Source organism: Poeciliopsis prolifica, unplaced genomic scaffold (assembly GCF_027474105.1).
Source record: "Poeciliopsis prolifica strain line A6 unplaced genomic scaffold, Auburn_PproV2 SCAFFOLD003, whole genome shotgun sequence".
Lineage (NCBI taxonomy): Eukaryota > Metazoa > Chordata > Actinopteri > Cyprinodontiformes > Poeciliidae > Poeciliopsis > Poeciliopsis prolifica.
In genome coordinates this window covers 18,971,356-19,115,534 of record NW_026562378.1, presented here as the reverse complement: position 1 = coordinate 19,115,534, position 144,179 = coordinate 18,971,356, and the positions used below count along the sequence as shown (strand labels likewise).

At 37.3% G+C, this 144,179-nt stretch overlaps 3 protein-coding genes across 7 annotated transcripts; 1 reads left to right on the top strand and 2 right to left on the bottom strand.

The window, feature by feature from the left end:
- Nucleotides 1–1,428: 1,428 nt before the first annotated feature.
- Nucleotides 1,429–7,781, bottom strand: slc32a1 (solute carrier family 32 member 1). Its single transcript, XM_055027370.1, has 2 exons — nucleotides 6,778–7,781; nucleotides 1,429–4,990 (listed from the first exon to the last, which is right to left on the bottom strand). Exons 1-2 carry the CDS (start codon nucleotides 7,168–7,170, stop codon nucleotides 3,803–3,805), a joined length of 1,581 nt encoding a protein of 526 aa, XP_054883345.1. The 5' UTR covers nucleotides 7,171–7,781; the 3' UTR covers nucleotides 1,429–3,802.
- Nucleotides 7,782–27,398: 19,617 nt separating this feature from the next.
- On the bottom strand, nucleotides 27,399–40,913 carry LOC129354988 (rho GTPase-activating protein 40). 2 transcript variants are annotated; one of them, XM_055024556.1, is made up of 15 exons: nucleotides 40,484–40,913; nucleotides 38,733–38,953; nucleotides 37,120–37,340; nucleotides 36,557–36,635; nucleotides 35,993–36,141; nucleotides 34,839–35,004; nucleotides 34,487–34,578; nucleotides 34,154–34,231; nucleotides 33,293–33,452; nucleotides 32,547–32,629; nucleotides 31,727–31,933; nucleotides 31,140–31,265; nucleotides 30,858–31,009; nucleotides 30,600–30,655; nucleotides 27,399–30,161 (listed from the first exon to the last, which is right to left on the bottom strand). In XM_055024556.1, the coding sequence occupies exons 1-15, from the start codon at nucleotides 40,630–40,632 to the stop codon at nucleotides 30,055–30,057; spliced, it is 2,046 nt and encodes a 681-aa protein (XP_054880531.1). In that variant the 5' UTR covers nucleotides 40,633–40,913; the 3' UTR covers nucleotides 27,399–30,054. The 2 variants fall into 2 exon arrangements, with proteins under 2 accessions (XP_054880531.1, XP_054880532.1); XM_055024557.1 differs by having other exon boundaries at nucleotides 35,993–36,138; nucleotides 40,484–40,909.
- Nucleotides 40,914–62,619: 21,706 nt separating this feature from the next.
- Nucleotides 62,620–143,284, top strand: ppp1r16b (protein phosphatase 1, regulatory subunit 16B). Of its 4 annotated transcripts, none has more exons than XM_055024566.1 (11): nucleotides 62,620–62,728; nucleotides 92,335–92,757; nucleotides 117,465–117,535; nucleotides 125,370–125,515; nucleotides 127,473–127,576; nucleotides 133,677–133,801; nucleotides 138,689–138,817; nucleotides 138,905–138,980; nucleotides 139,173–139,302; nucleotides 139,430–139,562; nucleotides 140,486–143,284. In XM_055024566.1, the coding sequence occupies exons 2-11, from the start codon at nucleotides 92,490–92,492 to the stop codon at nucleotides 140,957–140,959; spliced, it is 1,656 nt and encodes a 551-aa protein (XP_054880541.1). In that variant the 5' UTR covers nucleotides 62,620–62,728; nucleotides 92,335–92,489; the 3' UTR covers nucleotides 140,960–143,284. The 4 variants fall into 4 exon arrangements, with proteins under 4 accessions (XP_054880541.1, XP_054880554.1, XP_054880536.1 ...); XM_055024579.1 differs by lacking the exon at nucleotides 62,620–62,728 and adding an exon at nucleotides 64,572–64,602; XM_055024561.1 differs by lacking the exon at nucleotides 62,620–62,728 and adding an exon at nucleotides 90,976–91,067.
- The last annotated feature ends 895 nt before the right edge of the window (nucleotides 143,285–144,179 follow it).

Below are 144,179 nucleotides of genomic sequence, written 5' to 3'. Positions count from 1 at the left end.
CGATGCAGTACTTCTGCAGGAAAAAAACAAATTTTCCTGCAGAGTTACTGAAGGAAAATGATTAAAAACCAGCACTTCTTGATGCACATGCTGAATCAATTTCAGCTTTCAATGTATCTCTGGGCCAAAGATAATATTCTAATTTAAGTCATTCTATTGTTGATTTGGTTACTTGCACTCCCTGTGGTACTGTGAAAAAATATTTTTACAATTTTATTGCAGATTTTTTCTGTATACATTAAAAAAAAAATTAATAGACCTGTGGCATTTAGAAGTATTAACTTCATCAACCTTGTCAAGCATCTTAGTTCCATAAAAAGAAAAGTGCTCTCCTTTGTAGAAATGTTTTAATTCAGTTACCTTGGAAAATTTTCAAGTATGAACAGCATGTTTGAGATCATGCAGGCTTTGGGGAGGCCAGTCCTAAGGTCTATTTTGTTTTTGGTCATTCATAGGCGGCCTTGCTGTTGTGTGTTGGTTTACTCTCCTCCTGCAGAACCAAAGTGATTGGGCTTAAGGTTCTATAACTGCAGAATTTATTGGCAGAGATCAAACATGATTCAATCAACTATTAAAAGTTGTCCAGTTTGTTTTGTTTTTTTTCCCAATGGGGAATCTTAGTTTAATAATAATAAAAAAAATCCTCTAAAAATATATTTTTACTTGAAATTTAATTTCATCTTCATCCAATATTGGAATTTGCTTGATGACTTGAAACATTCAAGTGTTCCAATAAAGCGAAAGCACAAGAAGTAATGGACAAACACTTTGATAGTAACACTTTCATGATATGTATGCTTGACTAACCACCGTCGTTTCTGCTTATGTGTGTAATCTCTCTGTCCACTAGGTGTCTCCCTATTAACATTTGGAGAAGTAAAGGAGAACGTATATAGTGAAATGACTGCTATAAAGCTGGAATTCTCTGTTATTTTGGTGTGCAGACTGTAATACATAACTTTAAAAATTAATTTTACAGTTTATATAATTAAATGCTGTTATGGCTTTCTTTGCTGTTAGGGATCGCTCTAAATACAGAGAAAAAACAAATGTCTGTTTATTTATGTATGCCCTTCTTTTGCATGTGAACAGGCTCTTAAATCTGCTAGATGGAGCCCATCTGGTCGTTAGATTCGTTTGCAGTTGCCGTGATTTCCTGACATCTCCAAATGAAGCCACCCGGAAATAAATGGACGGCTCGTCCAGATGTTACCCGCATGTTCAGGAGGGAATCAACAGAGTGAATTAAAAGGAAGGCCTGATGCCCGCCTGCAGCAGGAAACTGTTCAAGCGCAAACATGCTGGCTCTTAAGTTCTCCATAGACACGAATGTAGAGTGAAATGACCAATTTACAGCTCGAATAGAAAATAAACTTAGAAAATCCTTTTTTTTTTAAATCTAAAAAAAGTATGACTCCTACCATCACCATCATTTTCTGTTTTATTATAGAGAAAAAAAATACATGTTCTGATCGTTCTTTTACATAAAACCACACACATTTTTTACAATATAATTTCACTTATTTCTTTATTCTTTAATATTAATTTCACAATATATGATCACCACTTTTGAGATATACATTCCATCTTTTTGAAACCACAATAACACACTACACATACGGGTTTTTTTAATAACATTTCCACAGGACCCATTGGATTGCACAGAATGAAAAATGTATGCACATTTTCCTCTTTGATAATCTCACTTGTATTAATTATGGTTTTCATTTCTTCCCCATATTTTTAGACATCGAAATTTTTAAAACTGGAGCGTATCAAATTAATTTTCATAAAACAGGGCCATGTGTGGATCTAGATGCGTTATTTTTAAATCCGGTGTGCAGTTTCAGTTCGGAGCTCCCACGCTGAGAGGAAACGGGGCTGGATGGAGAGGTCGGGGGGGGGGAAGAAGTTGAGATGGGACTTTGTTATTGCGTGTTGATAAGCTCAGAAACAACAACAAAAAAAGAGGAGTCTTGTGGAGGGGAAAAGGCCTGTCAAAGCATCAACACGTCCACGCCACTGAACCAGAACACTTCACATTTTTTGTATCTTCGTTCCATTTTCTGCAGCCTGTATCATACATTCAATGCATAGTTTGTACAGTTGCTCTCTTCTGATGTTTTAACACCGCCAACTTTTATTATCCGGGATATCCAGATTATTTTTTTTATTAAAAAGCAAAAACGTTCTTCGTCTTTGATGCAGATTAAGAAAAATCGGATTGTTGCACATATGTATGTGCTTTTCGGGTTTGTTTTTGGCTTTAACGCCACAGTCAGTCCCTGCAGTCACGCTGAAGTTTAAACTAAATTTAATCATCACTTTTCTTCCTTTCTTTCCTCTCAAACTCGATCATTGCGATCTGGGGAAGAAGCACCGCAAGAGCGACACGAGCGTCTGCCCTCTTTTTGCAACTTTTCTTAAGGTCAATGTAAACTTTCACTCCACTGGAAAATATGTTTGTGTTTCTTTTGTTCGCATATGTAGGCCTATAACACGTATCGACTGCGCGGACGCGTTAGACTCCATCGCTGCTGTTAGACTTGTGTGTGTAAAATACATGAGAGATAGTGCGCAAATGTGTGTGTGTGCTCAGTGCGCGCTTTTACGCATGAATCAAGCAGAGGGGAAGGAGCGCACGCCGCTTAGTGTTTGTGTGTTTTTAATGTTTTCACTAAATGGGAATTAGCAGTTAACGAGTACAGGTTCATCTCAGCAAACTAAAATATAACCGGAAAACCAATTTAGTTCAGCAAAATAAAAGTGAAGCATATTTCATAGAGTCGTTACAGGCGGTGAGACGTCGCTGTTTCAAGCGTCTATTGCGACTGTAAGGTTTACAGTAAATGAAAACCTCACATTCAGTTTCTGAGAAAGTTAGAACATTATATAGGACCAGATGTAAAAAGGATTTTAAACCACAAATATTCTCAAAGCCGTTTAGCTCAGGAGCGTTTGCAGGCCAGTCAAGCATAGTGACGCAATGGTCAATAAAGTGAAGCATGAGATTATCTAAGTTTTTCCTGGTAGAAGGTCTGATTCTGGACTTCATAAAACACAACACGAGCAGATGACAAGAATCTTCACTGGATGTGAAAAATTTTCCTCTGGACTTCAAACAACTCGGATTGTAAACTAGTCTTCCACAATCTTGGGTTTGGATTGATTTCTAAATTAAATTGAAATTAACTTTCATTTCTAGCAAGAGAACTTTGAATCATTTAAACCAGTTGCTTTTATTCTTACCTTAATCAAGACAATTCTGACATTGACTCCAGCTGCGATCTGGATCGTTCTGTGTGGTGCCTCTCTGACTTTTAAGCTCTGACGTTTCCACGCCAGGCAAACGTTAACATGGTTTTGCTTCACCATCCTTGTTGACATATGTGGACCTAGATTCTGACTCATTCAGACGACCATTTAAAGTGCTCAAGCAACTGGGTATTTTCTCTAATTCTTTTTTTTTTTTTTTTCACAATTTTTCCTTCCACTTAACTTTCAACCTTCAACCAGCGTTTTAGTGATGAACTTTTTCTGGGTTGCTCTTTTTGCTCAGGGTGCCAGTGACTGATGAACAGTTTTGACTTGAAAACTGCTATGGTAATAATATCACATATTTGTATCAAAATTGATCTTTTTATTGGTCTATAGAATATTTTCTTTCTTAAAGTAACTGAATTTGGGGTTTTCATTTCATATAGGCAAAATTACTAGAAAATAAACTGAATTAGTCAAATAAATTTGCTTTATGATTCTATTCTAATTTATTGAGATGCATCGGTACTCCAGTGATTCGTCTCTATTCTTCTATGTTATATTTGAAAGCCTCTATGAGCCCCTCCATGGAGTGGATGAAACCAGATATGCTGCATATACCGCCTATTACAAAGATGGACACGTCAAAGAACACCTGGTGCCACTGAAGCTTTCTCCATAAGAGCTTGAGGTGGAAGATGCTGGGAAGCAGAAAGCAGAGCCCGGCGCCCGTCAGGCTGCCGGTGAGGCCCATGAGCAGGGCGAAGTGCGGCACATAGATCGCCATAAGCAAGGTGAACACCACTAGTATGCATCGGAGAGTCAGTCCCCAGGACTTTAGGCGCCCATCGCCTCCGTAGCAGTCCGGAAAGAAGGCGCGGCCCCCGTCCTGGAAGAAGGATTTCTCCAACACCTCCACGGCGGCGAAAAAGGGCAGCGGGTAGGACAGCAAAGCTTTGGCCACCAGGAAGAGGTTGACCACGGCTCGGATAGTTGGTGGCAGGTTGTCTGTGATCACCTCCTTGGTTTCGTCTGCCCAGGTCAGGTAGGCCACCAGGGCGAACAGGCCCTTGAGGATACAGGCAGCGATGTGAGTCCATTTCATCATGCAGTGGAACTCGCTGGGTTTCTGCATGTTCCCCTCCAGGGACGGCAGGAAGATCTGCGAGGTGTAGCTGAACACGATAATCCCAATGGAGATGGGGAACTTCTTGACATCGATGTAAAACTTGACCTTGTCCCAGGCCCAGTCCCTCGCCCTGGACAGGCAGTAGGCGATCACCAGGACGTTGATGATGAAATGCGCCAGCGTGCACAACAAGCTGAACTTGGAGACGGCTTTCAGGTTCTTGAGGAAGGCGCAGGGGAGCAGAGCGGCGGTGGCGATGATGGCCCAAGACTTCTGGGAGATGGGCATGTTGGGGAAGCTGTTGTACATGAGATTCCCGCTGACGACCACGTACAGAATACAGGTCATCACCAGCTCTATGATCTGAGCTACATTCACGACGTGACCACCCAGAGTTGGGAACCTGGGCGCGCAGCAGGCGTTGGCAATGTCCACATAGGAGTCCCTCACACGGACGAGCTGCCCGTCTTCGTCCTCCTCGTACAGGCAGGCGATGAGGATTTTCCCCGTGTAGCAGCACACCACGGCGGCGAAAATAATGAGAAAGAGTCCGAGGTATCCTCCATGCAGGATGGCGTAGGGCAAGCCCAGAACGAACATCCCCTGGGAACAGAAAGTACAAAAACATTGGCTGGTGTGGTCAGGTTGTACTGAGCAGACCCTCAGGGGCGCATCCAGAAAGTTTGGCTGTGGTGAACAGATGGGGGCAGTTGTATTGTTTTGGGGTGGCTACACCAAAACCAAAAGCAAGAGAACTTCAGGAGCTTTTTATTGGTTCTTAGCTAAGTTGGACAAACAAACAAATACATAGGTAGATCAATACCTGTATACAAACTAAATTAGCTGATTTTGTTATGTTGACCATCATACCATGATGCCACAATTTTTTTTGTGAAGCAATTACTGCATTAATTAAATTGCAACTTATTGAACTTTGTCTTTTCTTCTCTTAAATTTTCCCGAGTCATTGATATTAGTCAGGAAGTGACATCACTGCCATATTATTAAGGGCTCCAGCAGGGAGACCCTCAAGACCCCTTGAATACTTGCACAGAATATAAATCTCAAAACTTTGGATTTGTAGTTTCATCTATCCAAAAGGAGCCCACATTTAAGAGACCAAAGGATAAACATTGATAAGATTATACACCCATTTATTTGTATCAATGTGCATCATGTTTATCTCTTCTTTGAATGTCTGTCAGCTGATGTTTGCTACTTGAAAGTATAAGTCGAATGACCACGTTGTTTAAAAAATGATAAAAAAGATCAAGATTGTTAAAAAAAATTTTTTGTGAAATATAAATGTCAAGTTCTAAATAATACTCTTTTAGATGTGTTTAGTGTCTGCTTGATTTATATATATAAGTTTCTTTTTCTGCTTGGAAAAGCAATACATTAAACAAATGAACATCTCTATAAAATTTTCTTATTCTTTTTATTAATATAATAACAAGAAGTGAGAGTAAAGTCAAATGTATTCAGTGCTAAAGTTAATTTAATAGTTGTTTACTGTTCCTGTAAACCACTAGACAATACTTAGAGGTGCTGTGGCTGGTGGGCAACGGGGCTAACTGGCTTAGTTAAAGCATCTCTTTGGGCCCCATGTTATCTCAGACCGGCCCTGTCCGCTTGCAGCGTGTGCATGTGCGGCTGCACAGCGTGACTATACAGAAGTTGTCATGTTTTTCATGTTGTGGGTTTTCCACATGGCTTTGAGCGCATCCCCCCGCTTCTGACGTCATCGCAGACTGAGGAGACACACTCTGACGTCACGCCATGAACACAGCATTAAAAGGAACTGCGTGGATGGAGGAATTTTTGTCGCATAGCCCCCTACAGCAGTGCGCACTCACGAGTCTCTACTCCTAATTTCTGCAGCTTTTTGTCTCTCAATGAGAGGTTTTTTTTTTTTTTATAATTTATTTTATTCAATAAAATTATTATTTTCCTTGTGGAATTCACCCCACTTTTTTTTGTTAAGTCTTAAATGCTCTAATAGCTCCTTAATTTTTATTTTCCTACAGAACAATATGCTCGTTTTGGTATATAAAAAAGAAAGAGTTGATCCTGTTTGCCTTATCGGTCTATCAAGATCAACATCATAGACCGTTGAAATTACTACAGACAAAGAATATGTGTTAAGGGGAGGGGGGTTAACGGTACTAGGACATCATATATCTTTCACTTTTATTAATGCATGAGCCAATTCTAAATCAATGCCCTCCTCTGATAATAATTAAAAAGCCACAATCAATAAAAGTCACAAACTTATTTAAATTATAAATTATTTTTCGTTTTCTTTTTCTCTCAGTCTCTTTTCAGGTGTGCATTATTCTCATATTTCACAGATATCACGGCGGTTCAACCAATTAGAACTGAGTCTTTACCTGGATTGCGTTCGTGACGTTCCAGCCCGCTTCCCAGGCGGTGATTTTTGGTTTAACTTCGGACAACTCGTTGTTCGAGCTCCCGTCCTTGGAGGCAGAGAGCGGCGGACCGGTGCCGTCTCTCTGGTAGTGGCTGTCCCCCTCCAGCCCGCCGCCGTCTCCGCCACCCTCTCCTCCGATCTCGTCGGAGGACAGAATGTCCATCTGCATGCCCTGACGGTGGTCGTAATCCAGGTCGTCGCAGGAGGCAAAGCCCAGACCCTCCTCGTCCGTGGCGGCCTGGAAGCCCATCCTGGCGAACATGCCGCTCACCTTTGCCGTGGATTTGTTGGACACAGCCGTGGCTGCGTTTGACAGTTTATTAGAGATCTTGCCTCTTATTAACGTCGCCATTTTTCCTCCTCTGTTGACTCTAAACTGTCCACTGACTAATTAGATGCTTTTTCTTCCTTTCCCCCGTCACTCAATGAAAAATGAGGCTACTGTGTTCTGCAGCTCTTTAATCTCAGCATGAGATGAAACCAAAAGGAAAATCGCAAGTTTGGCTTCAAGACACGACGGTTTTCAGTTGCTATCTCCACTTCTTGTTGCGTGTGCGGCTGATGCTCTGGACTATCCCCAGGTTCATGTCACCTTCAGACGTCGCTGCTCCGCTTCTGCATCCTGGCGCTGCGATCTGACGCTCGACCAGTGTAAGCGCACCTTTTCAGTCTCCGAGGCGCTGTGCGCAAAAGCTTTACGCACGACCAGAAAAAAAAAAGGAAAAAGAAAAAGAAAAAAAAAAAAGTCAAGCCACAGGTTGCTGCGGGGACTGTGCTGTGGGTTCTTTATTTTAGGGGGTAGCTATAAGGTGGCAAGCAGCTTTCCCCAGGAGTTCAGGTGCCTCTACTGATGCCAATGCGGTACCGTTGAGCCCGGATAGGGGGAGGCAGGGACGAGACACGTGTCCTCAGCCGCCTGCCAATGCAAAGCACGTCTCCAGCCCTCCCAGTGCCCCACCAGGAGAAAACGGGAGAGATTTGCTGCATTTCTAGGGGAGGTGCTTGCTGCACCCCGACCAGCTCTCCCCCAACCTAGAATCTATTATGCCTCATCTTAACATCCAATGGCATTCCGAGGGCCTCAAATCTTGCATAACTTTACGAGTATAAAGGGGGGTATGAAAGTGAAGAAACCCGAATCTTTGGAGCAGAAAATATTACACAGAAATCTAGAAGCTTTTCAATTTTATAACTGTAAAAGTTTTCCAAATTTATCTTCAGCGAAGAAGAGAGAGAGGCATCAATGGGATTATTCTGGACCGCGTTGATCGGCGTTAGGTTTGTTGATGCTCGAAGGGATTTCTCTTTGTTTTTGGTGAAATTTTAGGGAGAAAAAAAAATCAAAACGGCAGTTTCAGTTTGAAAGAATAATATTTTTTAATGAATGGGAACTTTGTCTTCTTTCGTTTCAGGGCGCATGCAATTCTGAAGTATCTGCAAAAAATGTTCCATTTTCGGAGGCACAAACCCCAACCACCAGGTTGCTTATAGAAATGTAAAATTTCGTCCTTGTCCGAGGTTTGCCTTCTCTCTGTCTCTCTCTAAGAGAATCTTTTAGAATCATTATTTATTAGTTTATTTTTTAAAAAATCGCATTCCAAAAAGACCAGCTTTGTGTTCTTAATGCAAAACTAAAATAATGATAATAATAAAAATAAATATTTTCTGAATTTAAAAGATATGACGAAACACTTCCGTAATCCCCATTCATTGAAATACGCATTCATGGAGCTGCTGTGTAACACAGACCCACATTCCTGTAATCATTTCGCAGGCGGTGCCTTGTCAGTAGTACTTTGTGTTCTCTGTATCCTCAGACTGCCTCCAGGCTGCAGAATCTGAGTCTCACCAGGACACCAAGCTGCGGCCTATTCGACTCGATGCGCCACTTCAGCCTGTAGTAACACAGACTAACCTGCATCTGCTGCAACCTTGCTGTTCTTTAGTAAAAATAACGAAGTGTCATATTTAAATCTCCGATTCTGACATAAAATACAAGTCTGAGTAAAAGCTTTATTATTATTATTATTATTATTATTATTATTAATTTTATTTTTTAAGCCTTTCTAAATTGTTAGATTAAAGCAAACAGTGCTATCTAACAATATGTTTGATACGTTGGTCCTCAGTTCAGTAATTATGAAACTTCTCGACTAAAATGTTTTGACTTCAACACAATTTAATATTTTAAGGGTAGAATCAACGCACAAAAGCCAAACCACACCTCCGACGCATGCGGGCTACCGGGGCAGCACCATCCGGCCTTTGCATCACCAGTAAAACCGTACGAATACGAGGCCAATAAATCGGTCGCTCTGCTTTGTCCGTCCTGTCCTTTGTGTGTGCAAACGAGTGTGTGTTTTTCCGCTACGTGGGAACGAAAATGGCTGCTGCTTTGAATGAAAGAGTTAATGACGGAGCTGTTATCAGCGGGCTGCAGACCTGCTCAGATTTGCGCTCTGAGCTGCCTGATGGAGTGCGCCGCAGGATGAAAAGAGCAGCTCTGACACCACCAGCCCGAAGGTCACAGCGGCTTCCCAGCACCCACTGTAGTAGTAGTAGTAGTAGTAGTAGTAGTAATAATAATAATAATAATAATAATAATAATAATATAATAATAATAATAATAATAACAATAATAATAATAATAGCAGATTTATTCACAAATATCACGACTTTAGACATTTCAGTGATGCACATTGCCAAAACTTATTGTAAAAGACGCAAGGAATAAATGCGTCCCGCTGTCCATCACCCACGCCGGGTGTCACTGAAGGGTCAGGGTGCCAAGTCCCGGGAGGATCCATCCATGTCAGCATAAATATGACCAATCATAGCCCCTTATCGCTACTGCCAGGGCGGTTTTGTGTTTGACCCACATGTCCGGTGGTGATACAGACGGGAATCCGGAGTACTATGTTGTGTACAGGATTTGTGGTCAAATCTATTTTCTCTGGGGTCCGACAGTCGCATCTCCCCCTCTTCCTCCTCTTCTCCTCCTCAATTTCAGCCCCCTGACTCTCTTTTTTCGCATTACACACATGGGTGAGCTGGCACACGGTTCTCCGCCCTCTCGCAGTGGCTCCCTCCCCATCCTCCACACGACTCCTGCAGCGCTCCCCTCCGCCCCCAATGTTTTCCCCAAATTCACAAAAATAATTTTCGATTTCTGGCCGCATTTCCTTTTTTGAATAAGCCGCTTTAAAACGCACACCAGAGCAAAATAAAAGGGAAACATTCATTACACAGGCCTTTTTTTCGGTAGATAATGGCTTTGTTCACATGGCTTCCCCGACTAATTTCGCTTATGTCTCCTTCCACTCCAGACATTGAAAGATTTCTCTAAGATAATAAGATAAGGTTTAGCAAGGCGATCTCTTTGCGTCGCGTAAACGCGAGAAGAGACTGCGGGGTGCATGTATATATATATATATATATATATATATATATATATATATATATATATATATATATATATATATATATATATATATATATATATATATATATATATAACATGCACACGGCCAAGACTGAGACAACAAAAGAGGAGCTGAGTAAAATGAAATGCACAAAGCGATGCAGTCGCTTTAATTTTTTTTTTTTTATTGGAAACTGCACCACATTATGTGCCATTTAACCCATGATCACCTGCCTGTCTTTCTGCTGCTGCGCCCATCCATCAGCTCAGCGAGGCAGAAAACACAGTCAACGCTCCTGAATTGAGAGGGGGACGGTGAAAAGGCTCTCTGCGCTCTCTGGGGAGCGCAGAGGAGGGGAAATTAGCCAACATCAGGCCTAATCAGAGGACCTCAGAGTCCATTAACATTTGCATCACAATCACAGGTACAGTGAAGTGCTTGCGGCTGGAAACGCAAGGGCGCTGTTTGCACTGAGCTGATTTCAGTGATTTCAGAAATCTGCCAGCGCGGACTGATATTCAGCACCTTGGACAGAGTCTGGTTGCGCCAGAGATGAGAAACTTCAAGGAGGTTTAGAGGCTCATTGTGAAGCGCTTTGTAATAACTGATACGACTTACAGAATTAATTGTTTACTTATTTTATTGTTCCTTGTGACTTTGGTGATCATCCACTGAGCTGCCAACCTGGATTGAGATATATAAAAAAATATCTATTCTATTCTATTCTATTCTATTCTATTCTATTCTATTCTATTCTATTCTATTCTATTCTATTCTATTCTCTTCTATTCTATTTTCTCGAAGAAAAACTGAAAAAGCTGTAATGCCAGTACAATCAGTGTTCCTTAATAGTTTCAATAGAACATTTCATTTGTTCCCAATGAACAGAAATTTGTTCAAAGTAGGTCTGAACATATGAACGTAATTGCAATTTATCGTTGCACCTCTAAAAAACAACCAATCAAAGGTATGCTGAGTCTGTGTGACAGCGACGTTTCAAGAGAAACTGAATCTTTTATCTGAACGTGTCCATGGTGTTGTCTACGCACCACATCCCCGCTGGTGCTGTTAAGGAAGACGGCAGTTTTAGACACATGCAGACACATTTTTCGTCTCATCCCATCACTGCAGCAGCCGCAAAGTCATCAGATCATCACAGCCACCGCCCACTTCCACAGAGAGACAAATCCAGGTGGCCCGCAGTGGTAAAACCACTCAGAGCCTTTTCATTACTCCTAATGCGTCTGTTTAATGGCTTATTATGGACTCCCGAGAGGGTTCCTGGAGAGGAATTAGTCCTGCATGGTGGCTTCTGTCTGCCCAACAATGATACATAACGGGAGAAATGATTCTACTCACTCACTCTATCTATCTATCTATCTATCTATCTATCTATCTATCTATCTATCTATCTATCTATCTATCTATCTATCTATCTATCTATCTATCTATCTATCTATCTATCTATCTATCTATCTATCTATCTATCTATCTATCTATCTATCTATCTATCTATCTATCTATCTATCTATCTATCTATCTATCTAGTACTGTGAGTTTATCATTCCTTTGAAACGCTCCCCAGACGCCGTTTTGCTGTTAACCCACAGTGACTCTGCTCTCTCCATCAACCTTTCTTGTCCTCCTTCCCGGGTCTACTCTCCTGCTGCGACACATTAACATTGTAATTGCCTTTTTTTGAGCACAATAAACGGAGCCGGTCCGCTGGGACCCGCATGGCCCCGGGAGCTGGCACACAGTCTTGCCATCGATTTTTCACACTCACCGCTTCTCACCGCCGCCATCGCTGTTGGAGAAAAGAAAAGAAGAAAATAAATAAATAAATAAATAAAAAATAAAACAGAAGAAACAAATCAGAGCCGTCAACAAACACAGACCTGATCTGAACATGCATGATGTGTTTGTTTCCGGGTTTCTGCTGAACATCTGACGCATGCCCGCAGGCGAGTCTGATGAAACGTTTCAGGAAACAGAGCTAATTGTTTCTTAAATGCTGCGTTCAAAGACGCAAATGTTCATTACCATGCCCTGCTATTATCAGGCCTAATTTGGAAATGCATGTACGTTATCAACAAAATACCGACGTTTCCTGTGTTGATCAGGGATTTAGGTGATGCTAAATAATCAATACCCATCACATTTGATCTACCCCACTTCCGTAAGAACTCCTGTCTGTATTTACACTCTGAGGTCAGCACAGGAAGGATGTTTGTATGTGTGAGCCGAGAGCAGAGTCAATGGAGGAGCAGACCTTAGAGGCTGCTCTCCTGATGTGTTACAGTTTTGTTCTCATTAAAGTTTGATGTCATGAAAGCAGTGACATCTTGTCGGCTCTCACAGGGATTCTCTGCCTGATAATCTTGATTTCTAAGCCTGCAGCCACCAAGTCCGTCTGTACCACCTTACACTGCACAATTTAACAAGTTAGTTTTTAAAAAGTCTAAGTGAATTCATATCTTTTGTAAATTCTCTTGGTACTTTCCTCAGAATCCCCACCTGTCTCCCACCAGCAATCACTGCACCTGTCCTCAGTCACTCTCCCCAGTTCTCATACTCCCTATTTTCAGTCTTCTCTTCAGCATTTAGCTGATGAAGCATCTACCATTTCAATAATTCTCAGCCACATTCAAAACACTGAGTTAAGAATTTGCAACTGATTAAACTAAATGTGAAGAAGGAATGTCATTGTTATCTTTTGACATCGGTCTCAAACAAAATAATAATATGTTGCAATATTTGTGTTGAATCATTTACATTTCTGCTAAGTTAACCAGAATACTTAATTTTATTTCCAACAAAAAAAGCATGCAGTTTCAACAAATGAATGAGTAAATTAAAGTATTTAGCTATTAAAGTAAAACTGTGACTCTGAATTCAGGATAGTTTTAAATGCATTGATCTGAGCAAAAACAAGCCAAAACCTTTGATTTAAAAAAGGTTTTGGCATTTAAAAAGTACATTTAAAAAGAACATTTTTCTGTACAAAATTATTCACTGACACTCTTTATATTTCTAAAAATATACATGTGCTTCTTCTGGCAGAAGTTATTTTTTTTAATCAATGGATGAAACACGTTTAGTGGACCAATACAGGGAATCCCTTTCATAGAAATAACGGCAAGTCTTTGTTTAGTCCAACAAATGCATCACTGTGTTTTTATTAGTGTAACCCCTCCATTTCCTCTCCCCATCCAGCCTGAATGATTCATTGAAATGCACGTCTTGTTTGCAATTGACTACGTTCACAACCTGCTGAAAGCTTTTTGTTCTGCTGCTGTGATGTCGGCGGGGTCTTCAAACGGCTCTGCTTTAATTGAAAGTCGCAGCACTCGCCGTGAGTGCTCAGAGCTTAATGAAGGCAACCGCTGGCCACGTTGCACACAGGTTTATGAATAAAAAACACCTTTACTTTTGAAAATGCTTTTTTTTTTTTCCCCCCTCCACATCAGTCCTCCTCCCCCCCACAGTCGAACTGTGCAGCCACTCTGGGCTTGTCATTAACTGCTATTATCAGCAGCACAATCAAGAGCAGGAGGGGGAAAAATACTCTGGCACTTATCATGATCTCAGACACACAAAACACACACAGAGACACACAAACAACACGCAACGTGCACACGGAGAATAGATGTTACTATTGATTTCTTGGCTGATGTGTGAGACGTTGCACAAATAAAGAAGCCATGGAGACTCCAAAAGGTGACTCCAAAAGGTGCTTCTGTCCTTGAAGAGCTGTGATCGTTCAGCTTTAGACTATTGCAATAGGTCAGTATCATCATATGTGAAATGTGATTAAAATTTCCAGTGACAAAGCTAAGTCCTATGGTTGGATTAGTTCCTTTTCCTGTGTGAGCTGTTTTCATCTGTCAGTTCTGTGATAGCATTAATATTTAAAACATTTGTTTTAAAACAGGGGAGGCAGGAATCATGAACTGTGATAACACAGTTGCACAAATGGAATTAGGGTTGGAAATATACTTTATTTTTTTAAATCAACATTTGCCTTTGTGAGGCAAGCCCAAAATGTTGTTCTGCACTTTACCTTTTTTTCCCTCTTTTTTGCTAACTGGTCTATTCCTGTGTAGTGCACCCCTTTAACTTCTTCAGACTATTTTCAAATGTTAAAAAATGATGAAGCAAATCTCTCTAAACTAGTCTTTTGCTGTAAATTGTTGTGCTTCCTACAGAAATTAAATTGGTTCTCAATGTTTAAATTGCTTTTCTTTGTTTCTTTCTTGTTTGTGGTAGCAAAAGATTTTATTAGATGCAATTTGATCCGACCTCCCCCACTTCTAACCAGATTCTGTTGATGTCACACAAACTCTGCAATGGTGGCTTCCTGATTCAGTGAAGTACCCCCTCAGGAAGACATATTTTGGTGGTTAGGAGAAACTCTTTGATGTCCTGGAAATAAAATGATTGATTATCCATTGAACTGATGGGTCAGGTACAATACGCTCTGCAGCAGTTTCTCTTTATGTGAGGCAATTTTGATGGAAAAGTGTTGAAAATCTTGGACAATGTCTCCAACAGCTTTTCACACACAAGCCATCTGAAACAATAAAATAGCTCAGCAAGATTTGATCAATTTTATGCGTACAGACATTATAAAGTCTTTGGAAAATATTAGATAGATGGATAGTTGAAGTTTATGTTTTTCACCATGCACTGCATCTTACAGACCCAAAAAGTTTATCTTTTTGTCTCCTTTGACCAAATTGTCATCTTCCACATTTTTTTCTTATTCTCTACACAGTTTGTGTAAAACAGAAAATACCAGTTTTTTGGCCAATGTCTTTCTTCTTGACTGTCGTCCAGACAGGTCTGGTGTAGGAAACCAGAAGAACTGGATATAACTTTATGTAAGGTTGATTCACTCCACACTGACATATAGATGAATTAAATAAATGTAATATATTTTTAAAATTAATTTTACAGTAGTTTAATCTTATGTTGCACTAACACCTGCTAGTTAAGACAAGGCAAAGAGAATAAGAGGTACAAATGAATAACAAAAATTTATTTAGGCCTAATATATGACTCAGACTCAAACAGCAGATTTAGAACAAATTTAATTACAGAGTAAATACCAGTTTCATTCTTCTTCACTGACACATTAGAGGTCATTTTGTCCTGCTATTTCCTGTCTCTGTTGTGTGATAGCAAGCTAGTTCCTAAAGGGCGGCTGCAGAAGAACGTCCTGTACAAACCTGTCAATAAACCGAACCTCTCAGGTTCAAATCAACTCCGCCCCTCAGGCCTTCCCTGAGTGAGAGCCGCCTGTCTACAATCCACTGCCAATCGCTTTCTGCTCTCCCTCATGTACTATTTCAGAAGAACAATGAGAAACACATGCATGACTGCAGAAGGCAATCTGGACACACACACATACACACCTATGAGACGCACACATAAATACACATTCTCCTACATCCAAGGTCACAACAATATTTTTCCCAGGTTATGTTCCCAGATAAAACATATTGTATGCCTGAGGGAAATCTGACAAATGTAAAGAAAGAGGCTGATTTCGCCGATAGCTGCAAACTGTGATATGCAAATCAGGTCAGCTACATTCCTGGTGCTATTTTTCTCCAGGTCGTCTATCTTCGAGGTTTGACAGAAACACAAATCAGCTCCTGTCAGCTTCCTCTCCAAACACAGCATTTGCTTAGGTCTCCAGTGAACAGTTGAACGAATGTAGTTCATATCACACTGAGTATTGCATTACATACTAATTACATATGAATGCTCAATGACCACACTGAGCATTCATATTGTTTCCTGGAGATGAACAACTTTAATGTCTTCATAACCTCATTGATTATCAATGCCATTAATTCCATCTGAAGCACAGATGCTAACCTCCTAGAAAACTGCACATCACAAATAAGAGATTTCTTTTATTTTCAAAATTAATATTTTCTGCAAGAAAGAACATGGATATTTTAACAGATTATAGGGTATTCAAATAAAAATAAAAATCTAATCCAAACCAATTCAGTTTTACCCATGACTATCTGCAAGACCAATTCAAACCTACATGATTTTAGTTTAAGAGAAGACTTTGAAATTGAGATGATCCGTCAGCTTTCAGTTTCAAACTCATGGTGCGAATGATTCACATTTGAATATAAGTATCCAGAATTGGTCACATAAAAGAAACTTCTAATCACTGCATTTCATCTCAACTGCGTCTTTCATAAGAAAAAAACTGACTTTTGCATAAGAGTTTTTTTTTAATTTGTAGAATTAGATTTATTAATGTGTGAAGTGGGGGAATATTGTCTTTAAATTATTTTGTTTGTTTGTATTCTTTTAAAAACAGGAACACCTTCCTCCTGCTGCCCATCCTGCAGCAAATATCCCTGTAATTCAATCTTAAATGTAGTGTATCGCATTTCCATCATCATCTGAAATGTTTCTCACCCACAGGTGGATGAAGATACCATCTCTATTGTGTGCTTCTGTTTTGTAGAGATAAACAGCAAACAATATTAAAGAGCTCCATATCTGCTCCTTACCCTTTCTCTCCTCACACACAAGCCAGCTATTGCCCTCAATGCTGCCTCACTTTCCATCTCATTCACTATCTCTCCTCCTTTGTGTGTAGAGCTTACTCACTCTGGTTTAAAAAAAAAAAAAATCTCATTCAGGACAGTAAACTGCATCTCTCTCCTGAAGTTTGTGGAAAACGCCACAAACAGTTGTTGGTCTGAACGGGACAGGGATAGACAGCAACGACATTCAAGTCTGCAGCGAGGGTCATCACGGAAAAGGTCATCAGAGCTGACCTTTTCTACTTCCAGAAAAAGCACCCATGATTTACAGCTCTAGGGTCATGAAAAGGGCAACATCTCTGCAGACACCACACATCCTGGACACAAACTGCTTAGACTTTTACCTCACAGTTAGAGTGTATAATAACTTGAAGCAAAACTTTTCAAACTTAAAGATTTTGGAGTTTACAGTTCTTTTCTTTTTGCCTATAAGTAATAGGTGATAAATGTTCACCATTCATGTTAAAAGTTGAATGGGTTCAAAATGAAAAGTGGAAAGAGAATGAAATACTAAAACAATTTAAGTGGCTCACCCAAAAAATTCTATTTTTCACACTATGCAGAATATTTCTGTTTCAATCTCAAGATTTGATATGTATTTATCATAAAAAAGGCTTTACACTGCTATTTTCTGACCTAATTGTGCAAGTGATCAGAAGTTACCACCTTCACTGGACTCATTTCTAAATGGTGATCTACTGTACATCAGAATGTTTCTGTCTTTCAAATATGTTTGATATTATTGCTGGTCCTCCACAGCTCTTCTTCTTCACGGTCTTTCTGAGTTTTCCCAGAGGCTCTTCCTCTGCTTGACTCTGGTTTTCTGAATCCTCCAACATTGACCCAAGAAAACTTGTCTCATTTGTAGCAACAGCTGCATCTTCATCTTCATTGTATATTTCTAAATGACCAGAATGAATTTATGGCATCACCCTTCATTCTTTTCATTTCTTTCTTACCCTCCTCTCCTCCGCTTTCTCTCAGTTTTCTCCAGCAGCTGCTGCATTCATCAGGGTGAAAGGAGAAAGAAAAGTTCGAGTGCAGTTTTCTGGATTAGCTGAAGATAAGTGGAGCTCTTTTCAGGAGAAAACGACAGAGATACACTGGCCACTGCATAGTGCCCACATGTCATGTGGTATTAATTTCTTCACATTTAAACTTAACTTCTATAGATTGCAATTTATGTATAATTTCAGCTGTTTCACAAACTTTCCTTTTTTAACAGCAATGCTCCTTTAATTTTTGTTTTTATAAACCTGCCAATCTTGACCTGAGATCAAAAAGAGACAGAGCTGATAACATTTCTATATCATTTTTTCCCCAGTTTCTTAAATGTATAACTCAGCAGAAGTTACATTTCTTTGATTTTATAAAACTTTGACAAAGCCTCAAATTTCATCCAATTAAAGATAAAAAACATAGAAAGCAAGAACAAAGAAAAGATGTAATATTTCTCTGAAGAATACACTTTTTTAATGTGCAAACTTCCTTTTCATATATTAAAAACATGATCTCTTAAATTAAAGCACAGATTTTAACGTGTGTCATTAGTACAAGGCGCAAATTACAAACCAGCTTTCAGATTTTCTAACCACACACACGAGGAATAGATGTGGATCTCAACATTTAACAGAAAGTTCTTGTGATATTGATTTGAGCAACATTAAACTTACACTTTGCTGCTATCATTATCTTCTTGAGGCTAGATTTAAAAGACACAGAAAATTAAAGAAGTTAAATATATCTAAAAAATATTAATATTCTGCACAATATTATTCTGCGAATGATTCACATTTGAATATAAGGTTGTGCACATCAACAGATTTCTTTTAATTTCTCTGATATTTGTATAAAACATTTTCCAGAAAAACAAGTATGTCTTTTGGTCCACTAGCTAAGTTCATTGTTGTTATTTTAAAAATGTTTAATGAAGCTGTAGGTTCATAACATTGAAATTGATTTTATTTAAAGAGTCATAAAAAGCAACAATCAATGGTCCTTCATGATTAAATTTGCTCATTTAAATGTGTGTTTGCAGCAGAGAGACTTTCTCCTCTCTGCTGCTTTTCATCCTGCAGCACAGTGTGTTTAGATTGCAGCCCTGATGCTCCCGTCTGCAGTCAGAGGGGGAGGAAAAACAACAGATGATTCACTGATGTGAGATGATTACACAACTGTTGGCACTTTATTCTGCTTCAGACCGAGCGCGTGTCTCTGATGGCTGAGTTCCTGCTCATGTGGGAATCATGAGCGCCCACCAACGGATGATGCACCTGCATCCCTCAGTGGGGGAGCAAGAGGAAGAAGTGCAGGCTGCAGCCCAGTGCAGAGACATGCAGGCATGTCACTGATTTTTCCATCCCAGCAGTCACAGAATGTCATTGATGGAGATTTATTCTCTTGTATAAAAACAGAATTTTAACTACTTTTTAAAGAAAGCTGTTCTTGTCTGATTTGTGTTTCCCTGAGTCCATTTTGTAGTGTAATCTCAGTCCATCAATTCATAAACCCTCACAGCTGGAGAACATTCATCTAATTAGACTCGCCTGTTGATTCCACCAATCATTCCTTGCAGCGTCGCTTTCTTATTTACTCATTTGTCACCAGATTCTCTTTTTGTTACCATGATGTTCTCACATTTTCTGTCCCTCCTGCAGCTCTTTTGTTCTTCTGGCTAATTGATTCTCAATTTCTGTAAGTTTTCAAATGCGCAAATTATTAATCCTACAACTTCTCTTTGATTCCTACATCAATTCAATTTATTACACCAACATAGAAGCTTGAAAGTAGCTGGTAAGATGAGGATCTCAATCTACTGATAAAAAAGCACCCATGATTTCCTATATTTAGCCTCTAAATTCTTGTTTAGCTTTTGCAGCAAACTCCCTGAGCATGCATGTGGCGACAGTGGAAAGGAAAACTCCTGTTTAACAGAAGAAAACCTCCGGAAGAACCTGACTCAGTGCGACCATTTACCGTCAACAGAAACACAGAGAGCACAGAATCACTGAACCACGTAAACAATGGTTAAAGAGAAAGCATTTGAAGCAACACTTCTCTTTTGGTGAACTCACCAAGAATGGATATTATATTTTTCAAAATCCTTTTCAAAATTTAAACAAAGATGTTTAAATCTTGGGGTTTTTAGTACTTGATGAGACAGGTTGAAACACAGAAAAATTGTTATAAAAAACATGCAACTGAATTACTTCATGCTTTAATTTGTAATAATAATAATAATAATAATAATAATAATAATAATAACAATAATAATAATAATAATAATTTTCAAAGGGTGTAATATAATTCTAATTGCAGTTGATTTTTCTGAGGGGTTGAGAATCAAAATCATTTAAATTTAATGTCAACATAATGAAGACAGAGGAAGTTTTTAACCAGAAAAACAGTAAATTCTGTAAACTTTGCACATCTAAGGTTAATTACGGTCTACTAAATTTATCTTCATAAGTCCTGTATGACACTCAGACTGAAAAACTAACCGCTGCAAACAGTTGAGATAGATATTACGTCATTATCTGTGTCTCAGATTCGTTGCAGTCTTCCACTTTAGATCATCTCAGATCCGTTCTGTTGTGTTGCAGAGCTTTCGGATATTATTTCCGCCTCAGGAAGCGGCGCGTCTCTCTGCTGCACCGTGTGAAGAGGTGTCTGGGGAAAGTGGACACGAGGTCGCAGGCGAGCGCCACATCGGGGCATCGAGCTCCAGCCGAGTGGGAATTTATGTTGATTTTCATGCTTGGCTAAGCCTGTTTTGCCAGCTGCCATTTATGCTCAGACATTAATTCTGAATGAGCAACTATGTGTGTGTATTGCTCTCTCTATATATGCGTGTGTGTGTGTGTATGGGTGTGTGTGTCCTATTTTGGCCAGATAAATGTAGGACACATCTTGGAATAGATACAGGATCATTTTGTAGCAGAATGTTTTTATGTGAACTGCCGTACAGACAAAATCAAAGTCACTTTTTCTGCATTAACAGCAAACAAACACAAACAGATGCACAGCGGGTTTGTTCTTTTTTTTTTCTCACATTCACATGGCTTCAAAAGAAAAGTAGAGAGCTTTTTCCTTTCCCGCAAAACGTAATTCAGCTTGGAGTCTAATTCATATTATTACTGAAATTGCCTCAAATTTGTTGCCATGGTAGTTTTTCTTTCGTCTCTCTTTTAAGCTTTGTGCCTCCTGAGTGGCCGATGATTAGAGCCGACAGCGGCTAGAAGGAGCCTGTGTGTGTGTGTGTGTGTGCGTGTGAATGGAGGACAGATAGGCTGTGAGGCGGTGACCTGGTAATAGTGAACGCATCCACAGGCCATATTCCAAGATAGTTGCCATGGTCACAAAAATTGGGAGGCAGAGCAATGAGAGAGGAGTGTGAATGCTTTTTTTCCTGTGCGTGAGTGTGTGTGTGTGTGTGTGTGTGTGAGATGTCGTCTCATGTCTTCAGACACAGAGACACAGCGAGAGACAAAGAAAGAATCAGAGAAAGGGAATGATTGACTTCGAGAGGAGGAGGCTTGATGTAACACTGCAGACTAGCAGCAGGGAATGGTATTACATCGCCAGATGCTGAGCTCCGCTCACAAAGACTCAATTTAACTTGCAGCGTTAAGCAACAGCCATCAAATTTTTGTCACTGCTTTGCTATCACCAGTACTATTTAGCTTGTGTGTAATGACAGAGGAACAATAATGTGGAAAAATCTAAATGGCAACATACTGTCCTTACAAAGGTTTAAAAATCAGTAATGACCCTCAGAGGAGCAACATCCAGCTGCTGCCTTCCTTTTGGTTGTACCAGAAGTTCTGCTTCTGCTTTCCAAATATCTGGTTGCATAATTGCACATCTGTTTGCAGGTATTTTCACATCTGAGTATAAATGTTGACTCATCCTGACCTGTTCAAGAAAGCACAGTAAGTTTGACATCATCATGTTAACTCAGATCTGTATTAGCAATGCAGCAATGGGAGACTTTTATGGAAAAACATATTTTAAGATTTCTCATGATGATCGTAATGTTGAGACAGGTAAAAGCCTCTGTCTTAACAAAAACACAGAAAAAGCTTTACATTTTTTGTCAAGCCTCTAAATCTGCAGGCAACACTGACAGTTTCTGATGGAGCAGAGCTGCTGTTACTTCCTAATTATCTTCAGATGCTGCCGCCTCTTTCACTGTGAGGCAAACAAGTTTTCCCACCATCTCAAGGTGTATTTAAATCCATCACTGACAGACTGCAATAGCAAAGATGATTGATGACATCATAAAGGAGGATATTATTGATGGGACATCCTCGTGTTGTTGACCAGGCAGGATGTTAATTTGATTCTTACAGAAAGGCACCACACACACAGTCACTACGCTGGGACTTTATAGTAGAAATGATTCAAAACAATGTTCATGTCTCTCATCTGGACTGAGAGTGAGATCTATCAGACTGACCTTCTCTTAACATCTCACATTATTTGACTGTAAAAAAAAAGTTCATCAGCATCCTCATATGTGAAGTCTTAATAGTCATTCAAATAAAGAAAAAATATTTTGTCTGACACAAACCATCCCTTCAGTTTATGACTGAGTTAAATGTGAAAATTGTTCCAACTCCCAGCTTTGTCACATTTTATGATCCTAGAACCCAAAACTTTGACACATTTTATAGATGTTTTATTCTGTCAGTAAATCTGCAGCCCTCTTAATGTGATAACATAATTAATCAGCTGATTATGTTCACCTGAATACCTGGACACTGCTGCTCTCCATCAGCTCCATAACTTGGTAGAGCTGCAGGATAATAGTTTTCTCTTAACTTCCCTGTTGAAATATTTTTTGAAGACATTTCAAGAGTATATATGTTTCTTAAGCTCCTCAGCTCCACTTGAATTTTCTTGCAAAAACATTGGAAATATGTATCTAAGCTGAAGGGTAAATATTACTCTTTAAAGTTAATAGGTCTCTGGGAAATGATAAGAATTTTCATCAAATTTTTGGGGGCTTTCTGCAATTTTAACGAAGCTGTAAAACGACATACGAAAAATGATTTTGCATTTCCTACTCCACTTTCAAATGTTTGCTAATAGAAGCCAGTCAGTGATGTGATTCCCGTGTTTTGTCAGTTTTTGCATACAGTCACAGGTGATTTTCATTTTGGTGCTTAATTAAACCTAAATGATTTATTTGACCTATTTTTTTTTTTGTTTGCTTTACCTCAAAAGCTGATTGCTCGTTTTCCTGTCTTCTGTCCCAGCCTGTGTGTAGCTGAATGAAGACCACTGCATCCTCATCATCATCCTCATTATCATCATCATCATCATCAAACCGTGGGGTTTCCCTCCACTATGACTCACACACAGATTTGAGACAGACTCTAACCTCCGGCACGGCGCCGTCATCTCTGCTACTGTCCAGCCACATCTTGTCCCAACCTCCTGAAGATGTGGTCAGGAAAAGCCCCCCCAGGGGAGAAGGGGGCGTTACTGTGTGTGTTTCTTTACACTCGTGTTGTAGATGATGAGATAGCCGACACAATGAAGAGATGAGTGTGGAAGGGATGTGGTTGTTCATGAGATTTGATCATGAATTTTGTTGGAGAAAGACTTGGAAATTTTAAAGACAGAGTTGCAGCTTTTTTTTTTCTCTCCCATTGTTCCTTTCGACTGTTATTTTTGCTCTTTCATGGCTTTTTCTCTCTTGTCTTTCCCTTTCATTTTTGAATAAAGTATCTCCAATAAAAATGAAGAGAAACAGCAACAACAAAATAAAACTGGAGGGTTTGGAGTGGGTGTGTTTGATGAGTAATCAAGTTTTTGGACTGTCAGAGTACTGATGCATTTACTGTGTGTGTGTGTGTGTGTTGGGGGGGAGAAGGGGGCATTGGTCCAGAGTCATGAGTCATGTTGAGCCCTCCTCTTCCTCCTCCTCCTCTTCCTCCTTCCGTTTGTGGCATTTTTGAAAAGAGAAAGGCTGCACCAGCTAAAAGCTGTCTATTGTCACTGTGCCGTAGTGATAAGGTGTGTGTGTGTGTGTGTATGTGTGTGTGCGTGTGTCAGAATGATGCGCCGGCATGCAAAAACACACATAACCCATTCAATTCTTCTTTTGAAGTGTGAAGGCATCGCTTTGTGCCGACTTAGTCAGATTAGTTCGACGTGAGACAGACTGTCACTATGAATGTTTGTCTGTGTGTGTGAGACTTGGGGGGGTGGAGCATCTGTCTTTGTGAGCATGAACCAGAGTGTGTGTTTGTGATTACTGCAAAATACTGTAAAACCCAGGATGCAGGCAGAGATTTTGAGGAGCTTTCTGTATTATATATATATATTATATATATATATATATATATATATATATGTAAATATATATATATATATATATATATATATATATATATATATATATATATATATATATATATATATATATATATATATATATATATATATATATATATATATATATATATATATATATAATATATATATATTAAAAGAACAATTTCCTAAATGTTGGACTCATAACCTCAAACTTCTAATGGAATAAATATTAAATTTGGAGCAAAAGTTCAAAAGATCACCTCTAGTCTCCAGTCATGTTGTTGAAAATGACAGTAGGTGTTATTTCTAAGAATATGGAGCATGTGGAGTCAACAAAGGCATTTTCAGCTACATCAAATAGTTTTTGTTTATACTGTAGACAATGACAGATGAAGTTGCTGGTTTTATGTTAAAAATGTAAATTTATTACTTCTTGGTCAGATTTAACTAAATGCAAAATTTATTTGACAGGTTCACTCAGGATTATCTGCTCCGGAAACGATCTCCTTCCAGCATATTAGCACTGATGGATACCGAGAGATAAAAACAACCTTTTTCCACGCAATCATTTTATCTTTAATTATGTGTTTTATTAAATGACACTTTTTATATGTAAATGTGAATATATTAAACTACATACACATTGCAGGTTTATTTAAAACTGTGCTGCTTTTGATTTGGGTCTTTTCTTGCAAAACATAAAGGCCAAAGTGGCTATTTGAATATCTTTGATGTTCCTTTTCAGCGTGTGTCTTCCTCACGCAGATTCACAATCATCTCTCTGCCTGTCTGCAGGAGCGATAGCACTCTCTTCATTACGCGCTTCATTAATCTCAATGCTAATTGATTCTGCGAGGGCCTTTCAGACTGAGGCCCAAGTCATGTCTTTCCCCATTGATTGTGTGCGTGTGTGTGCGCACGTGTGTATGTGTGTGTGCACCTGCTGGTTCCTGGAGAGACGCATCCTGACAGAAAAGCCTCTCCTGGCTGTCTATCTGCCCTCAAGTGCGGCACTGATATGCTTTGAGGGCCGCAGGCCTGCCTGGGAGACAAGTAGGAGAAGAAAAACACCAACAGAACAGACCCAGAGGAGAATTTACGGGAAATAAAAGCACAAAACGTGGATGAAAGGCAGTTGGCGTATTGCATGTTTGAACTGGCTGGATAAAACGAGGGATGCTGGAGCAGCTAAATGATCCATGTTCTGTTGCTAGGAGACACTGGGGCTGGATGGTGGAGATAAACGCTGGGATCCACCCCTGGCAGGGAGGAGAACGCGGGTGGGAGTCGGGCGGAGGCAGGGGGTAAGAAAGAGAGACTGGTTCTGTCAGGGAGGGAAGGCGTCACGAGACTGAGGCACCGTCACCCACTTCTGCCCCATCCAAGATTATCTTCCTTTATCTGTCATTGGCTAAAGTTGGCCACTTCATTCACCCAGATGTGGGTTAAATCTTAATTCTTTTCAAATTCAGAATTTAAATATAAAACAACATTTTGCAAGGCCTGTGGTGAGTTGTGCTAAATACATTTTTGTTTAAAACAAGCCACTGCTGCTGTTCTGTCTGATTTTAATACGATCAAATTTCATATTCAGAAGTGCAGGTTTTTGGCAAATGCCCAGAGTGGCATTAGGAAGGGGCACATACATTCAGAGGATAAATAAAAAAGCATCCCTCTCTTTTTGGATGTGTATTGACTAAGTTCTGAAATGCTTTCATGCATGTGGATTCTCTGGGGAGTTTGCACCTCCTTGTTTATGATATGGTGCCTGTTTTAAATGATTTGAGTGGGACTGCACTCTGATCTTGTTTGCAGTGTTATTTTGCCTTCTTCAGAGCGTCCTCCAATTCAAATATTCCAGCTAGACCCAAAACGGCACTGAACACGCATATCACAACAACCAACTCTACCTTTTCTCCTCCTCATGGAGGAGGAGAAAAGGTGAGCATGAACAGATAATGATACCATCTATGAAGATTTCTTGAAATTTCCTGTTTGCACATTGCTCAACATAGCACTGAAGTGGTTCTTGCTAGTTTGATTGAAATCACTGTTTGCCTCCTAAAGCCTAGAAATATTAACCAGAAAAATCCTCCCCGATGTGGGAGGAGGAACCAGTGTGCAGCCTGGCCTGGTAACTTGCTCACTCTAATGCCAACACATGAGAACTCCTCACCTACCGCACATGAAACAAATGCAATAAAAACCTTTTTATTTAAGACTTGCCCATGTGATCATCCAACCCCCTAATGGCATTCTGAGCAACAGGAAAAACTTAATATTAGAGAAAAAAACCCATAGAATCTAAACACCAATTAACATTTTATCCTTCATAACAGATTAATAGAAACATTCAAAAATTGGAGAAGGAAACTATAAAATCTTTATTTTTAACTCTTTTCCTCAGAGACGGCAGTCTGCCACCACAGGAAGAGGCTTCTTCTCAAAACGTTATCCCCCATCAATCCGGTCAGCAACAATACAAAAAGACAGAGAAGAAGAGCTTTCTCCGTCACATGTGAGGTACGCAAGTGGTGAAGCTCTCGGCACACGTGGTGACGGCTATGAATGGGATACTGCTCTCTGATTGGTGGAGGGAGCCGGGGGTCAGGCGTTCTGCCAGCAGTTCATACAAGGCTGCTGATTGCTATTCATCCACTGATTACAGTAATTTAAATCTGCAGCGGGCCGAAGGGGGCTGCGTCTGGCAGGCTGGCTGCTGAGGATGGATGCAATTTGGTTTGCTTTCAGTAAAACAAAAAGAAAGAATGCAGCATACAAGCCGGGAGAACATGAACACATCTGTAAAATAAACGCCTAAAGATATTGTTTATTTAATATGCAAAACTTACAACAACACTGAAACTGTGTCAGAGATCAGCCTTTGTAAGGATAAAGCTGAATGATGAAATCATTTTTGGCTCTTTTGTCTTGCTGGTTCATGCATGGACAGCCTGAGACCTTGAATAATCAAAGTTGATGAAGCAGTTAGTCACAAATGTTCTTTTTCCAGGAGTGCTCCTGATGATTAATCAGAGACCTGAGCAGCTCTGGCCGCTCCACCCGCAAACACATTACAAGGTTAATTTCTCTATTGATTAGAGAAGAAGAATAAACCAATACTTCACTCTAAATCTTCTTCGTTTTCACACATCCACGTTTTTCTGCTTGCAACTCTGGTTGATGAATGAGGTTTTTACTGATATCATCTTCTCACCATACCCTTTCGCTCATAATGAAAAAATAAATCATGTTTAGCACAGCATTAGGCTCACATTTATTGCCAAAAATCGAACAGTTTTCAAAAGTTTTTCTTTCTACAGAAAAGTATTTTCACAGACAAGTTAAAAACAAGAGCTTAAATATACATTCAGACGTCTTGTCTGACGTCTTGGCTTTACACCAGAAATCGGCAAGAAGTTCATTCAATTTTCTGCTCGTAATACTGTCTCAGAGCTTCTTTCACACACACACATTCATGTATATACAAAGACAAAAAGAGTTTCCTGTTCTGAGAAGAGGTGACACCACTTTGTGGTTTGTCCATGCCGTTCAGCAGAAGGCCGTCCCATCAGTTCGCTTTGTGCCGAAGCGACAAACTGTGCCTGGGCGGAACCAGCGACTGGTCCGTTGGACATGTGAAATGAAGCCCATCACACACACATGTATACACACACAAACAGAGTGCTGTCGTTGAGTCTATGTTGGGGGAAGAATTTATAACACCCATTTATTACCCTCTGCTTTATCAGAGAGATGCGATTCCTCCGTGCGTTTCTGATGCCGTCATTATGGTCCATTATGGGGAGCTGACAGAGATGGAGCAGAGGGCGTTGATGGATTTTGGTGCAGAGGCCCGCTGTCACCACCACGTTTATCGAGTGCAGCCTGAGAGACACTCCCCCCATACAAAATGGCCGCGGAGCCACAACATGGCTCCGGCTGCAATAACAATTACCTTCTGACGATCGGCACAAAATGTTAAAACATTCATCTGCTGCTTGTGTGTGTTTGGAAAAGCTTCAAGAAGCAACAGTCCTGCTTCTCATCACGGCACAGTGTGCATATTTACACAAACAGCATTCAAATTACAGCTTTAAAGAGATTGGTTTCAAAAGTATGACAGATCCCACACTGAGTCTGGGCCAGCTTTCCTCAAGTATGTCTATCTAACACAATACTCACAATGAAGCAACAACTGTATTACAATCATATAAATATTAATAATAATAATAATAATAGTAGTAATAGTGTCAGTGTGCCTTAAGAGTCACTTCGGCACCATTTTCCTTCATTCATGTAGCTAGAAATGACAAATGAAGACCAGCTTCAGTGTGTCCTTAACTCCCTTTTGAGGTGCAAAATTTGTCACCAAACACATCGACGAGGCAAAATCATTTTCAGGTCCAAAGCTGAGCCAGCTTCATGCATAAAAGGTGACAGTTCAGTCAGTTCCTCTCTTTGAATGCCACAGATCAAAAAAGGAGCCGAGAAACACAAGTGATCGATGAGGCTAATTAACTAATTGATCTGGATGATTCTTAAGAGCATTTCATAGTTTTCTTCTTCTGCCCTCCATCTTTAGCATTTTCTCATTCTGCTTGGCATGAGGAAATAAAGACACAGGGGTTTTCTGTTTCTAAATCATGAACAACGACAGGCAATACTGTCTCTGACATGTTCTGAATTATTATTGCCTTTTTGCAGGAGCAGAACAATAAAGTCAGTTAATACCAGTCAGACTTTTCCTGGCCAAAACCAATTTAAACCTCTCAGGCTCAAATTACTTGCAAAGACTGGCTAAGTTGTTGCAAATCTGCAACACCTGCCTGGAGAGGGTTAAATTTTTTTCTCTAATATCTGATCTACCGATTTCAATTTGAAACATTTTCAATATTGTATTTCCATATATCACATTAAAGAGAAAAATGTGTGGCAGGTTCTTTTACAGAGACACTGAAACTGACAAAATGAAGGAATGACAAGATCATCTTCATTTAAGCATAAAAACATGTCTCCTCTTCCATGTATGATTTTCATTCTATAAACTCAAAAAGGAACATGAACAGTTTTGCTGTTGATTAACACATTCACAGATGAAAAATAGGAGAAGTTCTTAGTTTTATGCATTAAATGAAATGGAGGGGAAATAATAGCTCCCCTTCAATAATAGCTGACTGAAAAAAAAATTCTCAGATTTAGATCTCAGACTTAAATATTGGTGCATCTCTAGTAATAAAGGCATTATGTTTTTGTTTTTTTTGTTCTGCTTTTCTTTAAAATATTCACCTAAACTAAATACTAACACATCTTGGGTAGTTGTTTAAAATATATACATAAAACCCCTATATCCTTGTATTTCCTTTGGAGTAAAGCCACAAAAACGTGTATGTGGAGCAGAAGCTGGCATGAGGTGAAGTTGAGGCGAATGGAGGGCTCAGGATAGCCAGAGGTTCTCTGCATCCCCATCTGTTCGATTGTAGCTGGAGACGACAGCTTCGGAGAAAACACGTCACCGCCAACTGTCCGGCTGCTCCCTCTGTCTCTTTGCTGTTCCGTTTTGTTTTCTGTGCAGCAGGTTCTCCGCTTGAAGTAATGAGTCATGTTAGCAGCTCTTTGCTTGCAGGGGTGCAGCAACCAATGAAATGATCATCCAAAGAGAGGAAGGAGGAGGAGAAGACGGAACACAGTGAAGTGAAAGGCAGAGATGGAAACAAAAAGCACTGATCAGAATTTCTCAACTCTGCTCCAGGCAGAGAAATGCTTCTGTCGGCTCCATCTGTCCCCCTTCCTGCTTGTTGCTCAGAGGAAGAACAGGAGCTGTGAGGAGCTTTTAAGAAGAGGTCTTCATCTCTCCTCTGAAATCTGTTCCTCGATCTGTCCATCAGTTGTCCAGCAGGCTCCGTGTCACTGCCCTCTGCCTCCGTTGGGTTTCGTTTTGATGACCCATTCTCCTCCAGGGTTACTGTTGTATAGATCCAGGAGATGCGTGTCGATGTCCAAACAGTGCTCTCCTGCAGATAAACACAAACTTCACTTACCACAAATTAGAATTTCATAGCTGACTGAATTTGCAGACACCTGATCATCATCATTACTATGGAAAAAAGTAATTTTTTATTTATTATAGAGTATAGATCTAAAATCTTCAGCAACAAAAAAACCCTAATCTTATTTTTTTCTTTCATGCGAGTCCAACTATTCAATTTAAAGATTTTTCTGATGCAATAAAATTATCAAAAAATTCTCTGTTGCACAGGTAACACTGATGGAAATGCACAGACATGCCGATAAGCATGTATCCGCTTTGATGACTGCAGATGCACACTTCATGTCTCTTTATCTCCTGAACAATTCACCTTGTAACTCTCATCAGCTCAGTGAGCAGAAAGACACACAAATGTCAGTGTTACTCTTAATCTGAGAAAACGAAAAAAAAAAAAACAACTCACCAATATTCCCTCCTACTTCATACAGGGCGCAGTCTGGGTATCCCACTGAGCCGTTTCTGTTAACAGAAAACAATTATGTAAACTTATATAATGCATACAAGTTAACTCTTGCAGAAAACATTAGGTGGCAGACACGATGATGACTGAGCACAAGACACAAAAACAATCTAAATCTTAACAGGAAGATTTAGATTCTATAACATGTTTCAGAGCTCGATGACTTGAGAGTGTAATTTAAAATCTGAATAAGTTTCATACCTGCGCATTTTCCCCTTTCCATTTTCTGGGCTGCGGAGGAACTGGCGGTAAAACTGGGCGAGCAGGTCCGAGGTTCTGCAGTTAATGTTGAGTTGGAACTCCATCGTGCCGTTCACCAGATCTCCCACCTGGATCTTTATAGTACGACGTGGCTAAAGAACAGAAACAAATATTTACCTTGGATGGAACAACCAAAAATGTAAGGGATTCAGATGGTTAAACAATGTTTTCATTGTTTAACCAATGAAATGTTTTCATTTCAGAGCTGCTGAACAAGCTCACCTCTGAGTTTTTCTCTGGTTTTTCTCTGCTGTCCGGCTGAATCTTTCTCAGCAGGTTCTTGAACTGATAGCGACGGTTGCTGTTCTCATTTAGCCGACGTACTTGGCTCATGAGGAAGTTAGGGACCTGAAGAGAGAAGGGAAACATTAATCAGCATGAATTCTTACATATAAACACTGTATGAAGATTACAAATACTTTATCTACATTTTAAAAGAAGTCCACCTAGGCTTAATCCAAGGATCCGTTTTATTTTCCACTTTTACTAACAACAATGTAGAGAACAAATCTACAGACAAAGTGCTTCTTTATGCAGATGACACCACATTTCTACTCTGAGGTAGGTTTCACACCAGCAGTTTGTGATAGCATAGTTTGTAATGCTACAAGCTGTTTGAAAGCTTACAATTCTTGAGATTTTTGTTTTGTTTATATTAGGCCTTTTATTTCACTTTTATATAACTAGGAATATCCTACATATTAACAGAAATCTGTTTCTGCAGCAGATGGAAGGCAGTGTAAAGCTTGTCAATAACGATCACACTGGACAACCGGTGTGTCATGGCTAATGTAAATAATTCTTCTTACTGTCCAGAGGAGGTCTTGGTAACGGATGAGAAGCCTCATCACATCAGCTGCTTTCTCCGCCTGTCCTTTCTCTGCCCCATCTGTCAGTCGGCTCGGGACGGCCTTATGGAGGAAGAGGTTGGGAGCCATGATGGTGGCCACGGCCCACAGGTTCATCCTGTTCTTCTTCTCTCTGTTGACCACCTTACTGAGGAACTCCAGCAGGGCCTGACAGAAACGAAACATAAATGAGCCCAATTAAATAAGGCAGGGATGATGTTATAGTGAACTGTTTCGGAGAAGGAATCCTATCAACTCTGCTAAACTGGTTTGTTAAGGCATAAGTTATTTTCAGCTGCTTCAAGCAGAGTTGAAGTGGTTGGGGCAGGTGCATTTGTGCTCCTCTCATTTGCTATACGGAGAATTGACTGCACAGCTGGATTAGTAAAAACTGATCATGACAGATGTAGAACATTACATAACAGAGTAGAGCATTATGAAACATGCTTTGATTAAATAGGTCGTGTTTCTCTCAAAAACACTGCAGTGGGTTACAGCCAGCATACTTCCTATTTACTGTTAAAAGTTCACATTGCGGTCATTGCCTATAAGGAAAATTGAGACCGTTTTACTCCCTACAGACACTCTACTATTGCTGCAAACGCTACGTTCAAATTAGGAACTTTACAAGTTATTAAATGTAAAAAGGAGGGTAGGTCTGGAGATGTTATGACAGCACCAAACTAATATCTCAAAAGAACGACACTTGAATGAACAAATATTATGCGTTTTTCTTTGTGAAGTCATCAATCAAAGTCTTCAGGAGTTGTGATGCGTTTACCTTCAGTGTGCTCCTGTTGGGCTCAGGGAGCAGCAGGATGAGCAGGTTCAACATGTGCAGTTTCTGCCTCAGTTCTGTGATGTCTGGAGAACAAAACAACACGTTAAGAAAGACAGAACACACACACACACACACGCACACACACACACACACACACACACACACTGCTCATTTCCTCTGTGTTTGACTAAGAGTAATGGGATGTCCAGAGATTAATGGCATTGTGACCGGCAGCCATTAGGATTGTTAGCTTATGTCTCTGTGGTCACAAGTCATTTATCACTTGCACTGATCCTGCTTACAAACCACAGCTCTGCTGCCATCAGTCAGATGAAATTAATATTAATTTGTGTTTTTTTATTAAAGTTAAAAAAGCTGAATTTTGAAGATGCTGTGCATTTTTGTATTTGTGGGGAACTGGATGTATTTTAAAGATATCGACTTGTTCATCTTAAGATTGATTTCTAAGCTGAAACAGAAAAGATAAGGACTACAAAGGATAGCCATCACAATAAAGGAGACGCAAATGATTACAAAAACCCAGACCAGAAGTCAGGAAATGTGGCCATCAGATTATTATGCAGGTAAGTGAAAAGAAATATTGCATATCATTACATTATACAGTAACATATGAGACACTATCAAATAAAATGTCAAGTGTTTACTTTTTCTGGTACTGTTCATGGTCTTAAAAGGAACATAACAGGAATTATAAATATACAACAGACATAGTAAGATCTCCTGACCTCTGACGGCGCTGAAGGTGTTGAGGTATTCTGCAGTGAGCAGCGGGTCAGGAAGCTCTCGGATGAACTTCTTCAAGAGGGCAGCAGCATCATTTGGACTCACTTCATCCCAAACGAAACGGCTTTTGTAAAAATTGGCCTCCAGATTCTGCTGTAGCAGCTGCAGACAGCGAGTGATATCAGCATCATAAACACATGAAATATGAAAATAAACAGAGAAGTGTAGGTAAAGTAGGTTAAGTTATGTCTTGCAAATCAGTCTGTGCTTTTGCTGTTTTTGGTTTAATTGCTTGAAATAGAAAGAAAGTTTACGGTCTTATTTGATTTTTCTTATAATGTTCTATAAAAACTATTTTTTAATATCTAGTTTTGAAAACTCTTCTAAAATGGCAACGACTTTAGTTAACTGGAATAACACATTATTTTTATGTAGTTTTGAAGCTTCATAAAGAGTAGTCTTCAAACAGGGACAATATCAGATATTGAGTATAGTCAATGATGTGTAGTACAAATAAAAAATTGCATAATTAATAAATGTATCAAAGACAGCATTGTTTGCAAATCCACTTTCAGGTTATCAGTCTTTCATTGATTTAGTGCTAACTATCGCCCTCTGGTGGCTGGTCTCATTTAACTGCTGTATTATAATAGAGAAAATAAGTACAGGATGGCAAAGGGCCACTTTGCTGCAGCTGCGAAAAAAAAGTATAATTGATTCTGTCTTACTGGGCCCTATTATGGTAAATGTCAAATGTAGTTAATCTTTGAAAAACCAATTGACATTCAAGCATTATTGACATTTCATAGAAGTAATCAGTATTCTGACAACCATGAGGGTCACTTCAAATGAGAACATTTTACCTTTATCCTAGATTGAGATCCTGGAACCCGCAGGATCCCCTCTGAATCGACTCCTTTCTTTTCCAGAAACGACAGCAGCTGCACAAAAAAACATCAGCAGAACCAGACATCAACTTTTGTGAATCTCCTGCTCACCTCTGCTGGTTAGAGTCAGTAACTGCCTCTACAAACAGGGTGTGGCCAAACCACTAAATGCTCAGAGAACACTCTGATTTTTAAAGTTTTCTGGTTCATTTGTGTGCCAGTAGAGGCAAATTGATTCCAAAAATTATTCATTTACAAAGCAACAAAGGGAAAAGCAGAGTTATGAATAAACAGTAAACAGACATGTACCGTGTGCAGGAAGAGAGGAATTGAGGTGTTTGGTCTAATTTTCTGATCAGTTTCCAGCAGCGTGGCCAGCGGTACCCCAAACAGTGTGCTCTCTGTAACAGATTGAAACATCAACCATGAGGTTCGCACAAAAAAACCTTAGTCCACAGCAGCAGAAGAAAAGAAAGAGCTGGCTCTTTTCTTATATATTATTACTTTTCATATTTAGTAGGTATCTTTACTAAAAGTAAACACATTTCTAACTAAAAACACAAAGAGTTTATCTTTAAACAAAGAGAGGATAAAACCTATCTATAATGCCAGGTTTGATGCTGGTTTCTTGTGAGCATTTAATTCAGCAGAGCTGTCATACCTGCGATTTTCCTTTTTCCAGTTTTGTGCCTTTTAACCTCTAGTTCCAAAAGGTCGCAGAGCGCCGTCATGTCGATAAGAGCCAACTGACGAACCTTCTTCATGTCAGCGTGGGAGAGATCTTGAATACGAGTTACTCCAAGGCGGCACTTAGGACAGATCACCCGCTACAGACATGAAAGTGGCCGCAAAGTAAGAAAAATAAAAATTGAGACAGAGAAAGCAAAATAGTGCATAAAAAATTACAAAAAGATAGGAATCCAGTTATATTAAACACCATCAGTTAATCAATGCCCATAACTCGGTCTCAGAGGAAATCTATTTAGCCTGAAATAGAAAAACATAAATATCCGCTGGACTCTGACGCAACTACTCTGCCTTTGTTTTCCGCTAATATCTTAAGATCTTAACCTCATTATCTAATCCTGACTGGGGTGGATTAAAAATAACTTGCAGCAATATTTGTGAATATTATTGTCAAATTTGCATAAGATTTTAAACCCTTTATAATTCAAAATCCCATTTATCCAGGCTGGGAATGTGGCCCAGAGGAATTTCTATAAAAATAAATACAATTCTTCAATACATTTAGTAGCGACTAGTGAGTTGTAGTTTAGCTAAACAGACACAAATAGATTTTGAAGTAAACAAAAACATACAAATCTTAAACCATAGGTTTTTGACTGAGACATAGTAAACATTCTGACTGAGTTAAAATTTTTAAATGTTAATACATTAACACTAAACACAAAAATAATAGCTCTCCCAACCAAACATTAACTTAAAAAAGCTCAGACATACACTTAATACATTAAATCAATTTGCACAAACTTGGTTTAAAAGTCCCATTCTGGTGTTATACATTTAGTTTTTTAATGATTTTAAAACGAGCCAGTGAAAACAGTGCAGTAGTACATAATGGCATAATGTGCTAAAGTTTATTACTTTTTAAACAGTTTCTTTAAAAACACAGGTCTCAGCCTGGCTAAAAGCCATTAGTACTTGTCATGGTTTCCAGTTGACGTTTTACTTTAAAGTATTTGTTTTTCATTTAATTGGAGCAGGTAAACTTTCCAGATGGAAATTATATGTTAAAAAGACTTCCTTAAAACAAACAAAACGAAGGATCACAAAGAAAATGAAAAGCAAGCTCACAGGCAGTGTGCCGTCTTCTTTCCTGTATGGGATGTTGTTCAGTGGAAAATTGGCCTGTTTGATGAAAATCACGGCTTGTTCACAGTAAGCAATGTCAGTGATGAGGAATTCCTCCTTAGGGGCAGCCCGCTGATGCTCTGGTGTCACTGCTAAACACACAAACATGTTGGTTTATTATTTTAGTGAAGGAAGTCTGCTGCAGTAATGTCTTCAAGGAAAAATACCCAGATTGCATGTGCGATACAAGGATGTACAAGGAAGGAAAATTTATCATACAAAAACAACAAAGTGTAGAAGATATGGAAGTATGAACTACATGTCAGTCATTTTTTATAGTAAATTGATTGTATAATAATTAAAGTATTTTTTCCCATCACAGGGGCACAAAACCTTGAAAGGTTAAACATAGATTAATCTGAACCAGTAAAATCAGAAGACCTTAAGTTCACTGAAATGTTTCAGGAAGCTCTAAATAATTTGTAAGACATCTGCATGGTAGTATATCCTTTTGAATGGACTATACATCTTATTTTCTCCCCTTCAACTGATTATAATTGTTCTTACCTGAGAAAGGCATTTTGGCAACTGATGCCATACTTTTCTGAGGAAGGTCTTTGCTGTTCTGAGACTCTGGCAGCAGTGCCTGGAAGGACAGAGATTTGACTTACTACAAAAAGCCTTCATCCACAGTTTTAAATATCAACTCTGTATTACTTGGTTTGCTGCAGGGAAGTAAATGCACACAGGAATACAGGGTGTTTCCTTTGATAAAGCACTGATAATGATCTGAGGAACCTTGTTCCTGTCCCCTCTGTTGAACAGAGAGCCGAGAGGACAAAGAGTGGCCTTTACATGCGATTTGCCTTCATTGTTATAGGTCAGTCTTGGTGTACAGAACAAAACACTGGAATAAAAAGTCTCTGATGCTTCACAATTAATGATAAAATTAGATGCACAATTTCTTTTCAGCTTGTTTTTGTGTTACTGCCTCTGACACAAACAGGTTTTCTTGTGCCATTTGATATCACACTTCTCATAGTAACACTGAACATAGACATCAGTGTGAGTGTTTTGATGTGGAGCACAGAATAAGTGCTCCACTTATTCAATGCTCTCTGAGTTGTTACCTGAGCAATGGGGGAGCTGAAGATGTCCCGAACGTCTCTGGGCGGCAGCTTGTTCTTTTTGCGGCGGGATAAGGTGTAGGAATCCAGGCGACGCTGAACAGCTTCTGCCTGCGTCCGGGTCAGAGTGGAGAGCAGCACGGCCTTGTCTACATCCTCACTGTCCTCGCTGATAAGGGTCGATAAGCCAGCATCGGCCAGCCACTGCTCCTCCTGTTCCCCCTCTAAGACACAGAGACAAAGAAGGCATGGCGATGTAAATACATTCCAAAAGAAATGGATATGAGGAGGATGAATAATGTTTGAGAATGAAGGACATTATTCACTGTACAGTATGAGATCCCAGAAAACAATTTAACTGTTATTATTTAAAACAGACATGCAACTATTATTTGCATACATTATTTTAATAAGTATGAAACAACATACTTATTCTAACTATTGTGATAATGTTATCTAAAACTAATTTTGGAGTTAAGCAAAAATATAGTACAAACTCCTGCTAAAAGTAGTATTCGTTTTCAAATAAACACACTTACTGTACAAAAGAATTACACTTACTGACAGAAAATTACACCTTTCTGTCATTTTGCTCTTTAAAGAGTAACATAAATAAAGCAAGCCAATATTAGCTGGTTAATTAGTTGACTCTGCTTGGCTACACAACCTCCAGTTGGTGGCTTACATCTCAATAGGAGTGATCGATGGCACTTCGATTGTTTCTAAACCAGGACATGTCTATGTTTGGGAAAGCAAAATACAGATAAACTGCCAAATGTCTTGTAAGTATGAGCAAAGTGTTTCCAGCACCTCGTTCTAAAAGCATTTAAAACTACTGAAACAGCATAAAAATGTTAGTCCTTTTGAAAATGTAACTGTTTAAATGAGCACCCATTATGCAACAGCATAATGTCAAAAGCTCCACAGACAACTTGATCAATTAGCTTTATACACCTTATTTTGCTGGTTTGCATTATACTTTTGAGCTTTATAAGTTAACTGAAATTAATCAATTTAAATTCAAATCTTGGTAAACAGGTAACTGGCCTGTGCCTACTTACAAGTACACATCATGTGAACAATATGTAAAATGTCTCCAAATAATGAGAATAAACAGTTTGTCTTTTTGCAAAATAATTTAAGAGTCTGGTATTAAACTGTTCAGCGATTCTTTGAAACTAGTAATATGTAAATAGGAAGTTGTCTAAATTCAGTCTATACAAAGTAGTTTGACCTCAGTTAAAATACTGAGTGTTTTTGTGCAGTAAGTTAACTTAGTAGTAATCAGTAAAAACATGAAAAGAAAAAATTGAAAGCCAAAAAATGGGTCTAATCGTTTGAATAGATAATATAAATTTACATTAATTAAAACAGCATTTGTGACTGGCCATTTGTCTTCTGCTTGAATGCTCTTTTTCTTCAGTGTGTTTGATAGTGTTCATCACTGATATGAGCCAAACATCCTGTTACGTTGCCATGGTAAATGCACAACATGGATGCTCAGAGGATCTCAGAAAGACTATTTTGTTACAATGCTGACAAATAAAAAAAATATATCCTGCTTCTCCTCTTCCTCTCCATTCTTAAGGAGACTGCAGCAGAATCACAGTCATTACCTTCTGACTGTCTGGAGTCTCTCCTGGTGGGGTCGAGATCCGCCTCGCCACACCCCTGTCGGATGGTCTCAACCTCGCTCCAGAACGATTCCAGGCACAATTTATCCGGCTGTTCCTGCTCTTGTGCTGCTGGTGAGTTTTTGCTGCCAGTGTGCTCAGCGGCTGCCTGGTCCTGCGGGCTGGCCCAGGGCTCCACGCTCATCTCGGTGGGGCTGGGATCTCTGGTGCAGACATACACACACGTAAAGAAGTCACACGCATGCATGCAAACAAATGAGCTGAGACGCTAAGGCACATAAAACCACAAAAAAAATGGAAGAGATAGAGGCGGAGAAGAGAAGATGGATTAGCCTGGAGAGACCAGAAAGATGGAGAGACAAAAGGTAGGAGCGGCGGGAGGAGAGAGATGGCGAGAGCGGACACAAAGGGGGATCTCTATTGTTCTTGCAAAATGTGGCTTGGGGAAAAAGTACCACAAAAATCCACTAGATGTCACTGTAACAACATGAAATGGAAGGTCACACCCTTCCATCTTACACCCAGATTTCCCCACAACAGAAACTCTAATAATATAAGCTGAAATCTGTAAGTAGGATTTGTAGACACATAATTTGTTTAAAAGGTTTTTGTTTTAACAAATGCGCTGCTAAAGTAAGGGTGTTTTCAAAAGCAGCTCTCCAGCAATGGTGCAAACTCCCAGGCATTAAAATGTGACCTCCTGATTAGACACAGAATCAGCAATTAGCAGATTTTTACTTTTTCAGTCAAAGAGAAATTTTAGTCATAACTATCACAATAAAGCCACACAATTCAATCTGATCACATCTATTTAAATATAAAAAGAATCATTGAATACAAGTAGATAAAAATAACTGAGGTTTTGTTTAAGTAACATTTAAAGTCAGTGCAAAAATTATGCAGTTTTCATGAACCGGATTTGTAGCAATTACACTGACCTAGCTAATGGATTTAAGTAATTATTTCAAGAATTATTAATTTTGTAATGCTATGATTGTTAAATTAATCAAAAATCATAGCATTAAAATGATTTAAGTGAAAGGAAAATGTATCTTTTTATCTATTAATAAATATTTCTACATTATGTTCATAACTTCAACTTTTTTAAAAATAAGTCACTGAATAATAGTCATTCAGTTAATTTTTATGCTATTTTTAGACACTATTGTTCTCTTTACAATAAGTAAAGATGACCAGCAGAAACACAGTCACATTCTTTACACTTAAATAACATGCATGCTTGCATGATTAAATTGTTAGACACATAATCATAAGTAATTATAATCCAAAATTAAATCTAGATTTAAAAGTTGAGTGTTTTCTCAACTTGATTCCTTCAATAGTTAAGGTAACAGAGTATATTTCCTGGTATATAAAAGAAAGACGAATGCGCAAAAAAACTCAGACATAAAAATAATAACCTCCCCCAACGCCAAAGAAGTTTTAGTTCTAACACCTGGATCATAATATTTCTCGGATGACCTCTGAAGCCATTATGTAAAAACAACTTGTCATTTATTTAAGTAAATGACTGGATGAAACAAAGTACACAATTAAAATTTTGAACGTTACAGCTGGGCTTTCTTCTCATGTTGCACTGCTTTTGCTTCATGACACATCTTCCCAGCTATCATCTATGCAACTTCGCTTACATAACAGAGATTCACCAAACCAAACACATGTATAAATTTAGCCTAACATTCTCCGGAAATAACTTTCCTTAGAACACCCACCTGGCTTTTTTTTTGCTGCTTGTCTTCTTCGTGCGCTTTTTCCCCCTCATGTCATGATTTAGCCCGAGCTTGAAACGATTTAACCTGCTGTGTGAAAACTGCATCTTGGGTTCCATTCTGCTCAGCACTACCTCCTCTGTGCCTCTCATATCCACACGGTCAAAGCAATCCAGGAATTACAATCTGTACAAAATCTAGTTTTATCCAGAGTCGCGGACTGGTCACCATGTGAGAGCGAGCTGCATCTGCCAGTGGTTTGGTTTATGGTATGAAGAGATGCAGACTGGAATGCAATAGGGCGAGTGACAAGCCTCCTACTATGAAAACATTCACACCTGTCCCTTCCCCCTGCCACTTTGAGTGGAGACACGCCCTCTCTGGTTCGCTCTCTGGTTCAAACTGGAATCTGCAACCTGCCTCTCTATAAACTCTGTGACTGGAGCACAACAAAGACAAGCCTTGTTTCAGTCTAATGACCACAAACTATCTCAAAACAAGGATGAAAGCTGACAGACTTAATGTTTGGCATTTCAAGAAGGTTTTTAGTCTTTCTCAGTGACAGCTTTTCAATGCTTTATTTTATGTTATCAGTTATCAAAAAAGACCAAAAGATGAAGTCAGAGGACTTAGCAAAAACCTTTTCATTATTTTAAAGCTTATATTGAGAAATGTCTAATCAACATTAACAATCCACATACCTAAAGGGTGACAGCTAACCATGGTATGAGTTGAATCAAATTGTTACCTTATATGCAGACAGACACACAATGTACTAAGTCTATGATCTCATGCAAATATCCTTGCTCAATCTCATACCTGAAACTAAATAAACAGAAAAATGTCTCCATGGTTGCAGAATGTCCACATTATGTATGTAAACAACTATGAAGCCGTTAGAGGTACATTTGCAAGAAAACGTTTCTCAAGTTCCACAAGTGCTACGGGTTTGTCAACATTGCCTGAGAGAAAGCTGCTGTCCCCTGTAACATCACCAAACTGCTGACTTTTCACTAGTTATGTTATTTTCCATTTTTCACTAGTTATGTTATTTCATGTCTGTGAAAGATGTCCGTTCACAGACATCTTTCATTCTCAAAATTTTATGACATTTGTAAACAAATACCTATAAAGTGGAAACTGAAAACATGGAGAAATATTCCAGAGACATAGACCTCGGATAAAGTCAGGTCTGTTATCTGTGATTTACAAAGATTTAAGCTTCTAAACCTCAAAACAGAAATGTGAGAGGCACATGACCCCACCACTTGGTTAATTTAAATTAGGTGTACTAGACACACATCAACATAGACAAACTGATTAGAAAAGCATCATAGTGCTTATAGCAACAGCTAATTTGCAGCACTTGTCCCTAAATGAGCTTTTCAGCAGATAAGCATTCCTACCAACTCAGATAAAGACATATTATTTGTTTTCATATATAAAATATATATGCTTTATTGTTGTTCAATCCTGTCTGGAACAATAGTTCCTTATAAAAGTATTCATAATGTAACTGTCACACTTTGACATTTTGTTCCAGATGTGGCCGTTATTCTGATTCAGCTCATGTCTGAAATTGAGCTTGAGACTGACATAACTGATTCCACTGGGTTATTTTTAGTTTTTTAATTAGTAATCATAATGCTTTTTTGTATTGTTATATTTTACTGTGATGTGGAGAATAAATAAATATATAAATAGAGATATAGATAATTAAGCATTACAACTAGAAATTTTAAGATGTTTTATTGACATTTGATATGGAAGACCAACAAAAAAGTAGGAAGGAGTTTTGAGGGAAAAAACTATTACCTGGTTTCAAAACTTTTACAAGTAAAAAAACTGAAAAGTGCACCAGGGCATTTCCATTTTACTCCTCTACATTGTGGTGCAATTATACACCATGATTTTGTTGGATCTTTCATTCAGTTTTTATTAAGATTTTATCACAAAATCAAATCTAATACATCCAACTGCCTACAGAAGTCTCTAATAAGCAAATAAAGTCTCAAATTTCTCCACCAGCCACTGTGACTAATAGAGAAAATTTTTAATTTCCACCCTACTCAAGAGACATATCAAACCCCTACAATGGAGAATACGCATCATCTCTATCGTGAAACATGGGGGTGCTGGCAGCATCGTGCTGGTGAGTTTTTTTCTTATCCTGGGACAGAGAAGCTGACCAGAGTTCATAAAAAGATGGGTGGAGCAGAACACAAGGTCAACCCAGAGGAAAACTCTTAATGGACACAAAAACTTAAGCCTGGGGCAGAAACTAATCTTCAAATCAGACAACGCCCTTAAATATACAGCTACTGTGTTACAGTTACAGTGAAAGAGTTTATATCAATTTAAGTCATGTGACTTAAACTTGCCATTCACAGACGTCTTTCATTCTGTTTTACTGAGCTGGAAATTTTTTGTGAAGAAGAATGCTCCAAACTTCCAGTCAGAGGTGGTTCTACAAGGTGTTGACTCAAGGGAGAAAGACACACACACATGCCAAACGTGCCATATTTTTGAAACTTTTGAAACTCTTCTGTAAGAGCTGTAACAAACAAAAACATAATAACGCTGAGATAAACTTCAGGCGCTCCAGCAGCAAATTAAACCAAATAAATCTATAGCACCATAAGCCACAAAACAAAGCACATGTGCCACTCCAACTAATAAAACGTACTACTGAAAATGTCAGAGCATTTGGGATTGTTTTCCAGTTGAATGGACCTTGCAGAAACACAAAGAATCAACAGGAAGCCATGCACTCCGAGAAGAATGGACATACATAACGCTGTCCATCTTCATACTTCAAGTAGTGCGGAATAACAAAAGGTAACCACAACAAACAGCTAATTTTATGGACAGCAACAAACAATGTGCAAAAGCAGCTTGTCAAACAGACTAAGCTTAGTGGATGAATTACAAACAAAGCCTCTTAATTTTGACAGAATATAACAATTAAGACTACACAAACAAGATTAACAAATGTTTGTCCTCAACTCTTCACAGCATATGTACGCTCTGATCAATTGTGTAGAGCCACAAACACAGTTTATGGTTCTACACAAAATCCATATTTTTTTTATGGATCAGAAACATAAAAGCAGCCTTACATATACTTTAATAAAGGTTCCCCTCCGAACAATGTTTTTTCTAACATTAATAACAGAGACAATCAAACCAAAGCCCTGTCCATGTAATTTCTAATCAAAATCTGGTTGTTAGACCACAAAAGCACATAACGCCTGATCCTACCTGGCTTTTGCCCGCCAGAGGGTTTTCCCTGCGAGCAGCAGCAGAGCCGCCGAGCCACTTTTTCCCCATGGCATCCTGCAGTTGTCCCCCCAGATTGTTGAAAACTGGAGGAAACAGCAGCTGCCTGCCCTTGGCAAGCTGTTTCCTTGTAATCTCTTCTATGTGCAAACACTTTAGAACAAGGACGGTCTGCTTGTGCTGGCAGGCACGTCACTACATCATATCCTGAAGCAGGAAAGGAGGTCTACAAGGGTGCTGGAAAAGGGAGAAAAACTAAGTAGCTGACTTGATGATGCGCAAGGTCACACAGAGGGAAATAATCGATAACTGATAGTGAGGATGGAAATTCAGTAGATCGAACAGAGTAGTAACGGTTTAAAGACTCCTTTTCTGTTTTTCCAGATTACTTATGTATTTCTAGCACTTTGCATCATAAAGAGGAATATGAATATAAAAAATATTTATATATCCAAGCCAGTTGCCAATGCCAGGACACTTCTAAGTAAAAAAAAAAATCTGAGGTTCCAAAACATACCAAAATATGTTATCACGATTAAAATGCTTTTAATGAGATGCTAGAAAAAGTGCTGACATGATTGGAGCTTGCTCCAGGTGCATAGTGTAGCTGTGCTTGTTGCTGGGCATTGCCTGTCAGTTGTCTAAATGAAGATTCCAACACTTTCTTTTCTTACCAAAAAGCATTTGGCTGTTCATAAAAAAATTCCACATTTTCTGAAAAACTAAAGGAGTACAGCACATCACTCTCAGTACAATAAAAACTGTAATTAGTAAGCTACTACCATTTTGTTTGTTAAACAGACCATCACGTGATCTCTGTTTGAGCCAATATCCCAACAACATAGCTAGCTAACATCAGCATGAGTTACTCTAGAAAGAGCAGACTGACAAAACTATCACATTCTGCACAGGAAGCACATTTTTGTAACTGTACTGAACTGTTAGACTATAAATCAACTTAAGGTCATATGACAAATGTTATAAATGACAACATTATGTAATGTAATGAGCTACAATTATTTATACTGTTGCTAAAATAATTAATTGATATTCTGTTGTAAGGAAAATGTGTTAGATGTTATTTTTGAATGTATTTCTGGGGTTTAACATACAGTCACTTCTTACTGATGCATTTACTCAGATAGTTTGATAAAAACTCCGTGAATTGTAACACTTTTCCATTACGTATCTGCTACTCTTTTGTGTTCAAAGGTTTCTTTATGTCAAGTCATTTCAAACAAGTAGTGATAGAGGGCTGCATGGAGGCACTGTTGATTCAAACCTGACATGTTCAGGGTTCAGATCTCAGCTGGAGTCTTTTTATGATTTTTAATGTTTACTTGGTAAATTTCCTCTCGGCACTCCAGATGCTTTCTTCAGCCTTAAGACAATTGTTATGTTATTATTGACTCTAGAATTTCCCTTTGTAAAGAATGTATTTGTGTTCACTCTTGCTTGTCTGAGTTGGCCCTGAAATGGAGCAGCTCGTTGCTCAGGATCTACCTGCTTCTCACTCTTTGACTGTGAACATAGACGTATGCCCAGAACAGGATAAAATAGGGATATGAATGTGCAAAGAAAACAAAAAATTCCTCTAAAAAATTGTTTTGTAAATTCAGGTCAATGCCCATGACAAGCTAATCATTTAATGATATTTTCTTGTATTATTGAGATAATCATAAAAGTGCTACTTCTTTTTCAAGTAACTTTATGACTGTGAATGAATGACACAGCAATAATAGTCACAAATACTAATGACAGAAAAAAGTTATTTTTATCACAATACATGATACAGTAAATGCCTCCTCCTAACACGAAACATTGTATAATTTGAAATGTTAAATGCTAACTTCATGCGTAAGCATGACAGAGACAAGCCTTGACAAAAATTCTACAGTTTCATCGTGGTATGTACACAAACATCTTTAAAAATATGTGCAAAATGATGTAACTGCTTGCATTTTAATTAGCTCGAATGTATGTTTAGGTAGCTCACTCTACCTGCTTAATAGAAATGGAATTCAAAATTTGCCATTGTAGTTTTAAAACAACATTAATTAATACCAGTGTTAGGTGCTTCCAAAGAGCCAAATATGTTTGGTAAGTGAATGAAAAATGTGACCTTATTTTACCTGGCTGACTGGCAGTACACAACAAGAGGTGGAAAGTGTTGCACCATGTTAGTCTTTGCTTTACAAAATTAAAGAAATCATCAGTCACTCAGACCACTTTTATATTCTGGGTGATTTTTCTTTTTTTACAACTATCAATATCATACCATCTCTGCTGCAAACTGAGAGATATCGGGTAGGACTGATAAACTTGTTTGTCATCTTGGTACTTTCCCAATGACCAGATCAGCACAGATTATATGGACTACAAGGATACCTCTTGGAACACTGCCATCCTCACCAGGTGCATCAGCCTAAACTAAAGTACTACTTACTTCATCTAAGGCCCATCCTTCAATCAATTTGACAAATCCCCATTTTATTTGCAATATCTTGTTTCTGTCTGTGTTTAAGAATTACTGGTCAGCTACAGGTAGAAGTATCTTTATTAGTCAATATATCAATGCGATACCTCTATTTTAAACTAAGTGTTAATTCTTTCTTGTACTGCTACATCAAGACGTATGCTATTTTCTCGCCTTTCACAAATGTCCAAAAGATTTTTTCCCCTTTTTCTGGGATTTTCTCTGACTGTCATTTCTGCCCTGGCAGACCCCTTCTGCCCTTATCTGGCAATCCTTCTTAGCTCACAAAGACGTTCAGAGGGAAAGTAGAGTGCAGAACGTGAGGGCACATTCTCACGTTACCCTGCAAATGGCATGTGACAGCTCGCTCAGTCTCGTGGCCCTACTCATCCGCCTCTTGGCAAGCAAGGCCTTTGTGGAATTAAAAGGAAGGAGAGTAGACGAGCAAGCAATAGAGAGCACAGAAAAAGATCAACGATATCAAAGATAACTATAATATGGTTCAAGAACTGGAAGGATGTGACCTCAAGAAGACAAAAAAATGCCCCCAAAACCCACGTATCCACTTTTCTGTCAACTTTGCGTTTTGATCTGTTTTTAAGATCATCAAACAAGTTGCATTATCAGAAAAATATAAACTGAGGAAATATAGAAAAAGTTTTCTGACAATGATTTCATTAACCGAAGGTAAAACACAGGGTGAAAATAGCTACCCAAGCCAACCTGTCCCTATGTGAAAAAGTAATAGCCTTATAAAACTAAGAACTGGTTAGTGCCATTGTTGGCAGCAACAACTGTTGCCAACTGTTTACAGTAATTTGTAGTAAATATTTTACCTCAGCCTGAAAGAATTTAGGCTTATCTTGTTACTGAGTTATTTCTATTCAACCACATTGAAAAAGTCATGCAGTAGCATCTCAATCAGGTTCAAGAGACCACTACAAAACCTTTTCCAGAACCAATCAAAGGTGTTGTTTTGTTTTTAGTCAGCAGTTATTTCAGCTATTCTCCTATTGGTGTTATTTTGCCTCATCTGCCTTGTTTTTGAATAACGAAGATCAATCCAAGATAAAGCAGGTGCCTTTGCAGGGCATTAGATGTACTGGATCCTTTTGTCACCTCCTGAATAAGTCGTCAATGCATTATTTGATCATTTTTGTTAAGAAAGGCACTCCTGGGAACTTCCACTACTGCTCAAAGTGTTCTCCATTAACAGATAATTTCTCTCACTTTGGTTTACAGGAGCCCAAAAATCTTAGAAATGGATTTGTAGCCCTGACTTATAGAAGTTGATGATTTTGTTTCTCTTAGTCTTGCTTTCCACACTGGGTCAGGTTGTCTTGGATGTCTTTATTTTCTTAAAAAATAAAATTTGAATTTGAAAGCAGCTTTTTAAAATTTACTCTGGTCCTCATATGAAATCAAACATGATGATCTGAAAAATCTTAGTGTGACAGAAAAAAAGCTAAATCAAATATCTGTAACAAGACAAATAATTCTTAAAGATTATTTTCAATACCAATTCTATGCTTTCTATTTTTGTGATTTGGGCCAGTAACTATGCGTTTTATTCTTAAAAACAGGTTTCAAACTACAACAGTAATGCATCATATTAAGAGGGTGGCTGAACACCTCCAGATGGTCTGATTAGCAAGTGAATGGTGACACAGTGAGATTATTATGACCAAATGTCATTTTTTATGCAAATTGCTTGTTTACACATCAGTGTACAGTACATGCTTGCTCACAAATATAAAAAACTCACTGAAACAGATGAAATGTGAGAAATTAAATCATAAAATCAATTGAACTGATACAATGAAGCTTTTCATCTGACAGCCAACACAAACGGAAAATATTCAAAAATTGAACGTTGTGAATTCCTGAGTCATGAGTATGAGACTCTTGATGACAAGCACAAGACGTTTCTAATGCATACGTACTCAAAGATAACACTCAGTTGCAGGAAGTTATTTTCTGGAACACACCTACAATGATATGCGTGTGTCCTGGTATCATTTTTTACGACAGTAAAGTTTTACACATTGATTCATTCATCCAGGCGAAGTAGTTGAACTTGTTCTGGAAGCAGACAGGGGAACTGTAATGAAGAGAAACTTGGTTCATATTTTACATTGAACATGTTGCAACGTGAAGCTCAACATTTTATCTTATTTTATTTAGCTAAGTCTCATCAAACACTGTCACCTGTGGTTAATGTCTTTCAAACAAAGAGAGATTAAACATCTTATTATAACTTACAGTTTGGATTTCTGGTCTGATAACAAAGTCATTCAGGCCAGGTTGATTTATATAATAACCCCTCTGGTCTGATGGGATCAGCTCCACTCTCAACATTTGATTAGGAATTTCCTCTATTTTTAGTGTGGAGCTTTAATTAACTTATAATTTAACAATAAAGTCATGCAAATAAACAGTGGATGAGCATGTTCTCTTGAAATCTTACACCTCCATGGAAATATCAACAAACGATGGGAACAGGATCAGGTGTGTGTGACCCAATTTCTCGTACTGATCAAGACAATAATAACTTCCTTGAAACATATCTCTTACAATATATCCTTACACAAACTCTGAAATCGTGTATTCTATACTTTAATTATGTTTTTATTTTGCTTTATCTTCTGATTTTAAAGTAGTCTTAGTATTGCATTATTACTTTCACAAATACATAAAAAACATATTTTTTTAAATAAAAGTTAGCTCCTTTAAGAGGGTGCAGAACATGGACAGAAACCTATCCTTCCCTGCCCCAGCAACAATCCAAGGTAACTCCTTTTGAGATTCCTGTTGCTTACTTGTTCTGTGGTCTTTGATATTACATTCATTTAGATTTGGATATGTGCCCCCGGCAATTTCCCTGTATATTATTTATTTTTTATTTTTATTACAGCCTTTTTTCCATAGCTGCAGCACATTATTTTAATTATACATCCCTGATCCAAGCTTCAGCATTTAACCTCCTCTGGACAAAGGCTTCTGCTTACCAGGCCTTCTGCATTATGCTCATATTGCTTTGAGGTTTAATTTAAGCCTGTAAATGCATTACATTTTTGTATTAAATAGCTATTCAGTACGAGGTAGCCTTATTCAACACTTTAAAACATATCTTGTATATATAAACTAAAGATTATCAGTTCAAATACCTTAAAAAGCTTGTGAAATTAAGCTGCAAAATTAGCTACTAACTGTACTAACAGCATCTACTTCAATTGACAGAATTTGTGAACAAACAATGTAAAAGTTATTTGGGATGCAACGGAGTGATATTTTTTTTCAAAAAATGTGAAGCATTCAGGCTGCCCCCAATACTACCTCCCTCATTATGCCCTGGCAATAAGCCATGCTGTCCACGTCAAAAAGCCCAACTAACAGATGGGTCTGTCAATGTGTCTCTCTTCTGCAAACAGATTGCCTCTTGCGTCAATCAAAACAAAAACAACTGTCTCCACGTAAATACCTTGACACAAGTATCGCAGAAGTTGCCTGACTGAGCTTTGCTGGGCTTAAGGTACTAATGACAGCTGGGAAACCTTCTCCTCTCGTGCCATATGGAATTAAAGTAGATTACAACCACACAGTGATTTGAGTTGACTGTTGTTGTTTTTACTTTTTAAATCACACACCCTTTGGCCTGGTCTCTCTTTTCAGATACATTAATAGTTTTTAAAAACAAGTAGCAGTTTTCTAATTTAATGATTCATATACTTAGCGTAACAAGTGTGAGTCAAGAAATGTTAAATGAGAGGACAAATTAATTTTAAAATAACTGCTAACAGCAGGCCTTCCATTAGTTGCAGTCATTTATAACTACTTAAAAGTAGTCAAAATGAAATATGCATAGTCTTGTTGTTGCTAAGGTCATTAATGTTGTTATTATGCCCTTGTATTTAGTTCATTAACCAAGTGTACTTCAATTAGTCATATTAGTAGGTTACAATGACATTTTGCTAGTGAAATGACTGGAAAGCACTCCCTTACTTTACTAGCAATATTGTTTCTTGCAACGTGATCCAGCCTGTGTAATGGGTACAAAGTGGCCAAAGTCCGAGACCTAAAACCACTCAGTTTAGAAGTGATATCTTTGTACAGCACAGGTGTAGAATCAGATCACAGTTAAATTACAAAATAAAGGAAGCTACAATTAATTTATACTGAAAGCATTGGGGAAAAGGACACAGACATTGTCCTTCTGAAGCATCAAAACACCTACTACCTTCAAAATAAAACAATTGAAAAATATTAAGAAAAAAAAATAGGATACTTAAAAGTTATTTTCCTTGCATATATTTAAAAACATATATGCAAGGAAAATAATACAAATTTTATTCTATATGTTAGTTAAATATCACTTTTTTTTAACCCACTCGCTCCAGTAAAGATGCACGTGCAGGCGAAAAAAACCGCCCCTAGCAACAAATCCTTACATCCTAGCAACCACTAACGCCTAGAGAGCAGTACAACGCAAAACGGTAAGATTAGCCCCAAAATAAAAAATATTTAGTCCATCTTAAACTACCAACAACCAACAGAACAACATGCAACTCTGAAATAACAACTTAACTATGAGAAATGTGTGCTAAAACACACTGAAAACTATAAATAAGAAGCGTCTATATGGCAGCTTACTTACGTGGAAAAACGCCGTCTTCTCAAACGGTGAGTGAAGGCTCGACTGAGCGCGAAGTGAAACGTTTTCCATGAGGTTTAACAACAGAGACGAGTCCTGCAGAGAGCCGTGACAGCAACCAGATGGACTTGAGAGGAGATGAGAAAGCTTTCTGCTCCCCGCTAACGTCTCCTGATCCATCACGCCTTTACGTCTGACGTCACTCAGAGTCCCGGGCTCCATAGCAGTATTCCGTTAATAAACTAAATAAAATATATTTTTTTACCCCTTCTTGTTTGCACTGTAATAAAGCATGCAGCACAGTCTGGAAAAAACTTAAATAAATGAAGCTAATGTGTTGTTTGCTTTCTCTTTTTTCTCCAGTACAAACGCCACAATCATGAGTGTCAAGAGGAAAAAAAGTCATCACAGACTTCCAATCAGTAGAGTACCCAGCAACTACAGAGCAAAGGTGTGGTGGTGGCAGCATCATGTTGAGGGGTCATAAACCAAGGACAGGGGAGCTAGTGTTCTAAAGTTGGGTGGAGTTAAACACATGGAAATTAATGCAAATAGTTGCCAATATCGTTCCAATTTTTTATTTGTAAAATGAAAAATTATGTGAACCTAACCTGGCTAAAATGTGCTCTGAGTAATTTATTTGCATAAGTCTGAGAGCAAAAAGACCATCATTAATCCAAAATAGCCAAGTAGACTGGAGCATCAAAAGTAATATTTTGGCCGCAGTGTCTCAGTGTTCTTTTAACTTAAGTTGATGGATGTCAAAAAGAGAGCAGAAAGAATAAAAATACCAAAAATAACCATATTGAACAATCTATCAGCTTTCTTTATATTTGAAATAATTTAATACCTAAAGGAAAAACTACTGTGGCTTTACAATGGAATCGTTGGATGCACTGTTTGCCTTGCAGGGTTTTTGCTGAATCAAGGTTCATTCTGCATGGAGTTTGCACGTTCTCCTCATGCATATGACATTCGGTCATTTAAACTTTTACTTCAGTTATTCAGTTTTTCTGTATTCTTAATCAAGATTCAGTGGTAAAGCTTTACATTTAATTAATTTTACATTAATCTGTGCTGCTCTATGCAGCAGACTCTGAAGAAAGGATTCTGTTGGTGTCAGACGTCTCACCGACATTTATATGAATATACGTTAGTAGAGCATGTATTGTATGGTTTAAGCAAATTAAACCCCGATTTTATCTCTGTGACTACAAGGCTTGAGCATTTCACTGTAAAATGAAAACATTTGAATGACCTTTGATGATATAGTGGTATATAACTGTATCAGTACTCCTACTGATAATATAACAGGAAGGTGGTCAGAAGATTTGCAAACAGTATGTTGAATTCAATGCATCAGTGTGTAGAACTTTGTCTTTTGGTTGCATGTAAAAGACAAATGATAAAAAGATAAAATGATAATAACGCAATTCCCAGTAGCTTTGAATCAAGTGCAGATCAACCTTTAATTCAGCTGAGTGTGGAGCTGAATTAAAGCTCCACACTCTAATTCAGTGTGAAGCTTTAATTCACACTGAATTAAAGCTCCACCGTTCCCACCTGAAATCTGAATGTCAGGGTGGGAAAATGTAAGGTTTGCTCACAAAAAAATAAACAAAAATAAAAATGATTCGTAAATGGAGTTTAATCCTCTCATGGAGTTTATGAGTTGCAGGAATATTTAAATAATTCCAGGAATTCTTTTAGAGTACCATTTTGTCTGACTGACAAGTTTGCTGATGATCAAGGATTGTCTTTAAACAATACATACCTACGTCTGAACCAAGTATGATTTACTTTTCAGTCAAGAGATTTATGACTCAAGTCGAGAATTGCAGTTGACAAATGCTGATGTTGGATAAAAGTGAGACCACTAGACTATTGTCTATTAGAACACAAATTGAATAGACAAAATGTAAAATATTCTGAACCTGGGTGTTCAGTACCTCACACAAAAATGCTATGCACCGAGACGTGTTTCCATTTGAGTCAGAGTATTGTGTCCTGGAATTTGTTTCACTTTTTCAATGAGTAAGCCACTCATCATGGAAACATGCTCATGCACCTGTGATGTCTGTTGGCAGACATCTCATTCCTCACATACTGCAAAGCCCACAGTGACTCTGCAATACCTCCTACGCCTTGTTACTTTTTGCAGCTGTTAGGTGAAAAGAGATTCCTCCTGGACAGATAAATTCCCTCTGACATCCTGTTTTTGTTGTCACAGCCTTCTCACAGAGGGTCTTGTTCATGGATGTATGTGTTTGAGATAGGCATACAAAAAATAACTCAACAAGTAAAGATCACAGAAGGCCAGAAAAGCATCCCACTCTTTTCCTGCCATTGTTTCATCCCACTGACCCTCAAGAGGTTCCTATTTGCCACGCCTCCTGAAAATCTGTATGGCAGGCCAGTGTAGCCTACAATAACACAACGATGGTATTCCTGATGACCAGTTTAGACATCAAAAATGAAATTGTTCCCAAAACATATTAGTTATTTCCAGTCATGAAAATGTCTTTGTTATGAAAAATTGTCATTAACCATGAAATCATGATCTGACATAAATTTGTTCTAAAAGTATTACAGACTAAACTTTAAAAATTATGTAGCTTTATGTTATTAAAGCTAAAATTTAATAACAAATTTTAGCTTTAATACTAAAATTATAATACTTTTATGACAAATTTATGCACCTATGACAGCTACATTTCAGTTTATTTCTCTCATGAAGTGTAATAAAAATACTCTAATCTCACACGTATGAATTAGTTGTTCACTATTTCTTTGCTCAGACAAGCCTTTTTTTTCACTAACATATTATGATTTAGCTTGCCATAGCTTTCAGCTTGCATTCCCTCCTACGACAGCTGTGTGTTGCCATGGAGTTGGAGAACATGCCTGCAGATGATCGCGTCCCCTGCAGGGAGGCACTTCTGTAAGATGTAAAAGATGGCACCATGTGGGATTGAAAACAACAAGGAGAAATTAAGTGTGTGGGGTCACACTTCATCTCATGATTAAGCTCTTGGTTTATAATGTGTAGCTTTATTGTTGCAGCTCACTGGTTTACACCTGCCTGTGCACTGGAATGTGCACAGGCATGTGTCATCATAAAACCAAGATGTCAGCTGACTGAAAATCTGCCTAAATTATTCAATTCAAGTCAGGCTCTTTAACAGTCAAGTTCTAAAACTCAATAGATCACCAATATGTCACAATCAGGAAAATGTGAGTCATTTGCAGTCCTGCGAAATTGCCAATGCTCGATTATGTGTGCTTTAAGTTGGATTTTTAAATTCCTTGCAGTCCTCAGTTTTGCACCAGTCAGTCTAGGAAATGTTTCAGGCATCTGTCATCTTGCTCACTCTGTCTCATGTGATTATTGCATGATTATAGTTGGAAAATATTTTTTGAAGCCTGTAACAAACTGACAACAGGTAGTAAAAGCTTCTTTTTGTTCAGAGACATAAATTACTCATCACTGCCTCACTGTAAATTGCAGAGCAGAAATAAAAAAAAGAAAATCTCTTGTCGTTCACTTTGGATTCTTTTGAAGCTGAATGTTTACAAGCAAGAGGCTTACCAGGAGAAGGGCGCTTACATAAATATGCACACAATAGATGTTATTCAAGTTGTGCAAACAATCCTTGCTATATTTAACTAAATCTTTTTTTTTCATTCAGAGTAATATCCCACAGTGGGATTAACCCTGATTTGAACTGGGCACAAAGTGCATTGGTGGAATGTGAACTCAGCACCTCGGGGTGTGTTGACATTTGAAAAGGGAATTATATGACTTCACAGCGATGTAGAAGAGAATAATGAACCAGTCCAATAGAATTTAGAATGTTTCTATGAACTCATGAGATCCCATTGGTACACAGAGAGTTCCTTTCTTAAACCGTATTTTCTTTTTATGTTAAGGTGAAATCTTTAACTATGTGTTGCAAGATAATATATACGTGGGGGAGAACAGCTAAATCCATGTATTTTAAGACATGGTTGCAAGGTAAAACAGAAAATGTTTTTGAAAGATGATTTATTGATATTTTTCTGGAAATAGAAAATACACCAACGCTTCTTCATTTAGCTTCTCCTAAAATTACAAATTACAATTTTATGCTCTAATGTTTTCAACTTTACAGGCTGTGAATACAATTCATATTAAACGTGGCTCATGCTAAAGTAAAGGCAAAATGTAACGTTTCTGCATTAATGCCACAATCTGCTGTATATTCTAATGTCTAGGTTGTTACTTTTGGCCAGCAGTTTACTCAAACGGTAGCTCAGTTGTTGCTAGGCAAAAAACTGGGAGACACACTATAATAATCTGTACAACTTTACAATTTTTGGTACTGTGTTGTAACGTCACACTTGCGCCCTCTTCTGTCTCAGTGTGTATTCTGCAGTTGATATCAAAACCTGGGTTTGTAGTTTTTATTTAAAAAAAAAGAAAGAAGAAGAAAAAAGAAAGGGCCTCAAATGTTAGAACTGCCAGATCAGACAGGAAAAAAACAATAGCATTATTTGCACCGCACTTTAAATGACATGAGCAGACGATCTGGGTCGAGTTTAACAAAGCAAATAAACAAAATGTAAAATTTTCTGCATGTAATTTCACCATAACTCCACCAGAGAGAGTCATTTCCTCACTTTGTGCTGGTTACAGTGTAAATAAAAATAGGTTAAATACACACACATACACGCATGCATGTATATACATTTACATGTATACATGTAGATGTATATATATATACATCTACATGTATACATTTACATATATACATATGCATGCATACATAAATTTAAAAGCCAGATGGATAAATTAAAGAACTCATGGAGATTATTTTCCATTTTATGAAGACACATTTTTCCTATAAAATAATTTTTCTCTTCCAAACTCAGCAGTGGGGGAAGTTCACAAAGCTTTATTGAGCTTTAGAACAACTTAAACTCCATCTAAAGTTTGATAATATTCCCAAAGATAATTGAGCGCACAAACTTTTGAAAGTGTATTGCCACATTTTTGAACACTGATGTAAAAAGTGGAGAATATTAGTAATTTGCAAATACTTTTGATATTGATGATCAAAATCTGTTCATAGTGATATATTTTAAGTTATCGTATTATCTGCACAGGAAGCACAGCAAAACTGGAAGGCTGGTGTTAGTGAGAAAAAATGTCACCGCATAATCTGGGTTACAGTAAAACATTTCTAAGGAGAATAAAAACAAAGCTATTCTCCAGAGATGCAGTGTTGTTCCTCGGAGCGTGACACGTGGTACAAGGGTAATCACTGCCTCTGCAACACGATGAAGAGGCACTGAAACGCTCTTTAAGTGGCAGAATCTGAATGAGGCACACTGAATACATACAGCCTGCAGGTAGTGAAGAAGAGCAATTCTCCAGCTGTGCTGCTCATTTGAAGTTTAAGCTTTTATACTGTGATACAGTCTTCTATCTATCTGAATTTCTATCTTTGTATGCCAGCAACATATTGATGTTTCTAGAGAAAATACTCACAGTATAATGTAATACTGAGATACAGCATTACAGTATAGTGTAATACTGAGATCTCTGTCCTCAGAACAATATACAGAATGTTTTTCATAAAGTTATTTTTGACAGCCAAATGAATCGAGATATTAAAGTCAATTACTGTACACCCGTATAGGACATAAATTCATTAAGTTTTTCCACATTAATTGATAAATTGATAAAGTTTTAATTCAGAGATGTGCAGTTCATAGAGTAAATTGCATGTATGTCTAAATACTTATAAACTCAAATCCAAAACAGCAGCAGCATCAAGCGGATTCCTTTTTAATCCTGTACACTTTCATAAACATTTGCTCACAACCAAATCCTTCGCACTGCTAAACATACTTGCATAAATACATAGAAATACAGATATATGTATTTAAGCTAATTTGTGTACCAATATACAAAATGTATATACCTCTATATTCAGATATTTAAATACTTATACTCATTGTATTGAATGTAGATGTAAACTCGAGAGGACAGTTAATTGACATGTATCCAGCTGCCTGTAAAGTGAATATTACGTTTTTGTCGTGCATTTTGAACTGGGTCATACATGACCATGGCTTTATTTCTGGGTTCCATTTCATTATTTTATTTCATACACAGAAATTTTTCATGTTTATATGGAGAAAAGGCTTTTAGAAGGTATCTCTCCCTGCAGAAGTTTCAAATTTCCATCTCTATCAACAAATAATCGAACACTTTACAAGGAGGATATTTTTTGTTACTTTGATGGTTATTGCTGCAAATTATGTGATGAATTTTACTGTATATATCTGTATAATTTAAATCTCAGTTTATTCTTTCATCATTCAGGCTATTTGTTGCAGATTTTTTGCTTATTACTAGTTAGGTCTCTTTTAAAAAAGTTTATTTAGATTTGATTAAACTTTTGCCTGGATAAATTATAAATATAACCACAAGAGGAATCTTGTGGTTATATTTATAATTACTATTCTCCAGGCTCATTCAGTTTGGCACATTCACAGTTAAGTGTTGAAGCCTCTCTACTAAAAAAAAAAAACAACTCCTCAGCCTGCAGAAAATAGTCCCCCATTGGAGCTAAATGACAAAGTGTGCCATTTGCAGCTGTCACATTTGCATCATTACAGCTCAGACACTAATGTGCTCTTAAAGTATAGAAAGCAGAAAAGTGCTTTCTCACATAAAAAAGAAGCTGTTATGTTTATTATGATAAACTTAGTTGTTTATTTTGATTGTTGTGCAGAACTGGGCACAAAAATTTTGTTGGTATAACCTGCATTTAAGGTTGTAATGAATTATGATGTACAACATTTTACCTATATTTTCAAATTAAAATCAGTTTTTTTATGTTTGGTTACACAACCTGGCTGACTGATATATACTGACTGACAGTATCTTTGTACATGCTTTCATATTCTAAACAAACCCATAAGAATAAGGTTGGTAAAACATGGAAGTGACTTCTGGTCATCAATTACACCTGATCCAATCAAGCTCACTCTGCCCATATCTGAGGAGGTTGCCTAGTTTGTTTTTTCAGAATGAAAATTAATTTTGTTATTTTTCTTTTCTTTTCTTGTCTTCTCCTATTTTCCTTTTCAAGCTTTATAAATAAGTTCAAAATACAAAGTCACGTTTTGCAGCTATATGATTTGCTTTTGGTGGATGGTGCAGAAAAACATCAAAGCTATAGTGCCGACATTTTCATAATGCATTATCAATGTAAATACACATATATATGCATTCAAGATTTCTACACATAATGAAATAAAAATATCATTCATAATTTTTTGAATGAAGCTATAAATGATAATACAATATAATATAGCCTGAATATAAAAAAGTAAAATTTTTGCCAGGACGGTCAAATACACTGTTAAAAATTGCAAAAAAACACACAACAAAAAAACAACAACAAACAAAAAAAAAATCCTTGAAAACAAACAAACAAAAAAACTTAGATTTCTCCCAGGCTGTGTAGTTTTGATTCTGATGGGCCTCAGCCTCTCAGCAATTGGGAGAAGATCAAGCAGCTCTTCCCATTCAGTGGGGGATCAACCTCAGTCTTTCTTTGCTGTCATAAAGTCTTAGTTAAAGGTCCCATAAGAAAGGCAGATTGGAACCAGCTGAACTACCAGAGCATCCTTTTATCTTTGACATTTGCAGCAGTAGACTAGAGAGTAATGGATGAGGATGGGATGGACTCAATGATGGCTGCTGAAAAGTGCACAATAATTTTATTTTTCAAGTGGAATTTTTAGCAGCATCAGAAAATACATTCCCTGGTGTGTTAAGTGTTAACTAACCAGGTTTGAGAGAAATGAGCAAAGTAAAACATCAGTGCAGTTAAATCTAACAATAACATGCTCACAGAAAAACTTTGTGACTCCATGCACAAAGTAGGAATTAGGTGGGACTAATTAATAGACAGAGAAAAGCTGTGAAGAATGGGGAGCTAAAGAAAAAAAAACGGAAAATCTGAAAAAAATAAACACACAGAAAGTAGAAAAGAAAATAATCCCTAAGTAGAACATAATTTAATAAAACCATGACTTAAAATATTAAAACTAAACAAACAGCAAAAAAACGCAAAAACAATTTTGATTCTAGACCTCATGTTAATAAAATACTTCAATACTGTAGTCTATAAAACTGCATGTGGAAAGATGGACTGAATATTGATTCCTGGATCAAAATATTTATTACAGAAGAAAAAAAGTTGAGGCTGAAAGCAGAAAAGCGGCCATTTGTTCATATAAGACATGCCATATGCCACAGATGATAACGCCTTAACATTTTAAATCAGCAACATATTACACTAAACCAGGACCAATGCCCATTTGGAAGAAAAGAGAATTGTTAATGTATGTCAGTACTATATTTTATGGGCCATCCATCCATCCATCACACTCCTCACCAATAAACTTTGTGCAGAAAAATCAATAAAAATTGTTGGCATCAAAATGTTCAGCAGTGCAATGCATAAATACCAATGCTTAGTCAAATTAATTTATATTACAGCATTAAAACTAAGACATTAGTTTGAGGAAAGTGTTTTAGAGTTTAGCAAAACAAAACGTGATGTAAACGCGGCCTAATACCAGGTGGATAGTTTAAACAAGTTTACCACTGCAAAAAATTACTTTGTACATACATGTGCTGAGATGAAACTACACCACTGGAACTGCAGTCAATCTATAATAAATAATCAATAGGGCCATTCACACATGTGTGTCATAGAATTAAAGTTATCACAGAATTAAAATTGATTAATTAAAGTCAATCTCTCATAAAAAGCCTTTGAAACAGAAGTTCCGCAGCATTGTGGAAACGTTTCATCTCAGTCTTCTCTGAGTGTTGAATATATTCCCGTTTAAAAGCTCATTTCATAACTTTCTGGTGATTTTGATCAAGCATGTATAAGCAGGAGCAGAATCAACCAACCTTAAGATTTAAGGAGAGATTATTATTTCTTAAAAAATAGTTACTAGAAATTAATCTGATCACTGGAGTGAAATGAATAGTTAATCATAGGATATTGATTTAAAAAAAAAATAGGAAGAAGCAACACCAGGAATGCAACGAGTTTGAAAAATTGGAACATTATGTATTTATACCCATTATTCCCACTTTTCTCCAATCATTCTGATGTCTGTGTGGTGATGTCCACTGGTGTTTGAGCAAAACAAAGCAGTTATATGCCATAGCATTAATAAATAATAATAATAAAAAAATCTCAAATATCTTCTACTTCAAATCTTTATGCTGACATTAACCAAATATTTCCTGCTCCTGGAGAGAAGTGGGCCAAGTGCAAATCCATAAAATATGTAGGGATAAAAGTCTTGAACCCGCAGACCACTTCCCACTGCTCTGGGACCTTGGGGATTGGGTTTAGGAGGAGATGGTGAACACATATGAACAATTGTGTTACTTCATCAACTGTTACAGCTGACCAACATACCCTTTAACTCACACAGTGAAGGATGGGGGAACTTTTCTGTTTGCTGAATGCTCATGTTTAATTTTCTGATACTGAGATTCATAGATATATCTGACAGTGTGGAGTCATTCTTCAAAGTCTTTTTAGGACCTTCATTTAGTCCTCAGACAGACACTTCTGATATATTCGTCTCTACAGAGCTGCACGAAATCACTAAATGTTTAATAATCAAGAGAGAAAGGAAGGAAGAGGGCAATTATGCCGCCTCAGAGAGTATAAAAATTTTATTCTTTGTAGATCAAAGATCATTCTTTCCAATGAAAACTTCCTCTTCGCAGAAGGCAGGTCTCAACTGTTAAGCCCTGGAGTATTATCAGATAGACTTACTGTAAGAAATTTACGGCAGAAATGAAAGGAAATAAAACTAGTTTTTGCACCATATCTGTGATTTTCTCTGCCTACTTTGTAAAATTACAATAAAATAAGTACATTTACTATCCCCCCAAAACATTATCTTTAAATAAAAAAACACAGCTGAGCAATATATGATTTTATATGTGATCCCTGGCTTTAGTTTCGACTGATGAGGGTTTGGTGTATTACCAGTAAGAGAGTGTAAATGGGGGGAAATCTGTTTAAAATAAAGCACTTATAAAGAAAAACACATATATAAGTAAAAGGACAGCTCTAAAAGTGGGAGAAAATTTTCTAATACTAAAAATTGCCCTCTTTTCTTTTATAACAACCATTTTTGATGCATTTAATTGCCATATTTGATTTGATGTTGAACTGTCTTTAAGAAGAAGAAAATAAAAGCAGCAGAATTGCAAACTTTATAACGGCACATCAAACTGAAAGCAGTTTGATTCCCCAACAATCATAACAGTTGCATCCTGCTAGCTGTGGCATACCAGGGAGGAGTTCATCTGAGGGTTAGTAGTCAGATAAGTTAGTAGTTGGAAAAACACCTTGAAGACCTTCCAAATGACAACATTCCAGCATCCCCCAGTCCCCAAATTTATTGTTATTAAACTATATGATGCCACACTGTTTCCTATCTTGATGGATATACAGCTGTTTTGAAAAGTGTTTGGTTTGAGTTGTTATATTTGAGGAAATTCCATAATCCAGACATTTCTAAACTGTCTTAGGCTCTCTAAGGTATCAGTTTTCTGTTGTTTTTTTTTTGTTTATAAAATTGTTGTCAAATTTTACATTAAAGCAGATCATCATCATTTCTGTTTTTTTAAACTTTATATGCAGCCATACCCTTCTCATCTACAGTCTGATAACTTTAACTGCAAAACAGATAAAATCATCCATGTATTTTTTGACAGCCTTCTGTGGTAAGAGATGGAGTAACTCCTGCAGTCATAGTAATATTTTATGGATTCATATGGCTTATTTTACAAGGCACAAATAAAAATCACTCCAATTTAAGATTTGCAAGAAAGAAGGCACAGCAGCATGTAGATAATACTCATTTGGGTCACATTTTTCAGGCTTTGTTCATTAAATATCTGTGAATTTCACAAACTCCCCCTGACTTTGACTTTCAGAGTAAACACACACCCATCTCTCTAGACACTGCTGTGAAAGCAGTGGTCAGTCAGCTATATTCAATTTGTAGTAGGAATTTGGGAAATCTGACTTCTGACTCCAACAAGTCAACTGGAACAACCTCCCTGAAGTCAAACTATTCACTTGGAAAGGCTGAGAGTTTTTCAAATGGTGACTTTAAGATCTTGTGTGGCCGCTCTTCACATCCACAACAGAACGCTGTGGTGGAAAGAAGCTTATTTTACGACACATACTTGTAAGAGTGCATATAAAATCAACTTCTGACGTAAATGTGATATAGCTTCAAACACATCAATAGTTTTGTTTCGCTGAAAATGTAATTACTCTGACCCTAACTATTTTTTTATAATTGCATCCTGTCAGTATAGATGCGTTTTTGTAATTATTATAGTTTTATTTTCAAACCTAAACACAAAGAAGTAATTACAGAAAAGATTGTGAGAGTTTTTTCTTTCTGGGTCTCTCTGAGGGGCGTGTGGCCCCTCTAGGTGCGTCCCTGCGCGTCTCTGGAGCTGCAGCCGCTCCTCAGTCTCCTCCTCCCTCTCAGTCCCGCCCCCTAGGAGTGACTTGAAACGAGGAGAGGCAGCGACCCTGCAGACACACACACACACACGCACACACGCATACACACTCTGAGCTTCTTTCTTTTTTTTTTTTTTTTTTTTTTTTTTTTTTTTTTGCCAGCAATGCCGTGTCTTCTCTAACGGGACAAGTTTAACCCTGTTGGACACCGCCGTCCTTTCGGCCCGTCCAGTGTGAACATCTTAACCCGGACTGAGGTGAGTGCAGAAATTCAAACATGCTGCCAGTTTGTTTTTTTTTTTCAAGGGGTGAGCTCCGGACTGGTTATAACTGAGGGAAGAAGCTGTGGGTCCCCCCCTCCTTTCTCTCCAGAGGAAGGCAGGCTGGAAGAGGGAGGCATGTCCGGCTTTTTGGAAACAGTTTCGGATAGCTCACTTTGTCGCCCTTCGTGGGTAAACAAACGGTTTATCAACCTGTAGTTAAGCCGGAGAAAAGCTCCGCTTCCGCGGCGCGGTCTGAGATTAGCAGAGCGGCTCTTACATCTCCTCCTTCATTCTGCCGCTACGCCACTGTACTGTTACACATGGCTCCGTCTGCAACAACTACAGTATTTCCCCTGATGCTGTGGGGCTCCGGGTGGCTGGATCGCTGTTTGAAATGTTTGGCGCTGCACAAATAGTTGACTTTTTAAGATGCTCATCCACTGGATGTTTGTTTTTGTTTGGTTTCAAACATCAGATCTTCAACGGAGGAGCAGTGTCGGGACGAACACCTGAAGTTTAATCTAATTCCTAGTGTTATCTATGATTTTGCTACTTTAAGCTATATTATTATTATTTTTGCTTCAAACTTTATGATTTGGAATTAAAAGCTAACCCTAAAAGCTACTGTAAGTTCAAAATAATACGAGAAGCGCCAATCATATCGAGCAAGCCCTCTTCCCCGAGTCTGATTGGTGATCAGCTGGTCAAATGCTAAAATAAAAACATGTCCCAGTTCTTACTCTGCAACATTCTGTCTATGTTTTGTTTATAAATAAGCTGGCGTCTTGCAATCTCATACGTTTCTCAAGTTTAATACAAATCTGAGAAGGGCTGTTGTGATGATGAAATTGGTGGTATTTAGCCCACATTTCCCTCATTGCTGTTTTGCTTCTATCATTACAGTATTGCCACTACGCATCAAGATCTTGGTTTGTTAGGATCTGGACTTTTTGTTAATCATTGCTTCTGAAAGTCAGAGAGCTTGCAAACTAATGAGGCACGATTTGAAAATGCTAACCATGTGTAAATGGCACATTTTAGGTTGTGATATTGATATTTGATAATCTATACTGTTCTATTTAAATGCTTAAATGGAAATAATCCTGTAATCTTCTTATTTTCTGATGGACTCAAAACTGCATTTTTTAAGTAGCTGCTGTACAATTTGCTTATTGTTTGGCATTCTGTTAAAAAAAATCACAACTATCATTGCAATGTGAGTATGTGGAATATCACAATGGACACAAACAACAAGTTTGATCCATTTTCTGGTACACTATTATATTTCATGTGCTGTGCATTGAGCCACTGTTTTGCCAATAACACATTTGGCCGTCTGGATGGATAGTTCTCGTCCTTTATGTCTATTCTCAGTCATCTTAGTGACTGAGATGCTGCAACAAACGTTGACATAAATTGAGTGAAGTCTGTCAATATCTATCAACATGACCTTCTGTGTCTTTCTACCTTATTTCTAATGGTTAGTTGTGTCTAAAGTTTCTGCTCTTGCAACACATGATTGAACATCATAGGGTTTTAGTGTTTTGATTTCCTTGAAATAAAGATTCAACAGAAAAGTTTCCAAAGATAACAGCATCTACCTACACGTCAAATAAAAAAGTCACTCACTGTGCATCGTCATTAAGAGCTGATTTCCTCTGCTGAGGATAAGTGTCTATGTCTGTCTGGTTTGTGTGACAGACCCTTTTTGGCTGCGTTTTAAAGCTGCATCTCTTTAAATGCTGGCTGCTGAAAGAGACTTACATCAGTTTGTTTCTAGAAACAAGACAAAACAAGTTTGAAAAACAACACGAGAAGAATGGAAAGTGTTCTTTTTTACAGTGTGATGGTGTACCCTCAGTGCTCTGGTAAGTAGTTTTACCACTCTACAAAGCAGCAACCCTAAGCATGCTTCTTAACGGTCCAACCTGACAGAGAGTTATGACATGCAGGTTATGTCATGAAAACCTCAGACGGCCAACTTCAGTGCTGTAGAAGCTATTTAAACTTAATATAGGCTCAATAAAAAAGGTTTAAGTGCAGTGAGAAACTACATGCAGCCATTTCAACAAAATCACTATAGGACAGATTTCAGTGTTAAGAGCAGTGATTAAATGAATGGATGATTTGATGTCTGAAACATTGACCTTTTTAGTTCACATTTTAGTCGACCATAAAGCTGAATAATGCCATATAAAATGTTCCTACCTCAATTTGTTTCTATGCAAAGTAATTTTTTCTGTTATTTGAAGCACAGCAATGAAAAAGGCAACATTTAAATAGAAATTTATTTTGGCCTCTTTTAGACTTTTGTTTTTTTATATGCCTTAAATCAAAGATACATGCAGCAGTGCTGGAATGGTTGCTTTTGAAGATTTTTTGATGTTGCTCGCACACTTAAATTCAGCTGATATTTGAATAACAGAAGTTGTGCAACTGTGGGTGGGAAGATGGTTGCTCTAATTATCCCTTCATCTTGAAAACATTGCGGTAGAACAGCATTTCTAGAGCTAAATAAAATTTCCTAATCCAGTTTACACCCTAGAGCCTGGAGGTTACCAGTTGGAAAACTGAATCAAAGTAGGAGATCTGTTTGAATTAATTCATCTGATATTTAATTGTTTCTACCTTCTAAATCCTTTGCCTGTTCCAGCGGAATGAAAAATGTTAAAATTTTTAGAACCTGCAACATAATTCTTTCAGTACTTCTGATTATCTGTTAAGTAGTGAACTTCTGAATCTTGTTCTGTTCTTTGTTCACTCTCCAGCATTCATGACATATTCTGAACTCACTGTTCCCCTTGATGTAGATTCAATTAAGGCAGGTGGCAAGCCTTCCTGGCTTTGGTGGCCTTTTAAATCTTTGATGCATTAAGCCGTTCTCATTGCTCCCTCTGTAATTTCTCTTAGCATCTACACCAGCTATTGGTTCTTGTTGGAGAAAGAGGCGCGCAGTCTGCCAGCATATTTACTGAGCAAATGTGTTGCATTGATGATTGGCATTGATGCATGCAAACATATCTGAAATGTCCCACAGACTCGCATCACAATGTATGAAGACTTATGGTTTACGACTGCATTAATCTTTTTCTGCTGTCAAAATGTGCTTCGTGTTTTTATGCTCAAGGATTCCGGGTTTATTTATTATATGGTCTGTTTTCAGTGGACCTTTGACTTTGATATATGAAGCTCTAATTGCAAACGCAACAAAATAAACTATTTGTTATTTTAGCTTGAACACTCCATATGTCTGAAATGCAAGTTAATGTTGAAGCAGATCTTGTCCTGCGTGAATAAAGCTGGCAAATTGGTTTAAATTTTAATTAATTAATCATGATAATACCATTTTTGTCTAACCATTACTAATTATTAGAAATTGTGTTTTCTATAATTAAGCTTTATTTATTCAAATAATTTCTTTGAAATGATCAGTTCTCCTTCTGCTCCACACAGAAGCTGTTTTAGACTTTCACCCAAACAATATAATATGTGTTCAGCAAATAGGGACATTTTAGAGCAACAGGTACTCCACATGCATCACTCATGTTTTGGGACCAGAACAAAACCTTGTGGGACACCACAGGAAACTTTTAGTAGATCAATCAACTTTATTTTTCTAAACATGTACATATCTGTTATTAAATTAATTGTTCACGAATAATGTGAAAATGTTTGTTAAATCATTTTAGTTTTAAATAATTTGCGTGCCTATTGAGGGTTTCCCCCAGTGTATTATAAGCCTGGCGGGCCACCAGGCTTAACATTGCTTATTTACTTATGTTTTTTTTTATTTTTGCATTTTAAGACTTTATAGTTGGTTTTTAGATAGTAATCTTCTAATAATACAATGTTATCAAGTGATATTTTCAAATTTCCTGTCAACTTTAAACATATTTTAACTCAAAAACATGACTGGCTGCTGGATGAATGACTGCTGAGCGCCCCAAGTGCCAGGCTTAGCAAGTTTTCTGGGGGAAACCCAGCTATTAGCATATTCACATATGTTTTTATATTAAAAGAAAAATCAACAGATAATTATTTTGACCATTCTGCAGGTCCTGACTAAGCTAAAATAGAGCATCATAATTCTTCAGGCATTTAGATTTGGTAAGAGTGCATACTGTTTTTAACTCAGGGACAGTTTTTAAAGAGTCTCCTGTGGTTTTTGGGGGTTGTGGCAACATTCACAAAATGAATGCATGCTTGTGTAAGAAAACTGAAATTGATATTGTGCTGATGACAACTTTCTTTCTCCAAGTCATTAAAACCCTGATTCAGTTTTTCCAAAATGGATTCAAAGTAGCTATTTATTATTTTTCACACTTTTCAGAACTTAACATTCAAATGCAATCTTAATATTTTTTTATTACACTGAGTCTCTTCTCATGTGGCAGGTCCTGTGATCAGGTCTTCTGGTTCTGGTCTGCTTTGCATCTCCAGAACCAGAACCACACGAGGAGAAGCAGAATTCAACTTATATGCACCGCAAATCTGGAACAAACGTTCAGAAAACTGTAAAACAGCTGAAACACTGACTTCCTATAAATCTCGATTAAAAACCCACCTGTTTGGAGTTGCTTTTGAAACATAATCAATTGTGAATTTAATGATGGCACTTGACTTAATATAATGTTTTAATTGTTGATTCCATGTTGCATGACTTTATTTTTGTGTTTGTTATGATGTAAAGCACTTTGAAATGCCTTGCTGCTGAAATGAGCTACACAAATAACGTTTGATTTTGATTTGCTTTGATTTAAAGCTGTAGTTCATTGGTTTTTCTAAACTATTTTGTAATGACAGAATTAGACTCCTCTGAGTGTCTGAGTGAGCAGCCTCTGATCTCTGAGGAGCCCCACTGCTCTCCTTCACTGCTCCCTCTTCACTGATAAGCTGCCTCCGTAATATATTCTCTGTAGTTTTGTAGCCGTAGTGATTTAAAATTATTCCAACATGGTGATTTGGCTGTAGCTTATAAAATATTGAAACAGAAGTATCCCCAGAGACACAGCAAAAGACATCGGCCAGTCTCTTAATACTGTGAATACGACTAGATGTTTAGCAGGCTCATTAAAGAAGTGAAAATAAGCGCACAAACATTTTTGTGCACTTGCAATTCCTTTGTAGGAATTGCAAAATCTTTTCCTTGACCTCCTGCTGCTAAAAAAGTCTTTTGTAAGCGGGGCCTGCAACCAATATGTTTGCTCGCTATTGAAAAGAGATTATAGTAGATCAGGAATCTGATTAGAGACAGCGATGAGGCACAGACTTGCTAATCTGGGGTTTTAGTACAGAGACAGGAAAATCTCAGGACAGTTACTAAGGTCTAAGAGGATCCAAAAATGCACATCTTGGTAATATCTGATGTGGTTAATTTGTCTTTAACTTTGATGGTTTATTGAAAAGTGCTTTTTGTTTGGTTTCTTTAATTTGTGGATGCAGTGTTTTCATGTAGCAGTCTTTGTACTTGGCAGATTTTAATTGGTAATATTTCTAACTTTTTATTGCAAAACATCTTAATCTGTCAAAATTGGAGGATGTCTCATGCTGACTGTCTTTTTCAGCAGATCTGAAATATTCTGTGCTGGATTTACTTCTAGAGTCAGGCTAAGCCGTCATCAAACTATAATTTTCTTCCGTAGAAGCTATTTCATTGTTGATTTGAATTTATGCTTTGACTCACTGGGCTGCTGAAAAAAATAAAATCCCTCCACCTGAAGATTTTTCGGTGGGAAATTGGTAGGAAGTCATTGCTTAATAGTGGATTTGGAATTGTGATGATGGAGTGTTGCACAAACAGACATACCTTTTAGAGTTGTTCAAGTTCAATTGCATCTACCAATTTTCTCTAAAGGTTTTGGGAGAATCTCTAAATCTGATTAAAAAAACAAGTTTTGATGGTTTCCTTGGAAGAATGTACTATTGGGCAAAGATTGTTTGTTGTCACATATACAATTAATTGGAACTTAACAAAAACTCTTCCAACTTTTTCAGTGTTGCTGTTGGCTTCTTGGCGGTCTGACCACTTTCTGTTTTGTCTTTTAACCAAGTCTGATAAATTACCAATTTCAGTAATTCATTCTTTTCTGAAAACCAGATATTTACATACTTCATATCAAAAAGGCACATTTTTGTTTTTACTTTTGACTAACCTCCTTGTATTTTAAGTCTGTTGTGTTTACCAACATCACATATTATAGCATATTTCATTTATTCATGATGATTCTTTGGCCTTGTAAGCTTCTGATGAGTAATTCACAACAGACAAATATAGTGATTGGAGTCTAATAAAAAATTTGTGGACAGAACTGAATAGGTTAAGCAAACTTTTGCTAGAATATTGTGGAAAGATACTCAATATGTTTTTGCCAAATCTTTTTTTTTTCGTATTATTCTCCTGATTGATGCTTTTGTTTAATAAGACCCATTTGATAATTTTCGACATCTATCCAAGCCTGACTTTGGTTTTGTTTAAAGAATACAGATGGACTAAAGTGAAAACTATGATGACAGCTGAACTTTGCTTCATTTTAATTAGATTCAGTGCAAATAATAGTAGGTCTGTGATCCCAAGCAGATTGATGATCATAAGGTGAAGAACTTGTTCTAGACCTTCAGTCTTGCCCTTCTCTTGAGTTCACCAAGCACCTTGGATGGTCCAATCTATGGATATTCACCTTACATCAAGTTTCAATGGGTAGTAATGTTGCCTCTATCAAACAGCATCAAATATAACAGTAATAGAGCTGTTAGCTTTCCTACAGCAAAATCACCCATACTGTGAGTCTGTAAAAAAGGCCCTATATTTGCCTCGAGTGACTTTCGATGCTCTGCTACACTCCCTGAGCTGCTCTGCTGAGAAAAGTGTTTGACACTTGTCTCTAATTGGTGGTTCACTTTGACTTCCAGCTCCACATCCCTGTCCAAGGTAGATTGAATTGCATACAGTTTCTTGTCACCATCTTCCTAATCTCCTATAAAGCAAAGGTTTACTTCATGAGCCCATTTCTTACTAGTGCTTTTTCTTTTCTAAATATGCAGACTTGGAAAGTCTTAAGAGTTGCAGCTTAGAGTGCAGGAAATCGGTAAAATCCCAACCTCAGCATAGTTAAGATGAAACTGTTTTTCTTACAAGAGTATGTATCAGCTCTCTGTCAACCTCCATTTTTGCATACTCACATCCGTGCAAAACTTGGTTGGCCTCCAATTATGGCAAAAATGAAACTTTGATTCATGCATAATCATTGTCCTCAGTGCATCAAAGTGTTTCATACTGACCTGGTGCTGTGTGTACAGCACAAAGTGTGTTTCTGCTGCAGAGAGTGGGCCACCAGTGGGAGTCAGCAAAGCGAGGTAGTGAAGAGGAAGTGACTTCATGGAGATTGTGGCTTGCAGTCTTTGTTCAGGAAGGTGTTTGACAGGGGGGTGTTGAAAAAGTTTTTTCCTCACATTGTGTAGAGGACAGACAGTCTGGCTTAGCTTGGTGTTACTGCATTGAATTTATGATAAATACAGAAGAAAACTTTCTGAAGTACTGTATTCATGCTGCTTTTAGTATAATGTATAGTTAAATCATTGTGCATTAAGGCTCTCTTCTCCTGATGAGCAGACTACCTCTTATCTAGATGAACACAGCTGTTGAACTTCAAAGGCAAAATTCATCCAGGAGTGAGTGTGTTGTGTGTCTCTGTGTGTGCTTTTGGATAGAGATGGGCCCTTTAATGTCAGCTTTGCTCTGTCTTGCCTCACTGTCTGCACCATGCACACATTGGTATAAAACTGACCGCATGTGCCATTGCCTGGTTGTGCCTGGCTGAGCCGAGGCTGCTGTTGCAATGCATGTGTTTCTGTAAGGTTTTTTGTGGTTTTTACTCTCGTGATGCTACTTCTTTGTAGATCATTATGCTCCTTGTTTGAGCTAAGAAGCTCTTGCCTGTTTGCCTTTTGCCCTGTTTGTAAGCTTTGCTCAATGCTTGTTTTTTTCCTTGTACACACCCCTCACAGATGCACACTGTTAACCATGAAAGCTCTTCTGGGTTTCTGAGTCCTTGTCTTTGACAGCTGTTGCTTCCCAAATCTTATTTTACCTCTAGGAACCTTTCAAATTTTTATGATTCATGTGTGTGTTTCCTGTTGAAAACAAACATGTTTTATAGAGTATCTGTGTTTACATCTATACACTCTCTACCTGTAACCGTGGAGGTTTCTGCTTTGATCAGAAAAAAAAAATGTACCAGCAGACTTTAAACAGAGCTGTGGTTATTTTTTCAGCACTTTGGTTTAGTCCCACACAAATTTGATCCACTTTATTTTTGTCCTGTTTAAACCTCTATAAAATGCATGTCAACATTTTTGAACAAGAATGACTTCATCAAACTCCTTAAAGGAAACTATTCTTGACTTTATAACCCCTCTTAAGAAACAATATAAAGCTAGCTTATGGAGGTGTTTTAAAGTAATTGTGCCTGAGCTTAATTTTTATTTTAATATAGATAGACACTCTTTTACAGTCAGGTCTGCCAGATAACATCACCTCTCCTCATATATAACTCCTAACAGTCAGCTGACTGCTTATTATATTCCAGTTCATAAAGGGAAAGGGAAGGAAACTGCTAAAGTTTATATCAGCGTGTCAAAGCTTTGCAAAACTACAAATCTGCAGCAGATTTCTTGTTGATTGTTGAGTATTTCTAGTTTTATTCAGTTTTACTCAGATTGTTCCATCATGTAACTGGATGCAACAATCTGAATACTGAACTTGTCTATGGTTCAGTATCCACAGTTTTTTTCTGTGGAATGTAACTCCAAGTTATTCATTAAAAAAATTGCAAATTTTCTTACTGTTTTACAGACAGCAAACTCAAGTTTTTAAAAAAATATTTTTAACTGCAGGTTGCAGAGCTAAAATACTTGGGCACAATACAATATGACATGTCATTGTCTGGTGCTTGCAAAGCACCCAATCCATGAACACTATAAATTTCTCTTGGGACTGATTGGCTGTACCCTGAAGAGCAGACTGTACTTGCTGTGGTAGTGATAACGTTTTAAAATATAGTTGGTGTTTGAACTAATAAAATAGATAGTTTTACGTTGCCTTGAGTTTTTAGAGGAGGTCTGAAGTAGTTCTAGATTTTCCAGTTGTAAAGGAATTGTTCTTTGGGCTGCATTAGAGGAACAGAAAGTGCATAACACATAGATCAAGATAGAAATTGTTGACTGACTTTCAGGCGGGTAGCTTTTCTAACTTTCTAAAGTTAGAAATGTATTTGTGGCAGGAGAACAACTTTAATAAAATGTTTTTGCTGGATTCTTGATGTCGTCAGTCACTTTTGCACTTCCTGTTGGAAGATTACCACACATGCAGATTGTACATCAACACACTTGAAGCATTCTCCTTTTTAATATGGCTTTACTTCTCTTTGAAACATCATTTTTCTTTGGATAGACTTTTGTAAATGAGAGGACATTCATGGAAAATGAAGTTTTATTTTCTAAAAAAAAACATTCTGCAAGTTAAATCACTTGGTATTCAGATCCAAAATGGGGCTTTTGTTTCAGACCAAACATGCTACTTGTGGTTGCTGCCATCTCAGATGGCAGCAGCCTCCTACAGCACACACTGCAAACAATGCTCAATGGTGGGCTGAGGCAACACAAAAAGCCAAAATATGTTGACCCTGACTTTCAAACTCCTAATCTGATACACAGATATCTGATCTCCCATCCCAGAGGAGTTCAATAGCCTGCTGTGTACATCGTCATCATGGTAGCAGCCCTTGTGACTGTTACCTTCCTTTTCATTCTACAATGAATTATAGAATTATAAAATAAATATCATTTCAGCAAAAGCATCCATCGTCTTGAGTATGGACATCAAGGTCGTAGCTCTTTGAACTCAGTCAGATTATGCTCATTTAGGAGAATCATGCTGCTCAGGTGGGAATAACTGACTGCAAATCCACAGTATAATCTCATGCATTGCTTCGACCTTTGCTTCTTTGAAAGTAACAAATGCATTTTTGTTTTTCTGAGAACTGAAATGAGAAATTGGTACACTCAGCTCCTACTCTTGCTCTGTTCATGCCTGCAGACACTGGGATGGTGGAGGAATGAGTGTGCAGACTTCTTGGTTTCGCAGTGGATTAGAAGTGACACTTAGTGCAGGCTGGCTGTGTTTAAGTCTTGTTTAGTCTGACTGGGTCTTAGCTGAGGACTCAAACCATCATTAGGCAGTGAAATGACTCAATGTTGGGAGAGATACGTCGAGTAGTGCAGTGGCTACAAAAAGATGAGCAGAAACCTTTCAGAGAAAGATAGGAAACATGGAATGAGATAAAACCTTTTGTTTTCCTCAAGTGACTCGATTGGCTGATTTTGAGGGAGAGTTTGGAACCTCTGGGCCAAGGCGTGTTGTGGTCAAACCCTTTGAAAAAATAAACAGATACGTCTAACATAAACACAATTCTCTGGTTGGTCTGAAGCAGATTGACAAATGGCTCCACCCAGGACAGGGACAGCACAGCAGGCCTTGCCACATGCTCTTCTGCCGCTGTCCAGAGACGCCACACTGGTCCAATTTTTCATGCTCACACATCAAACTGTCCAATTAAAGGGACAGCATATCAGTGGGATGTCTTCCTGAGAAAGGTTCAACTGTGGAAGCGCTGGATGTCATTTTAAAAGCTTAAAGCCTTTGTCTTTTCCTTTGTAAACCCCCTCAGACATGCATGCTGTTCAACTGATGCAACAGAAAGCAATCGACGTGGGAGCAAATGAAATAAAAGCTGTACATTTTTTTAACAGTTGCACAAGAATAGAAGGAACCACAACAAAGCAAAGAAGAAAGACGACGATATGCAAGTGGAGATCACGTATACCTAAGTAACACGAGACGAATAATTAACTGGTTTTTGGTCAACGCCAAGCCATGAATCTTTGTCAAAACAACTGCTGCAGAGAGGAAGTAAATTATATTTCCTTAGAGTTAGCCTAATGGACTCTAAAGCAGGAATGCAAAGAGCTGGATTCAGACCTGAAGACTTAAGCTGCTAATTCAGCGTGTCATTTGTGTTTGAGATGCACTTTTCCTGGTTGATATCAATTCAGTTTTTTAAGCATTATGACACATAAATATGAAAGAAGTGTGTGCTCAAGATGGATGAGTTACAAAATTATCTCCATTGTGAGTCAAAGCGTGGGCCTCAGCCTGATTTTATTAAACTAAAAAAAAGTACATAATGCTCTTTATCAGACAAAAGTTTTGACGTTATTGATTTTGATTCATTGAATAAAAACAAATTCTTCAACTTCTCATTATATGTTTGTAGAATATATTACATATGAGGATGAATAATCCAAAAAGTTTATAAAGTTCCCATTTGCTTACTGGACATCTTTAATGTTTTTGTTAAACAAATAATAATGAAGGCTTACTTTAGAGGGCCAGATCAAGTCAAAGGAAAACACAGCTGATCATTTGATCAGTCAGTGACTGATCAAAAGACCAGTACTAATCTTTCTTATAAACATTTGTTTATAAGAAAGAGATAAAAAAAATTATTTTAATCAGACAATAAGACAGGATATAATTGTGTAGCTAATTTACTTGTGCTGTTAGGAAAAGGCTAACTTTTGTCAGCAGACTATGTTCACACTTTATTTCTTACCTTTTATGCAGTTTTTGTGTAATTTTGCTAACCTGTTTGTGTTGTGCTGTTTTTCAGTTGCAAATGTTTCTTAGTTAATTACAGGTTGAATAAAATGAAAATGAAAGTATTATTTTTTTATTGGACATGAGTTCAGAGATGAAAGCAACACTTTAATACTTTTAAGATTGAGCATGGGTGCATTAAGTGTAGGAGGAATGAATGGTTATTAGATACAGTTATCAGGAATAATTGCATTTGAAGTTTATTTTTGTTGACATCTAGAATTGTGTATGACTAAAGCAAAACAAATAAAAAAAATAGCAACTCTCGAGGAAACACAGAACAACTGAGCTCTAATGGATGGATATGGATGGATATGGATATATATGGATGGATGGATGGATGGATGGATGGATGATGGATGGATGAATGGATGGATGGATGACTTTGTTGTGTTCAGTGCAACAAACATGTAGCATTTCTGTTGGTTAGAAAAGCTTCGTTTAAAAAATAAAAATAAATTAAATATCACATCTCCCTTACTTCAGAGAGAATATCAATGTTTTGAACTGACTGCAAGTCTTAAAAACTCAAGTTTTAAAAACTTTCCCTGATATTTTCTTTGGGCCCCCTGGGTTTGAATATTCAAAGTGGTGCAAATTTTCAGGGGGAAAGCATATTACATTCCTATCTCTTATGAAGAAAAGATATATAAGTTTTTATTTCATTACTTATTTAAGCCATGAAATAAGCAGTGGCTTATTTCATGACCATGAGAAGGCCAGGAAATAAACCTTTTAGTGGCTTATTTGAAGAGGCTTGTCTTGAAATAAGCTATGAATATTTGAAAGCAAATTAATATTTGCTGCTAAAGTCCAGCAAATATTACATTTGCTTTAAAAGTAAAACGTATATATTTTTTTGCTCTCAGTGTCTGCTATAAACTGCATTTTTTTAAATCCACAATTAGCACACTTCATTTCAGAAATATATGACTTATGAAAACTCTTTGAATACTTGGCCTTGTCCGTTATCATTGTAGTTTTGACATATTCTATTGTCACCGAACACATCTTCAATTCACTAGGAAAAAACTGAAGGAATGTGAATTAAAACAGTGTACTAATAGCCCTATTACATATACAGAAAAAATAGAGTATTTGTGGTCTGTTGACTGGCACCAGTTAGCTGTTGCATTAAGCATTCCTGGTTGTGGTTTGCACTAATATAATGACATTACTTTCAAAACTGCAACAATATTGTTCCTTCAGGATGATTCATTATTAAAGTACAGAAAAGGGAACAATGGCAGTCAATGGTCAAATAATTGCTTGTTGGTTTAATGGTCTGCATTAGCTTGTTGTCATCTTACAGCACCAAGTCTGCTTTAAAAATGCAGAGTATTCCTGAATTATGTTCATTCACATTTCAAAATGACAGATTTTCACCACAATTATGGATTTTTGCAGAATTTAAATGATTTTCAAAAGTCATAATCAGATTACCTTTAATGTTTGACAGCAGAATTACCAGGCACTTTCCTTTGAGTTTATGCTCACCTCTCATTTCTACAGCGGAAACTAAACAACTCCACTAACCCACTCTGGAAAACAGAAATGTTTTTTTATTTCCTCAGATACATTGATCAAATGCATTTAGGCTTCTGCATGCAATGTTTGCAAACTGTATGTGGCTTCTAGCCATTTCTTTTGTTTGGATTTTGCCTGCGAAAGACTTCAAACAAAGCAGAAAATAAAGCTGGATAACGCAGTGTTCAAAAGTATATTTGCAGATGGGTTAACAAAGCTTGTTAGGGCTTGTTTAAATTCTGTCTAAGACTAATCGTGATATTATTTCCCATTTTAAATCACATATTTGTTTTGTTTGACACATTATTAAAAAAGAAAAGGGTAATGTTTGTAGTTCTGTATGAGAATAGACTCTACAAGTCACTGTCATTATTCTCTTTGTTTTTGCTAGAAATATGTTTCTTTGGAGCAAAATTTATACAACTTGATTAACAAATATTGCAAATATGTAAACCAGAATTCAGAGGAAAAGAGAAAAATTTCAGGTATAAAAGTAAAAAAAATCCAATTCTTTAAAAGCTAAGTAACTTCACTGAGGTGCTGACATATGTCAGAGAAATTTTGTCCTCCACAAAACCTTCAGCTTTAAGATGTTTAAAGTGTTTCTTGCATGTTTTACTTGCTTCAAGTCGCCTCACAGCAGCTTAATGAGATCAAGATCTGGGCTTTGACTCTGCCCTGGAGTTTCCATTTCTGAATTATCAGCCAGTCTGTGGTGGATTTACTGGTGTGTTTTGGGTCATGTAATGTTTTTACTGATTTTGTCACATTTTCCTCACACACCCACTGATGCTCAGCAGAATCAGTGATGGGGTCTATCCAATCATGAGCCATTTGAATGTGACTTTACATTGCAAAAGAAAAAACACATTTTATGTTGATTTTTATTACTGCAACTTTACATTCATTGTTGTAAAGCTTACCCTCTCCCAAATGCTTCCAATGCATTTATTTGCTTGAAGCTGTCTTATTTCCAGCTTGACTTGATGGATGTGGCAGATGAAATCAGTTTGATGGAAGAATTTAGAAATGCAGTTTATTCTTTAATACTTTATTAAAGCCCAACAGCAGACTGAAAGCAGTTTCTTGTGCTCGCCCACTGGCTGGCTGATATTATGGTGCGCTCAGACTTTAGCAGATTTCATTGGCCATTTTTATCATTCAGCCACCTAAAAATTTATGTTCCTCCATCATGCAGCAGATGGGCCATTACTGGAGGCATATGATAATTTGAGCTGTTATTTCAGTGCCTCTTTAGAGTGTTTCTGGAGGCCTGTTTGAGTTAATGTCTGGTGACACCTGTGCTTGTCCTGAAGAGAGAGCTGTTAAACCCTCACAGGCACAAAATGCAGAGCTGTCTTGGTTTGTTTGGTATTTTATTCATTAACAGGGTGGAATAAAAGTTCCATTTATATTTAGTTACAAACAAACCAAACTAAATATGGATGGATTTTTTAAGGTGCCTTCAATCTTGCCATGTTTCTGGATAGAAAAACTTGTGTCACATGTGTCTAAATGTGAAGACCATATGGATCACAAAGTCCTTTTATATATTTGAAGTATGTGTTCTGTTTGTGAAGTGCCTCCATATAGTAAAGTATGCATATCTATTGAAAAGAAGGGCACAAAATTCACAGTGTCCCACTGAGTCATGGCAGGGTGCATTACTATTGCCATGATGTTACATATCAATTTATATTTTTTCACATTTAAAGGACATATTTCAGAACTTTTACAACTTTTATTTGCAGTTGTGCAAATTAGACAAGTAGAAATGAGCAAATACCTGGAAATTTACAGAGGTCATCATACTAACTACTTCTCATTCCAATGATCATAAGAACGGTTGTAAAAGGCTTAATAGAGAAACGTTGCGATGACATGCTGATGGCATAGTGTCGGAGAGAGCAGGAGCTTGTTAAAGAAACAGAGGCCCAATTTCAAGCCGTCAAGGGAAAGTCAAATTTCAAAGTTGTGTTTGACCATGACATCATTTTCATAACATTGGAAGGCAACATAACTACTTGATTGTTCTATAAAATGGCACTGTGTGAATGGAAAATTCTTTACAATGCCACCTTAAATGCATGAATTTAAAACTATGAGCATGAAGCCACCTAGAACAACGTCAAAGATCGATGATGTGTTTTAAATACCGAACTCGGGCTGTAAAGCATTTTATCCAACAACAGCAGTGATAGTAAAGACTTGACCTCAAACATGAGTTTATGAAGTGAGGATCTATTTGTGTTTGCAAACATGGAGAAATCCACTCTACATTAGTGTAAGTTTGAATCTACAAGGTTAAAATTTCACTCACTTATGTTGGTCAGTAGGTCTTGTCGGATGAGTCCTGGTAGAGAACGACATATTCGAGATTACAGCTTTAGTAACTTCAAGTATGTGGTAAACAGCTTATGTCAGCTTGTGTAATTTTAAGTTAATATGACAAAGTTGAGCTTCTTCCTTCATGTTTTTAAAGCTGAAATACTTATGGGCTTTAAAACGTAATCATTTGATCGTTTTAACTCTCCTTGGCAGCTGGTCAGTAAAGGCATCTCGTTTGTGCCAGAGCACCTTGCTTTTCTCGATACGCAGCGTGCAGGCAGCCTACGCCCTGAATCGCTACAACAAGGGAGACGATGACCCAGAATCAAATTGACCTGAGCGCTTTAAATCAAGACTCCATCAGAGGAAATAAATTCTCGCCCCACCAGGACGCCCAGCGCCAAGTAGGACAAGTAATCCAGACAGAATAAAAACGTCCTCTTAGAGGACGCTTACAGAGAGAGGGATAAAGAAGTTAAAGCTTAATATGAAAGAAAGGATGAACGGAAGGAGGCTTGGCAGCTCCAGCGGTTGTTTTGATATTCTGATGTGTTTTTAAATTTCGCAGGATTGTGATCAGTTTCAGGGAAGACAGCAATTCAAACTGTGCTGATAAAGATTTTTATTTAGGGTGTTTAGGACAAAAATGACATTTATTTCACTTTTTAAAAAAGACAAAAATGCCAAAACGAGACTAAAATGAGGCTTAATGCAAACATAGGCACAGCCACTAACTTTAAATTGAGTATTGCATTTCTGATCACAAATTTATTTACTTATATTTCTTTTTTTTTCTATATGTTTTTTCCAAAACCATCACTAAAACATGGAGGTGGTAGCATCATATTGTGTTCCTCAGATGCTAAGGTAGTTAGAAATTTTGAGCAGTTCAGACTATTAGTCTTTTTTGACTCTGATGGACTTAAGATTAAGAGGGAATCAGTTTTCTGATATTTTTGAGTTCAATCATTCATCCACACCAATCATACAAAGTGAAATCTAAATGGACCACCAGCATGAGGTGGTCATGCTGCTTTTTAGGGGGATGCAGTGCAATGCTGCGTCGCTCGTTTGAGCATTTTCTGAAGGGATTTGTGGCTGAATGAGCTCTGCTTAGTTTTCTGCCATGCGTTCACACAGCAGCTACATTGTCCCTATTCTCTCCTTTGCTGCTGGTTGAGATGGTTTTAATCGGAATTTTGTTTTTGTGAAAGAAAAAAAATCTGTTGCTGTTTTTGCTGGGGAAATGATTTTGTGTATGTTGTATATACGTGTTGACTAATGACAACTCAAATCCACTCTGTGACACTGTTTTGTAAACCAGTGATGTAGAAATGGTACCTACCTTTGTGCAGAAGGTGTGATTTTTGTGCAGCTGTTTTGCTCTCTGAACAGACTTGCTTTGTGTCAGCTTGACTTCAGAGGCTTCAGCTTGACACGTCTGGGGGTCGTGTTTTGGCTAATGAACGCAGCGGTCAGAAAGGTCAAATTCTGAGTCTTAACATCTAGAACCAAGTCCTTCCTGTTCTAATGACCACGCGTTGCATCTCCAGATATTTGTGCAAGCTTTTCCAGCACTAGCTGGAAGACTTAAGATAATTGGTTGTATGTGATAATGAGGCAGCAGGGTGAAACTTCAGATATTAAAAGGATAAGGTCACGAAGATTTAAAGGATTGTGTCACACTTTAATAATAAAACGTTACACTTATTGTCAATTATTTTAACAATGTACTTACCAGCTTAAATGGAACATTATGAGAAGGTCACAATATGTCAGCTTGTGGCAGCTTTTAATCAAGCTGCTTTGTTTTTATGGTTTTGTTGAGGAAAGAACATGTTCTTCAGCGTTCAAACTTCATGTAACACTGCATTTTAACTTCATAACATTTTACAGCTTCACAGTCATTCTTCAATACATTACATTAGGAACTTTTTGCGATAGATTCAAAGAAAGGTGTGCATGATGGGGAATTGTTTTTCTGTGACATTTTAAAAAGTCTATGGGTAAAAATAAATGAGTAAATCTCTACACCAGCAGACCAAATTATGTTTTATATATGCATAGTGCAATTAAAAGAAATCATCAGGCAGTTGACCGAATTACTCATTCAGAACTAATAACAATTTACTGCTACCGATAAGGCATATTCTGTGTATTTTGGACAAATTAGTTTGTGTGGAAATGTCATAATGTTATGAAATGACTGCACAGTTGTATAAAAATATTATAAAGCTTCAGAGAAAATAATAATAATAATAAAATACAGCACCCTCTTTTATCATGAGGACCTACAGATTTCCTGTCTCAGCATTTTAGGTGTGAGATGATAAACAAAGAGGATGAATACTTAAATTCTGCAAAGGCCCAGTCTGCAGGCTGCATTATTCTTTGGATTAATATGGATTACTTCCTGGTGAAAGGTTAACCCTTTTGTGTTGATTGCAAATTCTTAATTTACATGAGAATGAGTTATGAAAATGCTGCATGTTTGTGATTGTATGGGTGCTGGATTTATCAGCAAAATACTGTTATTTGCCACAGTCTCTATTGTTGCATCTTTTGTTATGTTTGATGCATGTTGCTGTGTTTTAGGGCTCACGAATGAAAGCAGACATCGTTTTCTGAAAGTATTGGTGGTCCAACTAGGTTCAGCCAAGCTGTGTAATATTTTTTCTGAGAGTATCCTGCTCATTCTTAAAATGAAATTGGATAGCGCTCTTTCCATGCTAATGGCTTCATGAAATAATCTCATTGTTTTTTCCCCAGAGCTGCTGTAAAGAGTTGATATAAATCCTCAATTTCACATCGAGTCCTTGCACAAATCCAATTTTGCATTTCTTATTTTTTAGTGTGACTGACAGAAAAATTGTCTTAATGCAATAATGCAGTCCAGACAAAAGTCCATGAGGTTATTATTAAGGGAGCCAGCAGGATGTTTATATATATATATATAATATATATATATATATATATATATATATATATATATATATATATATATATACAGTGAAGAATCTTGTGCATCATTTGTGTGACAGCTGTAACTCTCTCAGTCAGTGGTCTTGGGTCTCGGTGGGATTTATAATCAGCTTGTGGCATTAGTGTTGCGAATAAATGAACTAATACGACCTGTAACCATTAGTGCTGACCTGGAACAAGGGGCGCAGAGATTCAGGGGGCAAAGGCATCATGGGAAGACGTCACAGTTTGTATCTGCTTCCTGTAATTTTGCTGAGTCTGCAAATAGACACACTCCAGTTACATTTTGTAATGACATGCACGGATTTGTACAACTATCATGAATAGACAGGCATGTAGATAAAACAGACAGAGACATGCTCTGTTGGACACACAAAGCCATTGTCTGCAACAGTGGAGGCTTCTGTTTCTGCACATGGAGCGTCCTGACACAGCAAACGCCTCTTCAACGCTAAATGTCACACAGTGTTACTAACATTAATATTGATGCAGAGAGCAGATGGTGTTTGAGTTTTTTATTGTTATTTTTAATTTTTGCTGTTTTTTGTGTAATCTTTACAGAACACCATTTAAGTAACTTGACAGCCATTTCTATGCTTTTTTAAAACTCAAAATGGAATATTTTAAGATATTTTCTAATTTTCTTATCATGGAAATGATTAATATTGGATCATTTAAAGACAGATATGTTTTATTGCAGTTTACTCTTTCTGTTTAATCAGAGTTTATTCAAGAAGCTCAGAAAGTCAAATGAACAAAGATATCAGTTGTGTGTAGAACCAAGGGTATCCAAGGTTTAAGTAGTATTTTAAAGAATAAGATAAAACAGTAAATTGCCTAAAAAAAGTAAGGTTTTTAAAAACGACAATGGTTTGGGACAAAGCTGATATCAGTGCTTGGCAGTCTGATGGCTGAAAATAATTTCACCATGTTTGGTTTGGTTTGGACTGGTCTCTGTAGACCTGAGAGGGCAAAAAATGACTTTGATATTTTAGGCTTGGTTAATTCAGGCAAAGAGAAAAAACAGCTATGCTTGAACTAAAAACAAATACAGGAAACAAGAATATAAGTGATGTGTGATATTTTTTTCATGCTCAAGCAACACTTTGAGTGAGATGTGAATTTCTAGTCCACCTTGCAAAAAATAAAAATATTGCAGAGCTTTTTTGATTAGTTGCACTTTTTACTACTTGGCTTTGTAGAAGCCTTTGCAATAACAGCCTTGGGCAGGAATATTCTGCCCTATGAACTTCAGAAAACACATTATTAAGACTGTAAAATTGCTTACAATATCTTCATTCTATTTTCACTCATATAAACATGCTGGATGAAGGTTTGGTTCTCTGTGGGTTCTAGTTTATCCATGACCTTACTTAAGAGCAATTTTAAAATTTGGTTTTAAATGCAACATAAAACGGTTACTGCTAAGGCTATGGCTATTACTACTACTGATCATAACAGTGATTTTGATGATTATGTTTACAGTTTGCTTGTCTGTTAGTGAACAAACTAACCTATGTTTTGCATATGTTTTCACATTTTCATAAAACCTTTAAAATGTTAACTACCATCAATTTTCACTACTGTTACATATCTAGTTGCAAGCCTGCAGTTGACTGCTTTATGGTAAGTCATAAAACAACACTTAATTATGATGGGTGGTGCTCCTTCAGTTTCCATGTCATGATGGTGATTGTGCACGATAACAGGCAGGGAGAGGCAAAGCTCGAGAAACAGCATTTATCTGGCATTCAAGAACTTTAAACTGTAAGAACTGTGCAATGAAAAATACTCCTGTAACTTTTTAAAACCTCACATTGATGACAGAAACCAACGTGACACTATAATAATCATCCTAATCTCAGTTTCAGTTGTAATTTATCAGGCTAATCCACCATGCTATTTCTTGGGAAATGTCATGTTTACTGTATTTTTTCCCAACCTACTACAGACTGCTTACAACCACAAGACGTACAGCAGAACATCCTGTGAACATAACACAGACACATGCTGCCTTCTGTTTTCTTCATGAGCAGCTGCTGATTGACGGGGTCACAGCCTCCATAAGGGGAGTCGTTTTAGTTTGGCAGCAGCATGTTTCTGCAGTTTGTACGTACCAAAAGGTCAGCTTTTTCACCGACTGGCTCTTTATCACAGTCAGAAGAAAGTTAGTAAGAAAACATTATAAAATGATGTCATGCATTCTTAATGGGATGGAAGTGACTGAATGAAGAGTCTGAAAAGATATGGGCTCCATTTGAAGTAATTTGAGTCTTTTTTTTAAAAAGAAATGTTCTTATAATTTGATAAATTTGAACTAAGATGGCCTTTTACCATTTACTCTGTTGCTCTCTCCATTGTTCTGTAACTCTGGTGGTGTTGTTGGCATCAGGAAGAAGTTTCCCCTTTCAGAGAAATGTCTTTTGAAAGCGTTTCTTTTTTCAGATGTTAAGGAGGATGTTTATGTGAAAATCAATATGCTTTTTGACCACAGCTCACACAGAACTTCTTAAAAAGTGTGTTTGAGTGCAGCTCCAGCACCATGTACTTTTCAGAATAAGTAATTGTTGTGAAGCTGCATTCGAGATGCATCAGATTTGAAATGTCTTGCTTATTTTTCCGGTTTGACATTTTAATCCAAACCCCTACAATTGTGGTGCTTTTCAACATGTTATTATCGCTGTCATGAACTGAATTTTTCTAAAGAAAATGTTAACTTGGAGAAATGTAATTTCAACGATTATGCCTAACATGCCCAATGATAGTCATACAACAATAACATTTAGTTTTTTGTGAATTTTTATGCTTTACTATAATTTTCTTTTAGCTCAGGGTCCAAAGTAAGTCAGTCACTGTTGTTGTAGTTCCAGGTTCATGCTGAGAAACAAAGTTTGACCCCAAAGGTTTTACCATAAAGATACACACCGAAAAGCAAAATAAAATATACTGTGTAACTGAAAAGCATTGACACATGTCATTATTTCAATACTGCCAACTTGTATCGGCACCCCCAAAGCAAGAGATCAATTAAACACTTCAAAAATGTAGAATAATTAAAGAGTTAATCAGTTAAAAACTATTTGCTTTATAAGAAATAACTAGTTTCCAAACTCACTGGCATGTACTAATTTTTATAAATGAAAGGAAACTGAACTTTTCTAATTAATATTTTACCTATTTGAGATTCTTGGATCTTTTAGGTACTAATTGCCGTCTTTCTTCTCTGTTATAAATATGTCATTGCCCTCAGGGTCATTTCTCTTTAAGAAATTTTAGCAGGTGTGGAATTTACTGATCAGATGTATGGTCAGAGCAATAATTAAAGAGCTAAAAACAACTCTATCTGTAACAATTAACACAGTGTGTTACAGTTTTGCATGCTTGCATATTAAATAGTAATATGCTGAGGTCACCAAATCTTTAGAGTGTTTATTTTGTGTGCTATGGACTTACTATCCTTTATTCCTGCTCCCAAATGAAAATTTCAGAATGTTTTCTTTTTTGTGCGTCCCCAGCCAATACTAATGGATCTTGATCAGTATTAACTATAAACATACTGAACACTTTTAAAAACAGCTTCTGCTCATTATAAATCAAAAGGTTTTATTAGAACAAGATTTAGAACGAGCTCTTTTCAATCCTGGATACTTTGAATAGATTTAATGACCTCATCGGGTTTATTTTTCGGTTCTCAAGACTAATAGGATCACTAAAACAGCACAGAGCGGACAGAATTTCAGCCGGGCAGTTAGTGTCCGTAAGAGGTTTACAGGAAATCCTGTGGTGCTTTAATGCTCATCTGTTTTTTGACGTACTCAATGCTATTATCTACGATTCTATAGTTTATTACCATACATGCGAAATCATATTTTTTTTAGATGGAAAGTCTGGATCAATTTCACTTTAGCTGATGTGTGAAAATATAAAAAATGTAAAAGTAAAGACGCCCTCGTGCACTTACTGTTTTAAGTTTCAATATCATAGTCTTAGTCTAACGAACAAGCAAGGACTGGCCTTCATATATGTGGAAAATCATTCAGGATAATTGTCAGGGAGATGAAAATGGATCATAATGACATGAATGCTTTGCGAGCCCCTGTAATCTGCTGTGTTTTGTTCAGTTTCATCAATCAGCAAATTTAGCTACAATAAAAAGCTCTACGACTGGAAGAAAACACTGGCTTAGCAATGGTGCATTCCTACTGTGTGTTTAGGGGCCTTTTTCTGTTTCACAATAGACTTTCTTTTTACAGTTTTAATCTTGGAGAAACAGGCATACTTAACCAGCAGGTCAATTATAGCTGAGGTAAAAATATACCGCAACCTCAACAATTAGTGGTCCCCTGGTGAAAGGTCTTCAAAGAAATTCATCTTTTACTGCAAGAGCATGATTTCTCCCCAAAATGTTTTGGAAAAAAAAAAAAAAAGCTTTAATTCGAGTAAATTAATTCAGTGGGGAAAAAAAAACAAAAAACTTTTTGTTTATAGAACTGGTGCCACAATCGTTGGTCCCTCTGCTATAAAGAAATGTGCAAATAGGACAGTACTCTGTCATATATGCCTTAACATTTTATAAGGTTAAGGCATATGGAGAAAGGAATGTTTGATCGTTCCTCTTTGCACAATCTCTGGATTGTCCTGCTTCCTCTCACATGCTCTCTTATCAGCTCACCTCTCATGTGAGGATACAGATGAGGATACAGATGGCCATCAAAGTTGGTTGATTTTATCCACAATGAATCACATTTGTGTTGTTTTTCACTATCCTCCTAAAAGACTTGATGGTGACAGAATACACCAGATTTTGATTTTAAATATCCAGGGATTCTGAAGAGGACATGTTGAATACAGGCCCACAGTATCACCAGTCCTCCACATTTCCATATGTTCACATTTTCCTTTATGCTGGACTTCAGTTCTCAACAGCATGTAGTGCTTGTTTGAGGCGCTCCAACACAGCTGCTGGTTACCTACTCAGTGTGTTATTATGCTACCATGTTGGTAATGAGCCATTTATTTGATTGTGTTGCAAAGTATTCACTCAAATACTCAGCCTCACACCTGTCCTGAAGTACCTATGCTGTTCCAGTTAATGTAGAAAACTTGACATGCTTGAATTGGAGATGGAAGCACAGAATAGGCTGCTAAACAACATGTTGGCACGTTGATGAAGTCTAATGTTTGCTATGGAGACCTTGTGATGCCAAGACACTGTGTTTCTCCAGAGGTCAGCTTTGGATAAGATTTTATCTTCTTTTCTACACTCTCCCATAAGCTAACTTGTACCCTGACATGAGTAGCATGTTCTTCTGTCTTTCCCATTTTGAGCAGTAATGGGTCTTTGTGCCATATTTATACACCAGAGAACCAGGAAGTGAAAAACACACTCAGTGAGTGTTTTCTGATATGAAGGTAAATATTAACATTTTTCAGTGACATCAATTTTATGGTACTTTGTTAAAAAAAGTATATCCTCTTGTGAAGTTTATTTTCTTCATTGAGCTTAAATTATAGGTAGGAGTTTTCTTACTTTTACTTTTGTGATATCATGCCACTTAAATACTTTTATTTGCATACGTTTTATACATCATTGCCATGGGTGCCAATAAATGTCAAAAACATAGTAAAAAGGAAAGAAAAGGGGAAAATATGTAGAGGGGCTTTTTTAATTTTACTATTTCAATATTCATTATTGTCTGCAGCGATGTTTGCATTCTGGTTGACCTTGGTCATAACAAATCTTTGTTCTGTAGCTGCCAATTTATGGAGGCAGATTAAACAAAACAGCCATTAAAAATGCCCAGCAACTGTTCTTCTGAGGTTTCTTTGAGCAGGAACTGTTTACTGATAGACGCAGCCTTGTGCCCAGGGTCTGACCTGCTTTTTTTGGAGGATAATCAGCATTGCATTTAGGTTTGGGCTTTTACGTAATAATACGAAAGTGAGTGCATGGGAACGTTCATGGCTGCAGCCAGGGAGCTGATTGAGGTCAATCTGTGATTTGCTGCCTTTGCCTCGGGTAACGGCTGTGCTGTCGCTGCAGGGCTTACAGTTACCTACAGCTCCCCTGTTTTACATAACATTAAAAAGCTCATTTTTGCCTCTTGCCATGACATCATGTCAGGCTTTTTATTGTCTCACATCTTTTTTGAAGCACCATTAAAGAGCCAGTGGCAAAATAAACTGCTTTTGAATTTACAAATTACTTCCAAATTCTTGTATTACCTGCAGGGGAAACAAAGCTGTGCTGTCTAAATTTAACTCCTCACCTGTTTTTAATCTAACGGAAACAAAGCTGCATATCAGCATGTGGGCCCATCAGTCGAGTCATCAAATGGAAATTTCTTTTTACTCCCCGTGTCGCAGCATGCGATCATGCTGCTGTTTACTTCAGCTCTTTGTCTGCCGCTGTGTGGTTACAAAATGTTTAGCTTGCCAGATGGAAGGAGGTTATTGTTGAAAAAAGAAATCTGTTCTTGGAAAACTTTGTTAGTCTCATCCTACACGCTTAGGTTTCAAATGTGTGGGTAGTCTTCAGATAGTTTATCAGGTTTTTAAAGCTTGAAAGCAATGGTAGCAAATAAACCCTTACGTAAAATAGGGCCTGTTTTCATATTTCATCAATATATTAGATATTTCTTAGGTAGAAGGTGTTGGTCCCCTGCTTCCTATTTTTTCCTCACCATCAGACTTTATTACATCTAATCATCCTTTGGAGTTGTAGTGTTGTGCATATTGATGCTGCAGTAATGATTTATTTTCAGTTACTTTGAGCAGCTTATGAAGAAGTGGCTTTAAATCAATTCTAAAGCATTTGTTGGCTTGAATTCTTTTTTTTTTTATTGACTGAAGTTGTATTAAAACCATGATTAGGTGACAGTAGGTGTTTGATGTATTGGCCATCCTTCATCTACTGAGCAGTTTCCATTATTGTTCTATTTATGTAGAAATTAGAAAGGAACTGAACATTTGTTGTGATATCAGCAAGTGATTTTTGTTTTTAGTCCTCACAACAATTTGGTACGGTGAAATATTATATATGTATTTTGATGTGTAGTAAAAAGAAAATAAAAAAAGTGAATACTTTTGCAAAGTGAAGCAATATCACCAAAACAGAAACAGCAAAATGTAACATTCGAGGAACCTTCTGACAAACAACCTTATCATGTTACCAACCACAAAAACCAGAGAAAGGAGCAGGCAGATTGTTTCTCCAGTGTTTCTTCTACTTAGCATAAAGTTCAGCACAGAAATGCTGACTCAGATAGTCTTCTTGAATTTGGTCTGAAATTTTGATCTCTTTAAATTTTAGCACATGATTTATTATTTAAGCAGAAAGCAGATTCTGAAAGCAGATTCTGTCAATAAATGATGAACACATGTCAGCATTCATTACTGTAGGAAGTTGATACTTGTTTATTAGCTACCAATGATGCAAAAAATCATTTTGATTCCAACAACGATGTCGACTGATTTTGAATATCAGCAACGGATTAATGCTCAAGCTATTCATCTGTTTGAGTCTGTTTCTGTCTTTCGTTCTTTTTTTGTGGCTCTGGCTTCACTTTCACTTGCGTGTTTGTGTGTGAGTAACATCATTACCTCTGCTCTGATTCCCTCTGATTCGATCAGCAGTCGCTCCTGGTTTTTGAATTCCCAGCATTGATGGTTTTGACCATCAAAGACAGTTACAGCAAACACTGACCGCCTCCTTGTTCGCCACTCCTCCTGCCTGAAGTTAACTCACTTTGTCTGCTCTGATCACCATGCAGCGGTGACAATTTTAACCTCTTCAAATAAAAGAAAATAGATCATCTTATGTGAGATGTTTCATTGTCAGCAGGTTTGAGTGACAGAAATGTATTTGTCTGCATTAATTCACAATAATGCATTGGTTCTCATTCAGAGACTTTTTTATTGTTTGGGAAGCTCATTTAAAGTCAGTGGGCTTTTAAATGCCCGCAGCATAGACCGCCGAAGAGTATCTTTCTTTTTGAGCCCTACATTTTCTGAATAACATCAAAGATTTAGAAATTCACCTCAAAGCAATTTGTTCTTTGTTCTTGAACAATATAAGAGAAACATTGTCTCGGCTGTGTGTTTCTCATTTTCTCTGATTAAGCATGAAATATACTCCAGGTGAATTCAGGTGCAGAGCATGTCTGTGACCTTTTCTTAGCACCGAACATCATTTTCCAAACAGTTTATCTCACTCAGCATGGTGCTTTCCTCTTTAGTGCTAATGGAGCATTAAGATAGACTCAGGAGTCTGCTTTTATGCTGCAGAATGGATGAGAGCACAAAAAGGAAAATAACTATTTAAGAGTTCAGGTAATATGTTATGCTTTTTTCTTGAAATAGTGTGTGATGCTTTATAGGATTTAATAATATTAAATAAACAAGATGATATTAAAGAGAAACAGAATGCGGAGAAGTAGTTGCCTAAAATCTAAAAATAATTCTTGGATGTCGTTGCTTTATGTTAGCAGTTTTTTTCTTTAATCTCTTTTAATTAATTTTCCAATTTAAAGATTTAAAGATTTAAAGATGAAAGATTTCAAGTGTTTTTTTTTTTTTGCTTACCCTTACATTTTCAAGATAAAGTGCAAAAGTCACAGGCCTTTTCTCTGCTTGTATGATGCATATATAAACACAAAAAATCAATTCTCACATTTTTTCCTGCACCTTGCTAAGCAGCTGGCTGAAAAAAGGCTCCTACACTTTCCCTAATTTACAAGAATGTTAGCTTGTTTATGGCTGCAGAAAACAAAAATCTTTGAAAAAACCCCCGCAGGATCTCAATTTGACTATATTAATACTGCTTTACAACAGCATAATATTAACACTTTCAAAATATTATCTGTTAATATCTTATTCTTTTTTCTGTTGCCTAACAAACTCAAATTGAAGTTCCTTTAATTTGATTACAAATTTCTATACAAGTGATTTAAACATCACTTGTAAGTTGAAATGACTGTTTGTTGCATAAGTCCAGTTCGAATCCAAACTATTAAAATAGTAAGTTTATTTTTATTTATCAGCTTTTACATCTTATGCATAGCAGACCACAAAGTTGTTCACTTAACCAGGACAAAATACTGTAACTACTTAAACCAGATATAATTATTATTATTTTTATTTCTTGTAGAAATGTGATTGTGTACTAGACGTCTTGTACAGATCTAGTACACAAACTGCATTTATGTACTAGATCATAATTCTGCTGAAAACAGAATTCAAGCAGAAATAATTTGAGACCCTGATGCTAATCTTTATGTGTTTGGCCTGGAGGTTGTGATCCAGGTCCTCATGAATCATTTGCAATGTCAAATACATTTGTTGCGTAAAAGCTTTTGTGTCTCCCTCAGAGTTATTTGAACATTGGGTTTTGTTAGGAAAAATCAAGGACATTCTCACATCTTGACCCTGAAAAAAACTTAAGTTATAGTTCAATTTGTGGATCTTTTGATTGTTTTTACTGTAGGTTCAGAATAAAAAGGAAACCTGACATAGACTTTGTGCATCGTTAGCCCCACATAACTGAAAATTATGCTGTGGGAAGTGATTGTTCAGCGTGTTTCCTGTCCATGTTTTCAGCAGTTAGGTAGGAGGTCTAGAGGAAACATGAGTCTGACGGCAGACTCGAGGCGGTTATTGGTTGCTTTGTGAAACAATTCGTCTCTTAATACTGGGTAACTGGGTGGTTTTTATTACTGAGCAGCTGCAGACTTGAGGAAATGTTCATCAGCTTTTCTACAATAGTGATTTCGGCATTTGTGATTGGTAAGGGGCATTTTGTTTAGTTTTATGGCTTTATGTTTCAGATGTTTACTTTCCTCCATATAGTTTGATTGATCTCTCTTCAGCTTCCCTTGAAGCTCTTACTTGCCACAAACACTTTTGTGGACTTACTGTCATAGAGGACAGAAAACTATTTTTCTGAATTAGAAAAATAAATCTCCTCTGCTGCTCTTCTGCTCCTCGGCATAGCACTCTTCCCTCCGGCTATAATTTTTTCTGTGCTGTGCTTCCAGCTCTAGGGAAGTGGTTAACCATGATGAAGAATAGCTGTCAGATCCGTAAAAGCTCACAAAGTGAACAAAAATTTGTAGTAGCCATCAGTGATCAGTTTAGTAATAAAGATTAATAATTTTTCTATTTTGTTGTAAAAAGGATCCCCCCCCCGAAACCATATTTCTCTCTGTTCAGGAGGAAAAATCCAGAGTTTTAAGGTAGACTTTCAATAAGTGAGAAAGCAATTCAATATTTATTTATAATTAGCAATCAGGGGTGTTAGACTTACAAGCATCAGTCTAACACCCCTGATTACAACCAGTGCAACAAGTCAGTTTCATGCCAAGACGTTGGGACAATCTGTTAAAATTTCACAGCCATGAGTCTTGGACTCCACATATCTGAGTTTAAAGAAAATTACCTCATTGGAAGAAAATAAACATCCAATTTTCCTCTTTATATAACACATGACTGACAGAAAACTGACTGGACAAATCCTCGAACACACCTTGCCTATGGTGACATAAAATATGTCCAAATTTCAGCAAGAAAATAAAACAAAAGGCATAGAGCCAGAGGTACAATGTTTTAGATTGATACATATTCATGGCCCAGTTAAAATATGTTGCAATTCCTGAAAATGTATGCACACAGACCCACTCCATCTGACTGTAAGGGTCTAGAAATGCAAAACTACTGGGGGCATACCATAAAGAACCTCCTGCTGAAATGTGAGTGAAAGAGGTTAAACTCAAAGGGACTGAAAACAAATGCATGCCGCACTTTCCAGACTACTATTGGGGGAAAAAAATAAACCCATATTACTTTTGTTTTGGTTCATAATTCTGTATTATTTTGAATTGACCTATCACATAAAACTCCTGTAAAATCCGATGAAGTTTGTAGTTGTGACATGACAAACTTTGAAAAAGGTCAAACAGCTTGAATACTCTTACAAGACGGCATATCTCAGGTATTTATGAACATTCTCTGTGTGATATCTAATACGTTTTTTTCTCTCTGCCTGCTCTCCCAGGTCGTTTACTGGTGATGAAAGGATGATGATGAGGATAAAGGGAGGAGGCCATAGCCGAAGGTGTCGACCTCGCTAGAATCCTACCTTCCCAGCAACCCCTACCCCCCCATCACTATCCTCATCATCCGCCGCTGCTATCTATCCGACCCGGCAGCATGGCCAACCACCTGGAGCTGATCCAGGAGCTGCAGCAGCTGGACAAGGTGCCCAGCCTGGAGAGGCTGCGGGCGGCTCAGAAGCGCCGTACTCAGCAGCTGAAGAGGTGGGCCGTGTACGAGAAGGAGATGCAGAACAAGAAGAAGAAGGCCGACAAGAAGAGTCGTAATTTGAACAGCCTTCAGCAGTCAGAGCCCAAGAGACGGGTGTCCTTTGCTGCTAGCGTGGCTCTTCTGGAGGCTTCAGCCAGGAACGATCTCGATGAAGGTAACTGATGTTGTAAATTGCAGAAATTAATAGACGTTAGAATGATTTCTTTTATGAAAAACTGTGGCTTTCATCATTTATAATCTTCTATTCTTCTACTGTAAGTGGGTCTTTAATCATTTATATTTTAGGAGAGTTTTAAACTGTGCATTTTAAAATAGTGTGGGGTTTAGTCAACAGACAAACCAGTGAAGCTCCTATTTTTTTAACTTTTACAAACATAATAAAAATACGAAAATGTGCAAAAATCAGGCCAGACTTCACAAATGTAATGGCCATGGATTTTATAGATCTGACTTAACTTTATATTAGAAAAATATATTTATAAGGCAGTTTCCTTTAGCACACTGCAGGATCTGAAGAGAGCCTCAGAATGTTGTCTGCTCATTATTTACTGAAAATAAAGATGTTATAGCATGTCTGCAGTGCACGCAATTTAAATATCTTCTTAAACCTTCATTTTTAAACCTCTCACTGTTGCTCAAAATACTTAACTTTTGATTTTTCTGTAATGACACCCAAAGATTTAAGTGTTAGCCCTTATGGAAGTGTTCATGCATGATTCATTCACTGATTGGAAAATAAAAAAATCATGTTTTTGTTATCTGGTCATTGATCTGAAAATCACCCAGTTCCAGTCAACAACAGGTCTCTCACTGCCACTTGTGTTAAAATGTCCTGTCATGTTTTGTTCCTGAACTGAGCACCTCGTTCATTTCAGAGGTATCAAAATGTCAGGAAAACAATTAGCTCAGCTCGCACGCTGAAAACGCTTCTGGAAATTTGTTCTGCCACAAGTCCGCTTTATCATTGTGAGAATAATGGAGTTGTCACACTGAGATGAAACTCTGCGAGTCTTTTAATTAAAAAATCCCCCTCTGTTTGGAGATAATAATTGTTTTCCTCCAGGAGAGACTGTCCCATGATGCTTTGGCAGCGAGTCTGTGATGCCTAAATGATAACACGCTGCTATCTTTCATATACAACATCTAATTTAATGTCATTTTAACTTGAAAGTGGTTTGATGTCTTTTAATCACAACAAAACAAGCCTACAGTGGCACTATTATCCTTTCTGTTTGCAAACTGTCTCAACAGATTTCGAAGCCACTGCAAGGCTGCGTTATTTACGTAATAATTATAATAACAGGACAGACTGCATTTACTTGTAGAAACATGCACATCAGCTGAGGAATGTGAAATGCCGTTTGTGGTCGAGACCCTGTGGTTGTTTGTTACTAGAGTTGTGGTGTCGAATTGATTTTTGGAAATGATTTAGGGAACATTTAAAGAGTGTTGTTGGGCTGCTCTGCTGGGTGCAATTCACACAAAGTCACTTTAGGGCTTTTAGCCTATTAGCTGCAACTTTCCTTTGAGTCTTCAGTTTGGCCTGGAAAAACCACGCAAGGCTAATTAATAATCTATGTCCACTTCCTATGAGGGAAACATTTAGATGTAGGCACAGCTTTTTAGGAATTATTACCACACAAAAAACCAAAGGAAGATGATTTCAAAGCATTTAGCTCATCAGAGAGCTTTAAAAGCAACTCTTTCATAACAGGACAGACTAACAAGTCCTTTAAATTTGCTACATCATTTTTGTACATTTTTTTAAAAGACATAAAAAGGTAATATTTTATCAAAGTTCAACTTTGGTCCAACATACAGCACTGGCCAAATGAATAGAAATAGTTTTGTGTTGGGAAGCATATTGTGGTAGACCTTACAGCACAAAGAAATAAACACAGATTGTGTATTTTGAATCAGTTTGTGTTCATAGGTCACTGAGTTTTACTTGTTTTACATCTACATAAACAGATTACTGAGAAAATCTTTTGCAGACTTATAATTCTACGGAAGTGTAAAGATTGCTGGGAGAAAACTTCTCTCTAAAAATAATTTCGAGAGAAGCATAATTTAGGTTTTTTGCAGTCGAGCCTGAACAGATGAGATGTTAAAATAAAAACCAAAAACCTCATACTGTCGAGCACAGGAACAGAACAATGATCACACTCAGCAGTAAATCTACAATCAAATGTCAAAAAACTAAACAAATCAAAGTGATGGAATGACCTAGTCAAAGTCTAGACTATGACTTGATGAAATGCTGTGCTAGGAGCCTTAAGAGAGTTGTGCAAATCAGCCCTAGGGTGGACTTTCTTTTTAGCATTGTAGGATTGTTTCATAATAGCTTTTAAGAGTTTTCATGTGAATTTGGGGAAGGCATCTATCCAAATACTGTACAGAGATCTTATTAGTTTTTATTTGTGTAATATTTTTCTCAGTCTTAAAGCTTTGCTCACTATTCTCTTAATTCTTACTTCTAATCTCTGTTGCCATTTTTTATGAACTGCAGTTTCTTCTGCCTCAAACACCTTTGAGTTAATCTCTTTATTAGTGGTTTCAAACTTCTCATGAAACCTTAAGCTGGCAGTGAATATTGCACATACAGTATATCCTGTATATTTAAACAAAGTTGCTTTTCGATGTCATGCACGTGACACACATTGAGAGTAGATTTTTTGGCTCGGTTTTTGCATGTTTGATACACAGAAGGTTTTGTCAGTTCTCCTTCCTGCTGGCAGTGCCTGGGCACAAAAACGTCTGCTACCGCTGCTGTTTAATGAGGGTGACCATGAAAGAGGCATGGAGATAAAAAGCAGAAGGAAGACAGGCAGGATGTAGTGTTGCCCACACAGTGGCAGCTGGCTGGTTCGGGAGCCTGATAATCTTCCCTCTCATTCGCTCTGGTCCCCAAATGCTCCATCAGGCGTCGTGTCTCCACATGCTGTGCTGCTCCAGCAGAGTGTGTGTGGCAGGCCGACCTGTTTTACAAAAATGCTTCACAACAGCAACGGCGTTTCATTTGTTCATGATTTCAGTTAGGGTTATGTAAAGAATGGAAAAAAAAATAGCAGTTAAAGGGATTACTTTGAGAACGTGTTCAAATATTTTTGAAAGTAAAAAAAGTCATTGCGTGTTGGTGTAGAAGGTAGAGCATGTGCCACATATACAGGTGTTTGAGTCCTTGGCTCAGCTGCCCTCTGTTCCTCTCTCTCTTCAAAATGACAATAGCTCCAAAAGGCCACTAGGGCCAAAAAACATCTTTAAAGTGCGGGAACTATGCTGAGCTTTATTTTGTGTCATAATGTTATTTCCTTGATTCTTTCATGCATGTTTGCAAAATCCTTGAATCTGAATAAGCACCCCTGAATAAGCAACCATTCAGGGGTGCTTATCCAAAGTTTCTCCTCAGAGCTGCAGTTTCCAAGCCGAGCTTCTACCTCACAGATCATCCTTCCCCTTCGTCCTCCGCTTTCAGCTCCTCCAGACTAGCGGCAGCAGCAACTAACAAACACCTGGTTGAATTGCGCTTCTACTGAGTTTATCATACAAACTTCCTCTCAGTTTAGCGCTCCTAAGAATGGTTGTAAACAACATAATGGAGGAGCTCTGTTGTGGTGACGTGCTGAAGGTGGAATGTCAGAAAGATTTGGAGCTTCTTAAAGAGGCAGAAGCCCAATTTCAAGGTCTTGAATTGCAAAGTCAAATTTCTTTAAGGCCATGTTTGATATAAACAGCATTTTTATAGCTGAAGGTAACTTGATTGTGCTGCATCATTGTGTGTCTGGAAATTATATAACACTCACCCATTTAAAAGAAAATCAAACTTTTTGGAAAGTTTGTGGTCAGAGTGACTTAGAAGCAGAGAAAAGATACTTATAAAGGACGGAAATCAAAAAGACAATTCCAGTTTTTGTAAAGAGATCAAGAAGTAAAAGAAAAAGAAGAAAGCAAGTAAGAAAGAAGCGAATAAATATTTAAACATGTATTTCTGTACGGTTTAAATGTCATTAAAGCACAACCCATCTCCAGTAAAAAGTTTTAAAAGCCCCCATGCTGCAGCAGATGGCATCTTCAGGGTTTTTAGTCAAATGTAAACAAAAACAGAGAGGTTGAGACGCCGACCTGGGGCTGACTGTACTGAGGCTATAATGAGATGAGACGCAGAAGGAGACTCACATTTAATCTCTGATTTGGAGGAGTAGACGGGTTGCTTCCTGTAATTCTCCACTTCCTGCCTTTGCTCTCAGTGTTGACATAATGATTGTTTTTGGTATGCATTCCTTATAATTGAATCACTTGCTGTTTGTTGTGAACTTCAGAGCTGCACAGCATTAAAACAGATAAAAGTGTTAAAAACTGAATCTGTGTAGATGCAGTGGTGTGTATTTTTAATGGATATGTGTGTGTCTCTGTGAGTGTGTTTGTTTTCCTGTCATTAGTACTTCCGCTCTGGGGCTCTTGGAGCTCTGGGAGTAAACTCTCCAGCCAGAGAGGAGACCTACATTTCAAACAATGCAGAAACAAACTCAAGTTCATGTGTTTGTTTTCAACTGGACCATAAAACAAAGCAAAAACTACATTGTACAAATTCCTTTTTTTCAGGCTGAAAGTACCATTACCTGGCGTTTATGTTATTCTTCACATTTTTGTTTTTGGCAACAATTTTATCCGTCTTTCAGAGACATTTGGATGAGTTGTGTCTGTGTGATTTTTTTTCCATTCAGGCGAGATTGGAGAGTAAATCAGGTCAGACACCACATGCCACTGCTGTCTGTGTTTTTTTGACAGCAGGTCTTATGAATTGATACTGAGAGATTAGGTCGGCAGAAGGTGGAAAGAGCTCAAAGTGATCTTTCTCAGCATGTTTAATGATCAGGCCTAATTTAAAATGACAGTCAACTGAGTTGCTTTGACCTCAGAAAATGCGTGTTATTAATTTCCCTCGAACATATTCTTTCTAAATTACATTAAAAGTGTGTTATGCTCTGTCCAAAAAAAAAAAGAAGTCAACAACAACAACAACAAAACATATTTGTGGATAAGTGGAGTTAAGTGGTCAGGCAAATACTGTGAAATTGAGCTTTATGTTCAGTTTGCTTAAACGATGCTATTTATAAATTTAATAACCCAATCTCACACATTTCTTTAAGTAGCTGATGAGAAGAGACATTTTGCTATTGCTGCTCTGCAGTGTGTTAGTTCAGACTGAGTCCTTTTTGAAAGAGCTGCATGTTGTCCAAACTACTCAGGTTTCCATCAGAAAATGCTCCAAGGGGTTCATATGTTGTTCTGAGTCACTTTATTTTTTTAGATTGTGTCTCCAGCTCAGGCAAAATATAGACTGCTTTCCGAGGAGGAGGTGTCAGATCTTTTTCTTTATTTTATGGCTAAACTTTCAGACTTTTTAAGACTCGTCTCACACTATGAAGCAGCATTCATATTTATTGGTGGGACTGCACTATATCAGAAAATTGGTTGATGGTATCTGTTCTTTCTAAACTCTGTGACCTTTTTGTATTTTGGCCAGTGCCATTTGTGTCCAGTGTGAGCATCTTCTCCTGTGAGAAATGCAAGGTTGCAATGCTTGGCATATATTAGCCAACAATTATTGCACTCCAAAGAGTTCTTCATGCATTTGTTACTCCACACACATAATGTGATGACATCCTGAGAAACAAATTCATCAAGAACCCTGCCTCAAGCTGATGAGCTATGTTTACTACATTATCTTTTACTAAAGATAGATTTTTCAGTTGTTAGGTGTCATAAGTTAGTGTATCATCTGTGCTACAAGGCATTTTACTACAAAGTAAAATTGCTGAACGTACTGATAAGTGGTTCCATATTTTACTGAGGGAATGTAATACCACAATTATTCATGGCAAATGCAAATTTAAATGAATTTCATTCGACCCAGAATTTAGTTTCTGATGGAAGATTAAAAAGATCTCTCTCAGTCGAGTGTAAAAATATGTTACAAACGTTTTACAACAACTTTGAGTAGCATTGGAGCTATCTATTCCTACTTACGGCCAGTTTTTACATCTGCAGGTAATTTGATAACTTATCTTTGGTGATTAACTCCAAGTTGAGGAAGAAAACCTCCTTGCCATCACCATAATCCCAACATGTTAGTATTATTTGCAGTCAGGACACAAAGGTTAGTGAAATTAAAAGAGGAATAAAGACATAAATCCATCATGGATGTAAATATTTGTGGTCTGTTGTTGCTAGAGTAATACAGCAAAGAAGAGAAATACAGCAAAGAAGAGAAAGAAAATAGCTTGATGGAGGTGCAGCACGGATGTCAGAGACCATTTCTCTGTCTCAAGGCCTCCTCAACCCTGCGCCCCTTCACAGCGTCGATGGCTGATGGCTGTGAAATTACTGTGGATCACCCCGGCCTCTCTCTGTGTGGCTGTCAGGCCTTTGAGTCTGATGGGATTTCTCCGCCGTCCCACTGAAGAGCAGCGGGGTCAGGGTGGACAGTTAGCAACAAAGACGCAGTATCGACTGAGCTAATGTTTTCACTTTAAAAGCAGGGTGTTAATTCAGCAGCTGGTGTGTTGAAGTTCGTATGGTCAATACGCCTTCAAGAAGAAAGCAAACCTTTATTCAGCTGCTGTTCATCATCCTCGGGTTTGGAAGCAGCTGACTCTTTGTGGTGATTAGCCGAGGTTTAGTGGGTGGTGAAAGTAGAGATGGTGAACAGCACTTTCACTTCCTGCTTCCCAAAGTGTCCATTAGCACAGCAGGGTCTTAAAATGCTTCTGTAATTTCTGTGAATCTTCATCGATGACTATTCCAGAGAACTAAACATTTATAACTTGTTTTCCTGTAGACCAACCATCAAAAGCAGTCAACAAACACTTGTGTGAGGCATGAAAAACATAGAGATAATGTGTCCTCAGAAGAAACATTTCTAATCTTCATAATCCTTTGCTTGTGACAACTTTAAGAGAGCATCAATGCTGTTACTGTAAAGCTGCAAAGAGCTTTTGGACATGCCTTCTTCTTTTGAAATGAGGACAACAAAGCTTTAATTTAGTCCCTGAGATGAAAACTGAAGAGGAAACTAGTGCCTTCGGTGGTTATATTCTTAAATGACAAAACAAAACAGAAAAATTCCAGATAAAATATATTCAAATGTTTAAAACACAATCATTTTAACTTTTTCACATTTTGTCACATGACAACCACAAACTTTAACATATTGTTTGTCTGATTTCATGCAACAGAGTCCATCTTTATATGTTTCAATGTCAGTGAAAATAAATCTGTTCGCCGAAGGCCTCAGAGCTTTGGTGCAGAACATTAGAAAACAAACAGAATCATGAAGATTAATGAACAAAGCAGGTCTGTCAGAGATAAAGTTGTGGAGAAGACTGAAGCAGGATGAGGCTAGAAAACAGTGACTCAGGTTTTGAATATCTCATAGAGTCCCGTCTTTCCATCTGAAGATAAATGTCCAAAACTGTGAAAGCACAAGACACTTGCAAATACAAGTTTATCTCAGGGATAAACTTGTATTTGCAAGTTTATCTGCAATGTTTGTAGCTTCAAACATTGCAAAATGCTATAAATACACAAGGCAAGCAAAATTAGTAGACCAGTGAAGAACCTTTTTTTAACCTCTGACTGTTTGGACATTTGAAGTATCCTCATTGTTATGTGACTCCACACATCTTCCAGATGCCTCTTGTTGAACCCTGTCTTTGTTTTGCAGCTCTGTCCTCTTCCCACCCTGCTCTCCATTTAACCACCCACTCACAAGGACAACACCCTGCACTCTAATTACCACTTATACCCCCCACTGAAACTTCATAACTTCTAACTTTGCAGCCTGAGAAGCCGCCCTTAAAATTCCATTCCAGTTTTAGACGTGTGGCTTTTACTTTTGGTTTTTCTCCGTATTTTTTTTCTGCCATATCATCACCATAAAAATACAACCGGAGATACAAAAAAAAAAAAAAACATACTCCACAAGTGTGCATCACCTCCCGAAGGGAAAGTACTCATGTGGTTCACTCTAAATTTTTTTTCTTATTTGTGTGCAAATTAGGTCTCGGAGGAGCTTTTGTCTTCTTCTTCTGTCTTATTAGAGTGGTAAGGGCTTCTCCTCAGAGGTCTAAAATAGGCTTAGCTGCTCCCAGGCATATGGCAGCAGCAGAATGGCATCAAAAAGTCTTGCAAAAATGAAAGACGAGAAGGAATGTTAAGAGCGGGAGGGAAATTCATCACCAAAACACTGACCATCTCGTGTAATGTTGATACTCTTCTGCTGATTTTAACGTCAGCTTTCAGATTCATGTTTAAACATGCCGCACAGTGGTTTATCTTCACTTCTCATTTCAAATACAAGTGGAAAAATGTCACAAACATCCTTCACCGAGGCACTAACAAAACAGAATAAAAATCTGAGAAATTTAATTGGGTCTTTTTCATAAACTCTTCACAATTAGTGACCTTTACCTTTTACAATTAGAAACATTTGGTTTAAAAACTCCTGTTCATGCTGCTCAGATAAAAACTCCCTTATTCTTTGCGATCCCATTGCAATCCTCTTAAATATTACCCTTCTTTTCTGAATCGTACCCTATTTCTGTATCCTTGGTTTGAAAGTTGGTCTCAGAGTCTTTATATAATGTTTGGGAATCATATTTAAAGCTATAACAAAACATTAACTCTGATTTAATACCATGTGGTGGCAATGAGGTGATGTATCTTTTTATGCCATAAATCACATGTTTAGTTTGACCTCTTATTAATGTATGCTATATATCTCTTCTTTCTGTCTATTATTCGCGTTATGTGATGCATTTTGCATCCCATTTCGCATGTGATGTGAAATGCTTAGTTATCACTTTGGGAAAAATTGTTTTAGACCATCCTGGTAGTTGACATAAAATAAAATTAAAAAGAAAAAGTTGCAGAAGTTTTATAAAAAATGAAGCATATCTCACCAGTTAGATAAACGCCACAATTCCTTTTTCTCGTTTCTCATTTCAAAGGTAGATTCAGACTCCTCTTCTATTCTTCTGTTTTTGTTAGTGGATTTATTAACTTCTCGCTAATTACTGAGAAGTAGCCCGTGTTGTCTACCTGTAACAAAGTGTCAGTGTGTCTCTGAAACGATGTCCTTACCATGTCTTGAAGAAAGAGAATTGAGCTCAAAACCTGAAACAGAACTGCTCACAGATCTGCCATTGAAAGATAAACAGGTCTGCGTCGTGGTGATGGAGGTCGCTCTGTTGCAACATCAATGTGTCTGTTCTGTTTGATTATAGTGATAACGATGGAGTGGGTCCAAAAAAACTAGTTAAGTTCACATACGTCATTCACGGATGTAAAAGGATAAACTTTTGGACCACATTTATCAGCCTATAAAGATGCTCAGATTGTGTCATCTATCCCCTCCTTTTTAATGCTTTTGAATCATGTAAACTGGATCTGATGTAAGGCCCTCTGATCCGGTTGGTAATACACATACGCATTTTACACAAAATTGTAAATTTACTGCATTGTCTAGAAGACTGCAGATCAATTGGAAATGATGGTAAGATACATAATCTTGGTCTTTCCAAGTTACAAAATGATTTAAATCAGACATATTCTACACTCTTTGCTTGCAGAATAATTTTTAACATAAAATACATAATTGATTAATATAATCATTTACTGAATGACTAAGTTTTTCTCGCTGTTGTGAAGCAGTTTTGACTTCCTCTCCTTTGCAACATTGCTCCTATATGTTAAAGTTTGCAGATATCTGTCGTATGTTCTCAGCTAAACATTTATTTACGGATTGCAAATCAAAGTTTGCCTTGAAGTTTAATTTAAAAGCTTTTTGTAACATTTGCTGCTAGTTCAAGACCTACTGGTTAATCCTTAAGGGTTTATTTTTCTTTTATTCTTGAGTAATTCATAGGTCAAAGATAAGTCAGCTAACGATCTATAAACCTTTTTCCTCTAAACAATGCTCAAGTGCAAGGACTGAACTGAAATCGGTGAAAACGGAGCAAGCCTCGACGTAAAACATAATACAACTAACTTTGAACAGATGACTGAAGAAGAATTTCATTATGAATCTGAGTTTTTTCAATGTACTTTAACTTACCTAGATCATCATCAGTAAACTTCCATCTGACCTGTTGAAGCATTAACATATCAGACTTTATTTGATAAAGTCTGATAAACATATCAGACTCGTCTCGGATAGCAGCAACTTTCTTAAACCTGTAAAGTGAGATTTTCCTTTAATATGAATTAACTGCTGATCCACAGCGTGAGGTTGTTTGCTCACATGTCTAACTAAGCTGCCGTGACCCCTTGGAGCCGCTGTGTAAGCTGGGTCATGTGTTGTAAGACAAATGACAACAAGGCTGAGCAGTGATCTGTGGAGATCTGAGCTGCAAATACTCCTGAGCTTTGTTAGAAATGCACTGATCAGGCTTTTTTCCTACTAATACTGACATCCAGGTTTCTTTAGAGTTCTGGGCTGCTGATTTTCATATGAATGTGAAAATAAAACTGCTACAGGTTTCTGCATGAACTTACAAGTCATAATCCTTAATTTGGTACTTATTAAGCTTTCAAATCAAATATCAGTGATTGCTGTTGGCTGATGGTTGTAACACCATAATTCTCACTGTTCTTAGTGGTTTAAGCCTTTTATGAAGAAGGAAAAATAAATTGTGAGTTCACAATTAAAAGGAAATTCACTGATTCTGATCTCCAGCCAATTAACTTTTCTGTTACCTGATAATTGCTATTGATTAGTAACGTATAATTACTAATAATTATACATTATTATAATTATTAGTATAATTTTAGATAAGGAAAGTATAATTAAATGTATATATATTACATGGTATAGATTTGTTATACTTTCTTGTCAGACTTCAAAGTTTCAGATGATCAAATAAATTTGATGAAACATAATCTGAATTTGAACTAAAAGTACCTTTATTAACTTAGCACTGTGTGAAGAGTAGCTTACCCCTTAAACTTAATTATTTCAGATCTGACTGGACCCCTCCAAAACATTCATTTCAGGTTTGTTTTGGGCCAATCAGAGGTCGACATGCTGGTGTGCGTTATATGTTGTTCCTAGTTGTTGAATTGTTGGGGTAATTATTTGGCGCCAGGCTGAGAAGGTTCTCTACTCTTCCATGTTTTCTCAATTTGCCTACAATGACTTCCATTATCCACAAATAATGGCGGCCATCTTAGACATGGCTTCGAAGCCTTTTTAAGATTGATTGGTGTAAATTGCTTTTTTCTTGCTGGTACTTGATTTTCTTTATGTTTGGTGATGACGTGTTGCATTTTGAGACCTTTTAGACAACTTCATGTTTCTGTTTAAGTGATTTCTATTCTGTGGAATCGGTCATGGTTGTGTCTTGTGAAATTGGTATAAACTAATTGGTTAATCACCATTAAGTCAAGTTTTAATAAAGCTATACGCTAGCCTTTTTTCTGTTCTTAAATAATTTTAAAACGGCTTTTTATGTTTACTCTGGTTATTAGTGTTTGATATAAAAATGTATTTTGATTAGTCAAAGTATTTAATTGAAACCTTTAGCGTCTTTATTTATTTATCGATAAGTTGTAAGATGGTTGCAGGTTGAACTGCACCTCTTGGTGCTCGTGAACACTCTGACCAAACCAATGTCTGTTTAACTCACAAATGATTTACTTTGGATGAGCTCTTGTGTTTTTTTCCCACACAGAATTATTCACATGAAGACAAATCAAGACTCCTTCACTGATGCTTTTACACCATTTCTTCCCTCTTTATCATCACCCTTATCATCACTATTGATTTGATGTTACATTCCTGGAGCTTGATTACTTAAGTGGGATTTTGCACTTCATTCCCTCGAGTAGGGCTGCAACAATGACAGATAACCTTGTGTGGGTTGTCAAATGCTCCCTTGATTAGGGGGTTTGATCGTTCCCTCCTGTCATGAGTTGTGTTACAAAGCTGCTTCTTCTCACTGCATCCTCCCCTCCTTTTTCGACCTGTCCTTTCCTTCCTCCCAATCCTGTGTGATTAAGGGAGTTTTCTTGTCAGCCTTTGGCTCAACAGAACTCAACTTTTTCTCATTTTGCTGTTCTCCTTTGCCTCTCAGCCTCAGAGATTTCTGTTCACTCTCATGAGACCCAGCTCCTCCGGGGTTAATCGCTTCACCCGGCACAGCCCGGCACTGCGGTCTCCTCCCAAACGTTGCTTTTTCTTTAGAGAAATGACTCATTATAGCAGAAATTTGGACTCAACGGTCCTGTGAAAAAGTAAAAACGTAACAGTGAAAGCAGCATGATTGATTTCTGGGTAGTATGTCCAGTGCTGTTAGGAGATTAGATGTTTGGGAGGTGGGGTCAGTGGTTGGTTGAGTCAATTAGTAGAACCGGATGCGCTAGAGCGAAAAATGATCAGGATGTTGGCTTATTTAGTTTCATATCTGAACACGTGTTCTCATTATATCAAAGCAACAAAGAGTTATTTGTTTAGCTGGAGCATGCCACTGACGGTCCCTCTTCCACTGGGCCTTTGCCTTCACTACAATTTAATTTGCATGTCTTATTTTCATCCAGTCCTTCTTTTCAATCTGCTCACTTCAGCGTCTTCTTTATCGTTGCCATAATTATTACTCTATTGTTTGCTTGCTACTTCAGTGAGCCATTTTCTCACAAGTGGTGCCTTGCACAGGGCCTGTCTCAGTTCTCTATCACCTTGTCTCTTTCACATCGGTTTTCTCTCCTGGGAAAACCCTGACTCTTGAGTTAACTCCTATTTCCATGGTAACTGAGGCAGACACGGAGACGTCTGTGCAGCCGAGCAGCTCAGCTGTCACAAACTGTGCAACATGACTTCTTATGTAGTTCAGTAAAAGGTCCAACAGAACCACGATCGTTTCTTTCCTGAAAAATCCCAGATTCATAAATTTAAATCAGAAACTCTCCATCAACTTTAAAGCTTTATTTAAACCTAAACTTCATGGCTGCCATGAGTCATTTTACATTTTGCAAAAAAAATTAATAACAAATAAATAAACACATCTTACTGTCCTATCACATTTTGACTAAGGTTAGGTCAGTTTTACAATACTTAATGTGACAGAAGATAAAGAGAATCTTGGCTTAATACCTCTCAACTTCCAAAGAATCCTGATTTATTGATAATGAGCAAGAAGAAACATGAGAAGAGGAAAACATAGTTGAAATGGGGGCCACTTTAAGCAAGTGGTGGATAAATCTATCAGCAGGGCTCCATCTTATCAGCGGCTGTGATTGAAGCCCTCCTGCCTGGTGCTGGCCTGCCGAAGGCATGTCAACTAAATGATCCCCTGCTGCCGATTTCCCAAATGCCTGTTCAGCAACCTGCTGCTCTCCCCCCGTTTTTAAAGCGCCTTGTAACATCTTCCAAAGTCTGTCCACCTGCTCTTAGTGATTGAACAGCCCTCTGCTATAAATCCCGCCGAACCATTCGGGATTATCCAATAAGGATTAGAGTGTGACAGACTAGAAAGGGCCTGCTGCAAATTTCAAATTGATAAAACTCTAAAAAGTGTGAGTTTTTTTTTCTTTTTTAAGTATTAAAACCTTAGCAGCTCTTACAAGGATGTTATTTGCTCAGGCACTGAAACAAAATGTAAAACTATGAACCACAGCGTAACAGAGTATATTAGATAAGAAACTCAGATGCTGAAACACACACACACACTTCCTGCCACCTTTACTTGGTAATTCAAACCCACAAATCTAAGCAGTGCAAAGACAACAGTGGCTAAGCTGCGATGAACAGCTGGTTACACCCCGAGGAGCCTTCAATCAACGCGAACAACAATCCCCAAAAATAAATGGCCTTCCAAAAGCCCGTAAACCTTCAGCTTGCTGCTACAAGTTTTAAAGTGCATGTGCCATTTCAAAAGTGGTTAATCTCTTCACGTAGCCAAACGCTGCCTGAAATATAATTCTTGATTAAGAAGGCACCGGAAATTAACATCTTGTACCTCCTCCTTTTAGAGCAAACTAAATGAAACATTACCACAAACCAGTCATGGTAGTTGGCATGTGAGAACCATGTGATAACCACAGATGTTACCTCTCCTCTCAGGGTGATTTAAGGATTATGCAACACTAGTGTGCAGAATGTGTGAAAATACATGAGCAAAAAGTAAATATTTCTTGTTTAAGGACATAAAGTTCATATTTTAAAGTGAGCATCTCAAATCCAATTAGACCATCCAAATAGTTGCCCTTATCAAATTAACGTATAATAAAACAATCGTGCAAAATAAAATCACTTAATAAAGCAAACTCATGGCATGATTGCAAAATCCTGCTCAGATGTAACATGCTTTTCCTCGTGATACTTTCTCGCATATAGAAAATACAAATTTTGGGAAACATTTAAACTGGTTTAATGACAAAATAAAGGAAATGTGTCTTTTTATACAGTGTGTGCAAATATTGGCTTTCAACCAAATACTCCAGCCTAATACCTTAAGCTGTAAGAAACAATACAATCTTACCTTTAAGGTTAAATGTCAAAATCTTTTTTCTACATTAAGAAGCTGAAATTTGCAGTTTATCAGTTTGCACCTGTGATTCCCTCCTTAGTAGATCTCCATTTAATGATGCCAGGGAAAGCTGTGCTCAGTTCCAGTTCATGTAAAAGACACAGTTGTTAAGTTTAAAGTTCTTTAATAGATTAATTCCACTCATCCAAAGCACTGCTTTCAGATTATTATCTCCAAATGCAGTTTGTCCACTGATAGAAAAAGTAGTGGACAGATTAAGTGGACCCAAAAATATTACAAACAAATGTAATTATTAGTATAAATAATTAAACTGAGATTTATCTGTGGATATATAGTGTTATTTGAGCCTCAACTTATTTCTCGTTTGTGTTTCTCAGAGATAATTTGCACACAGTAACCTAATAAAATCCTGCTTTATTGCATTGCTTCTTCTTAAATTATTTAGTTTCTCTTTCCCATGCATCCATCCAACTACAGATGTTAGGACTACAATTAAAGCCTCCTGATGGCTTATCATGTGGGTGATAATTATAACGCCTGCTAATTATACCAACTATCTTCCTCTGCTTTCGTCCTACTAAAACCAATGTCATTTAGCTCTAACCCAGTGCATGTACGTGCAGCGCAGCCTACTTTCTGCACAGCTGATGGGAATGCAGAGAAGGCCACCTTGCCTGAAGAGAAGCTACGCTACACGGACATTGTTTAGGGCTATTTGTTTGTTCCAAGAATAGCATGTCTCTTTTGTGGGAACTGATCATTGTGTGCAGTGGATCAGGCTTTTCCTGTTTGTAGTAAATGGCAGTAAAATTGTTTGAACTGGCTTATTATGTTGCCAAAAGCACATTAGGCAAGCTTCTTGAATATAAAAACTGCCAGGAATAAAAAATAAATAAATTTAAGTTGTGAAAGGCATAATTAGGCCAATTTTTTTCCTTTCATGTCTTTTTAAAATGTAAATGAGTCTGAAAATAAGCGAAAGGAACACCAAATTGTCTTAGAAAGGCTATTTTAAGTTGAAAGCAGACATCCAGCTGAAAATGGCGACTTTTTAATATACTAAAAGATACAATAGGAAAAAGTTTCAAACTGTGGAAGCTACAGCTACAGAGTCTCATTTCTTAAAGTAAATAAACTTCAGCTGCTGCAGCTCCTTTCATGTAGGTGGAAGGCTCTGACCCTCGAGAACATAATGTTGGACTCTGAAGCTGAAGCAGCAAAAGCACAATTTTTAACCACCTGGTTTGAACCAAAGAGAGAGAGTGTAAAATAAACCTGCAGGACATCAGCTCCACATCAGTTCATGGTCACAGTGGGAGAAAAAGTCTTCTTATTATTTTATTTTGGAGAAATTAATGAATACAGCAATTTATCTATTGTGTCATCAAGAAGGAAAACATGCTTTTGATAATTAATTATCACTGCCCAAGGTTGAATACTGGAAGAAATTTTAAAACTTTTAAGAAATAAACTAAAAATTTCAGATTTACCAACACTGTAAGATGGATGATTAAAAAAGCAGGATTATTGTAAACATAAGTTTTCATTATTATTATTATTACTATTAGTATATTTCCAACCACTCTGGCGTGAACATGCCATTCATATAAAAGGAATGTTTTTGTTCTACACAAGTCAAGAAATGGCTGCAGGGAAGGAAACACTTTTTACACTTTTCTTTTGGTTTTGCTTTTTTGTGGCACTTAAATGTTTCAGATAATCAAAAAAAATGTCACATTTTAGAAACAGACAACCTTAGTAAATTGAAAGAGCAGTTTTCAGAAAGAAAGAATAGAAGCTCTCCAAACCAACATTTAAGATGTCTTTCAAAATCTCTTGCTTTTTTTTTTAACACAGATATTTAGATAAATTGAAATCGAACTTAAGCACATAGAGGTAGGAATCTAGAATTAAATGAATTGACGATAGATAAACGTGGAAGGATGTAAAATAGTTAAATTTTTGAACGACACAGTCTCAACATATGCACAATCTCTGGTGGCCTTCTTCCTCAATTATTTGGTCCATTACTGACTTCTTGTGGTAACAGCTACATATTTCAAACCTTGGAGAAATCAATATTTTCACTGGGAAAGCCGGAGTTCACCAATCTTTCCCAAGTTTAGCATCTAAAATCGCAAAATACATTAAGAGTTACTGAAGGTGGTCAAAATAATCCATTTATTAGCACTTCTACAACTCTTATGGTGCTGATTGTTTTCTAAGACATTACCAGTCAACAGTATGTTTGTGTTTTTACGTAGAATGTGAGGAAAAATACTGTGCAGCATATTATCGGTTTTATTGCTGATAGCAACTGGCCACCAGTACAATTAGCAATTCATATTTAAACTTCCAAATTGAATGCAGCGTTAATGCTTTTACTGCCTCCCATTGTGGTTGCTGGCGATGCATTACAGGCAGCTCAAAAACAGGATGGTCGAGATGAATTAGTGGAATACATTTCTCATGAAAACCATGCGAAGACTTAGAAGTGATTGCCTGTTTTGGATGTTATGTACTTGAAAATTGAAAAATAGACTATTCCACCTATTATAACAAAAGTGAAATGAAGTTATTTCATTTGGAAATCCAAAGCAGAAGATCATGTCTTCTTTTGGGATACACTGTTCCTAAGGACCCTCAGAATCTGTATCCTCAGTACTCTGTCATCTGGGATCAGTGAGTGTAAGCTTTCAAGAGAATCCATTTCAGTCAGGGTTCTTAGCCAAATACAAAAGATAAGATCCCTGCTATTGTCTTCATTGAACACTCTTTTTTTTTTTACTGTAGTGTGGAAAAGAGATTCAGTTTCAGTTAATTCAGAAAAATAAAAGTCTTTTAAAGTTTGAGACCACTCTCCAATTATCTGCCAAACCTTACATTTACAGATGTGATTGACTAGTGACCCATCTATTTATTGAAGGACGTTTCCAAACTTTTTTTTTTGAATTCCTTTTTGGTTTTCTTCACATTACTTTCTGTCTTCCTCTGTTGCTCAGAATCATCTCAAAGATTTTTCTTTTTTTTAATCCTGTTTTCTCTTGTCAATCATACTTAAATTAATTTCATACATTTACTGATTGAAAAGGAAGACATTATAAATCTTATTTGCAAGTTATCATGACTGTTGTTTGATCTCAGAGCCCACAGTTTGCTAATAACTTCTTATCAGTAATCAACACTCTTAGAAGTTATGATCTGATTAATGCGAGGGTCCTTCTCCCGCACACAGCTGAACGCACAAACAGATGTCGCTGTAGAAACTCGGTAAGATAACAGGAAGGAAAGGGAGGGATTCTTTTCCTGTGTCATTAGTTGTTGATGTATCTTTTATCTTTTGGGAAGTATCTCATCCAGATCCATCTCCTCCCCTGATAAGAGGATGCAGGACCTGCCCAGGAAGGCGTGCACAACATTTCTGCAGTGTTGTGCTTCTGGACTGTAGGATGGTAGATAGTCGCTATGGTGAAACGTGGTTGCTATCGATTGCATTTTGATGATTTCTTTTTATTTATTCCTGTTTGGTTGTTGGTGAAGTTGTTCCGTCCCTCTGGGTGTTGGATCAGACAGGAATCATGTTCCTGCTGCATGCTGCCAACTCTATTTTTCTCTTCTAGTACATCACAATCCGTCAATGCAATAGTTATTTGAAAAGTTTAACATTTGCATTTATGCTACAGAGCTGGTTTAAAATCTGAAATTTAATTCCATCAAGTTCCAGGTCTGGAAAATAAGAAGAAATGAAAATAAGAGCATGGAAAGCATGTTCTCTTTTCAGACTTTATTTCCTGTTTTATTGTCTAAACATTGTACCCTTCCTTTCAATATTTCAATCTTTGTTGTATCTTTCCATTTTTTGCCATTTCGTCCTTCATAGTTTCTTCATTTGTGCCCTTCCTTAATTGTTTTCTTTCCTTTTGTCCTTTCTTCCCCCCTGATTTCCATGGTCTGCCTCTCTTCTTTGCTTCCTTCCTTATTTCTTTACTTTTGTTCGTCTTCGTGTCTTTTTCTCCTTTTTGTCCTCATATTCTGCTGTCCTACCTTTATTTCCTTTTGTGTCCTTCCACTCCTCTTTCTTCCGCCTCTCTAACCTTGCATCCTTATTTCTTTACTTTTTTGTAGGTCTCCACACAAAAAGGACAATATTAGCAAACTGTCTTTGACTTCATCTGTGTGGTTCTATTGTGTAAATTGTTTCCATTCACACATTTATGTGTTAATGGATGAAGGCGCTGCACAAAGTTTTTCCTATGGACCGGGTCAGTTACTTTGTGTTGCTGTTCTGCTTGCAGTTCAGTGAAACGTCCAATTGAAATTGTAAATATTTGGTTTGTGCAGCCAACCTGCTGCAGAAACTAATTAAAGATTTTGTCTGTTGTTGTTTACATGTCAATGTTTCAGTGGTCTATCAGCTAGGGATTGTGTTGGAGGAGTTTTATGCATACCATCCACCTCTTCTATCGAGGTCATCTGTCTAGATATTATCAACAAATTTTAATGTCATTGTGAAGTTCAGTCATCTCTGTCGCATCTAATCTGATTAAAGGTGAAGGAAAAACATTGATCAACGTGTTATAATTCAATGTTCTGCTGTGTAACCTTGAGTTCTGGCTTTTATGATTTCAATTTTGATGTTGTTTTCAGCTAAACATTGCTGTAGACTAAACATCCACCTCTCAATATTTTAATATTTCTTCTTAAATACCAATAAATAATACAATGATTGCTCATCCTTATTTCTGTAAAATACCAAATATTTGACATCATCTCAATAAAACAAGTTAGAGCTAAAAATATCTTCAGTAATATAGCATAACTCCTGAAGTGAATTATAGATTATATATTGTTCCTTTGTTTAATTAGCTCATTAGAAGGGTTTTCACAGAAATTATTTTTGTTTGTCAGGAGGGTAAAAGGATGCATTGGCAGACAAGTTAAAAATAAATTGAACCATAAAAAAGAGGCCCAACATAAAATATTCATTAAGGGACAGAAACCAAGAAAAATTGGAGAACAATAAGAAAGTATATATTTTTAAAACCCAGTATTTTTCCTGGGGCTGTTTATACTGCGGTGGTCTCTTCCTCACAGCGTCTTCCCTCTGCTGCCCGCCTCTCCCCTCACCACCAGCACCAAAAGATGCTTATCACAACACAACTCAGGCACATTTCATCTTAGCTGCTGCATCAATGGTCATACTTTCACTGACAACGCAATTCAGCAGCATTGCATTTATTTTAGTGCTGGCACCAAAACCAATCATGTTCACTGCGAAGAAGGCACTGTGCTTTCCTATTGCAGAAAAAATAAATACAAATCCTCCGCCAGTTTAAATCACTGGGTTGAAGTGTACTACTCATTTCTCTGGCCATAGGTGCATAAAATCCAGACTGCTTCTGCGAACATTTGTGAAAGCGTCACTCTGAGGAGCTCGGTGAATCTCAGCGTTATGCTGTAATAGGACTTCATTTTTGAAAAAGGTCCAGTTAGAAAATGCAATTAAACAATCGATAGCAAACTGTTGGTGAGATTATAACCAAGTGGAAGCATTTTGGAAGGACAGCAACTCAACATCAACATAAAATAACGTAAAGTAAGTGAGATCTGTTCAAAGTGTGTAGAAGTTTGCAACGTTCCATAGATATAGGTGTCCAAATTTAATGTTGCCTTCAGATTAGCTGAGGAAAATGAAACTATACCAAGTACAATGGAAATAATCATGTGCAGTGGTGCAAAGCACTCTGCCACTATACTCACGGACCATGTAGACATATTCGCTGTCTGGTGACCCAGACGATATGTCTGGGATTTGCAGCTGCAAGGAAAAGAACATTTGTCTGGGTACATTTTGTAAACTGAAAAGTTCAGTGCAGAGGAAATCACATCAGGATTCAGGTTTCATTCCAGCTTAAGTGAAAGGAACACTTACTGTTTCTGCTTACCAATGTATATATGACATGGGCCGTCTCTTCCAACATCAGTGTCTGACCTCACAAATGATTTTTGCATAGAACGGTCAAAAATGGTCATTAAACCACTGCAACACTTAGTAGCCCAGAAGCTAAAACCCTATGAATAAAAAGTGGGAAATTCCTACAAGTGAAAGCATACAAGCAAAAACATTTACTAATAAAGTATAATATATTGTAAAATGTACATGCTGAAGGCACAGCCATAAAATACCGACTACTGACATTTTAAAATTCCAACTTAAGAAACAAAAGTGTTTATAGGCCACTGTGATCATCACCAGGTTGGTCAGGCTGTGACAAATCTACTCCTAAACACACATTTCCATTTCTGTGCAATTTGTGATAACTTTAAGTAACTGTTTATATCCACAAAATGTGGATATAAATACAGCTGAATTAAAATAAAAACATTTTTAAGATGTTTTTGCCCAGTTTTTTTTTTTCCATAACATTTTTGTTCTCTTTTTGTTATTTGTAATATCACAGAAGTTTCTTGAAACATTTATTTTCAATCTGTCATTACAGGGTATTGTTTGCAGAATTGTGTGACTCTGCTGTGGGGAAAATGGTTGTTACATAACAAAATATTAAAAAGCTGAAGTTCTGTAAATACCTTTGTAACATACATGTCACTGCAGTGCGGGAGAAAACAGGTCTACAGCATGCAGAAGGGAGAACATGTAAATTCCACACCAGCTGGGATTTAAGCCTTCTTCTTCCTGCAACACTGACATCTCAATGTGCAAAACATTAACCCCTTAACTGACGGTATCCCGTCCATGGGACAAATTTAGTTTGTTTGAATACTCTGCCTTTTTCGCTACCAGTTATGGTAAACGATGAAGTATCTGAAATTAGTCAGAAAATTGGCTCTGAATTAATTTGTGTCTGCCTTAATCCAGTCTATGATCAGCTAAACTGTGTATGAACAGGAAATGCTGTAAGAGAGGAACAAAGAAACTTTTGATGTGCTCCTGAAATCCTCTAGTGACAGATTTGGATTCGATACACAGACTGTAACTCGTGAACGCAGTAAATAATAAATTCGTACAAGCACAGTTTCATTTTGCCTCAGTAAAATGCCTAGACAAACAACTTTTAATAGGAGATGCTGCCTCGCAGAGTGCTCAGCAGCTATCAGAAGTTAAGGATTTTGCTCAAGGGCATGTCAGTAGAGGGACAACAGGAGAACTGCATTGAACTGCTATTCTGTGATAACAAGGATTTATGCTAAAGTAAATGTGTGATCAGCTTGTTAACGATGTAGAAAAAGAGAGACTTTATTATTTATTATGAAGAAACCCCGGTTTTTAAAAGAAATGCTGTCTTTGTGTTTCATCTCAACTTTTTATCTTGTTCTGTTCACAAGTCAGTTTATTCATTAATAAAACTGTGTGGCCAATGTTCATTTCTGTATGTGGCAACATGTGGTGTTGTCTACACAAAGATTTGTACAAGCATTAACGAATCAAATCTCATTTCGTCTCTCATTAGCAGCGGTCAGTAGGTGAGAGCATGGGTAAATGTTTGATCAGTCTCCCATTCAACACAAGTGGAAATATTTAATGAACATACTGCACACACACACAATAAGTCATTTCAACAAGCAAGATAAATTTGCATACATTTTGTCATGTATGTCGAAGAGAGTTCACATGCATGTCAGCTTAGCCTGAAATTTAAATGCAGTCTTATTTTCTTTGAGGTAATTAGGGCCTTTAAGAAAAACAAACTTGATGGCAATAGATCTCTGGGTATGTGGAGATGTCAGCTGCAGAGGCAATGTTGGCAGCTCCCCTGAGATTTGTACACTTATAAAAACAGCACTGCAGAGATGATGTGTGACACTTACCCGATGCTGCCAGACTGATCACTCACTCCAGAACCTTGAGCCCATTTCAGTAATAGTTCGCTGTTGACTCCTTGACTCTGAAGGAAGTGCATGTAGCCACCAATAGCTGCTGCAGCAGCTCATTTGGTTTGGCCTCAGATTTTAAAGACGACTGATTGCTGCTGAGCTGCTGTGCGAGTTGTAGTAGAAATAAGCTGGAGATGTTCAAACAAAATGAAAAAAAAAAAAAATTGCAGTAAGAGAACTTTGACAGTAAAGTGTGAAAAAAGCCTAATCAAGATCTAGCGGACGCAGGATTCAGCCTGTCCTCTGAAAGCCTCTAGTTGATCATAGCTGCTCATTTTATCTTTCAGCTTTACTGCATAAGAATCAAGTCCTAAGTCAGACTTATCAGTGCATAGTTTTTGTCCATGCTATTATTTATTTAAACCTATGAAAGAGACTTTTCTGGGCTTTTTCAAAGTTCTTCTTAATGAAAGGTCCTTGGAGAGGAGATCAAAGAGAGGAAAGACAAGATTGTTTCTACTGTGAGCTTAAATAACACATTTTCAAACTTATGGAACTTTATTTATTTTTTATTTTTTTATTGTTACTGATTATAGGAAGACGAATCCATGTTTTTTTTTTATTTCCCATTTATTTGTCTCTGTAAGTTGATTGAAAATCAATTGAGATCTGCCAAAAAACTACATGCATTTCGTACCGTTTCTTAGCACAAAAGAGCAACGATGTAAAAGGAAAACAATTTTACACCATAACACACAAAAGCCAAATTTCACAGTCAATATAGCAATATATTAAGTGGCTTAAAGAAAGTGCAGTGTTCCTGGGTTATTGTTTGTATTCAATAAGAATTTCTGAAATGACAAGTGTAATGAAAGAGAAGACGAACCAAAGAATCATTAGAAATCAAGGAATCTATGAAAGTGTTGGAAAATAAACTGTAACTAATTTAATTTTCATATTGACTGTATGAAAAAGGCTCCCTGTGAGAATTTTTCAAGTGAAAAGAACCCAGTGAATTTGTCAAATTTACAATAAGGAAGAGAAAATGAGTTTTAGTTTTTCTGTATAAATCATCTGGTCTCATCAGGGGGTTTAAAGTGTTTTGAAGTGTTTAATTTTCATCTAGTCATCCATTTCCAACACGCTGATGCCTTTAGCCAGCAAACAATAAGCAAGAGGCAGAGTCTGCAGACAATAAGCAAGAGGCAGAGTCTGCAGACAGGTCAACAATCCTTCGCAGGGCAATACAATGGTTTTATTTAATTTACAAAAACAATAAATGGAGGAAGTATCTAAGTTAAAACATACAAGTAAGGAATATTGCTCGTATTACGAAAATAAAGAAACATTACTGATTTTATTCTTGTAATAATAAACCCTTGTGCAGAGTTAGTTTTTAAGGAAGCTGGTTTATTACACAGAATTTTTTGCCAACCTGACCTTGTTAATCAGGATTTCTGTGCTGGTTATCAGCTAATAAGCCAGGTAAAATTTAAAGAGTTTCACACCAGGAAAGTCTTTCGATCCGCTTGTTTGGTCCGGAGTGAAACGACGACTACTCAAAAGTGGGTCTCGGTTCCTTCATCAGGGGTCAAAATATATATATATATTTTGATTAGTTTACTGAGACCTTAATTTGCTATTATTGTGGGGATTTTTTGCCAGAATGAATGTCAGAGGTCAATTTCATTTGTTGTTTTAAGGGTTTCTGTGCTTTTTGATCCTTCTATCTCTGCAAAAAGTGTTCTACATAAATACAGACAAGGAAATTGGAAATTGTACTGTCATCTGTTGGTTTCACTGATTAACCTTCATCCAGCAACTCTAAACAACCAGTACTGTTTCCTCTGCCCAGGGTTTCTCCTCTGTGAGTCATTTCAGATTGAATATGTGGTTTTCTGCAGGAAACGCAAATCAGTCCTGTCTTCATATGTTAATCTGACTTGAAAATATATTCAGTTCAACTGAAAAGGCAAGCAAAATGACAATGTGCTTATGGTGACCTTAGAAATAACACCCTCTTGAGTTTATTATTTTGGTTGTTTTCTGTGTCACTTTAGCTCATATCCTTTATATGACTTGGTTCAAACTGTTTTTATTTGAGTGTGTGTGAAATGGAAACAGATGAGACTCTTTATCCGTCATGTGTGCAGATTGACACGCTGTGTGTTTTTGAAATTGGGATCCAGTTTGACGATTTTATCTGCCGGATTGGGAGTCAGACAGACACTCTTATGCTTTGATCATCACACTACCTCACCAGTCCTCCCCTTTACCTCACAGTTTCATTTATACTTCTGAGCTTAGATTGGAAACATCTTGACAGGGGGCATAATTAGGCGATGCAGATAAATCACGGTGCTGAGCTATGAATAATAGATGATACAGATTTATCGATGATGCTGCAGGTAATAATAGGTTAAGTGGAGGCCAGTCAGAATATTTCTTAGTATTTATTTCTGTTTCTCTTTTTTTCCATCAGTTCGCTACCTGCTGAGGAACAATGTGAGTCCAGATCTCTGTAACGAAGACGGTCTCACTGCTCTGCATCAGGTAAGATCAGCTGTGTCCATCTGTTCCAACATGTTTTTCTCCTTTTGAAACAGATTTTGGAGTCTCGATGAATATGAAAAACCCACAATAAAACAAAGCATAGATACAGATTTATATTTGTAGTTACTTAAAATGCTTTGGGGTGCTTGTCTTTAGCCCAAAAGAACCCTAAATTCACACCATTTAAATCATAGTGGAATGGTTTTTCTCAGTATTGAAAGAACCTTGAATTGTTCATGCTGAGGTCAAATATGAACTCTTATCAAATCATGTTTTGCCCCAGTGAATAGAGGTAAAGATCCATAATATTTTAAACTCTGCAGGAACAAACGAGGTTACCACCTTACTTAACCCATCAAAACCTTTTGCTGCTTTGAACATATAAACGCAACACAAGTTTTAAGGCATTGATATTAAAGTAAAATGGATGGTTTCATGTAAAAAAAAAAAAGCGTTCAGGGTTTCTGTTCCTGAAAAATAATTTTTAATTCTGAGGAAGTCAGTTAATTATTGAGAAAATTAGTTCATTTCGATGAAGGACATCAGGCCCATATTTCAGGCTAATTAAAATCATTACTGGTATTACAATCAGAGCTTCCATCTCTTCTGAATTAATGCTTCAGTCAGGAAACAAACATTTACGTTTCCATCTGAAAGCTGAAAAAATGGCTCTGGTCTGGGAAAAGCTATTACACAGCATCCGGGCCAATTCCTCAAAATGCAGCAGCTGGAAAAAACACTTTATTTCCTGTGAAGCTGCTGGATGTGCATGAAGATGCTTCTATTACGGGGGGAACCGTTCTGTTTGTTCCACTTAGGCTAAAATGTCAAATACCGGTGAGGCTTGAAGTAGAGATCTAAATGCTAGATGGATTTAGCTTTATTTTTAATAGAGTGCCTGACTTTCACAGGAATGGTTCTTTATCTTGAAGATCTCTGAAGGAGAAATGTTGATTGCTTTCTATCCCTCCTCCATCCCTCTCTTCTCATTTGGTTTCATCCGTTTCTCTCTGCCTGAGCTAGCGCAGTCATATCTCTTTTCCCCTCTGGCTGTGCAAAGCCTAATATTCACACTCCAGCTGGGAGGCAGTGAAATGAACAGCGGAAGAGAAAATTGAAGTCCATCAGTCACCACTGGTGAGGCTGCTGTTTTAAACACGGCCAAGAGATCGGAATGACCTTTCAGCTTCCAATGTTCCTGATTATACGCTGTTTGGATGGGCTTGACTCCACACTGGGTTCAAGATTTGACCCTTTTAGAGCATAAATTTCACAGTAACTGCCACACATATATTGTCCAGAGAGCACCAAATGCAAAGGACGTTTGGAGTCATTTCCTGAAGTTTCAGCACATATCCATAAAGAAAACCTTTCACAATCTTCTTGTGTGAACAGCTTTGGGTCCCAGAACATGAATAATAGTGTGATCACAAATGAAAGGTGACATAAATGAAGAAAGTGCAGGATCTGTTTCTGTAGATGGTTTGTCATATCTATCCAGGCCTGCTTTCACCTCTCTGATATGAGACATTAATAACAAAAAATGGCTTCCAGGGTCACAGCATGTATCACAACACACACACACACAATATACAATCAGAAATAAAAGCATGGTTTCCGCTGTGTCTGAAGCCACATGAATGCCTCTCCGGTCAAAATAATGTGATGGATTATTTGTGTCATGGTTATTTTAAAAGACACCAGCAGAGCAGGATTGATGCTGCTGGAAGTCAACCAGGACGTACATTCAAGACCAAGCCCCAAAATTAGTATTCATGTCCCGGTTTATGGTTCCTTTTCACTCTAACTCCATTCTATAGAAACTGTTATAAAAATGATTAGAAATTGCTTACACTTCACTGTGCAGAGATGTTTTTGAACTCAATGATCCTCTCACATTTTTCCTTTGGAGCTGCTGTTTGGTCTCAGACTAGTCAAACTAAACTTATATCAAAATCCAATCAGATTCCATCATTGTCATAATTTGGCCAAATTTGGCATTTTGGGCCTTCCTAATTTTATAAATTGTGATCTTTTAAAATAGATTTTTAAGTGTTTAAATGGATTTGCGCCTCCACCATTAAGCGATTGCATACAGAGACTGCAGGACAATAGCAAACCTACTAAAGCGGCTGCAGATGGAAATTGTAAAGTCGCTTTTCGAAGAACACCTTTTGCTCAAAGTGCTCCGTCTGTGACAGGATCTACAGTTTGGTACTCACTTCCTGTTGATTTGAAGTCCGTAACCAGTTTTAGTACGCTCAAAAAACAAACAAAACTCTGCTTATGTCAAAAACAGATCTGTATCCATTTTTGATGTTTTATGTTTCACTTTGTTTGTAGATGTTGTCAACATTATGTTGTGCTATTTTAAATGATTATCACTTCAGCTTTTAGAGGTACTTTTTGAAAGTCCGTCTAGGGACAAGTGCTGTGAATTAGCTGTTGCTATTGCACTACAACGCAACCATGGGACTGCTGTTTTGTTCAGTTTGTCTATGTTGATATAATGAACTTGAATAAATAGATACATTTTTTAAAAGGGTTTATTGTGTGATTTGAGTTTGAAAAGGCAAAAACGGTTTGACATTTTAATGTCGCACAAAATTACCATGAGAAATAACAAAATGCAGTTTTCAGATGTTGATTTAATTTATGACAGAAGAAAACAATCCATATCAACCTAGTTCTTTGTGAAAGAGTAATAGACCATTAAACTTAATAGGCCAAACTGAGAAGCAGCAACACCTGAAAGGTGTTTGAGATGATTTGTTTTCCTTTTTTACGTTTTGGCCCACATGGTCTTTGCAGAATTATTTTAACTAATTACAGGTTTCATCCATGCTGGAGTGTTTTATGCATGAACTGTCTGTTTGGGGTCATTCCAACACATCTCATGCCCAGACTTAAGTAAATGGCTGATTTGCTTTTATCTGTCAAAATAATACACAGGTAAAAATACAAGTTCATTTAATGGACAAGTGAAACAGTTTGGTTATTCTAAAAAGATAAGAAAACAGTCCAAATAAGTTGAGTTTAATGCAGTCCTGTTCAGTGCTGGATTAATTTGTGATATGTTTCACTTTTTAAATCAGAAGGATAATCTGAGTAAACATGAAAATTTAATTCAGGAGCAGTAGTTTTCTTTCATCAGTTCCTGCTCCTAAATTCACCTGCCTCATGTTGTCCTACATTTTAACGACCCGGCTGTTATGCGGCTGTAATCTCTTGTATTTTGTTGTGTGTGTGTGTGTGTGTGTGTGTGTGTGTGTGTGTATGTGTGTGTGTGTGTGTGGGTGTGTGTGTGTGTGTGTGTGTGTGTGTGTGTGTGTGTGTGTGTGTGTGTGTGTGTATGTGGTGTTGTGTGTGGGTGGTGTGTTGTGTGTGTGTGTGTGTGTTGTGTGTTGTGTGTGTGTTGTGTGTGTGTGTGTGTGTGTGTGACCACAGTGTGGCTGTGTGTGCATGGTGACCCAGAACATCACTGTTGCAGCCATGTTTGAAGCAATTTTAGTGCTGAGATATTTCTGCAGACATGACAGACTCCACAGGCTGTAATGGATCATCTGCAGAGTTTGAGCATATAGTGCTGTGAAGTTTTCCCTCTGCATTCCTGTGTTGATTTGGTCTTTTCATCAGTAATTCTGCTCTGCATTACTTCAACATTTGAGGAACCACAAGCTTTGCAGCATCATCTTCTTAAGTCTTGACTTACGACCCCTTTCATATAAAACAGTAGAGAAAATTATTGCATGACTCTAATGAATAGGAAATTATGGGCTTCATTTTTATTTTACAAGTGAAAATATGAAAAGCGGAACAAACACTTTCATATTCAAGTACAACTGTTATCTTGAAGGCAGTTTGACTATGTGACTTAAAAGGGGATCAGAGTTTAGGCTGCTGAATAGCAATGCACTTTCACACTTTTCAGACTTTATTTTCTTTAAATTTTTAAAATCTTCTGCACTTTTGCAAAATATTGTTTTGGTGTGTAGCATAAAATCTCACAAAATACGGCAACATTTATGTTCATATTGAAATTGTTCACATAGAAAGAGTATGACTCACAAAAGGCACTGTAAATCTGTGCCTTCATTCTTTAGAAAGGCACTTTTTCTTCCCTGGCAGACGGATAACATTGCAGCGTGGCTCAAATTGCCCTTGAGTTCAGGTAAACTGTTCCTCTGGTGTTTCAGCTGCTTGTCAATGTTCAATTTAACAATCTAACCTTCTTATGTCTTCTCTGCCAGCAGCCGAACCTTAGATTCCCATCACTCATAGTGATTTGCACTCGTTTGTTAAACGCTGGTAAAATTTAAAGCCCATTTAAGCTCATTTCAGTCCGGGCTGTAAGCTTTCTCACCTGGCCCTGTGCCTCTTAAAGCATCACTATTTCAGCTTTAGTGCGGTCTTTGTTGCCTTCAGCCATCTCGGCTGTGGCCTCAAACCAATTTTAGTCATTTAAAACTCCAAGTGTCAGCCTTGTTTCCTCGTCAGCCTGCTCCTTGCAGTCCTCTCTGCCCACTCACGACTCCCGCCAAGATTGCTGCTGCTGTTTTCCAGCCACACTGGGATAATCTGAGTTTTTGTTTGGACCACACTTCCATCCCTTTGTCAGTACTTTAAATGCATTGCAGATTATTTCTTTCCCTGTTTTTTTTTTTTTTTTTTTGCAAGTTTCTAGATTGAAGTCCTTTTTTTCTTTTTGTAGAAAAACTAAGCAAACATCTTAGCATTTAGCAAGCAGGTGGGCCAGGCTTTACTTTTTTTTTTTTTTTCTCAAAAAGAGATTAACCTAGATTTTTAACTGGCAAGTGGGTTGATAATTTCTAGGTTGCTGTTGATAATATCTTTCATGCAAAAGCTGTAGGCTGGACTCAGGGGGCGTTGAAAACATTTGTTTTTTCTGCGGTTCTTGTTAGAAGGCTTGTTCTTCTATTTTTGTGATGGTTTTCAGGTTGTATTATGTTTTAAAATTGAGAATATGCTGAGAATACTACAGGATCAGAGTATGATCATGTAGTATTTTCCAACACTATTGCTTGTTACGAATTTATGAAATTGCCAGTTAAACAACATCAGACAACCACACTAAAATGCTGAAATAAGGAAATGCTTGACTCATTCTCTTCTTCTTTGAACCTTTTTTTCTTTCCACCATGAACACAGGAAGCAGTCAACGTATTTAAACCACCAGTTCTGCTTCTGAATGCACACACATGCGGTCTTCCTGCTCTTTTTTTTATTTTTATCATGCTGATCTCAGAATATTCAGTAAATAATGTCATATAACTGAGTAGAAGTCTGGATTTTCATTGCTGAGAAAAGTTGAGTGACAATGCTCAGCATTTCAAAAAGACTTGAAATGACAACATTTGCTGTAGAAGAATGATGAACTGTTTTTATTTTTCTCAGTTTTCCTTTTTTTAACATGACTATTTAAAAAAAATGCTAACAAAAAAACACTGCAGAGGAAACTGATTTCAGACAGGATATGATTGAGTTTTTTTCTATAAGCAGAGACCACTAAGAACATTAATGGAGATCTTGAATGTGGAGAATCTTGTAAGTAAAGTTTATGTTGAAATGTGCATTTTCAACACAGACCTCTAATGAAGCCGTCATGGTTCCTCTCAGACAGTTCAGCATCTGTCAGACTTTTGTTTTGATATGGCTTTTTTGCAGTTTCAGGGGTTAAAATAGAAACTCTTAAGTCGTTATTTACATCGACACCCGAGGAAATGTGTTGCTTAGAGGAAATATGTCAGTCAGTCGTGTGTCATGTCTCTTTTCTCTCAGTCATTTCATTCCTTTGCATGTGTTGAATGTGTTTGTCTCCCACCACATCTTCAAATAATAAATGTTCTGTGCGAGTAGAATTGAATGAGCATAGCACCATTCCTGCTGAGTGCTGTTTTAGGTGGACACAGTTTTATATGAGCAAGGGCAGCAGAGGTCACAGGTGCAGCAAAAGTTGCCCTGAAAAGAGGTTATTTTTTCTGGAGCAGAAAGAAATGGTCTGAGACAAACATCCCTTTTGAATCTTTTATATCTGACTCATAATACAAGCTGGTTCTATGCATTCTCCCGGGTGACATTCATGTGTCTATCTGTGTCTGCTTTTTTTTTTTTATTATCTTTGTTCCTCTTTTGTGTTTTTTATGTTCTATTGTGTTACCACTTCTCAGACATGACAAACCTCTGGAGATTGCACCACAGCTCATCTTCTGTGTATAAACCTTGTGAAAGGAAGCATCCGCTCTCTGCACCAAAGAACTTTTATGACGAGCGTGTGAAATGCTGCTCAGAACAACTGAGGGCCATTTATAGATATTGAATAGATTAATGATCATATTAGTTTTCATGTCTGCTCCTTTCACCATCTGTCTTTAAGGGGAAAAAAAAAACAAACTGTTGCACATCTTTATCTTGATAAAATTACAAATTTATTCTTTAGTTTACAGCCAAGATGTAAATTCAAATTCAAAAATAGTTTATTAATCCAAAAAAGATATTAAATATTGTAACTCATTAATATAGATATTGTCTATCTCTTGAACATCTTCACACTAAATAATTTAATGTATTTTGTTGTGATTTTATGTGATAGAACAATACAACTTAAACGATACATAGGGTTATTCTTTGCTGTTTTACAGAGAAAATCTGAGCTCTATCTTTTGCTGCTACCTGCCACTCTCTAGATATGACTGAGGGGCCTTCCTTACCTATTAGATTAAAAAAGAAAGTTATACGTTTATTAACTAAAATATTTCTGCCACATCTTATCCAACGTTTATACATGTTTAAAAAAAACAAAATAATCAAGAAGAAAGGAGTCTGTCACCATTTACTTTAGTGTAACTATGTTTTCTCGTTCATGGGTGCGTTTGTACTGTGAGGAGTTGTCAGTATTTTGTTTTCCTTTTTTTTTCCATTCTCAGTTCTGTATCAATCTTCAGTGAAATTATTCATGGTTTATAACAGGATTGTCAGCACTTTATTGTGACAAATGTCTTACTTCATCTTAGCACAGAGCGTAGGGAGATCACATCGGGCGGGTTGACTGAAGATGTTACGATGATGACAACAGAGACCTCTAGAAAGGTTTTTATTTTGAACCTGAGTGCTCATATCATATCTAGCTCTGCCCTTCGGTGACACAGTAATCTCATCCTCCACTGCTGCTTTTTGCAGTCTCTTATTTTCTTGTTTTTCTATCTCAGTCTTTGCTCGGTGGCTTGACTGAGCCACACTCACATCAACTGGCTCCGATGTAGAAGAAAACAACAGTTTGTCTGACAGTTTTCATGGAAACATCTCCTCCCAGCCTCTCACTCACACCCAGCTTAACAAGGCTTCCTCCCCCTCCATGCCTTTGTCTGTCTGTTTCTGTGGATGGGTGTGAGTTCTGGGTGCTTTTCCAGTTTTGTCTGGGATCCAGGAAGCAGCCCACACAATGGCTGATGTGTAGGAATAGTGTCTCCAGTTTGGCTTAGTGTGTTCTCAGTTTTCCACCCAGCAATGTCCCACTAAAGGTCTTGTGACTATTTTTTTAGTCACTCTTCATCTGTGCCACACAGATGTGAAAGTTTTTCTCTAAAACACATCAGATAAGCACAGCAGCTTTCAGCTTCAAATATATTTCCTCATTCCTGCTGTTCTTCAGCCTCTCAATGTTGATATGAAATATCCAAGAGGGAATAATGTTATGATAAATGTTGAAAAATAATGTAACTTTCCATAACCCTAAATTTTATTCCGACATGCTAAATTCTTAAAAAACTGCTCTTACATTCATCAGGAATATTCATCGCTCCTTTTCCCCTCACAGTGTTGCATAGACAACTATGAAGAGATGGTGAAGCTGCTGTTGGACCGTGGAGCAAACGTTAACGCTCAGGACAACGAACTGTGGACGCCGCTGCACGCTGCTGCGACCTGTGGCCATGCAGGACTTGTGAAAATACTCGTCGCACAGTGAGTCATGTTGAAACCTCAGTTTAACAGACGTTTCTTTTCTAATGTCAGAGAAAAAAAAGCACGACTCTGCTGATCCTTGAAGTTGGACCTTTATTGTTATAGTTTAAATTTATTGTGTTGAAAAAGCTGAATAAGTGTTAGTGCATTTACGTTTGAACAGCTCAAACATCTCCCTGAAGACATGAAAACCCCAAGCTAGATATGGTGGCAAACTTAAATTGTCATAAAGAAGTCAATGTAGTCAATGCTCAAGGCCTTAACTGGTAATTAGAGAAACCAGCCAGAGTTCGAAACGAGCCACTTTTTTCTTGATTAGCTGTGACCATTCTTTGGCAGATCAAAGCTGAAAAAATATATTTTTCAAAATTCATCAAATGCATCAAAATAAAAAGTTCACAATTTTCAGACCATAAACATAAACAAATTATAAATTATAATGAGCAGGGAAAAGCCTACTTATGCAGTTTTTAAGAATAAAATGTTATCTACACCAGAAATTGAGTCTTTAATAATATGTAGTATGAATATTACTTCAAATAAGTTAAAGCATCAACATGTTTAACACATATTATAGATGCATTGAGCTCAGCTGTTTTCATACATGAGTGCCAGATATTTTCTGCTGAATGTGCAAAGTGATTTAACTGGGCTATCTCTGCAGTTGGAGGGCTTCTCCTGCACAGCCTACAAACTGGAGAAGCCCATCAAACACCAGTAAAATACAGGAAAGGAACCTGAGATGAGCTCAAATCCAGCAGAGAATCACACAATTTAAATTTTGTTTTAGATCAGATTTTTTGAAGCTTTTTTTTTTGTTTTTTTAATAATTACTTTTATTGTTTTCACAATAAATTCAATAACATTTTGGGTTAGTGTCACCCATTAGCAGTTTTATATTTTCAAGTGGAAGAGAAAATCCAAAGAGATTTTTAATCAGTTTGAAGCTGAACTTGAAGAACCAATAATTGCTGTAAGGGAAGGCCGGGATTCACAAGGCCCATGTAGAAAATATCTGCACTGGTACATTTTTAAGCTGGTGTGTTTTTAGGTTTATATGCAGCTGTGGATAACAAAAAAGCAAATTTTTTTGAAGCCTGAATTCATTTCCCTTGACTTCCTTGTAGAAAAAAGGACAATTTTCTGTCAACAAAATTACACTGGCGCACCATGGAGCGACAAAATGGATGGTAATGCATGTAGCAGTGGAGAGAAATGCAACCCCACTTTAATAATGTGATGAAAAATAGGATATTCATTAAAAAAGAGACCAAAACAAAGAGAAAAGGATCAATTCATGGCAGAAATGTGTGATTTCTATTTATAAAAACAAAGAAGGACGCATTCGACATATATAATGATGAGTTCTGCCCTGTCTTTGGACATGTCAAAGAAGAACAAAGAAGAACTGATTGTCTTGGCGTCCATCTTTATTATGAAAATGCTTTTAATAACCCAATAGTGCTGACACAAGCTCCTGTCTTCGTCAGCTAAATTAACCGTGAATAGCCGGGATAGTGTGTCTCACACGTTGACATCTTTAATCAGGATTTAATGAGATGGCTTTTATTAGGCTTTAATTACAGCTTAATGAAGATATAATATCAAGATATGCACAGGCATAAAAAGTAACCTCAGAGAAATGAGAGTAAACTAATCACACACACACATTGTTTCTGTTTATAAAGACAGAAAGCTGTACTGAGCAAATATCTGTTTTATTTATATTGTTGATGTTATTTAATATCATTTTTGTCATCAAATGACTTCTTTTCCCACTTTTTAGGTCAGTGTGACGATGAGCTTTCAGAATATTTTAACTCATCTGTGGAGCACATTTATCACAGCTGAAGCCTCCATTAATATATTAAACATTTTTAGTGTTTAATCCACACATTATCTTTTGCAAATAAATATTATATATTGGTTTAAATATTCATCTGCTCATTTCCTACAGTGGTGCAGATCTTCTGGCAGTGAATTCAGACGGAAACATGCCCTATGACCTGTGTGAGGACGACCCGACACTGGACATCATAGAGACGGCCATGGCCAACAGAGGTAGGGTGGGAAAATAGTCTAGCCAGAATTAATGGTTTGAATAGACTGCACAGGATTATGTCATTGAGGAAAATACCATAGTTTTAATGTTTAAGATGATCTTACAAATTATTTTTAACAGCAATAATTTGTCAACTAATCTTCTTATTGCTGAAGTAGTATTAAATATTGAGATTATTTCTACTCTAAGCAGTTTTAAGTACAAAGAAAATAGAAAGACAGAAGGAAATAAAATGACATTGAAAATATGAAAAAGATTAAAAATAATTAAATAGCTTTGCTGTAAAGCCATTCCAACAGAAAGAAGGAATAAGCTTATGAATACTGGATAAACAGTCTCTCATACCATCACTGCTGATTTTTAAGTATAGTTTTTTATCTTTGGGGAACAGGTTTGAAAACCTAGATAGTTTACTAAATAACTTAAACTTTAGTACTAAGCAACTTCAAGGCATTTCATAAGTAGAACAATATATACAATCTTATTATCCCTGAAACAATGGCTGGAAACAAATGACCTAATATTGAGTAGATTGCATAAACACAAAAATAGAAACAGAGAGATACAAAAAATAAAAATAACAGAATAATCAAAAGATATAGATATTAAATCAAAAAAGGACAAAAATAATTTGACAACTAACATGCTGGTAAAGCTAAATTATTGTCCTTCCACATTCACAGCATGTGTTTTTAAATAAAGTCTCAAGTATCTCATTATGCAATGGATCAAATTTCATTGATGTAAATATGTGAAAACATCTGCATGAAGATCAAATTCCCAAAACTGTCTTGACTCTATTTGAAGCACTCGCACCGTCCATGTACCGATGTGAGTTGATTCATTTTGATATCTCTTGTGTGTAATTACCATATGCCTTCAATAGTGTGCCATGAAGAAAGTGTGTGTGCTTGTGTTTTTCACAGAACTATAATCTAAAGGGAGCTTTTAATCCCCAAAGTTGGAGACTGCAGAAAACACCCAATAGGAGATGTTGAAATAACCTTTAATGGTTTTAAATAAGTTTAAACATCACTGATGCAAAATATTTTCCTGTATCTTTCAGAAGACTTCAAAACAGTACTCAAATCAAAAATGTTTGGACTGTTGATGTTGTCTTTGACGTTCTCTAAAGCATCTGCCGTTTTTTATTAGATTTCGAAATGATATACATATAAATATCTCTATATATAGACTTTTTATGTTTATTAGATTATTTTACTATAAATCTAATTTATACCGGTCGCATAAAGCATTTGTTGCAGCTTGAAGTAGTTTTTGCACTCCTGCTCTGGGCTCTACAGGTACAGATTGCAGAAAAAAACCAGCAGCAGAGCTGAGATCACGCTCAGCTTTTAAGATTCTCGCGCTGATTTAGGAGCGGCTCTCTGGGTAAACTACTAATATATTCACACCTCACACGTTCTGTCTCTCTCGATGGGATGCAGATCAGGAGGCTGTATATTCATGCTGCGGCACAGTAAACAGCTGCAGCCGGTGCAGTTTGTCTGTGATATTAGTGAGAGAGAGCTCAAGGAGAGCAGTGCTGACAAAACAGACTGCAGATCAGCAAGAATGAAGGAGGGGGGCGCGTGATGTGTTTCAAATATTTGCTTTGGCGAGATACGGCTTTATTTAGCTTGTTTTTTTTCTTGGCTAAATAGTGACATTTACAGATTGCCATGTGTGACTACAGCTGCAAGAAAATATTGTTGGCCGCAATTTTGCATTTAAGAAGACTAGATACATGTTCTTTGGCTGCTGAAATATAATCTGCTGCAAGAGAAGATTAGCATTTTTGTAGATATATTAGCAATTTGGCTGAGTTTTTGTCAATTTAATGAGCAAAAAAAAAAGCCCATTGGGTTGCTTCCTGGACTTGACCAGAACGAGGAGAATCTGCTGAAGGAATGGAGATTACAGGAAGTTCCTGCCACCCGCCAGGAAATAGTTGCCCTTTAAAGTCCAGTAAACACTGATTTTTTTTTCAATATTTGTAAATGTGGAGTTTGTATAAACAGGATATGGCATTGTGTCGTATTTACTGCAGAAATAGGGTGTGAGGGAAAAGTGTTTTCTCTTCCAAAGACGATCTCTGAAGGTCTTTGTCTTCCCCCACAAATTGACTTGAAGTGGATATTTGACCCATAAAAGCATTGTTTCGACAGAGGACTATTAGTGCTTCAAGGACAATATATTTTGAGATTGTGTATCATGAATTCTTATTCTTCTGTTGATGAAATGCAGTTGAAACTAGATATTTACATAAACTACATATAAAGACATATATTTTTCTTACCAACATTAAATCAGATTAAGCATTTTCTGTTTACATTAGCTTGGATTATCAAAATTATATTAATTCCCAAAATGCCTGATGGTTAATAGATGAAGCAGGTATCCAGAAATGCAGGAGCACCACAGGGGACTGTACTCTCATCATTCCTTTTCACTCTATCTCAGACTTCCAGTACAAAACAGATTCCTGTGATCTGTAGAAATACTCAGATGACTCTGTATTCATCAGGTCTGTCAGAAATTATCAAGAAGCTGACTGAGTTGGTGGAGCGCTCAGTGGTATGGTGTGGGAACAAAACAAAGGAGATGTTGTCAATTTCAGGAACATGAGTATGTCGACCTCTATTTCCATCATGGAAAGTTGTTGGAGGAGTATAAATACTTTGGTGTTCACTTAGAAAACAGACCAAAGTGGAAATGCAACAAGTTGTCTATTAAAGATTGAGCAAACTTTACTTCTTGGGTAAGCTTAGATCCTTCCATGTTTGCAGCAAGATGCTGCAAGTCTGTTCTGCAGAGTGAAATATCTTCTGCTATCATCTGTTACAGCAGCAGGAATAGAATGAGGGTCTTAAAAAGATTCGGCAGCTTGGTAAAGAAGGCTGGTTCTGCTCTGGGGATCACTGAGGAACCTTTTGAGGTCATGATGTAAATAAATAATATCCTTTATAAATGACTTGGGTGCAATATTTGGATTTTGCATTTATTTTCTGGAATTATGTCCTATTCCTCCTGACAAAACTCAGCTTCACTGAGTGTTTTGCCATCTCTGCAGCAAAATGCTCACACATTATAATGTTCTTTGGTTGTAAGGCTCTTGCTCTTTTCTCCAGTTGTGATGATGGTTATTAAATACTTCAATTTTACTTTCATCAACTCAGTGCACAGGTAGCCAAACTTGCAAGATCCTTTTCCCTAGGTGGATTTGAATGCTATAATCTGGCTTTCATACCGTACTTGCATAAAGAACATATGTAAAGCAGTAATTAAGAAATTTAAATCAATTCAGACTGCCACAAACAGAGACCCAAATGTATTTATACACATACAATGATTAGAACTATAGGAAATATGGCAGGAATCACATCTCTAGAGCTGACCGCTGAAATCTGAATGGAAAAATGTTGGTTTGCTCTGAAAAGAAGTGAAAAGGACCATAGTTGACACTGCAAAGTGATGAAAGCTTAACGTTTCATATGCTTCTACACTGAAATTTAAAAAGTCAAATCACTAAGGACATACACTTTGAGAATGAATGTCAGTTACTGTAATTTTAAAAGCAAGCTACCTTGAACTTATTTATACTGTTTACTGCCTCCAGGGAGTGAGATTTCCATGTAATCCTCAAGCTTTTTAAATGTTTTTCAGTTTTTCTTTGTAGCTCAGCTCCTTTTTTCGCTACTTTTCTTTGCTTACATGGGTTTCTTTTATGTGACATACAGACATACTGAAAAGAGATGTAATTTCTCTGTCAGTTCTGTGCTTTCAATGTATAAATTATCTGGTCTTCTCTAGGTTTTGATATTATTAAAATCCAACACCAAATGTGCAGAACTGCACATCCCAGATTTCATCATAACATAACATAATCCCTGGATACATACCAAATAAGCAGAGTGTACTTTCTTTTTTACCATGACTGCACATGTGTAGGTCTGTGGGAAGTTGTTTAGCTTGTTTGCATGCTTGTAAAGGATGCAAAGGTGCCCTTCAGCATCCAAGTAAATGAATCACTGGACTGGTTGGTGGTAAACATCACTGTGTGGAGGCAAGATGATGCTGTAGCATCATAAATCTTCTTCATATTCCCTCAGATAATTAAAGGTCAGAAGAACTCTGTTATGATCAGCTCTGTCTTGTAAACAAGAGCAGGGTTAATAGCTTTGGTTTTCTGTTAGCTGTACAAATGGGGCACATGATGCCATCTTGTGTTGGCTGGATCCTGGTTTGGAGCCAGTGATGGAAGCACAAACAAACTGGGGTCTGAAGAGGGTGAATACACTCAAAAATGAGTTACAAAAGGATCAGTGGAGCTGCAGAATGCAGATAGCGGTACAGTAGGTGAGAAGAATGATTATTACACTGATCAAAGGGAGTCCAGCTCTGCTAATTGCTCTTGTAATGTTCTCTGCACAGCGGTGGGGAATAAGACTTCTATCTTCAGAGACACTGCGGGTACAGGCACACACACAGCCTGTCCCCAACACACAGAGCTCTTAATATGCAGCATCGACTGATCCAACTCTGCCTTGATCCTCCCCCTGTAGAGAAGAGATGATCTACAAAGAGTCGCAGTGATAATGAGGCGATCTCTCTACCTGTATGTGAAGAAGACATAGTCCAGTTGACCGGCCACAACACAAACAACTTGAGTGGTTTGGTTCTTCCTTAGTTAAATTTTATCTAGCATTAACAAGTCACATTTTTATTAGATACACATAAGATGTGTAGCTGTAAAGATGTGTCTCTTATGTTTGAGACACAGAATGGGCTGACAGTAGTTATTGGATCTCTTACGGGGTTTTCCATCAAAGTGCTTGACCATAACTATTCACCCATTCACTGTCTATATTCTTGCAGGGTTGCAGGTTGTGTCTATCTCTAACAGTCATTGGGCAAGAGGCATTCAGGATTGGTCACCAGTCCATTAAGGGTCAACACAGAGCCACAACCATCCACACACACACTGATCCCTAAGTGTGTCAATTTAGAGAGACCAGTTGCTCTAATAGTCATGTTTTTGGTCTAATTGTATATAACTTTAGTCACATTTACAGTGTAAAGTTTTTGTTTATCACAGTCTGTGGATGTAGTTAAATCTATTAGACCAAAATCAAAAGCAAAATCCAAGTATTTGCAATATTTATAACAATCTCATTCCATGAGGAACAAATAAAAAAAACAGATTTCTTTTATAAGCCGCTTTGTTTCCATAATTTGTCCTTGAATTAGAAATAGTTTCCACTTTCATTACTTGAGTGAAAAGACTTCTCTTATCTTCAAGCTGTGGCTCATAAAGGCCAAATCCCTCAATAGGTATGCAGAATTTGTGACATTATTAAAGAGAAAGATTTCAGTTCAAGTTCAAGTGAAAACATAAAAGAACAAAAATATGAGGGAACATGAAACCAACAAAAAGCACTGATTTATATGCTTCTCTTGCTGAGACTCTGATTGTAAATTCAGTCAAGCTTTCATCACAATCACTCACTGAGTCTTATGTGGGATGGTGTTGCAGCTAAGAGTGTGAAATAAACTAGAGGTTTATCTTTAAGTACGTTCGGTAGGAAGGTGGATTCTCAGATGAGTGGATGGGCTTCTGCAAGTCCGTGTCATGGGAAAGGTCATAGAGCTGAGACCCTGACAGTAAACTATGCATAGTCAGGTGACGCCTGTTGGCTTCTGCTTTTTATTTCTGGAGCGAGTGCCATTTTTACAGGTTTGTCTTCAATACACCTCCCCAATGAAAGGCAATAACGCACCTGTGTCTTATATTAAAATTTCAATTAAATATTCAAACTAAAAGCTTTTTTTTCAAATTATCTTCTCCTTGTAAACAGTTTACTCATATATTCCATTCAAATATTAAAGAAAAGTGGAATTTGATGTTTCTTTTTCTTAGAGCTGTTGTGTCATCGCTGCAGCATATTAAAAAGTAGAGCGTGTTGCTGTCTCTTTAAATCAGTTTAATTCAGCCTGGAGCAATTTAAACACATTTTACTTCCAATCATAGACGCTGTGCTTGGAAGGTAACATTTTCCTGGTTTTTATTAAGCATGCTTCTATTTGCAATTTGCACAGGCATCACTCAGGAGATGATCAATGAGACACGGGCGTCCACAGAGAGGAAGATGATGGGAGACATCCAGGAGATGATGAGAGTAGGAGACGAGGTCAACCAACAGGACTCTCAGGGAGCCACACTGGTAAGAAGTTGCTCAAAGGCATAACTAGCTGGCTGTCTTACTTACGGATAATTTGAAAATGTAAATCAGTGGAAGAAAATAAGTTTAGTAAATATTTACTGTATAAAAACTAACAATGAGAAACCTATGTATTCAGTGCAACTCTTCAGCAAACTACTCCTCAGTAGTACTAGTAACAAGGTATTACAAACCTCGTACAAGGAGAGTAAAAAAAACTGGTTTTAGAGCTGTGGGATGCAGCTCTGGATTTATTAGTTTACCAGTATTCTCATCCACACCACTGATATATAAATCATGACCTAAAAAACAAGGTCTTAGAAACAAACAGATGAAATGAGATTCCTCCACTGAGGAGGAATCCCCATATCAAAGTTGTTGAAGAATCTGATCGGGATATCTTTAGGACACACTCCTGTGGAGCTTTGGTTATCTAGGGACTGGACTTCCCCTTTGATATTGTTACTTCCATTACCTAATTATTTAATTTTGATTAATTACATCGTTACATATGTTAACACAATTAATAACAGCATTTTTACATACAAAAGCTCCAGCTGCAACACGTTTCTGGTACACCCATAAATCTGATGCACAAGTGAAACGGCATATTTCAATTAAAATATGATGAACTGAAATTAATCACATTTTAAGCTGTTGGCATGAATAAAAAAATTCTTTCAAGTTTCACTGCTAATTGAAAGCTATGCAGTAACAAAGTACACCGATACTTCTGCTTTCAAACGCAGGAGGGTTAGTAGCAGCTGGTTCCCTTCTATCACTTATATTGAACCACAGTCATCAATGCAATGTCAGTATGTTCAATGTTTCAACTGAAAAGTAGTACTTAGATGTAATACTTAAAAAGTATTTTAAATAAAAAGTAAAGGTATGCACAGTTTGTGTGTTATTTAAGACAACCTTTGGTCCCTCTGGTCCTTACATTCAGTTGGTTCTGAACAAGTTTGTGTTGATGGAAAAGAAGAATGAGATGGGATTATAGTAACTGATATCATCTTAAGCTTTTGTTCAGACTATTTTTTTCTTTACATTTAGTTTGTACTTTAATGCTTTTGCTGTTAGATCAGTTAATTTGTGTGAAACCAAATATACTGTCTGAAGTACAACCAAAACAGATCTGTAAATCTGTGGTTTTGAAGAAACTGAGTCATTTGATTGCGGACACAAAACTTCAACAGAGTCGATTAAAAAAATATGTATGAATATTTGATGAATTTCTTCATTACGCGTTAACCTTTTCAAGATCATATTCTCAACAGCATCGTCTCAGGAGGTTGTAAAACCTTCCGAGCTAATCAGGCATTAGAGGGCCATTAAAACCTTCTTAAGGCGAATCAGCTGAGATTTCAAATCCTCTACACATACACTGGTTGTCTGGTGGTGAACATCAGCAATGTAAAGAAGCCTGAAGCAATAATTGGTGCATTAAAAAGCTACGCATGTCAGTAATCAATGTCAGGCCATTTCAATGCAGGATAAAACAAATTAATGTTAATGTATTATACAACTAGCCATTTTTGCACACATTCTTGTTATGTGGATTAAGAACTTACAGACTCTTTGGAACAGAGTTTGACAGTACTTGTTCTGCTAGCTCAGCCATTTATAGAAGTGTGCACTGGCATGAAGACTGAGAAAGTTTTATTCACTCACTAAATCAGTATTTCAGTATTAAGAGGTGCACTGAATTAACTGCTTCCCCAACATAGCAGATCAGGGCAGTGATGCACTGAAAGGGGTATGAAAAGAATCATCCACATTTAATTTTCTAAGAGGGATATAATGTCAGCGACCTAAATCAAGTCTTCATTACGTATCAGGGATTTAGCTACGATGTGGAAACATGGTAATGGATCACTGGGTAGAAATAGCAAAGTAAGGTAGTATCCCAAAATAACCTTGTTAAGCTTTTTATACTTACTACAGATTGTCTGTTGGACCTCCTCATCCCTTTGCCTTGCATCCTGTTAATCTTTTTTGAGCACAATGAAGCAAAATGGAGCATACCTTATTAAAATCACTGGCAGGAAAGACAGGGAAAAAATGGGAACAATGTTATGTAACTGTAATCTTTTGCTTTTCAGTGAAATATATTTTGTGTTGATTTTATTTAAGTGGTAGTTCATGTCTTGTGGTCTGACATGGCTAAACCAAAGAGGAACTTCTACAAAGACATGGATGTTTCAGTGTGGTGGAATGGACTTTGACTGGTCCACCCAGAGTCCGAATCTCAACTTGACTGAGGACCTTTTGGATGAATTAGAGCAGAGACTGCATTTGTGTCTGACTTCACAAATGCTCTTGAAGAAAATTGTCCAAAAATTCCTATAGAGACACTCAAAACCTTTTGAAAAGCTAAGCTGGAATAGCTGCAAAGGAACATTTGGTGGCAACCTGAGGGTGACATTTCTGTTTTGTTTGGAGTCCAACATATGAGCAGTAGAAATCTGAATCTTGATTTCTTTGGGCTGAAAACATCTGTGTTTTACAAGTCAAAGGATGCTGGAAAAAGCTTGCACTTGTAAGATCTTTTGATATTAATTAGAGCACTTTCGTATCCACCCATGCCAGCATAACAAACATGTTATCTTGTTTATTATTAGATTTGAGGAAATTCCACAGACTTGGCAACTACTTAAATTCTAAACAGCTTGAGATATTTAAAGATTTTTCAGTTGTCCTTGTGGAGCCACAAAGATGCTATTAAGTTATTTTATGTAACCATTAATGATCATTAAGACATGCTAACTGGCTTTCATGTGCAGAATCATTCTGCACTCATTAGAATAAATGATGAATGTACTTCCGCTTCTATAAACAATTTTCTGAAAATCAAATTACATGGTTAAATCACTACTTTACAAACATGAATCAAGGTAACCCTTAATTTTGGGGTGAAAAATTGCTGCTCTACACCCAGCAGAAATTATGGATTATTCAGCATATTCAGCAAGTTTTAACTTTTCTATGCAAGAAGTAAAATTAAGCAGGAGAAAAGAAAACTGCAAACTGCTATTTTTCAAAGCATATTTTAAAATGTTAACTTCTTTTTTCAACTAAGAGCATAATTTAGATCAGTTATTTATGAAAAGCTAATTCACAATAAAGGTCATCTGAAAGCACTTTACCAGACAAGTTCAACTCAAATCAATCCAAATAACTGCAGAACAACTGAGTTATTTAATCAGACCACATTACATTTTATGCAATAAATCCAAATTTTATTGTAACACAATCAAATTTAGTGGACCCTTTAATGTTTGTTGGTAAAGCAAATCAAAGGAAGCTCAGCTAGTTTCGTTGAGTGGCTCACTTTGTAATCCATCAACCTGAGCAAGCATGTGGTGACAGTGGAGAGGAACCACCTCCTTTGAACAGGAAGAATCCTAGTGAATGACATGAGAATGACAACAGTTCATAACAGACCACCTGTGTTTTTTCATTCCGATTATAATAAACTCTCTATAAACCTCCTTCTTGAAACAGAAGGTCTCAGCATCTCGCCGCATCGGCCAATAATCCTAAAAGCAGACAGAGATCAGCTTTCCATGAACTGGATGACCCCAACATTCCTCACATGCTTCTGTTTGCCCTTTTCAACTACATAGTATTTCTCAATTTGACTCTTTGGGTTGTTTTCTTTTTCCTGGCACCAGATGCGGTTTTTGGTTTTAAGGATAATTTTAGTTCAGGTTTGAAATGAGCTAACCCTATACTCGGGACAAAAATACAATAAAAGTCAAAAGAACTTGCTTTTAAATTTCCCATTTTACATGTATGTTGGCATGGAGAGACTAAATTACATTGTGTGTTCTTGATATTGTGTCTTGTTACAGGTTTAGTATATCTATGTGCAGAGATTGCAAATCCAAAAGCATGATCTATAAGGTAAAATTAGACTTTTTCCCCTGTGCTGTACAGGAAAGGGCTCTAAAGTGCAGCTGTGCTTATCCTTTGAAGATGTCAAGTACTTTTATCCGTGAGTCTGTATGTCAGAGTTGTGACAGCCATAAACACACAAAAACAAACCTAAAGAGATTTTATGTCTCTGTCAGCTTCACATGTTGTTTCCGTAGTACCAGCTGATCCTGCAGAGGACAAACTCTAAATAAACAAGACAAAAAAAATGCTTTAATTGTCTTAAATAAACAAAATCCAGTTCTCATGAAAACCCAAACTGTTTAGTTTAATATTCTATCATGTTTTCTTGGTATCATGTAATGAATAAATAGATTTGTGTCAGCCTCTTGGGGCATTAAAGAAAATTTGCATGTTATTTATATTAAAACACTGGAAACCTTCTGGAGGATATATGCCAACTTCCTACTATTCTCTTCTTTATAGCCATGACTTTCAACTCTTTGATTTTTTTTTAACAAACTTTGGATATTAACTGATGCAAACAACAGACTTACTGTACCTATTTTCAGCTGAAATCTAATCTTCACTAGTTTTTAAACATTTTCGTTTCTCTGTAAAATGTTTTTTTTTAATGTCTGGTGAGAAGAGTTTTGAATTCAATGGCCTGACTTAAAACTCTGTTCTGCTCTTTTAGTGATCCCTGATAGCAACCAGCAAAACAGGAAACATAACGACCACAGATAAGCTCCCAAAAATAACTGATTACATTTTTGTTGCTCTACTCAACACTTATTGTAGAGACTTTAGATTTATTTTTTTAGATTTTTGAAAATGAACCACCCAAATTTGCAAACCAGTCATTTTTGTACTCTGTTACAAAGATTAGCTTGCAGCACTCTTTGTGGATGGAATCTTAAGCCACAAAATGTATAAACACTAGAGGAAATCTGCTGCATATCCAAGTCACTTGACAGAAATTTCACAATCATCCATAATCCGTCTTTGCAGCTCCACATCGCAGCAGCAAACGGCTACGTTCAGGCTGCAGAGCTGCTGCTGCTGGAGGCGGGGGCTCGAATGGACCTGAGGGACTCTGATGGATGGCAGCCTCTTCATGCGGCAGCGTGCTGGGGTCAGGTAAAGCAAACACAGCAAGAAGCATGAAGAAGATGAGCGGTCATATTGAGCCGTTCGTGACATTTACTCCTGTGGTGGTTGTTTCAGATGCATGTGGCAGAACTGCTGGTGTCACAAGGAGCAAGTCTCAATGCTAAGACCTTCCTAGAGGAGACACCCATTGGTATGTTTAAGAAGACAAATCATCCCTGCAGGGACTTCCTTAAGCTTAAAATAAAGGATTTATTCACACTATGAACTGGTTTAAAAGTTTTAAGGAAAGCTAACCCCCTTACTTGTTGTTTGTTGCCTTAATCTTAATTGATCTCATGTCCCTACGCAAGCTGAAATACAGTGTGTGTCACCTTTGTTAAAGATCTGTGTGAGGATGAGGAGTTCAGAGCCATCCTGCTGGACCTGAAACACAAACATGACACCATCATGAAGTCTCAGCTCAAACACAAGACATCACTGTGCAGGAGAACATCCAGCGCAGGCAGTCGTGGGTGAGTACTGCCCTCTGCTGGCTCTACGTCTGCTACTGCATGGTTTGGGTTTGGTTTAGAATTTTAGATGGAAGATAAATGTAACGCTCTGTTTTTTTATTTATTGTAACTTTGTCTGTGTTTACAGAAAAGTGGTGCGGCGAGCTAGTTTGTCAGACAGACACAACTTGTGTCGCAAGGAGTATGAAACCGAGGCCATTGTGTGGAGGGGAGGAAGAGAGGAAGAGAAGGAGAAAGAGTCTGATCAGGAGAATAATCAGGTGGGAAGTTGTTCCACTAAGAAGCTGATTATTGTGGCATATTTTTCTCTCATGTTAAAATTAGTGTTTTAAAATGCCAAGAAGGATAACCATCTGTCATAAATGTCAGTTTGACTGTTGGTATATCAAGATATAAAGACTTCCTCTGACAGCCACACAGGAGGAAACCCACAATGGAAAAACAAAACATGCTAAAAATACTCAGTCATGAGCTGAAGGGGAATTTTCTGCAAGATGATCCAAAAAGTTATGTTAATAAATGTGAACCATGGTTGCTTAAAATAAGTGTATTTTATGTCGCTTTATAAAATGTTTTATAAATAGCTGCATTTTCTACAAAATAAGTACATTATATAAATGAATAAATACATAATAAAATTATTTTCTAGTATTTTAGTTGACTTCCTCTGGACAAGAGGAAGTCAGACACATGTAATTGTGTCTGAAGAAAAGTTGTTGATTTTTGAAACATAAAAATCTGAAAAATGTGGTGGGTATTTTTCTGATAAAGCTAAATAAAATCCAGTGCAACCATTCAGAAGTAACCTGATTAGGAAATGAAGTTCATCTGTGTTTGATTTAGAGATTTTGATATGGAGAGGAGGTTGACTTTCATCAGGACAGCAACCATATAGAGTCAGAGCTACAAAGGAATGGCTTGGATTAAAGCAAGTCCACACCAAAATAGCATTTTTTATTTATTTATTTTTTTGTTTGTGCAAAATGTTGAAAATCCTATCTCTTTCTTTCCATCTCATCATTATGTTTTACTTTGTGTTGGTCTATCAGGCAATGTTCTGCTAAAATACACTAGAGTTTATGGCTGCTACGTAATGGCATATGAAAAAGCTCAGGGGGTTTGAATAGACTAAATGGCACTAAGCTACCGAGGGATCATCGTAACCTTTATCGACATTCTTCAGGTGAAGCCTGTCGTAGCTGTGGAGCTGCCAGAAAAGCCCAAATCACCCACCATCCTCAAAGATGGCAGTGGCAAACAGAATGGCCTCATCGCAACCACGACGTCCATGCCACCGCAACCGCCCTCCAACGGCAGCACACCGACGCTCAGTAAGGGCGCAGTCGTCATTTCCCAGCCTTCGCAGGACGACGTTGCGCAGAGGGAGCGCCCTCAGACGTTGTCAGAGTTAAAGAAGCAGAGGGCAGCAGCCAAACTGCTGAATCACCCTTTGTTCAACGGCCACCTTGGCAACGGCTCCACAGACTCCTTCTCTGATGCCAAATTTTACTCTGAAGACCCTCGGATGCCTCTGGTCTCTTCCAACGGCAACGCAGTTTACTACACGCCAGCCAGCGGCGATCCTCCCCTCCTCAAATTCAAGCAGCCCTTGGAGGAGGAGCAACCGAAGGCGCGGACCTGCTGCTGTGTGTCGTAGCCTCTTGATCATGTGACTGTTGACGCAACAGAAAAAGTAAAGAGGAAAGGATGAGAAAAAGGCAGAAAACAATGACATCCTGTTCTCTGTCCACTTTAAACTCGGTCCAGGAAAGTCGCACTTCCATTCTGTGCATGTTCTGCTGCGGTCAGAGAGATCCTGCTCAAAGCAGGAAAAGAGCAGAATCGAGTTGTTCGGATGAAGTTCAGAGGTACAGGAGAAACTGGTTCAATGGGCCTGAGTACATTGGTAGATTCACCGAGATTGGGCATTTTTTTGAAATCATGTCACAAATCTTGATGCAGTGGAGTCGAGAAATTCCCCAACATGATGCATGTTCCGCCCTCAAACCGAGCCCATGTTATTTTATTTTTTCAGCAAACTGATTGCGACATTTATAAAGTGTGTGTAAACAACACAATGTGGTGTGTAAATGTTGTGTGTAAACTATAAACATTTTTATGCAGGACAAATTTACAGTTCAGCTGCATCACTCTGCTTTTTTCAATAGTTTTTGACATTTCTGAATGTGCAGGAACACCATGCTGGAGAGTTAAAGGAAGATTGACGTCTTTGTCTCCTTTGCATTTAAACTGTAAAAGGGAATAAATACCAGAAAATAGTGTTAAGTAATAGAAAAAGTGGATAACAAACATAAATCACCTGCACTGTTTAAAAATGTCAGAATAACATGTTGGCTACATTTCACCGTCCTCTTATATGACCCCTTAACTGACAGATCATGCTGTGTATTTTCTATAATCCACTTTGTGCTCACCCCGATAGATAATTTAAGCAAACTTGGTTGCTGTACATTTCCTTATTTATGAGATTAATGTGTAAAAACATTGTGGCTCTTTAAAGTTGAGTGTATTTATTATTTGGATATGTGGAGAGTGTGAATGCAGTATGAGATGAGCACCTTTTGACATGGAACAAAAAAAAAATCAATCACATGATGAAGAGACATAAATAAGTCAATGTCCGACGTCTGTACATGTTGTTAAATACAAACTTGTCTCGTTACGGTGGGGTTCTGTTTGTGTCTCAACGAATAACAGTGTTATTTGTTTTGTTTTTTGTTTTTCTGGTGGCCAGTGTGTGGCTCCTCTGTCTGCCAGTTACTGTATTTTTATTAGAGATTGTTGTAAATTACTGTAAGAGTTTTCAAAAGCCAATGCTGTCATTAGCACTCCCTATAATGGCTCAAATTGAAAATACCAACTTTCTTGTTAAAATAAGAGTAAAGGAATAGTGCAACATTTTTGGAAATACAATCCCCGCTCTACTCCACATAACAAGCATGTATCCTGTTAGATGGAACATGAATATATGCTGCCACTTTAAGATCAAACTGTTTTTTTTTTATTGCCATAGATAATGTCAAATTTCCTTTATGCAATTTATTTGTATATAGTTAAATTACTGCTAACATGATGGCAAGGTCACAGATACGCTGGTCATTTTGCCTCTTTTCCATTTTTCACCTTGTTTTGTACCTGACTTTTCAGATAAATAAATAAAGCAGATGTCTATCATCTTTGTTTCACGCCTTCCTGCCAGTGAGAAATCCTGGTGAAATGAAATCATACATTTATCTATCATGTTTTTTTCAGTTTATTTTTATAATTCATAAAACTACTAAACATAAACTAATATGTATTGGTTTAGGTATATGGGTTTGAAAAAGTTGCCAACACAACAATAAAAAACTATTGAAATTCAACCCGAGCTCACCGTCACCACTAACACAATAACTTTACATTAATGAGGGGTTAACATTACTAGACATGGCCAAACTGAGTCCTTTTACAGTTCTTGAATGCGCAAAATAGAAAAAGACTTGGTCCTAAATGATGTCACTCCTCCCTGCCCACCTATTTACTAAAAACCGTGATTGTTGCTGTTGAGATGTGGTTTACTTTTTACGACCCACTGCAGATTCACAATAAACCTTCTTTTTTACTTCTCAGAATCTGTATTTCCAAATATGCTGAACTAATCCTTTCGATTTCCTACAGCCTCTCTGTTTTGATTGTGCCAAAGACTCTAATGAGTTGAAAACAAAATGCATTAAGGTTTGGAGAGTTAATGATTAGTTTGTCTTTCATGGCCACCTGTTTTTTTAGTAAGTTTATCCATGATACTCTTTTGTTTTCCCGTTATGATTACTTGTACAGAGTTCTGTAAGCGTACAGATGAGTGCATAAATATGTTTGTGTCAGTGTTCCTGGATCTGTTCATGGTTTGCCTTTACATGTCTGTGTTGTTGCTGTTGGGGAACTGATACAGTCACCTGTCTTAATAAACAATGTCTGCACTAGATTTAAGTCATCTAGTAGTTATAATTATGTTGCATGCTCCTAGTTGCCCCTCAATCCTGAGATTGGTTTCTTTGCATTATTGAAAACGTTAAATTCTTTTAGGCCTTTTTTAAAAAAAAACAACAATAAAAAAACAGTCAGTCTGAATCATTTTTCTGATTCAACAAAGTTTCTTTTTTGAAAAAGAAAAAAAAATAGGATTTTCATAAAAGTATTTTTTTTATTTTGGTTTTTGGTGACTGTAGATTTAATATCATTGCCTAAAATGTATGTCACCTGAAATACAATGACACTAGAGCTTCTCCAAACTGTTAAACTGAGTACATGCATTTTAAAAAAACAACTCAGTCTGATTTTAAAAAGCGTTATTATTAGAAGAAAGGGGTCTTAATCTGTTAAACTGGCCATGAATTAATGCTTGTTCTTTCCTGAGATCCCTGTTGTCTTTAAGGATGAAATGGTGAACAAAAACTACTGATTTGTAATTACTGGAATATATTGATGGCTGCATTAACATATTTTGAATAAATTGTATATTTTGAGAATTTTAAATGGTGTCTGAAATGGTAAAAAACAAATATTGTCAAGTAGGTTTTCTTCTAGCGTTAGCTTAAAATAATATTTGTAAATAGTACTTTTTATAAACATATTTGTAGTTTTCACCATTAGATGCCAGCATTATTCACCCTGCAGCGGTCTTCTGTTGTGTAACAAGCAGTGATTGTGTCTGTTCTTTACACACTGCTGTTGGGGTCTTTGCCAAACGTTAGTCACTCATTTAGTGATTTTTCTTTTCATCTTTTTTTCCTGAACATCCTCTATTTCAATTTAATTCAGTTCATCTAACAACCTAAATATTGCCAATTCCCAGCAAATATTTTCTCAAGGCACTTTCT

Bases quoted from the DNA above. Each gene is read 5' to 3' on its own strand.
- slc32a1 (XM_055027370.1), bottom strand. From the start codon at position 7,170: ATGGCGACGTTAATAAGAGGCAAGATCTCTAATAAACTGTCAAACGCA. The intron at 4,991-6,777 runs GTAAAGACTCAG...TTCTGTTCCCAG, and splicing joins ACGTCACGAACGCAATCCAG to GGGATGTTCGTTCTGGGCTT.
- LOC129354988 (XM_055024556.1), bottom strand. From the start codon at position 40,632: ATGAGAGGCACAGAGGAGGTAGTGCTGAGCAGAATGGAACCCAAGATG. The intron at 35,005-35,992 runs GTGAGCTTGCTT...TCATGTCTGTAG, and splicing joins AAGAAGACGGCACACTGCCT to CGGGTGATCTGTCCTAAGTG. The intron at 33,453-34,153 runs GTAAAATGTTCT...CGCTGTCTGCAG, and splicing joins GATCTCAATCTAGGATAAAG to CTGCTACAGCAGAATCTGGA.
- ppp1r16b (XM_055024566.1), top strand. From the start codon at position 92,490: ATGGCCAACCACCTGGAGCTGATCCAGGAGCTGCAGCAGCTGGACAAG. The intron at 92,758-117,464 runs GTAACTGATGTT...TTTTTCCATCAG, and splicing joins CAGGAACGATCTCGATGAAG to TTCGCTACCTGCTGAGGAAC. The intron at 127,577-133,676 runs GTAGGGTGGGAA...CAATTTGCACAG, and splicing joins GACGGCCATGGCCAACAGAG to GCATCACTCAGGAGATGATC.